Consider the following 144,179-nt stretch of genomic DNA (forward strand, 5'->3'; position numbering starts at 1 on the left):
GCACTGTGCAATATTACACCTACTGTATAGACTTCAGTATATTTTTACTGTATTTATTTACTGTATCTTTTATTCTATTTCATTTTATTCTATTCTTAGGCCATTTGTTTTGTTATTCTTATTCGTGACTTGTTCTGTCTAAATGTTTAATGTTGAGTGATTTGCTGTGTCAAATTTCCCTCAGGATAATACATTTCTATTCTATTCTATTCTATATCTTTGAAAAGTCTCCATTTATTCAACACTTCTGAGTTCACTGACAAACTGAACTGAACTGACAAAAATAAGGTGCATAAAAAAGCAAACAAAATTCCTCCACAGGCTACTCACCATCATTAGTAGAGCGGCAAGCAGCATTTGGGGACAGAGTGAAATCTTCTTAAAACACTGCCCCTCCACTCATTCCTGCACTTTTTAGTTAAGTCCTTCTCAAATGCCAACTGAATTAAATTGGCCTTGCGTCGATGAAGCATACTAAGGCGATGTTCTGTAAAGACGTTCTTGAGGGTAGAAAACGAATTCTCACAGAGTGCCGTGCTAGCTTCAGTAGTGTTGTTGTTGACATCACTGCCCACTAGGGCTGTCCCCGACTAAAGATTTGGATAGTCGACTTTGATTGACACATTTATTTTAATTTTTTTTACCAGGGTGGGCACAGCTGACACAGTGGGCGGTCCCGGGCCCCTAATGGCCGCCCATGGCGCCGGGTCTGCCAAGGTGCGAAGCTTGAAAAAGCTGTTCTTCCTAGTTCAGTGTTTATTCTCTGGTTTTTTAAAAGTAGCCATCTTGTGGATCTGGTATGGTAGCTGCTAGAGGCAAAGCAAATTAGGTTGGAAAGATATAGGGGAAGCTTCCCAAGGATGGCCTTATATATAAAAACAAACATGTGGGATTTCCTCCGTACGTACAGAGAGGTCCATCCTACCATTTGGTAAAGCACACAATGGTGAGTAAGCCCTTTGGCACTAGTGATGAAGCGCAGAGAAGCATGATACACACTGTCTAGCTTTTTTAGCATTGAAGAGGCAGCATGCATATATAATATGCCACCATAGTCAATTACAGACAGGAATGTGGCTTGAACAAGTTTCTTTCTGGCCTCAAAAGAAAAGCATTGTTTGTTGCAAAAGAAAAAAACTAGTTTTAGTTTAAGTTTTTTTGTGAGGTTTCCAATATGCGCTTTAAAAGATTTTCATCCAGCCATAGCCCAAGATACTTGTAGGATGAAAAATGTTCTATGGTTGCTCCCTTTAGCGTAACAATATGAACATGATTCACTGGCCGTGAGCGAGCCCTTGTGAACATCATGGATTTAGTTTTCTTTGCATTTAAAACTAGTTTAAGATCAAAAAGGGAGGTTTGAAAACAATTTAACGCAGCCTGGAGGTCCTCGATCACCTGAGTAAGGGAGGGAGCACTTGTATACAGGACTGTATCGTCCGCATAAAGATGCATCTTGGCTGTATGGATTTTATTTCCCAGGTCATTTATAAAAATAGAGAATAAAACCGGAGCCAAAATAGACCCTTGTGGAACACCTTTGTTGATTTCTAAAAAACTTGATTTGTAGTTCTCTGCAAATATACATTGTGTTCTGTCTGAGAGGTAATTTCTGAACCAATTTACCGCTTCCTGTCCAATGCCAATGTTGTCCAGTCTATCCAGTAATAGTTTGTGGTCTACGGAGTCAAATGCTTTTGATAAATCAACAAACAATGCTGCACAATGTTGTTTCTTGTCAAGTGTGTTGATTATGTCATTAGCCACTAGCATGGCTGCAGTTATGGTACCATGTCCATACGTTGGTGATTTATGGAATGACCATTGTTATGTGTCCAAAACCTAAAATAAAAAATAACTGAACTGCACTGAACTACCACACTACCAAAGGGTTAACCCTTTCACTGCGACAATACATAATGTTAACCCTTTCACTGTCACACAACAAAGGGTTAACCATTTCCCTACCACACTACCAAATGGTTAACCCTTTCACTGCGACAATACAGACAGTTAACCCTTAACCGTCTGTAGTGTGGTAGTGAAAGGGTTAACCTTCTGTAGTGTGGTAGTGAACTGGTTAATGAGACAACGCAGCCCCTTGCAATGCGATTGGTTCGTCTCCTGGCGAGACAGAGGAAGGAGTTTTCAAACAGCCCTACGCTGTCACCGTTAACCCTGATCTCGCAAGCAGCTGGCTTCAGGGGAATCCATTTAGTCAGGCTTCAAGATATGATTAGTTATTTATTCATTTGTTTATTTTGTCAGGGACGATGCAAAAGAAAATATTGTAGCAAGTTACAGATGGCATGTAAGATTTCTAGCCAGGGCTAATTTGCTACCCCTGACCGCTGGTTAGGCCTTTCTACTTACATATCATCAGTATTACCTAAAGTAAACTAGTTAAAATTAGCACATAATAAATAGTGACTTTACATGATCATACAATAATTACAATAAATACATTGTGGGCGGTTAGGTGGCCGAGCGGAGATTGCGTTCGTCACCAGCCCCGGAGCTGAGCTGGATTTGCCTGTTCGAATCCAGCTCACAGCTCCGGGGTTGTCACCAGCTTGGCTGGCCGTCTGCACTGATACAATTGGCTGTATCAGAGGGTGGGAGAAGCTGGCGGGGTGGGTCCGGGTCGTTGTAAACAGCGACTCCTACAGTTCGGTCGGGGCGCCTGCTAAGCGCGGATTGGACGTGAGGGGGATAGTGTGGTCCTCCCACACGCTACGCCCTCTCAATGAGAATCCGCGCTGCCAGGTGAAAAGAAGCGGTGATTGGCTGGACGTGTGTCGGAGGAAGCACGTAGTAGCCTCCACTCTCCCAGATGATCTGACTGTGGGGGGTAAGTGCGCAGCGACCAGGAAGGGACTGGGAATTGGCATACGACTAACATTGGGATGGGAGAAAATTGGAGGAAAATGGAGGGGGAAAAAGACCAAAAAAAAAAAAAAAACAATAAATACATTGTACACATGTATGAGTGCGTGTGTGTGTTCCCTGATTAATGGCAGTATGTGTGTATGCAAATGGTAAATGGCTGCATTTATATAGCGCTTTTATCCAAAGCGCTTTACAATTTGTTCCTCAAATTTGATCCATTCACTCACACATTCCCACACCGATGGCGGAGGAAACCATGCAAGGTGCCAACCTGCTCATCGGGAGCAATTAGGGGTTAAGTGTCTTGCTCAAGGACACATCGACACGCTGCCCGGGAGGAGCGGGAATCGAACTGGGAACCTCCGGATTACCAGACGACTGCTCTACCTCCTGAGCTACTGTCGCCCTGTATGCAGTTTATATATGTGTGTGTCCATGTGCATACACGTACAGCAGTGGCGGTTGGTGAACATTAAGAGGTTATTAAATAAAGTAAAACCAGTGCAGCGCAACTCAGATCGCCACTTCATAGTACAAGGCATACCTTCAAAAAGTTATTTAGAGTTCGTCTTTCAAAAGGTGTTGTTTTGAGGGATTTAACTGAATCCTCTGCCTCCATGGTAGCTAGCAAGCTAGCTAAGCTAACTCTCCGTCACAGTCTGAAAATACTCCTCCTCCTCCAAGCGCCAAGTATTTTCTGTCTGACGAGTGAGTGACAAACACACCAGTGTGACTGTGCTTGCTTGGAGCGCTAGAAAACTGCGCCCTCAGACATCATATTTGAAGACGCTGATTGGCTAAATTTAGTTGCTAGGACCATTTATATTGGCTGCGTTGCGCACTCAGTGAGGCGTTAATTTCTAGCGCCCAGAAGAGAGAGTGAATGACATGATGCAGAAACAATGATTTATATTTTATATATATTACACGTTATTGTGCATTTTAAACTCAAACATACTTAAAATGAGTAATTATTATTTATTTATAAAAAATATTATATTTTTAGCTGTCGAAATCGAAAATCCAAAACCACTTCAATTCTTCTTCTTCTTCTTTCCAGTAGGGGGGGGGGGGGGCGGTGCCCTAGCCACTGACGTACAGTACTGTAGTCTTATGTAGTATTATTATCACCACACTAATGATCTACTCCTTGAAGCTTAGCTGAGCTACAAGAAAGCCAAAGGGAGATGTGTGGGTATTTATACAACAGTGAGCGGCCGGGGTAATGATGTACATAATGTCAGCTGGGATACTTTGGTACAAAACTTAAAGGAACACGCCAACTTTTTGGGAAATTAGCTTATTTGCCATCTACCCTGGAGTTAGACAAGCAGATATACCCTTTTCTTCTCTGTGCATGCATTAGGCTTAGGGAACAGCGCACCATTAGCCCATTCACTGAAAGTAGGTTTGCCAGTGTAGCCTAGTTCCCAACAGTCACAAAATACACTCCAAATACAACCCCAAAATGTTCCTGTAGACATGTTGTGAACTGTGTATTTACCACGTGAAAAAAAGATAGAAAATAATTAGACATTTTCGTTTTCTAAGCAGATATACTCTGAAATTCTTTTTGACAAACCACTGCTGCTTGGGCACAGTGATTTCATCACCTCAAAAGCCCTGTTGTTTTTTGAAACTAGATGGCAAATAAGCAAATTTCCCCAAAAGTTGGCGTGTTCCTTTAACTGTAGAAAATTAGCTCTCTTCACTTCTGTTACTCCAGAACTCTGTTACACCGAAACAAACGAAAAGTTCCCCAGCGTTCTCACATGAGACCCCACAACTCCTCCCCCTGAACAGCTCTCATTTACATGTATTGCTACCAGTGATGCCAGTAACTAGTTACTAAGTAACTAGTTACTCTAATCTGATAACTTTTTCAGTAAATAGTAATCTAATTTACTTACTTTTTACAAGCCAGTAATCTGATTACAGTTACTTTTCCAAGTGGCTGTGCGTTACTATTTAGTTACTATCTCATAATGCTGATGATAAGAGAGCCAGGCGTACAGTCATGTTTACGTTTATAGCTGATTTGAATTTGGCTACTTGAGAGAGAGTGAGAGTGAGAGAGAGATTCATGTTACGCGCAACTTGCGGAGTACGCACTGAGTCCGTTGTCTCAGAATGGATTTGGTAGAGAGAGAGAGAAAAACAACTGTTGTTATTCTTATGTTGTGGCAGCAGCAGGGGGGGCGACGATGACTTCGTAACCTAGTTACTAACGATAATCAAGTAATCAGTAAAGTAACTAGATAACTTTTTAAAGGAGTAATCAGTAATCAGATTATTTTTTACAAGTAATCTGTGTCATCACTGATTGCTACACTATGTATGTACAGTGGTGGAAGACGTACAGCCGACAAGGGGTCAAATGCCCCCTAGGCATTTTCAATAAATGTATCCTCGTCACTCTGTCGAGCTCCAGCTCTGTCACTCAATGACTTTTCCTAAAAGTACCCGTTTTATCTGGCACGGTTTCTGAAATTTCAAAATGACTTCAGGAAAATGTAATTAGAACGTTATTCGGAATATATATGTGGAAAGTCACAGCACTATGCAAGCGTCTAGCGCAGGGGTGGCCAACCCATGGCTCGCGAGCCGCATGTGGCTCTTTGTCCGTCAATGTGTGGCTCTTCCATCAAAAAAAAAAATTTTTTGTTTTTAATATTTTTATTTATTATTATTATTATTTTTATTTAATTTATTTTTTTGTCACTCAATGTTAACAGAACTCAACTTAGGGCGACAATAATTTGGTCAAGAGGCATGGTTTCTAACTTGTGCCTGAACTGGCGTGGCTTCTTTTATTCACATGTAAGCAGCAGTAGTACAACTCTTCTCTCTCTGAGAGACATTGGAGGAGAGAACGAAAGGGGTGGATACCTTTCCTTTTATAGTTGCCATAAGGTAGGGTACCTGGGTGGCTCCGCCTAGAGCGCCCTCCAGTGGGAACAGATATATATGCAACTAGGCAATCACTGGTGGAGACAATTGTATAGGCAGGTAAACAGTTACTACTGTAAACAGTCATATGTACAGTTAGACAGTTACTAACAATCCTATACAGTGCCTCTGATCTCAACACTCAAACCTGTGGTAAACCTCATATTTTTATATTAAGAGGTAATTATATAGTTTACACTGTTTATTTTTCTCATATTTCTCATATAAGCTGTGGGATCATCTGACCCCTTCCGGCGGGAATCAGTGACATTTTCTCCATGGCTGTGTTCTAGTGTTAAAGGAACATGCCAATATTTGGGGAAATCAGCTTACCGTCTTCTCCAGAGAGAGAGACAAGAAGATAGATACCAGTTATCTCTGTGCGTTCAGTACATTTACATTTTGTCATTTAGCTGACGCTTTTATCCAAAGCGTCTTACAAGTTTTGTACAACAAGACAGCAGGAAGGGTACGTATGTATTAGGGGTGGGACGATACATCGATCCAGATCGATACATCGATGTAATTATCAACAATCGAATCGGATCGATGCGATGTAATAAGATCGATTCATATCGATACTCTTATTTTGAAAATCCTGTGGCGAGTCTCATATCCGCCCAAGAACAACAGCAGTAGCTCCGTGTGTGTAGATGTTACAGCATAGCATTCTCCCTTTCTGTGTGTGTGTGTGTGCGCGCGTCTTTGGAAAGACCAGATGAGGTCAGAGGAGTTTGATGTTTAAATGTTATTTAAACATAAACAATATAATACATAATAAATGTAGGCCTATACATGATCATGCAACATCAACAAATTGTTGTAGGAACGGTTTGGGAGAGGGAGGTTGTGAGTTTTGAGTTCCAAAAAATGGAGCTTAAAGTTTAAAGCTCAATATATAAAAACGTGGCACTTTACAGTGAACAGGAGGTCTATTTGTATTAAAAACAATAGATTGATTTTCCTTTAAATGTCTGGAAGAGCTCCGATCACACTAGAGGAACTCAAGAAGGCCATAACCGCAATGAAAAGTGGTAAGGCTCCAGGAAGAGACGGTTTCCCATCAGAAATGTACCTTTCTTGTTGGGACATAATTGGCCCCTTATTACTAAATATGATCTTATACTCAGTCAAGGAGGGGAACTTCCATAAAATCGACAATATTGCACTCATAACAGTCCTCCTTAAAAAAGACAAAGACCCCAACGAGTGCGGTAGTTATAGACCTGTAAGCCTCCTCGGAACAGATATCAAACTGTACTCTAAGGTATTAGCCATCAGATTACAAAAGCATATGACGTCTTTAGTTCACCCGGACCAAACTGGCTTCATAGGAGGCCGCCTGATCACTGAGAACATAAGACGTATACTGCACGTACTTGATGCCGACAAGGAGGACACCATACCTAAGGCGATGCTGTCCCTGGATGCTATGAAGGCCTTTGACAGGCTGGAATGGTCGTATCTGTGGGCAGTGCTAGAAAGGATGGGGTTAGGAAAAGGATTCATCGATATGATTAAAGTATTATACAAAGACCCATCGGCCATGATTATAACAGGCACAATCATCTCTGAAATATTTCCGGTATCACGCTCTGCCAGACAGGGTTGTCCTCTTAGTCCCGGTCTGTTCAATCTATCATTAGAGCCGTTAGCACAATATATAAGACAATCCCAATCCATAGAACCTATCGTAATCAAGGGCACACAACAAAAAATTTGTTTATATGCGGACGATGTAATATTGTTCATGAAAAACCCCAACACCACATTGCCTCATCTGCTCAAGTTGATTGAGGACTTTGGTGATTTATCGGGATTTAAGATAAATTGGCCGAAGTCGGCTTTCCTTCCACTTAACACCCCTGCAAAAAAAGATACAACCCTCCCAGGACAGATACCGATGGTAAAACATTTCAGATGCTTGGGAGTGGAAATATTCCCTACCATAAGACAAACGGTGAAGCACAACTACACAAAAATCCAAAACAAAATCAAAGACGACCTTGATAGATGGGCAAAACTTAAGAACACAGTACAAGCACGGATATCAATAGTTAAGATGGATGTACTACCTAAAATCAACTTCTTCTGTTCAATGCTACCGTTACCCCCTCCAGAGGGTTACTGGAAAAGATTACACTCCTCCACATACAAATTTATTTGGAATAACAAACCACCACGTATAAAAAGATCCACCGCACAGAGAAATAAAGCAGATGGTGGCATGGCATTTCCAGATTTTTTCCTATATTTTAAGGCGTACTCATTAAGTCCATTGACAACATGGTTTGACTCCCAAGCATTAGCATCTTGGAGAAAAATAGAAGAAAACATAGTAGCCCCACATAGACTGAAGGACATAGCATACACTAAACTACCAATCAAGCACTGTGAACGAAAATTTGGCCCCATAATTACTCATGCGATCCGGATATGGCATGAATCACAAAAAAAAAATCCTAACCCACAAGAATGGCACAATCATACTCCCTTATTCAATAACAATGCTCTCTTAATTGGAAAACGACCTATAAGATTCCCTATATGGGAAGAGCAAGGCATACACTCATTAGGGGATGTTTTTAACAAACAGGGTTTTTGTAGTGATAAAGAAATACGCAAAAAATTTAATCTCACCAAGTCCACATGGCTTTTTCACAAACAGTTAGAGCTATGTTTGAAGTCTCACGGTGTTCCATTAGACAGACCAATTGAACACCACAGATACCACAAATTCTTCTACTCAAGAGAGACATCGAGAGGTTTTGTTTCAGAATTTTATCATCAATTACTAACGTCCTCGTATGAAACCCTCCAACTTGACTCTGTCTGGAGGAGGGATATACCAGACCTGGAAAATGACTTTGATTGGCAAGGAGCCTGGGCAAATGTCCGACTTACATCAAGGAACCCGGATCATCAACAAATCAATCTTAACTATATTCACAGGACATACTTGACTCCTATAAGACTGTGCCGAATGGGGCTCAAACAAGATTCCAAATGCACCCAATGTACAAATGGGGACGAAGGGACATTTATGCACATGTATTGGGACTGCTCACCAGTTAAGGCATTCTGGAAAGATGTGACCCAACAAATATCAAAACTCGTATCTTGGAATATACCTGTACACCCCTCGGTATTGCTGTTGAATGATGTTTTTGAGTTTGCAGTGAATCCACAGCTAAAGAGATTGGTTTTATCGGGTATCACAGTAGCCAAAAAGCTGATCGCATCACGCTGGTTTCAACCGGAAAAAATTTGCCGTAAAGTTTGGTTTCTTACATATCTCGATGTAATTTACCATGAAATATCTACAGCAAGAATTCTGGGTCTCAATGAATCCAAAATGTCAATGTGGTTAGAAGTGGTGGAGAGAATAAAAGCTAGCTTATAATGGTAGTGTCTGGTTAGGTGCGAGGGATAGTGGAGGTACTTCTCAAGGTGGGGTCCGGGAGGGGGGGGTTCGAGCTGAGCATATGTATGTAGGGTTTTTTTTTTTAGATAACAGGTATTATGGGTATATCTTATATAAAACAACTAACCAAAAGGTGATCCCATTGGATGTGCCCTGACAATTAATGCTTGTATATCTTATCGTGTGTTGTCATGTTTGTTTATATGTTTGTTTAAAAAAGAATAAAAAAATAAAATACAAAAAAAAAAATGTCTGGAAGAGCTCAAAAATACAAATGTCAAATGATATTTTCATTACCTTTTTTTTGTTGATCTAAATGTTACTGATTGTGTTAAATGGGCATATGATATCATCTCATATCGATCGCAGGCACCTGAATCTAATCGTATCGTATTGTATCGTGAGAGACTTTGTGATATCGGCAAATATCGTATCGTTGTCCAAAGAATCGATATCGTATCGTATCATGATGAAACTGGTGATTCCCACCCCTAGTATGTATGTATGTACATATTAGCTACTGGCAGCTACACTCTGCCAAGTTTAAAGTACCGGCCCTACTCCAAACAGCTTCAAAGGACGATTTCCCAGATGGTTCTTATGTAACAGACCATCTGGCAGGTAAGGTTACGCTGACCCATGCACTAGGTGTTTTTCTTGAGTATCCTCCTCCATACCAACACAACATGTGTGGTTGTTAGTAATTGGCCACTTTATACCCGTCTGCTACTGTACCTGTATGAGAGCATGTCCTCTCAGTTATTTTCTTGTACTCGTAGTGGTGGTACAAGCAACCTTTTGGGGTAATTTGCTTATTCTTAGACCCACAGAGCACTAGATTGCACAATGACTGGAAGTGGATACCAGTGTTGTAGTCGAGTCACTAAATCTCAAGTCCAAGTTGAGTCTTGAGTCCCCAGTGTCCGATTCCAAGTCTGAGTCACCAAAGAAGAGCCCGAGTCGAGTCCCCATTACCCTAGTCCGAGTCCAAGTCATCAAGGTTGAGTCCACTCCACTCTGGCAGTCAAAGACCTGACATACAAATAAAAAAAGGTCTACATTAAACATAAATGACACAGCGGTCACCATTTCAAAGGGAGTTTATTTACTTTGTGACACAATAGCCAAACAAATGCACTAGCCATCAATATATTATGCCAAATGATTAGATGCCATTACATTTAAAAAAAAAAAAATAATAATAACTGGTATTAATCAACTAACAGTAGCCGGGCCAGTATGTCCAGGTGGCCTGGGGTGTTTTTTATTCAAGATTCAAGAGTTTATTCATCACATACATACCAGGGCATACACTGAAATGCGGTTGGCCATGCCCGCTACGATTGTGCAATAAAACAATAGTAATAGTAATAATAATAAAAAGATAACTAGAATAGACATGGTAAATAGACATGTTAATAAATCGCTTAAAGGCACTGGATTCTATGTACATTCCTATACAATGTGCAGTTTTTCGTCTGTCCCTATGCTATACTTGCTGTTACTAATTATACTATGCAACAATCACAACAAGTTATTTTCCTTCCTTTAATTAAAGTGTCCTTGTCTTGTGTGTTTAAAGTGACCTACTGTATGGTGCATTTATGAGTGTGCGAGTGCAGAATGTTGTGTTGTGTGTGTGTATGTGTGTGTTCATGTGTGCTTGTGTGTGGAGAGATCAGTGTTCAGTGTTCTGATGGCCTGAGGGAAGAAGCTGAGCCTTAGTCTCTCTGTTCTTGTTGTGTGTATACGGAGGCACTTGCCTGACCACAGCAGTTTGAACAGGCTGTTGTTGGGGTGGTGAGGGTCTTTCATTATTCTGCAGGCTCTGGATTTGCACCTCCTATTGTATAAATCCTGCAGGGGTGGTAGTGCAGGGGTGGTAGTGCAATACCCGTAGCTGAGCGCACCACTCTCTGTAGGGCCTTCCTATCCTTGGCCGTGCTGTTTTGTTATGGTATGGTATGGTATGGTATGGTATGGTATGGTATGGTATGGTATGGTATGGTATGGTATGGTATGGTATGGTATGGTTTATTCTTAATCCCAGAGGGAAAACATGGTTTGCCACCAGAGCGGTTACAAATACAAAAACAAGAAAACAATAACATAGAGTACAAGTTACATAACACAGTAGAAAGAAAAGAAAAGAGAAAAGAGCTAGCGGTGTTCCTTAAAGAATTTAACAGCAGCAGGAACAAAGGACCTTCTCAGTCGCTCAGTAGAGCATCGAGACATCAACAACATGTCACTAAACAAGCTTTGCAGAGCATCAAAAACATTATACAGAGGATGACCTTCAAAAGAAAGAAACACTGAGCCAGCCTTTTTAAATCATTTTGTTTATACGTTTTTTTGTCAAACCGTAAGCAAGTCAAGTCCATTTCTGGAATTACTACTTTCTGATGAATTGAACACATTTAAAGCTTTGAGAGGGACATACAGTTTAAGATGATAAGATAAGATGAGATGAGATAAGATATTTATTCCTTCATTGATCTCCTTCAAGAAATCCAGGAGAAATTTAGAACAAATACTTATACTACACGTGTTCTTTTTACACAACACACACACAGACACACACACCCTATTATACGTAACAGAGAGAGAACACAGTCTGACAAGCCTGCAACCCTCAGGCCACTAATGGCACACACACACACACACGCACGCACACACACACACACACACACACACACACACACACACACACACACACACACACACACACACACACACACACACACACACACACACACACACACACACACGCATACGCACACACACCTCTAAGGGCTTGATGTGGGATCAAATAAAAGTGGAATATCTTATTCTCTTACAGCATTATTTGACTCGTCAGAGCAGACATGGAGGAGGTGGTCTGTCTCACATAAAGTGCTCCCAGCAACGTCTCAATCATACAAACAATCATTAGTTGTTCATCTGGCAGACAGCCCTTTAGAAGCTCTCTCTGAGGCTGTCTGGTCAGAGAAAGAGAGGGTGCTGGGTCAGGGACTTATACTGTACATACAGTAGGTAGGTAATTAGCTAGCTAGCAATAAAGACAGACTGACACACACACAGTTACATAAATAGTGGGCAGTCAGACAGTCAGTCAGGTGGGATAGATAGATAGATAGATATAGATAGATAGATAGATAGATAGATAGATAGATAGATAGATAGATAGATAGATAGATAGATAGATAGATAGATAGATAGATAGATAGATAGATAGATAGATAGATAGATAGATAGATAGATGATAATAAGCTAATAAGCATATCTATATGCTGCATACTGAATATAAAACGACTTCATTCCATACATTTCCATAGATGAGTGGTGTCCTCAGCTGGGGGAACTCCACCTCTTGGAAGCCTTGGCACACACATTTACACAGAGCAGTGTTGGAGAGGCTTTTATCTCTCAGCTGACGTGAGGCCACTCCTCTGTGTAGATACTGCAGAGCTGACGTGCCTAGAAGGGCAGTGGATGTTTTCACAGAAGAATCTTTTAATATCTAGGAATATTATCAGCATATTCCCTGTTGTGTCAACATTTACAAGAGGCAGACTGTATGACAAGGAAAATTATTCTGTCTAAGCCTGCTGTCTCTGACCATCTTAACTGCGACGCCAAAAATAGGCTATTCACTTCCATTTCTCCCCAAGTTTTGAGCAGCCTCTAAAATATGTAAATAATGGCATTTAATTTTATTTGACATTTAAAAAAAATACAAGATTCCAGAAAACATCAAGGATGCTACACAAATAAATCAGGACTTATTTCCATTGTGTTTTTTTGGTCTCAGACAGACAAGCAATACATGACCACAAATAACAATTTGACAAACTACATAGACATGTAAATTTTTATTTTTTTTTAAAGATTTTTAGCATTTTTACAGCTTTTACTGGTCACGGAGGACCGACAGAGGAGAGGGCGAACAGGAGGAGATGTGGGGAAGACATGCGACAAGTATCGCCGGGAGCGGGGTGCGAACCCGGGACGGCCGCGTAGGTGCACGAGGCACTATGGTATGCGCCACGAGGGCGCCCCCCAAGACATGTACATTTTAAGTGCAGTACAAACGTAGCCACAGAAAACAATGTATCAGACAACATTTTCATGCATTTTTAAATCTAGTTTTAACATTGTCGAGGAGCCATGATTTTACTTTTTTCTTAAAATTGTGTAGGCAATAATGCATTTTAGCTGTGAAGGCTCCCCAGAATTTAAAAGAACATTTGCCCATATTTGTTTTGAACCTTGGAATACACAGGTCGGCAATGCTGGCTGTATTCCACTGAAAATAATTTGTAAGATAAGTGGGGGCCCTATTTTTATAAATGTTGTGAACTATATTGAGCTGAAGTTGAACGGACCTGGCTTCCAGAGGGAGCCAGCCCAACAACTGGAAGTGTTGTTTGCCCACATGTGCTCTAGACAGGCTAGTCCTAGAGTTAATCAGATGAGTTTGTTCTGGGACACCTGTAACTTTTCTTTTAACAGTTTGGTCAGACCTCCGTACCAAGAACAGATAGCATAGTCAAAGCAACAAGAAACAAGTGAATTTGCCAGAATGCGAAGACTTTCAGGGTCTAATAAATGTACTTTTCTGGCCAGAAATTTTGTTCTGCCGTTCACCTTGCTCATTGTTTTGAGAGCCATGGATTCCCTGCTCAGGCTGCTGTCTAGGTGGCAACCTAAATAGCTTATACACTTTTTTGCTATATGGAAATAAAGTACTTATCGATCACAGGAAAACGGTACATATTGTACATTATGTTATAGCCATAAGTAATATATTAACCCTTTTTAATGGAGACTTAAAATTATATGCCAAGGTCCTCGCACGGCGTCTAGAGACGATACTGCCAATATTGGTCCACCCAGACCAAACTGGATTTGTTAAACAAAGATTTGCATCAGATAATTTAAGACGACTTTTACACATTATTGACAAAACTCCAAAAATATCACCATGCGCAGTGTTGTCCCTTGACGTCGAAAAGGCTTTCGATAGGCTGGAATGGGAGTACTTATGGCACACCATGATGAATATGGCATTTGGAGACACATTTATAAATATGCTCAAAATCTTATATCATAATCCAACGGCCATGGTTATCACATCCAATCAGTGTTCCACACCCTTCCCTATCAGACGTAGCGTCAGGCAGGGCTGCCCCGCCTCCGCACTATTATTTGCGTTATCTCTCGAACCCTTGGCCCAAAAAATTGGAAATTGTGCCGAAATAAAACCCATAGTAGTAAATAACACTTACCATAAAATGTGTCTGTACGCAGACGATCTGTTATTATTTCTTGACAATACACCACGGTCCCTACCTGTAGTCTTAGACACTATTAAACATTTTAGTTTTATTTCAGGTTACAAGATCAACTTGAATAAGTCAATTTTACTTCCCCTAAATACAGCAGCAAGTAGTCCCCAACTACATACAGAAATACCAGTGGGTTCTGGTTTCAGATATTTAGGTATACCCATCCATTGACAAAATTGTGTCAAAAAATTACAAGAGCCTTAAGAAGGTAATATCTGACGAGTTAACCCGTTGGTCACTATTATTAATCCCATTTTCAGTCAGGCTTTCAGTAGTCAAGACCCATATTCTCCCTAAGATACATTTTCTGGTAAGCATGATTCACTTACCGCCACCTCCAGGATTTTGGGAGAAGCTACAGGGGTTAGTATTCAAATTTATATGGCATGAACAACATCCACGAATCAGCAATTCCACACTCCAAAACAGTAGGAAAGCAGGAGGGCTATCGGTTCCTAATTTCGAACAGTACTAATTCTCTTTTATGCTCAGGCCGTTGCTAAAATGGTTCAATAATAATTCTGACATACCATGGGTGAATATGGAGAGGCACATTGTATCTCCATATACACTCAAAGATATCCTCTTTTCTGGTCTATCCCAAAGCTTTTGCCGTACTAAATTCGGCCCAATTATAGCACATTCAATTTACGTTTGGAAATATATTGCAGAAATGGGACAGTGGGACACAAAATGGCACCTAGATACCCCTATTTTTGATAACAACTACTTACTGTTGGGAGGGAAACCAGCTACATTTCCCAATTGGCAAAGACAAGGTATTCACAAACGATCTGACATATGTAACGGTTGTGACAACGTCACCTCAAACTTCGATGCCCAGAGTGGGAGTCGAACCCCGGTCTCCCACACCGCAGGCAGCAACACAGACCGCTATACCAAGAGGTGAATCCACTACTTTGCAATGTGTATATCTGTCTTTGAGGATGTGAGCGTGAGTTTAACCCATAGCACCGCTACTCACCCCAGCCCTTCTTGACTGCGCTTCAGGATACCATCCATTACACTCACCGTCTCAAACTCACTCCACTCCACCCAAGGCACTTCGATGCCCCGAGTGGGAGTCGAACCCCGGTCTCCCACGCCGCAGGCAACAACACAGACCGCTATACCAAGAGGTGAATTAACTGCTAAGTAATGGGTTTATGCGTCTTTTGAGGATGTGAGAGTGAGTTTAACCCATAGCACCGCTACTCACCCCAGCCATTCTTGACTGCGCTTCACGATACCATCCGTTACACTCACCCTCTCAAACTCACTCCACTCCACCCAAGGCATTCGGGTCACGGCACCATTGTAACGGTTGTGACCATGTCACCTCAAACTTTGATGCCCCGAGTGGGAGTCAAACCCTGGTCTCCCACACCGCAGGCAGCAACACAGACCGCTATACCAAGAGGTGAATCCACTACTTCGCAACGTGTCTATCTGTCTTTGAGGATGTGAGCGTGAGTTTAACCCATAGCACCGCTACTCACCCCAGCCCTTCTTGACTGCGCTTCACGATACCATCCGTTACACTCACCCTCTCAAACTCACTCCACTCCACCCCAGCCCTTCTTGACTGCGCTTCACGACACCATCCGTTACACATATACAGTGAATGCGGTCTCAGATCCTTTCAAGAGCTCAAACAAATCTATAATGTCCCTAGTACATCCTTCTTTTTTTATTTACAGTTGCGCACTGCAATGCGCAGTTATGGTGTCCCATGGAATCAGCCTTTGTTCACCCTTTAATGAATATAGTGAGTGGCATAAATGTTAAAAATGGTTTTGTTTCTGGGTTATATAATAAAATACAAGGAAAACTAAACAGAACTACAGGTAATACCACTGTCTGGAAATAGATTTAAAGGATTACAACGTCTGCATAAATTGGCAGAATGTATGGGATAATATTCCGTTAACCTCTCGTAATTATAATAATCAATTAACTCATTACAAACTGATAAACATTTTATCTGTCACCCAGGAAACTCTGTCAAATAAAATGTTTACAAAGTCCTCTATGTGCTTTATGTCAGCAAAAAGTCATAGGAACATACATACATATGATGTGGGAATGTCCAGGAGTACTAGCTTTTTGGGCCAAGGTTGCATTATTTCTCACTAATATAACGGAGATAAACATACCTTGTTTGCCACACATTTTATTATTAAATGATGATTCATCTCTAAAATTAACACCTCACAAAAAGAGAGTGTTTCTGGCCGGTTTAACGGCAGCAAAGAAAATGCTCGTAATGAGATGGAAACCACCTCATAGTCTCAATATTTACCATTGGAAACTGTCCTTCTACGAAGTATTGAGATTAGAGGCATCCAGTGCTAGAGCACAGGGTGCAAGAACAGAATCGATCCAAATATTACTTACTGCGGCCCAGAAGGTAAAATCAGTACTCCACTAGGTTGAACACTTGTACCTTGACACCAGAGAATGAACAAAAATCATGTTGTTGTTTTTTTTCTTTTCTTTTTCTGTTTACTGTTGTATTTTTTGTTGTTGTTTTTAAAATGATATTTTTCCCTATTACTTTGTAACGGATTAGAGGTTATCTAGCAAACATAATTATGATTTATTTTTATTTAATTGTATCCTATACATAATATGCATCATGGTTTCCCCCTTTCCTAAAATGTCTATGCAAACCCGGGGGGCTGGGAGGGGGGTTAAGAAGCGACCTGGGCTGTCTTGCAGCCACACGACCGTCAGAACGGAGGAAAAGACTGTCACAACTGCAAACAGGCAGGCTACACAGTATATGACTATACTGACGGACAATCTATATACTGAAAAGACACTTTTTATGCCACTGTGGGAATTAATATGAAATGCTGATGTGAATGTCTCTTTCCTCTGAAAAAAGATAAAATAAAAAGTTGGTCACAAAAAAAGTAATATATTGACGTATTTACGAAAATTTATAATGTGTATGTATTACAAATAAGTACAAGTGCTGTATATTACATAGGGGTGTAACGGTACACAAAAACCACGGTACGGTAGTGTGCAGTTAGTCAAGTCAAGTCAAGAGTTTTATTTGTCACGGCATACAAGTATACAGTGAAATGCGGGGGGTCTTGCCCGCAACGATTGTGCATAGTACAGTAATACAATAATACAATAATAAGAATCCAAGGGATGGGAATGCGACACTTGTGCAATAATAAAAGTCATAAGAGTAAAGACATAGGTATATGTACATGAGTTTTTCAAAAGCATGGTCATGCTAGGTCCTGTGATAGTGCAATACACTGTTAGCTACGGATGGGGCACTGGGTCTTATGTACACTACTATACAATGCTATACTGTACAATCTACAGTTATACTATGTGTCCTTATGCTAGCTTGCTATCCATCTATTTACTATACAAGAACCACTCCTGTTCTTGTTTTTAAAGTGACCTTTCATTGTGTAAAGTGACCGTAGTGTGAGCGTGTGCAGCATATGTGTGTGAGTTCATGTTAAAGTGACTGCTAACAGTTACTGTTAACACTTTGGACGCCATACCCGATGATAGTCGGGTTAACTCGCCGAACGTTCAGCACCAGACCCGAGTATAGTCGGGTTTTCATCGTTATTTCTTTTATTCGATATTTCCATTCATTACAGGCACACGGACATCGGAGTTAATGGGGAATCATTTTGAGAATGCCAATGTGCAATACCGGCCGCATCCACCCAGGTGGCAGTATCGAGCACCCTTTGAAACATGATATCTTGGCCTGTGGGTCGATCAGAGGTCTCCGGTCGGATTTCTATTGGTCGGGCAGAGGGATTGGTTGTCCCGATCAGATTGAGAAATGTGAATTGCTCCCGGTCCATGATGTGTGGCGGATTATGTTGGCGACACGATCGACACCAATACTGGGACTCACAATCAGTTAATTGGAATATTCTTCTTGGGGTACATCCTAGTGAAGGTAAGGCCTATATGGTATCAATCCTGCTGTGATCCAACCATGATTTCACTTCGATCACAGTATATGTGTGTATTTTACTCCACAACTTGTGCCGTTGATGACGATCAAAGCATCAAAAAACGACCCTCCCCCCCACCCTTTCATGCATTCATGATGAAACCTAATAGCGATAATATAGATGTGATTTCAAAATAGTAGCGTGTACAGGCGAGAAATGACAACGTTTTTAGTGAATTACACATATTGCTGCATAGCGTCGTTTTCTGGGATTAGACAGGATTATTCTAAAACTATAGTCATATTCACCACGGTATAAAACGGGAATGTATGGATGAAATTTTTTTTTCTTTTTCTCATATTGAACGATAGATAGGTGATGTCAAATGGGCCATAGTATTGTATCCATAGCTATAATATTATAGAATATAGTTATAGCCCTGCAAACACCGCCACGTATTCCTATACTTTAGAGCAGGGGTGGCCAACCAGTCAGAGACAAAGAGCCACACAAATTACTGTGGTACCACAAAGAGCCACACCATATACCAGCGTTTCTCAACCTTTTTTTTCAGTCACGGCACCCTTCATGTGTTTATACTGTAGGTCTCACCCTCTGGCCTCTGAAGTGGCTAATGTCTTTTTTATTTGGGCCGCACAGGGTTAAAAGTACCCTGTGAGACCCACGGTTGCAAAATTACAAAATCACTTTTAGCCATTTAAAAAGAAAAAAATTATTTAAAAAATGTTAAAGGGGAACTATCTTATAAATGGCCTTTTTGAGTGTTTAGCATTGTTTCCTAGCTATGTGAACTTATATTAATATGATCTATGTCTCAAAATTCTCATATTGGCGCATTCTTCCAATTCTCCTCTCACAATATTCACCCTCACTGAACTGAGTCGTTTGAAAATGTGCCTATATGTGATGTCATATAGTCACTGCTGCATGTTAATGTTCAGGCGGACGACGCCGCTGCACAGTGGTTTAGGTGGCACCTGCACCTGCACCTGCGTCCCAGGCTCAAAACAGCTCGAGATCTTGAGGTAGAAAAATGCTGTTTTTGAGGACTTGATTAGAAATACAAAACAATGAATAAAAAAAATATATATATTACAGAGGTGTTCCATAGACTCACAGGAATTGTGTAAAAGTGCCCAAATAGTGAAAGTAATAGTAAAATAGTTCCCCTTTAAGTTAGCTGGATAAGAGTATAGAGTGTATATTGGGGCTGCTGATTAGCGGATCACTCTCAGCTGCGCCGATTGATGCCAGTTGACAGCGTGTGAACGCTGAGGTAGGAAGCTGCCCATGTAAGGGCACGGAAGAAGGGGGAGAGAGGTAGGCCCGGGCCGTGATTGTGACAATTCTAGGCTTGAGTGCATGGTCTGGGCTTGGTCACTGGACCCATAGGCACATTCCAGAGTGGGGAGACGATGATCATGATTTGACCAGAGCAGCTTAGATGTATGATATTAAATATGAACTTCACTATGGAGTTGGAGCTGAACCTGGCCACACAGTCATGTGTGTACAGTGAGTACAGCAGGGGGCTGAGAACACAGCCCTGGGGGGACCCGATGCTCAGGGTGATTGAGTTGAAGATGTGTCCACCCACCCTGACCGCCTGGCGCCTGTCGGTCAGAAAGTCTAGGATCCAGGCGCTCAGGGCAGGGTTCAGACCCAGACCAATCAGCTTGTCAGTCTGGTAACTATGTAACCATAGTCAATTACTGACAGGAATGTGGCTTGAACAAGTTTCCTCAAAAGAAAAGCATTGTTTGTTGCGAAAGAAAAAAAACAAGTTTTAGTTCAAGTTTATTTGTGAGGTTTACAATATGCACTTTAAAGGATAGCTTTTCATCCAGCCATAGCCCAAGATACTTGTAGGATGAAAAATTTTCTATGGTTGCTCCCTTTCGCGTAACAATATGTGAGGATGGGGTTTGGCGGAGCCCAATAGCACAACACAGGAGAAGAGAGAATGGAGCGTTTTAGGGTGGTTTTAATGTTATTCCCCCAAGCAGACAGTTTACAGGCAAATACAGGAATGTACAGATACGTGTTGTAATAGGCGAGAGCAGCACGGGACAACAGGTACAGGGATGTATGATAGATGAGAGCTGGTGCACTCCTAGTGCAGCACGGGGCGACAGGTACAGGGATATACAATAGGTGAGAGCAGGTGCACTCCTTGTGCAGCGCGGGGTAACAGGTACGTGTTGTAATAGGCGAGAGCAGGAGCACTCCTTGTGCAGCACGGGACGTCCAGGTTGGAGGTGTACTGGAGCGGTGGTCCTGGGCACAGAGATAAACAGATTAGGACAAGGTATATCAACAAGGACAGGGTTGCAAGGCTTTAGGTAGCCTAGGTAGCTAGTTTAACATTCCGACGAGGGTAGGACAGGATCTGCAGGTTGAAGTACCATCTCGTTGATGAGGGGATGAGTCACAGCCGTGTTGATTGATGAGCTGGCAGCGTGTGAATCAGGGGAACTGATGCTGCCCATATAAGGGTGTGAGAGGATAAGGGGTGCGTGAGGCTTCCGCCGTGCATGTGGGGGAGGGGGAGGAGTGAAGAAGGCTCTCGCCGTGACTATGACACAATATGAACATGATTCAATGGCTGTGAGCGAGCCCTTGTGAACATTTTAGTTTTCTTTGCATTTAAAAACTAGTTTAAGATCAAAAAGGGAGGTTTGAAAACTATTTAACGCAGCCTGGAGGTCCTCGATCACCTGAGTAAGGGAGGGAGCACTTGTATACAGGACTGTATCGTCCGCATAAAGATGCATCTTGGCTGTCTGGATTTTATTTCCCAGGTCATTTATAAAAATAGAGAATAAAACCGGAGCCAAAATAGACCCTTGGGGGGTTTACTGTATGTAAGAAAATAAACATTCATTTATTTATTATGAACAAATATGTATTGGCTCTGTTACTATATAATTTACAGAATTTAAAATGTATTGGATCCAATTAGGCTCATCAAGAGCAACTATCTTAGTGGTGATGGGCTTGGTTGTCATACAGTAAATGTATTGTAAATGTAAAACAGCTAAGGACTATAGAAATGTCACATACTCCGACTCCACAAGTGTGTTTCTATACAATAAATAAAGTTAAAGTAAAAGCAGTAAAAAAGTATAAACTAGGCTAAATATATACAGGCAAAATATACACAAGAATGTATGGGCTGTCAAATATAATCATAGATGTAAGGTGTGTTGTGCAGTTGGGTTAGATAGAACCAGACGGTATGTGGTTTGAATATGTGTATTAATTCACGAGCATTCTCAGTATATAGAATTTCACAAGTGGACAGGAATTGACCACAATGAGATCATTGAGATTCGAGACAACGTCAGCCGTGTGACACACATGTTCAAGATCACTCTCTCTATCTCTATCACACTCTAAAAATAAACTCACAAGAAAACTAAACTGATCGTTTAGAAATAGTTAGTGCTTACTGGGCTGCAGCATACCTTTTCCTATCACATGTCGTGGATACATTTTTTTCAAAACCTTAGTCCATCCATTACTACAGCTAAGGCTACAGCCAAGGCTCGGCCCATCAGCAGAACGAGTCCTGCCAGATTGTTTTGCAAGAATTTCATACGTTTCCTAGTCATAAAAGGAAAAAAAAAAAACTGCCACTCACATTCTTATTGACTTCACTACTGCTGTGTGTTGCCAGCGACGTCCACAGAGCATCACATCATCAGCCTAACAGACGACCACTGACACCCGGGATCTGGGACTTAATTTGGAGGTAAGAGGTGCTGCTGCCTGGGAACATTTTACACAATGAATTGAGATCAAAGGAAAGTGTGTGCATAATTCTGATCTATTGTAGGGCTTGTTTTTGTAATACTACTCAATGTGGTGTATGCTTGTTTTCTATCTCCCCAATTGCTGTTTGATCAGATGCTTAAATAATGATATTGTTTGATGTGGCCCCCCTTAGTTAAAATGAAGATCAAATGTTTTTTTTCAAATTGGTGAAGATTTATGTCACATGAAAGAGACAGGTGTAAGTTATTCACTGTTCACAGTCTTGCACTTGATTTGCAGACTTCCCATTTCACAGTGTCATTGATTGATTGATTGAAAACTTTATTAACAGATTGAAGAATGGGTACAGTACAGTACAGCTCAATACATACAAAAGGGGATGCAGACCAGAGAAAGACTTTCGTCTTGTTTACATCAGGGTCCCCCATTTTCAATTCATCGTAACATATATGACATATATGACATACAGATAGACAGTACTGCTACATCTATACATTTATGACATACCAGATTTGCAAATACAGTACTGTTTGTGATACGAAAAGAGTCCAGAAAAAAAGTATATACATTTGACGTAGAAACTGTACATTGGAGGAGGTTGGGTAGGTGGGGGGGGGGGGGGGGTACTGTACATTGGAGGTGGTTGGGTGGGTGGGGGGGGGGGAGGTTGGGTAGGAGTGGGGGGGAGGTTGGGTAGGAGGGGTGGGTGGGGGACACTGTACAACTGTACAAGCAAAACTCTACATTGGAATATTGACAAGACCATACTTGGTAATTTTTACTGTACATTGGAGGGGGTTGTGTTAGGACATTTACAGGGGCCAGTTTCGAATTGCAGTCTCCCGTAGGTGTTTTTTGAGAGTGTTTTTGAAAGTGGGTAGTGATTCACATTCCTTTACAGCTTTGGGTAGGGCGTTCCACATTGATGTGGCATAATTGCTAAACGTGTTTAGTCCCTTGTTTGAGCCGAATCTGGGTTTAACATGATTTGTGGAGCTCCCTCTGGTGTTGTGATCGTGGTATTCACTGACCTTTGGGAAGTATTTTGACATGTACATGGGTACCTTGGTCGTGTAGTACTGTAGTGTATCTTGTAGACCAGGCCCATTGCAAGTTGCTGTACTCTGTCGTCTACTCTAAGCCATCCTAGGTTGTCAAAGTGGGCAGGGGTGAGGTGGGTTCTAGGAGTAAGGTCAAGCAGTAGTCTGACCAGTTTGTTTTGAGATGTTTGTAATTTTGTTTTTAGCGCCTTTGAGGTGCTTTGGTACCATGAGGTGCAAGCATAGTCGTAGTACCCTTGAATGAGTGCTCCTGCCAGAGTCTTCAGGGTATTCTTGTTTACCAGTGAGGAGATCCGGTACAAGAATCGAGTTCGTTGGTTGACTTTTTTTATTACATTGGATGCCATTTTGTCACAGGAAAGATTTGCCTCTAGGATGGAACCCAGGTAGGTAAAATCTTCTTTCCTTGTGACAATATTGTCACCCACTGTAACTGAGAAGCCGTCGGTCTTGCTGAGTTTGTTATTTGAACCGAAGAGAATGGACTCTGTTTTGCCCATGTGTAATGATAGTTTGTTATCAGCGAGCCATATGCATATTTTGCCTAGTTCCTGCTAGCTGAGGGTTTATTCAACCTGTAACTTGTCAGAGACCAGCAGGGCTGAGTCGTCCGCAAACAGGAACAAGTTGCAGTCACAAGCTGATGACATGTCATTTGCATAAATTAGGAACAGTAGCGGACCTAGTATGCTTCCTTGTGGAACACCACAGCTTACTGTGAGGGGGGGGGGGGGGGGTAGGGTACCGTTTACCTCCACCATCTGCTCTCTCCCCTCCAGGTAGGATTGCATCCAGCTCACTGATAGACTATCAAAACCAATTGCTTTTAGCTTGTCAATCAGAATGGTGTGATTGACAGTGTCGAAGGCCTTTTGTAGGTCCAGCATGACCATGCCGCAGTATTTGCCCGTGTCCACCTCTTGTTTGATGTGGTCGTTTAAATAGAGAAGGCATGTGTCAGTGGAGTGGGATGTTCTGAAGCCAGATTGGAATTCGTAGATTCGATTTTTTCCCGCGAGGTATTTTTCGACCTGTCCGTATAAACATTTTTCCATGACTTTCGAGATGGAGGTAAGGATAGAAACAGGGCGGTAGTTGCCTGGGTCTAATTTACTGCCTTTTTTGTGCAGGGGTGTTACTCTCGCAATTTTGAACATTAGGTTAGGTAGTTTTGCAACATGCAGTGGCTTATATTTAGGTGTCAGGAGTTTGGGAATAAAGTCAAGTGAGGTTTGATGTTTTTAACCCTTTATAGGGCACTCATTGAAATACTTTAAAATCCAAAATGTCAACCCTAGGGTGTTATTGGAGTGTTATTACAAGATATTCTTTCAATTGTACAAAAAAAAAAGAAGAACATGTTCATGTTGCAAATCAAGGTCATTGAAATGTTCATATATGGTTCCTTGCCGGTCTTGGGTAAAATATCAATATCAATGAAGTGTTCAAATATGGTTCCTCGCCCTTCGAGGGGAAAACATTTTCCAGAAAGTGTATGTATAAGAAATATAACAAAACACATATAAAATGAAAATTATATTTATGATATATATTTTATAACAGCAGAGGTGTTGGGGGTTGCCTGGAAGTACTGAACTTCTACAGGGCGAGATGTGACTGGCCTCTGGCTGCTGGCACTCTTGAACACCTGGATCCTGAAGTTCTTCAGTGACAGGCCCTTTTCAGCAAGCCACAGGCTAGGTATGCCTGTTGTGAGGCTAACATCATCAACATAGTCACACGCAGGGCCGCCTGGGAGAAATGCGAGGCCCTGTGCGAGATTTAAACGCGAGGCCCCCCCCCATAAAGGTTAAAAAAATTTATAAAAAATAAATATATATATATATATTTTTTTATACAGTCAACATATTCTTAAATAATAGCACTGCCCGAGGCTGGGCATGATACAGTCAACATATAGCAAGAGAGAGAGCAAGAGAGAGCTCCCGTTCTACAGTCAATATACAGTGTTATCGCTGCACAGACCCGGCAATGCCCCTGACCCTCCACCAGAGCAAGGCCAGAGAGAGAGAGAGATAGAGAGAGAGAGAGAGAGAGAGAGAGAGAGAGAGAGAGAGAGAGAGAGCGAGAGCGAGAGAGAGAGACACATTGGAAAGAAACAACCCAAAACCAGAGCAAATTGAAATGCTATTTGGCCCTAAACAGAGAGTACACAGTGGCAGAATACCTGAGCACTGTGACTGACCCAATACTAAGAAGATCCTTGACTAGGTACAGACTCAGCGAGCACAGCCTAGCCATCGAGAAAGGCCGCCATAGGCAGACCTGGCTCCCAAGCGAAGACAGACCCACTGCACACAAGATAAGGTGGAAACCGAGCTCCACTTCTTAACAACCTGCCCACTATACCAAGACATATACTTCCCACAAATTGCAAACACCCAAAGAGACTTTGAAAACATGGACAATAACTCAAAACTCCCATACCTACTGGGAGAAATACAAGAATGTGAAATAAAGCCCATTTGAATTGAAGAGAGAGAGATAGATAGAGCATGTCTGTGTGTGTTAGAAAGAGAGAGATAGAGAGAGAGCATGTCTGTTTGTGTGTGTGTGTTAGAGAGAGAGCATGTATATGTGTGTTAGAAAGAGAGAGAAATATAGAGAGAGAGCATGTCATTTTGTGTGTTAGAGAGAGATATAGAGCATGTATGTGTGTGTTAGAAAGAGAGAGAGAGAGAGAGAGAGCATGTGTGTTTGTGTGTTAGAGAGAGAGAGCATGTCTGTGTGTGTGTGTGTGTAGAGAGAGAGCATGTATGAGAGAGATAAGCAAGACAGCTAAGATGAGCCCCTAAAAGATATTCAACTTTTAATGGAAGAACAAAACAGAAGGAAAAGATAACTTCACAAAGGCAACATGAATATACATAGATCCAAAAGGACAAAAGATCAACACTTAAAGCCAAAGAGAAGAGGGTCAATACCAGAGAAAACAAAGTAGCAAGGAGCCAACGGCCGACATCAGCTAAATAGGCTAACTGCAAATAGAGTAGCCAGGTAGTGACACCAGGTACACACCGTTAGCTACAACAGCTAGCCGGCCCGTTTGGCTCAATATAACGTTAGCTACGTTAGCTATCCGGCCTGCTTTGGCTCAATATAACATTAGCTACAACAGCTAGCCGGCCCGTTTGGCTCAATATAACGTTAGCTACGTTAGCTAGCCGGCCCGCTTGGCTCAATATAACATTAGCTACAACAGCTAGCCGGCCCGCTTGGCTCAATATAACGTTAGCTACGTTAGCTAGCCGGCCCGCTTGGCTCAATATAACATTAGCTACAACAGCTAGCCGGCCCGTTTGGCTCAATATAACGTTAGCTACGTTAGCTAGCCGGCCCGCTTTGGCTCAATATAACATTAGCTACAACAGCTAGCCGGCCCGTTTGGCTCAATATAACGTTAGCTGGGGGAAGATGGCGGCGTAGAGGAAGGACATAGTGGAACGAGCTCCTACACAAAAATCCTGAAAAACCTGATGTATCGAACATACTCCGCCTAACTTCAGTTTATGTTAAACCCACGCTTATTAAGCACATAACCAACAAAGAAATGCCACCCAAAAGGACCGAACCGAGCAGGAAGACGGTGACATCGCCCACGTTAGCAATAGTGCTTGCGAGACCGCAAGGAGCTAACGCACCGGCTAACGGGGAAGCTAATGCAGCTAACGTCGAAGCTAACGATGAAACACCGCCGATATGGTTTACTGGGGAACTGGAGAAAGTATTCGACAGAATTCAAGCCATGATGGAACTTAAGATGAACTCTCTAAGCATCTCGGTGGAAAGACTTATCAGTGACAACCAGGCACTGGGGCAACGTGTTAAGGAAATGGAGGGAGTGCAAGCTAGCTTCGGTGATAGCCTCGACTACCTACAACAAGACCTCAGCGATCATAGGAAAGACACAGAGGAGGAGATCTGCGGTCTGAGGGAAAAGCTGGACGAATTGGAAAACAGAGGGAGAAGAAAGAATCTGCGACTGGTGGGATTCCCAGAAGGGGTGGAGGGGAAAAGCTCTATCGATTTCCTACAGGAATGGCTCCCCAAAATACTGGAGCTGGACACCGGGCAAACCATTGAGATAGAGCGGGCTCACCGTACGCTCCAACGCCGTCCCGAAGAAGGCAGCCTCCCCCGAGCCATAGTGATCCAGCTACTCCGTTTCACCGATGTGACGAGAATCCTGGACGCGGCGTGGAAAAAGAAATCACTGGCATACGGTAATTCTACTATCAAGATCTTCAAGGATATGTCCACGGCCCTCTACAAGAAGAGAAAAGCCTTCATGCCGTTGAAGAAGAAGCTACACAAGAACAACGTATCCTTCAAGCTGCTCCATCCCACTAACTTGAGCGTGGAGCTACCGGAGGGCAGACGTACTTTTACTTCTCCGGGGTCGGCAGAGACGTATCTGAGTAAGCACCACCCGGCTATGCTGAAGTGATCCAGCGGTCGTCACTCGACCATAAAGGAGCGGTAAATAAAGACACATACCAGGCAATAAGCCTCATACTCTAATTACTTTTTGAAATGTTAACCGCCGGGTAATACATGTCGTTACTGGCGACACTGGACTTGAGATGTTGTTAAGCCTCACGGGACCTTTTGTTGTGAGTTCATATTACTAAGTTTAATTAATTTCAAGACGGTTATGTGCTAATGGGTATATGTATGTGTACATGTTTATTCATACATGTGTGCACATTACATTTATGCATTTTAAGCGTTGACATTACCCCTGAAAAAAAAAGATATTTAAAAAAAAAGAAGGGTGTGTATATATATATATACATGTTTTGAAATGCTTAAAGGAGATGTTCGTACCCACACCTTTAATTACTTAACCTAAACCTGGTAGGGAGCCCGGCTCCGCTTGGTAGGAAAGGGTATGGTACTACGCAAGATTACGGGAGGATTTATAGGCCAGGGGGATTTATTTTTATTTTTTTTGGGAGGGGGGGGGGGGGGGGGGGGGGGGGCATTAAGGGGAAAAGGGAGGGGTTCAGACAGGACTGTTTTTGTGAATTGGTTTATAATGTTTACACATCTAGGTATTGTATACCATGTTTTCAGGTATCCCAGTGTACTACTAAACAGCTATACCAACCACATGGGTGAATGACATACTCGTTTCTGAGTTGGAACATTAATGGTCTTAACCGGCAAGTTAAACGCCGTAAAGTGCTTAGCTTCATCAGAAGACATCAAATAGACGTGGCCTTCCTGCAAGAGTCTCACTTGGATGACGCAGAGCACAGTAAACTGGGGAAACAATGGCAAGGGCAAATATTTTTCTCCTCATTTACATCGTCAGCAAGGGGGGTGGCTATTCTGGTAAGAAGAGGGATCCCCTTCCAACCGAACCTAGTTGAAAAGGATAAAGGGGGAAGATATATTTTAGTCAGGGGATATATGGGAGACCAACTGGTCACTATGCTGAATGTATATGGTCCGAACCACGATGATCCAAACTTCTATGTGAACCTTTTTCTTAAAGTGACATGCGCCCCTTCAGAACTTATAATTGGTGGTGACTTTAACCTGGTATTAGACTCTGCTATGGACAGATCCTCCCCTACCCCTAAACCTTTGACCTCAGCGGCCAAGGCTCTTAAAAAAGAACTTATGGATCTTAATTTGTTGGATACATGGCGGGAGGGGCATGCATCTCAAAGGGAATACAGCTTCTACTCACACATGCATAACAGCTACTCTAGGATCGATACGTTCTTTATACATACAGCAAAACTCCATCTTGTTTCGTCCTGCGAATACTTAGCCATGACACACTCAGACCACGCCCCCCTTTTGACTAAAATAGCCTTAAGCGACTCTCACACAAACTCCAAACGCTGGAGGTTTCCTAATTTTCTAAATAACGATGAGGAGTTTGTCAAATTAATTAACAAACAGTTGGACTGGTATTTATTGAGTAATAGGGGCTCGGCCTCACCAGCTATAGTCTGGGAGACCCTTAAAGCTTACATAAGAGGCTACATTATTAGTTACTCTTCCTGGAAAAAGAAACAATATCAAACCAAATTACGCTCACTAGAGTCTGATATAAAAGCGCTTGAAAATCAACACTCCCTATTACAATCACAGACCCTATTGGTTCAGATAACGGCAAAAAAGGCAGAATATAACACTATCACCTCGCGAGAGGTAGAAAACGCTATGTCAAGGTTGAAACATCGCTACTATGAGCAGGGTGACAAGGCAGGGAAACTACTAGCGTGGCAAATTAGAAGGGAGGATGCCGCTAGGTGTATTCCGGCCATTAGGGTAAGCGACAAAGGGGAGTTGACCCGGAACCCACTGCTCATAAATCGGGCCTTCTCAGACTTCTACAAGTCTCTCTACTCCTCGCAGGGGGAGAAGAGACAGGAGATGTGTGAGTTCTTGGACAACCTAGACATACCTACGATAACAAAAGGCACAAGGGGGGTCCTGGACGAGGCGATAACTAAGCAAGAAATACTAGATGCCTTATCAAAACTGACGCCAGGGAAAGCTCCAGGGCCGGATGGCTTCTCCATAGACTTCTACAAGGCATTTATTAGCAAATTGATAGACCCTCTCCTAGAAATGTTCAACTACTCTATTGAGAATGACCAACTACCTGATACCCTTGAGCAAGCTCTTATTATAGTCCTGCCAAAACCAGGGAAGGACCCTACCTTATGCGGGTCGTACAGACCAATTTCGATCCTTTCCAACGAATATAAAATATTTACTAAAATCATAGCCACTCGACTTGAGAGAGTAACCTCCTCACTTATTAATACGGACCAGACCGGTTTCATACAAAATCGCTCATTAATAGACAACGTGAGAAGATTTCTTAACTTGACGCATTGTGCCAAATCCATAGAAGACCCAGTCATAGCGATCTCGTTGGACGCGGAGAAGGCATTTGACCGAGTAGAGTGGCACTTTCTCTTCGCTGTTCTACAAAAAATGAACTTTGGCCCAAATATGCTAAGAATGATCCATATGCTGTACCTTAACCCTACAGCCAGGATACAGACCAACTCAGAGATTTCACCTTCTTTCCCTCTAAGGCGCGGTACTAGGCAGGGTTGCCCTCTTTCCCCGACACTTTTTGCGCTGGTAATCGAACCCCTGGCTATAGCAATAAGGTCACATAAAGCTATTAGTGGGATCAAGGTGGGTCCTGAGAGCCATGTCATCTCTTTATACGCGGACGACATAGTCCTGTTTCTAACCAATCTCGACTCATCCATGCCTGCCCTTATGGAAACACTGTCAAAGTATAATGTAATCTCAGGCTACAAGATTAATGCACAAAAAAGCGTGGCCATGCCACTTAACTCACTAGCCGAAAAAATGCCAAGGTCCAATTTCCCCTTTCAGTGGAACTCACAATTTGTAACATATTTGGGTCTAAAAATCCCGAACCAAATAGATACAATTTTCTTACTAAATCATGACCCACTACTTAAAAAGGTGGAGAAGGACCTAGATAGATGGATGCAGCTGCCTCTCTCGCTAATCGGACGTGTGAACTGCATTAAGATGAACATCCTACCTACATTTCTCTATCTTTTTCAAACCCTCCCTATATCTATACATAAGAACTTCTTCAAGAAATTACAAAGGATAATATCTGCATTCATATGGAGAAGGAAGGTCCCTAGAATTAAAATTAAAACCCTATATAATTCCCCCCAGTGTGGTGGACTGAAACTCCCGGACTTCCAACGCTATTACTGGGCTGCACAGACAAGGGCTCTGTGGATTTGGCAGAATGAGTCGACTAATTCCCCTGCCTGGAGACAAATAGAACAATGCCATATGATGGACGTACCGCTGGCCGGAATTCCTTTTATCAGGAAGTACCACACCCTGAAGAATTGTTCAGATAACCCATTTATTAAACACACAGCAAGAACATGGTTTGAGATTCAGACACATCTTGGTAGCTTTATTGCATTTCACAGGAAGACTCCCTTCCACAACAATCCAGCTTTGCCAGAATCACTTAGAGATGGCATCACCAAGAAGTGGTACACTCAGGGAATTAAAACTTTTGGGGACCTATTTGATAATAACATACTTATGTCCTTTGAACAGTTACGTGCCGCCTTCCACCTTCCAACTACTAATTTCTTTAAATACCTACAGGTCAGACACTTCATAGGTACAGGTCAGGGAGGAGACGCCACTCTTCTAAAACCCCTCCTCATAGATGATATTCTAAAAGGAGTTACTCACACTAGAGGCATCCTATCATTAACATATGATAGAATCCTGACCAGTACAGAAATTATACCCCTAAATGCCAAGAACAAATGGGAGCGGGACCTGGACTGTACCTTTGATGAAGATGAATGGGAATCACTATGTGAGTCAGCACTATCTTTTTCATATAACACTCGACATAAACTTATGCAATTTAACATTCTCCATAGAACCTATTTTACGCCGGAAAGACTTCACAGGATGAATGAGGCTATCTCTGACCTTTGCCCTAGGTGCTCAACGGAAACAGGTAGCCTGCTCCACATGTTCTGGGAATGTAACAAACTGAGACCTTACTGGGGCTCAATTTGGGAGACTCTCGAAGAGGTCACAGGCCTTGAGATCCCATGTACACCTAAATTAGCATTATTAGGAGACATGTCTGACATTTCTCCAGATAAGAGAGGCAAGGTGCGGATCATTAAATTGGCCATGATTGCAGGGAACAAGTGTATTGCCATGCTGTGGAAAAGTGCTGAATCCCCCCCCATGTCTATGTGGCTTAGTGAAATCTCTTCGTACATGGCATCAGAGAAAATAATGTTCAATCTTAAGAAAAAACCACGTCTCTTTGATAAATGCTGGGCTGGGTTTAGGCAATACTTAGAACAGATTACATAGTAGGTTGACGATATAGGCTATTATTGAAGCTCCCTTTTGTCTTTCTGAAGGGTATATATTGCAATGAATGATACTGTAAATGTTATTAGTTGCTCTTTGAAGAGAAAAGATGTAATGGTAGACATTTATTTGTTTGGTGTAGAGTATGGGCACCTGTTAGACGGGTGTAACTGGGTTTACAAAACTCTCAAAATGTGTAAAAAAAAAAAGAAAAAACTGAATTTGTCGAGGTCCTAGTCTGGGGGGAGGGAGGGGGGGTCTGGCCGATTTTTTTTTTTTTTTTTTTTGTCAGGGGGGGGGGGGGGGGGGGGGGGGTTAGTATGCATCTATTTTTCTGTAACTCGGGGAGGGGGGGGGGCAGTTGGCAGCATTTCCTTTTGTATGGTGGTTGAAATGATGCTGTTAAACTGAAAAAAAAAAGAAAATACCTATAAACATATTGTTTAAAAAAAAAAAGAATGAAAAGGGAACAAGGGAACTATAAAATAAATTGAAATGTAAATAAACAAGGTAAAGATAGAATTGACCGTTGAAATATCAAGATAGGGCCGATATGGGCCGATATAATTTTTTTTTCTTTTTTTTTTTTAAAGGTAATATTATTTTTTCTTTTTACATGTTTTGGCCTTAAATTGTTTCAGAATATCAGTAATTTCTGAAAATAAGTTACAAAAGTAAAAAAAAAAAGTATGCGTTTTGGAAAGAAGCTCTTTGTTTGATTATCATAAAAAAGTGTTTTCTGTGCAGAGATGTCGACATCGGTGGATGTCGGTGCCGGCCAGAACAGCAATATTAATGTCGGTTATCGGTATCGGCCACCATTTTCACATCGGTGCACCATTATTCTTTTGGATGTTATAATTTTTTCTTTATTGTTTCTGTCTGTTTAATTGTATTGTCTGAGATGTTTGTAAATCAAAAATGCAAATAAAAATATAAGTTAAAAAAAAATATAACGTTAGCTACGTTAGCTAGCCGGCCCGCTTGGCTCAACATAACGTTAGCCAACATAACGTTAGCCTTAGCCACGATAGCTAGCCGGCCCGAGAGAGAGAGAGAGAGAGAGAGATATATCCACGGCGGGAATAGAATAGAGTGCATTAAAAACTCACCAAACGTCCAAGAGGATGGAGACAACCGCATGGAATTGACGAAGTTCATCTGCCGAACGACCGTCCTCTTCATCTTGGCATAACAATGCTGCACGCGCTCTCTCTAGGTTAGCTAACGCTAGTTAGCCTTTAGCTAAGCTAGCTACTAGCCGACATGGCTATCCCGACTGAACCACACGTTAGCACTCGATATTATAACGTAGCTAAAGCTAACTAGCTGTCCCTGCCTTTAGCTAAGCCGACATGGCTAGCCTGACTGAACTGTCTAACATGCAACAACTTTCATCTTCAGTCCATCTGCCGAACTACCGTCCTCTTCGTCTTGGCTGGCATAAGCATAACCTCCAATGCTGCACGCGCGAAATAGTCAAACGCAGCTGACGCACGCCGGCCGACTGTACACATGTAACCCCTCCCTTCGTTGAAACCAATAGTATGTCTGCTGCAGAGCCCCAGAGCTCCAATAGTGAGTATGTCTGCTGCAGAGCCGCAGAGCCAGGAACAAGTCAGACACATTCTACAAACATGTCTAATGTGAAATATATAAGCATATAAGCTAAACTAGATTTTAGGTCTGTGATGAAAAAGGGCCTCGCGGGAAGGGGGGCATTGCAAAAAAAAATAAAAAAAATAAAAATAATAATAAAAGAAATAATAAATAAAAAATATATATTTTTTTTCTTTTTTCTTTTTTTGTGCGAGGCCCCCCTTCCCGCGAGGCCCTGTGCGACTGCACTGCTCGCACACCCCCTGAGGCGGCCCTGGTCACACGTACCACAAGGGACAGCCTTCTTCTCCATCTCCTTGATGGACTTGAGTGGAGGTACCTGCTGAAGTACTTGAATGAGTACTGAATCATGAGTCATGACCTCTTGGGAGAGGGACCCATGTCACTCAGGGGGTGGGTGGGGTGTAGTCGGGATCTCCCACATCATCCTCAGAGCCCTCATCATCACTGATGGTAGGGTGGACTGGCACAACATTCACCCTCTTTCCGTAAAAAAAGTTTTTTGAGTCAATAGCAAGCACCGTTTGAGTTAGTTGTAAAGAAAAACAGTAGCAGTAAAGTGTAGATCTACTGAAAACAAAGGATATTTACATATAAGTTGTAAATAGCATATATAACATTATATCTGGGCCTCCCCAGAGAGCCTCAATGACCCGTAGCACTCACCTCCACCATCATGAAGTGCTTTGAGAGGCTAGTCCTGGCTCACCTTAAATCCTGCCTATCACCCTCACTTGACCCTTAACAGTTTGCCTACCGCCAGAACAGGAGTACGGAATATGCCATCTCCGCAGCACTACACCCTGCCCTCCTCCATCTGGACCAGAAGGACACGTACGTGCGACTTCTGTTAATTGATTTCAGCTCAGCATTTAACACCATCATCCCCTCCAAGCTGATCACCAAGTTCCACAACCTTGGCATCGACCCCTCCCTCTACAACTGGATACTGGACATCCTGACCGACAGACCTCAGCATGTCAGACTGGACAGCCTCAAGTCCTCCACTCTCATCCTGAACACGAGTGTACCGCAGGGCTGTGTGCTGAGCCTTCTTCTCTACTCCCTCTTCACCCATGACTGCAAACCGGTGCATGGCTCAAACACCATTGTCAAGTTTGCAGACCGTGGTGGGACTAGTCAGCAACAATGATGAGTCGGCGTACAGAGAGGAGGTCCAGTACCTAGCTCAGTGGTGTGCTAATAACAACCTGGCCCTCAACACCAAAGAAACTAAGGAGATAGTGGTGGACTTCAAGATAAATAAAACAGGCACGCACAGCCCCATCTACATCAATGGAGAGGAGGTTGAGCAGGTCTGTAGTTTTAAATTCCTGGGAGTCCACATCTCTGAGGACCTGTCCTGGACCACCAACACCTCGACCCTGGTCAAGGTCTCTTCGGTTCAAATAACAAACTCAGCAAGACCGACGGCTTCTCAGTTACAGTGGGTGACAATATTGTCACAAGGAAAGACGAAATTACCTACCTGGGTTCCATCCTAGAGGCAAATCTTTCCTGTGACAAAATGGCATCCAATGTAATAAAAAAAGTCAACCAACGAACTAGATTCTTGTACCGGATCTCCTCTCTGGTAAACAAGAATACCCTGAGGACTCTGGCAGGAGCACTCATTCAAGGGTACTATGACTATGCGTGCACCTCATGGTACCAAAGCACCTCAAAGGCGCTTAAAACAAAATTACAAACATCACAAAACAAACTGGTCAGACTACTACTTGACCTGAACCCCAGAACCCACCTCACCCCTGCCCACTTTGCCAACCTAGGATGGCTTAGAGTAGACGACAGAGTACAGCAACTTGCAATGGGCCTGGTCTACAAGATACACTATACGACCGGGGTGCCCATGTACATGTCAAAATACTTCCCAAAGGTCAGTGAATACCACAACCACTACACCAGAGGAAGCTCAACAAATCATGTTAAACCCAGATTCGGCTCAAACAAGGGACTAAACACGTTTCGCAATTATGCCACAACAATGTGGAACGCCCTACCCAAAGCTGTAAAGGAATGTGAATCCCTGCCCACATTCAAAACCGCCCTTAAAGAGCACCTACGGGAGGCTGCAATTCGAAACTGGCCACCGTAAATGCCCAAAACCCCCACCACCTCCTAATAGACAGTCTCCTCCCCACCGCATGTATATATTCCCTCCCCGCCGTATGTATATTCCCCTCCCACCCACCCACCCCCTCCTAATGTACAGTCCCCTCCCCATCATATGTATATACTCTGTCAGGATCTAGGGGTAACAGTACTGTATATTTGAATACCGCCTATGTCACAAATGTATCAGTACTAAATACCTATATGTCCCTATGCCATAAATGTCATGTATGTTATGTATGTCATAAATGTCTATATGAATTGAAAATGGGGGACCCTGATGGAAACAAGACAAACGTCTTTCTCAGGTCTGCATCCCCTTAACAATTGTATGTATTGAGCCGTACTGTATTGTACCCATTCTGCAATCTGTTAAATAAAGTTTTCATTCATTCATTCATTCATTCAAGAAGGCCCACAAGCGCCTCTTTTTCCTGAGGAAGTTGGCCAAACTCCACCTACCCCCTCCCGTGCTAGCATACTTTTATTGCTGTACGATTGAGAGCATCCTCACCACCTGCATCTCAGTCTGGTACGGCAACTGCACTGTTAAGGACCGTAAATCACTGCAGAGGGTAGTGAAAATAGCCCAACGCATCACCAAGACCCCACTCCCCCCCTATCTCATCAATCTATGAGAAGCGGTGCTCACGGAGTGCACAGAACATCATCAGAGATGCTTCTCACCCCAACCATGGACTGTTAACCTGCCTGCGGGGTACTCGCTCTGGGGCACGCTACCGCAGCCTCCCAGGCAGAACCAACAGGACCACAAATAGTTTCTTCCCCTCAGCTGTAAGACTTCTGAATCAAAACTCTACTTAGCCCGTAAGCCCACTGCACCTCACTGTATACCTGTGTATATAGCCTATAGCTTAAGTAGACTTTATTTATTTATTTTTCTCACCATCGCACATTGTGCTAACCACTAGACTTTACTGTACAGTTTTATTTATATGTGTCTTATTGCAACTGACTGTTGATTGTCACATCCTGGTTGGACGTACACAATCTTGTTGCATTGTCTTGTACTGTGTAATGACAATAAAGTGAATCTAATCTAATCTAATAAGTACTGGTGGTACCACTTATTTTCTTCTTAAAATTCAATCAGATTTTTTTTTAAATCACAAATATTGAATTACTAAGTACATTTGAGCAGGTGTATGTCTAAAAGTGTACATAATGTAAATTTTGCTAGTCTTAGGTGTACAGGGCATAATCAAATATGGTGCCACCATCCATTGCCGTTGACAATTAATGGGAATTTCTTGACTCATAGTATGGTGTGAGAACATTCTTTTAATGGATAACATTCCTAGCCCATGGTCACTTTGGTAGGTCAGAAGCCATAGTAGTGTGCCACACCCAGCTTCCTCCTGCGTCTCAGGGACAACATAACACATTTCTCAAATATCATACACATCTTTTTCCTGATGTAATTATTATTATTATTATTAAATTATTAGGATTTATTTCATTAACAGGGAGGATGAAAGTTTCAGTAAAATGAATTTGGGGATAATGCAAAGGAAGCACATGTAGCTCAGGGGTGAGCCCAGGCCAAAACAACAAACAAACACCACTATACTCCAAATAAACCCAATCTAATCTATGGTAAAAGAAATTACATTACCTAAACTACTCTTACCTAACCAAAACAGGAGAAAACAATATCCAAAGGAAATGGCAGCTCACCCCATCTGTGCTTCCTGAGAAAGGAGGAGAAAAACACATTAATGATACATACAACAAAATGGAAACATAACAAAACAATCTATAGGTAACAATGCTCTCTCTGCGGCCATACAATCACAAAGGCACTTTCACTATTACAAAGGCCTATAAACAAAAAGGGATATTATCAAAGTACAATGCCACAAAATAACACTAGGCCTAGCCTCATGCCAGAGAGAGAGAAAGACTGAAGGGAGAAAGCCATGTTTTAACAGGTGTGGGGTGATCCATGATTGGGGGGTGTGGGTTGAGTGTTAGAGTCTGGAAAGCCAACCACCAATCACTGCTGTGTTGCAATAATGGAAGGATTGGCCTGGCAGGGACCAATGGGGAAGGGAACAATGGCTGGAGGGAGGAAACAAAATGGAGAACACACACACATGGAGACACACACTGGGGAATATATACATTGGGATGTAACAGATAGTCAAACAGGTGAAACAAGCTAAATACTTTTCCATCATAATGGACTGTATTCTTTGAAATTTGCACATTTGTAATACAAAAAGTTTATTTAGTCTATTTTTTGTTCGCGTCAGATTATTTGTAACATAATGGAGATGAACACTGGTTGGGGCTAACTGCACTTAAGTTGTCCTTTAAGCTAAGTTACAATCATAAAACACAAATAATCCGAGCGTATGCGTGTAACGTTGGTCAACAACGTATTCCGTTGGTGACGATCAAAGCATAAACAAATTACCCCCCCCCCCCCACCCTTTCATGCATTCATGATGGAACATAATACCTATCATATGCATTTGCATTTTTAATTGTAGCGTGTGTAGGGACGAAACGCCAATGCATTTAGTATAATACACATTGCAGGCTATTACCAGCCTCCCAGGAATTACCCTAGACCGCTCTAAAATCATACTTATATTCACCACGGTATAAAACGGGAATGTATGGATGAAGAAATTATTTCTTTTCTTCACATATTGAACGATAGATTCAAGGGGGGGTTCTAGTCTGATGCCCCACGATAACATTAGCTCCTCCTCAGTGAAGTCGTAGCTTTGTTTTCCTGGGACTGTGATTCAGAATCTGCGGTTCAATTCCCCGGGTCTTTGGACAAACGGATACCCTCTGTCGCCGTGCTGGCCCGGCTTTTCAAGATGAAAAACACACGGCGCAAGGGAGGTGAACTTGGTGTTTGTTATGAGAATATCCCCGAGCTCAGGTCGGCTGCAGCCCGCGTACAATGAGGGGCTTGCTGCTGACACCACTGTGTCTGGTAAACACCGTTCTGAAGAGGGGCGTGTGTTGCCTTTTTCCCTTTTTCGTCGGATAAGAAGAGGAAAAGACAGCGGCTGTCTGAAGTGTTGGCCTGTATTGCTTTTCTCACATTGTACAGCTTTCAGTAGTAGCCGCTTAGCTTGCTTCTGCGTTAGCTAGTGGCTAGCGATAGCCGGTATGAGCTAACTGTTAGCCAGTTAGCTGTTTAGCTACGACATTAGCTGCCGGCTGCGCTCGGCTGGAAACGTTAGCTTGATGCTATCAGTTAGCCTAGAGTTAGCTTTTTAGCTCGTGCTACAACCATTGGCGCTAGCCGTGAGAATAGCGGGCCTTGGCACTCTGACTACGACGTCATCTTTGGCAGAAGATGTCGTTGGGCTTGCGCCATGACCGGCTGCAGGAGGGGGGCGTCACGCCGGAGCAAGGCTCCACGCCGTAACACGTGGTGGACCAACCTGTGTTACGGCCTTTCGTCCTGCGTTCGTTGGTGCAGGTAAGGTGTCCATTGGACATTACCCCACTCTTCCTTCCTCCCCCTCCCGAATGTTTTTTGTTAATAACAATGTCTTTGTTTAACAAAACATATGTTACTTCACTACATTTGGAGATACGACGTGTGGTGTGAAAATTGTCTTGGTCGCTTTGTATAGCTTAGGTTAGCGTTGACCAAGGCTTATGTCTTCTCTCTACCTAAGAACAGCGTTGTTTTTTACGTGAGTAAAAATGAACTGGGTTTTTGTTGTATGATGAGAAGTTGTGTGTGTTCATGTAACATTTAGACAATGTGGCTGAGCCCACAACTGGCTGGGTGTTACCCTACAATGCTGTGCATAGTGGTATATGATCGAGGGCTGAGTTCCTCTCTTAGCTTGTTATTTTTTAGGTAATGATGAAAATAAGTGGCACGTTTTTTTCACACATAAGCAGAGCTGTGGGAAACCTGTTTTCAAACAAGGTTTTCGGCTGTGGTTGGCGTGCATGATGTAAAGCTTTTACTCTACACATTTGGTGTCGTATCAGGGGTGAGGTGGTGAGGGGTGGGTGAAATTATTCCCCGGTTTGCCCCTGGCCCCCCCTTCCCTCAAATATGATTTTGTTTACAAAAAGTGTGTTGATTCACTATATTTTTGGGGATACGGTGTAAATCCCTCAGCTTCTGCTGGGGTTGTGCTCTTGCTTAGAGAGAGGCAATTTCTCTGAAAATAGTTTGGTCGCTGTTATGTAGACTTAGCAAGGCCTGTGACAAGCACTTGATCGAGGACTTATGTCTTCTCTCATCATAAAAAACGGCGTTCCTCTTGCAGTAGTGAGAGTGAACTTTTGCCCTTTTTTATTGTGATAGAGGGTTGTGTGTATCGTGTTCACGTTTAAGTATGGCGGCGTGACTAGGATGCGTGACTGGTTCTGGTCGCGCCGGACCAGGTCAGTTAACCCGTTGTCCGCCGGGGCGCAGATCTGCTGTCCTGGTACCCCGAAGGACTTTGTGCTTTTCCGGGGGGAAAATGCCGGGTCAGTCCGGGCTTCATGGGGATTGATGTCGTGGATGTGTGTGTCATATGTATGCCACTACGACTTGCCCATAAAAGTGACATGCTTGGTCCATACTGTGTTGTACCTTGCGCTGTGTTAGGGGGCCTGGTCCTTCTCCATTTGTTTCACTCCTCCCTCCCTCTGCTCGGCAGGGATGGGAGGGGTCTGTCGAGGTGGTTGCTGTCAACCCCTCTAGGCATCCCTGTGTAGGTCCCGGTCCGCCAGGCCCAGGTCCGGTCTCATTCTCGTCTACCTGTTGGCCTGGGTTAACCCTTTGAAAACTGAAACACTTGTACTGCTTGTATAGCCTGTGTATACGCACAGTTATGTTTCTATGTTTTCTTGGTGGGTTGAGGGAACAACCGCCTTCTGTTAAACTAAACATAGGGAGGTGGTTGGTTCTCCGGTGTGTTGGTAGTAGAGTCGACTCTCGGGTTGAGGCCGGGCTTGACCCCGTCTGCCCGAGAGTGTGTTCCCGCATCTTTCATGACGTCTGCCAATTGTGTCTGCCTCTCCTTTGAACCTCGACCCCGCTGGAGGGGTCGGGTTTGTTGAGGTCATGACATGGTGCACAGCATACCGAACACCCCTTCCGCCGGGTACTGTTCTTACAGTAGACCCCTTAGGCGCCTGTCTAGTCCGCAGTGCTCCAGGCACAGGTCGAGTTCTGGCCTGTTGCCTGGATTGAGGGATCAACCCCCTTTGATCCCTCTTTCTTGCTACTTTCTTGCTACTTTCTTGCTACTGGTTTATTTGAAGGCTTCTATTTCTCCAAATTCAGCGTGAAAACTAAATGTAAAATATAAGGCCAAATGTCTCAGGTTTCATTTTTCCTTGTCGGGCGAGGCGAATGGTTCTCCCGGTTCCATTGAAGCGCGTCAAATATCCCCGATCCATATGTTGTGGTGGATTATGCCGTGGACCAAATGGACATTGGATGTACCAGATGGCGATCAAACAATTGGAATATTATTTTTGGAATACTCCCGATCACAGGTAAGGACGATTTGACGAAATTTTTTGTTTGATCCTGGAATGCTTTTATACCAATCGGGCTGATAAGCGTTTTTAGCGTTCAATACGAATGCCGTTACTGACAATCAAATAATCAGAACCCCCCCCCCCCCCCTCTTTCATGCATTCATGATGGAACATAATATCTATGATATAGATTTGATTTCGGAATAATAGCGTGTACAGGCAAGAAACGGCAACGTACTTATACCATACTTATATTCACCACGGTATAACATGGGAATGTATGGATGGAAAAATTCATTCTTTTTCACATATTGAACGATAGATAGATGAATTCAAATGGGCCATAGTATTGTATCCATAGCTATAATATAGAATATAGTTATAGCTCTACAAACAAGGTGATGCACTCCTATCTTTTAAAGCGTGGCAGTGCTAGAGCGGGACCCCGTCTAATTCCCGGCAGTCAATGAGTTAAAGTATTGACCAGCACCTTTCACCAGAGCATACTGTATGGTCATGCGTGCTGCTTGCTTGTAGGTGTCACTTTTAGTCCTAATCACACGAGAGCAGCTCAAATGGGGCTTATATTGTGCATAGCGTTGAGCTAAGACTTCAAAAGTACTATGATAGTACTAAAAGTACTATTACTTGTAGTAAAAAAATTAAAAATGCAACTTAAATACATTAGTAATTATGACATGAGGCTTAGAAAACTGAAACTAATTATTTAAATGATGTAAAGTAAACCATATGACGGCAACAGTTACAACTGTCCACAAAATTCCTGCATATTGAAACCTTCATAAGCCTTGTTTACCTGTGAACCGGCTCCTGCACACTGGCTTTTATGAAGAAACTAAATAGCGCCACATTAAGCAGAGGAGAAGGCAGGAGGACGGTGGTGGTGTTGGAAATGTTGCCCTTAGCCTGCATGTTGTGGTGTGGATTAAAACCTTTTGGTTTTGTAACCCTGTTTGCTTTCCGGTTCAAACTTTGACCACGGGACTCGGTGAGTAATGGAATCGCTTTGCATCGACTACACTACTGCCAAGTGTTTGATACAAATGAATGTCCAGAAATCGGAACTATCTCTAAGAGCAAATGGTGTTAATTGACCTATCTCAAGCCATGCGCTCTTTTCTTGATCCTCCAATCACAACTATTGCTTTTCCCAGACAAAACAAGTTAGGTAAATTCCTGTAATTTGATTCCTGCAATAAGAATGTTTATTTCAAGTACATTGATCAGGAATATTGGTCTCTGCATGTTGGAGTCTATTCCAGGTACACTGATCATGAAGAGTACTTTCCGCCTGTTAGAGTTAATTCCAGGTACACTGATCATGGAGAGTACCGTCTGTATGTTAGAGTTTATTCCAGGTACACTGATCATGAAGAGTACTTTCTGCCTGTTCGAGTGTATTCCATATACACTGATTGTTACGCACCCCAGTGTGGGGATGCAACACAAGGCAACAGACATGGTAGGTGAGGGTGCAGTGACACAAAATCCGGAAACAGTTTGCAAAGCAATAGTATTTATTTACAAACATAAAGCAACACAGAGAGCAAGGAGGCCTACCAGTGGCACCAAATCAATACACAAAAAGGAAAAGAAAACCCACCCTCCCTTTACAGGCGCCAAGCGCCCAAAAGTACAGCGGGTGGTGCTCACTCTAAGCTGGTGTCTCTAACATCAGGTCACCTATGTGATGCAAAATGTAGACCCAAGGGTATCTTCCTGTCCTCAATTGTCCCTGTGTGTGAAAACAATAGATTAATATACAGAGAAAACAAATCACCATAGGCTGGGTGACAAGGGAACAAATATACAAATGGTTAGGGTTAAACAGAAATGTGCAATAACAAGGAACACCAAAAGATACAATGATTCACTAAACAATAGCACAAATAACCAGAGCTTTAGGTACCAGCACTACACCAACTTAATGCCAAAAAGGCCACAGCTCTACAGAACACACAACACTAAAGATACAGCTTTACAATAAAGAATAACACTAAATATATCTGTCTGAATGTTAGAGTTTATTCCATATACTGTACACTGATCATGGAGAGTACTGTCTGCATGTTAGAGTTTATTCCATATACTGTACACTGATCATGGAGAGTACTGTCTGCATGTTAGAGTTTATTCCATATACTGTGTACACTGATCATGGAGAGTACTGTCTGCATGTTATTCCAGGTACACTGATTGTAACGCGTACTTGATGTGTTCACAGGCAAGAGAGACGGAAAGGATGGAGCCTCTCATGATGCTTATCCTACTAGCAGGTATTTGTTTGAATGTTCATGCTTGTGTGTATAAATGTGTGTGTACTGTGTATGTGGGTATTCATGTGTGTTTGTGTGTGTGTGTGTGTATGTGTCTGTGTGTGAGAGAGAGAGAAAGAGAGAGAGAGAGAGAGAGAGAGAGCGAGAGAGAGAGAGAGAGAGAGAGAGAGAGAGAGAGAGAGAGAGAGAGAGAGAGAGAGAGAGAGAGAATGAGTGATTGGGTAAGAGAGAGAGAGAATGAGTGTGCGCAGGGCCGTATTAACGACAGATTAATTTGCTTTCACGACTAACAATGCAGGCTTACCTGTAGCCTATGCCTGATATGTGGTACGAAAAATTTACTTTTTATTTTATAGATTTTCCACAAATAAGGGAGGGACTCAAATAGAGCTGCATAGTTCAGGGTTTTATTTCAAAGTAGGTCTACAGATGCCAGTGTTTTTTCTCCTTTTATGTGTTTTATTTCAAAGTAGGTCTACACATGATAGTATTTTTTTTAAAGTGGAATACTTTTTATTTTATAAATGTTCCACAAATAAGGGAAGGACTCAAATATACCTGAATAGTTCAGGGTTTTATTTCAAAGTCGGTCTACAGACACCAGTGTTTTGTCTCCTCTTCTGTGTTTTATTTAAAAATAAGTCTACACAGCCAGTATTTTTTCTCCTCTTCATAAGAGTTTGAGGTTTTCCTTTGTTATAACAGGTAAAAACAGCAATAAAAGGTCAAAACTTTTCTTTTTGTTGCTTTATAATTCCATTAAAGGGGAGATGAAGCATAGCGATAAACACATAGTCATAGCATCAAATTAGTATTTAGATAAACCACAGAAAAAATCACGTTATAAAAATAAGGCGTTTCTAAGAAAATACAAATTGTAATGTCCATTTATGTAGCATTTATGAACATGTGCGCCGCCATTTTGTTGCTGACGTCACGGTGTTGGTTTGGTGTATACACTGCTAGTTAGCTGCATTGTAAACATGGACTGTCGGGTCAGTCAAATGTTGCCTACCAAACAATGGGACCGCGGTGGTTCTTTTTGTATTGCTCCTGGCTGTTCAAACTAATTTTACCGTGTGAAAGAGAGAGGAAAGTTGGTTAATTTCCACAAACTACCAGTGAAAAAAACAGTGTTGTTGGCACGTTGGCTCAGGCTGGCTGCACTCAGGCGGCGTGATCAGCCTGTTGGACAGGGAATGAAGATCTCCAGCGAACACTTCATTGCCTCGGATTATGTTGTTGGGGGTGGGAGGTTTGTCCAGAAGACCACTAATCAGCTGAAGCCTGATGCGGTTCCCTCGGTCTTCGACAGACAGACCGGCGCAGGCAGTTCACTGAGTTCAGCATCGGGAGCATTTAGCCTGCTGGCTACCTAGCTCCAGGTACCAGCATTAGCTCCCGGGAGCGATGGCTAGCTAGTTAGCACCAGCCGGGTACCGGCGTTAGCTCACGGGAGCGATGGCTAGTTAGTTAGCACCAGCGTTAGCTCCCGGGAGCGATGGCTAGCTAGTTAGCACCAGCCGGGTACCGGCGTTAGCTCCCGGGAGCGATGGCTAGCTAGTTAGCACCAGCCGGGTACCGGCGTTAGCTTCCGGGAGCGATGGCTAGCTAGTTAGCACCAGCCGGGTACCGGCGTTAGCTCCCGGCTGGTGCTAGCTAACGCCGGTACTAGCTAGGCATAATAAAAAATATTGTTGGTTTCCTGTTGGTTGTCAGTTTGGCCATGGGTAGGTAGGGAATTTATTTTATTTTATTTTTTTATTTTATTCTTACCCACGGCGACTATGGATAGGGAATTTCATTATTTAATTAAAATGTTCACAACAACATGGATGCATGTACTCTGCCAGCATGTTTAATATCCATAATACTAAATGTTTGACTAAGATTTCTATGAAACTTTATTCTTAAAAAAAAAAAAAAGAAAGAAAAAGATTTTTTTTTTTTTTTTTTAACTCATAAAATATATTGGGTCGCACCTAAATCGGCAGGGTCGGTCGGCAACCGGAAACCAACTATTATTTTTGTTAGGCCCTAGCCATCGCTCCCCGGAGCTAGCGAAAACAGGGAAATTATATTTGATTTTTCAGACAAATAAGCAGGATTTCACATTTTATTATAGGACCCTGTCTTACACAACAAACAAACTAGGATCACATTGTTCACTGCTTCATCTCCCCTTTAATGCAATAAGTATAAAGTATAATAAATCGCAAATTACTTTGGGTATGCAATTGTCAGGCGTTTTATGCTAAATGTGGGGTATGCTTGGGGATATATAAAACATTATACAACAATAATAATAATAATAATAATAATAATAATAATAATAATAATAATAATAATAATAATAATAATAATAATAATAATAATAATAATAATAATAATAATAATAATATTAATAATAATAATAATAATAATAATAATAATAATAATAGATCAAATTTATATAGCGCCTTTCATAGAACCCAAGGTCGCTTCACAATCAGGACAAAAAATAGGGCAAGGAAAATAGGGGGGGGGGGGGGGGATGAGGGAAGGTAAGGGATAATGGACCTAATCTAATCTAAACTAACTGATGGGGAAAAGCCTTGGTGAAGAGGTGTGTTTTTAGAGCGGATTTGAAGGTGTCCAGGGTTGGGGCGTTGCGGATTTCGGGGGAGAGAGAGTTCCAGAGGGTAGGGGACGCCACGCTGCAGGCTCTGTCCCCAAAAGTCCGTAACCTGGTGCGAGGGATGGAGAGGAGACCTAGATCAGAGGATTGTAGGTTCCGGGATGGAGTGTGTTACGACCCAAGGGCCAGTCCTGCTGACCGGCAGGAGAATAACATTGTACATTGCTCTCCTCCTGACATTGGTCTCCAACCCTCTAGTGGCCAGACTAGCCTGTTGGTACAGGTGGCTATTCTATTGTGGTTCCAAGTAATAGACATAGTGTCTAAATGTTTATTATCTTGGGCCACCACTGTCTATGTGTAATGTTACTCCCCTGTTGTGTTGTTGTGTGTCATTGCAGTAGTGTCTAGTTGTTGTTTAGTTTGTCATTGCTTTACTGTCATTGTGTATGTCAGGGGTGGCCAACCCGCGGCTCGCGAGCCGCATGCGGCTCTTTGCCCGTCAATGTGCGGCTCTTCCATCCATAATTTTTTTTTTTTTTTTTTTTTTTTTTACTTTTTTTTTTTTTATGTCACTCATTCCATAAGGACGTAGAATAAACATTTACATTTTTTTTTTTAAATGGTCCATTTGCATGTTCTTGGTATCTGAATCTAGGGACTATATGGATCAGTGTCAGAAATAGTGTGTCTGTTACTAGGCTTGAGTAAATTGTAATGAACCAAAGGAGAATATCATTCTATTTAAAAAAAAATTATCTTTGACTGTAAATAACACCATGCTAAAATTGACCAGACCTGAAAAATCTAAGCAAATGAATAAAGGGAAGATGATTAAACAGAAGGTTTTGTAGATACAGTACTGAATTCTGCCATCTTTTTTATAATGTAAATTTCTCCACCATTCTTCATCATATTGCAACACCGTTTTTTGCAAGACGTTCACAGAAAGGTAGAGAAACTAACTGCGTTCTGTTTTATGGCAATAACGTTCAGGTTTGTGGGAGATAATCCCAAAAAATAAGAGAAATTAAAAAGTAAATCCAGAAGTCAGATGATTGACAGGGGCTGGTGTGAGCTGGGTAGGGTAGTTTTTCGAAATTTGAAAGCCCTGAGTCTCTTCCTTCAAAAGACTACACTCACTTTTGGCTGTGCCACTTCCTCCTGTCAATATGCGCCGGTTTCCGACTCAATGCCCTGAGATTTCTATAATCTTATATTTCACTAATAACAGTTAAAATAATTGGTAAACAAACGTAATGCTGAAAATATACACTTTTACTGTATATCTCGGGCTTAAGAGGTTAACCCTGTGAGGCCCAAATTAAAAAGAAATGAGCAACTTCAGAGGCCAGAGGGTGGGACATATAAACACATTTACTATCAAATAGCATTGTGAGGCTGAACAACAGGACCAATTGACTATACATGTGCTTAAAGGGGAACTATCTTATAAATGGCTTTTTTCAGTGTTTACCATTGTTTCTTAGCTATGTGGACTTATATTAATAGGATATATGTCTCTAATTCTCATATTGGCGAATTCTTCCAATTCTCCTCTCACAATATTCACCCTCACTGAACTGAGTCATCTGAAAATGTGCATATCTGTGATGTCAGAGATTTCTCAGCTGCATAATAATGTGGCAGTTGATGTGGCAGTTGGCACCAGGCCACACAGTGGTTGGAGCCCAGCCTCAAAACGGCTTAAGATCTTGAGGTAGAAAAATGCGTTTTTTAGTACTTGATTAGAAATACAAAACAATGAATTTTTTTTGAAAAAAACCTAGGTGTTCCATAGACTCACAGGAATTGTGTAAAAGTGCCCAAATAGTGAAAGAAATAGTAAAATAGTTCCCCTTTAACATTTTTTAAATAAACATTATTTTTTTAAATGGCTAAAAGTGATTTTGTAATTTTGCAACCGTGGGTCTCACAGGGTACTTTTAACCCTGTGAGGCCCAAATAAAAAAGACATTAGCAACTTCAGAGGCCAGAGGGTGAGACCTATAAACACATGAAGGGTGCCGTGACTGAAAAAAAAGGTTGAGAAACGCTGGTATATGGTGTGGCTCTTTGTGGTACCACAGTCATTTTTTTGTGGCTCTTAGTCTCTGACTGGTTGGCCACCCCTGGTGTATGTTGTGATTCTGTGTTGGCCAGGTGTTGTTGATTATCAATTAGTGTGGGTATAGGTGTCTGTCTGTCCTCCCATCCTTATGGCGACATTCCTCCAGTATCCTGTGTGTTCCCCGTGCCGTGCCTTTGTCCTATCATGTGAGTTTGTTCAGTCAGTGAGATCGTTCTTCTGTTTGTTTTGTTATTAGTCCGTGTTTGTTACAGAGACAGCCCGGCTGTGCCTCCTTTGTTTTGTAGTTTTGATTGTAGTAAATATCCTTTCTTTAAGCTTCACCCCTCGTCTCTACCTCGTTTATTCTCCCTTGTCTGCTAAACTGTGTTCTTTACTTCAATAGTACACCAAGCGTTACAGAATGTCGCCACTAATCAAACGCACAGCAGGCAAGGTGGTAGACACTTTTGTTATCCTTCAAAACTTGATGGACGGTAATCTGGAGCAGTACTCTCCTGCCAAGTGGGTGTTCTGGCTCCAGACGATCGACAGGGTTGCAAGAGAGAGCCCGACACAGGCGCCTGCGATGCGGGTTATGGCCGACCACGTCTCCGCCCTCATGGAAGGGTTTATGCCGATCCCTAGTACCCTACCCACCAGTCCGGTCCCGCTTGCTAGCTTTACCCCCGCAGCTAGCCAGCCGACTAGCATTCAACTCACGGTCAGCCTAGAGCCTGTAGCTAACCGTGCATCCCCAGCTAGCGTAGCTCCGCCCGTTAGCGTAACTCCTACAGCTAGCATGGCTAGTGCAGCAGACGAGGCCTCCACAGCTGACCCGGCCGTCGCTGCCAGCCTGGTTCCGCTCGGTGTAGCCCCGGCTGTCATCACTCCCCCTCCGGCTTCCACGACCAGCCCAGCCTCTACGCCACGCATCGCCGCCGAGACTGGACCGGTCTCCACGCCCAGCCCAGCCTCTACAACTGGTCCGGCTGCAACGCCGGGCTCCGGCTCCTCGACTGGTCCTGGCTTCCCGTCTGGTCCACCCCCACGCCGTGACCGGCGTCCTGGTCCTCGCCGTGGTCTTCGGCGTGGTCTTCGCCGTGGTCTACGCTGGATCCTGCTCCGGGGGTCGCCGCCGCCCCTCTGTTCCAGCTCCCCTGAACCGGTTCCTAGTCCGGCGGCTGGAGGGGCTTTCGTCCGGGATCCTGCTCCGGAGTCCAGCTCCCCTTCCCGGGCTTCGGCACCTGTTCCTACCCCCCCTCGTCGGGCCTCTGTTCCCAGGTCCAGCCCCCCTCCCCGGGTCTCGGTGCCCGTCCCCACCTCCCCTCGTCGGGCCGCTGCTCCCGGATCCGGCTTCCCTCTCCGTGCCTCTGTTCCCTTCCCCGCCCCCCCTCTCCGGGCCTCTGTTCCCTTCCCCTCCCACCCTCTCCGGGCGTCTGCGCCCGTTTTCAGCCCCCCTGGCTGCTATGCCCCTCCTGGGGCTTTCGCTCAGCCTCCCGGCTCCTGGTCTCCGGGTCCTCTCCTTGGGCCCCCTCCGGGGTTCCGGCTTCCTCCCTCACCTGGGTGCGGACGTTGTTCTCGGGGGTCTGGAAGCCCCCCGTTGAGAAGGGGGTACTGTTACGACCCAAGGGCCGGTCCTGCTGACCGGCAGGAGAATAACATTGGACATTGCTCTCCTCCTGACATTGGTCTCCTACCCTCTAGTGGCCAGACTAGCCTGTTGGTACAGGTGGCTATTCTATTGTGGTTCCAAGTAATAGACATAGTGTCTAAATGTTTATTATCTTGGGCCACCACTGTCTATGTGTAATGTTACTCCCCTGTTGTGTTGTTGTGTGTCATTGCAGTAGTGTCTAGTTGTTGTTTAGTTTGTCATTGCTTTACTGTCATTGTGTATGTTGTGATTCTGTGTTGGCCAGGTGTTGTTGATTATCAATTAGTGTGGGTATATAGGTGTCTGTCTGTCCTCCCTTCCTTGTGGCGACATTCCTCCAGTATCCTGTGTGTTCCCCGTGCCATGCCTTTGTCCTATCATGTGAGTTTGTTCAGTCAGTGAGATCGTTCTTCTGTTTGTTTTGTTATCAGTCCGTGTTTGTTACAGAGCCAGCCCGGCTGTGCCTCCTTTGTTTTGTAGTTTTGATTGTAGTAAATATCCTTTCTTTAAGCTTCACCCCTCGTCTCTACCTCGTTTATTCTCCCTTGTCTGCTAAACTGTGTTCTTTACTTCAATAGTACACCAAGCGTTACAGGAGTGCATTGGTGGAGGAGATCAGACAGGTACCGGGGGGCGAGGGCATGGAGGGATTTGTAGGTGAGGAGCAGAAGTTTGAAGGTGATGCGGAACTTGACTGGAAGCCAGTGGAGGTGGATGAGGGTGGGGGTGATGTGCTGCCAGGGCTTGGTGTGAGTGAGAACCCTGGCAGCTGAGTTCTGAACATACTGGACCCTGTCCAGGGCTTTGCTGGGTACCCCGAACAGGACTCCATTACAGTAGTCCAACCGGGAGGTGACGAATGAGTGGATCAGGGTCTCAGCCACAGAGTCTGAGAGTGAGGGTCGGAGACGGGAGATGTTCCTGAGGTGGTAGAAGGCAGACTTGGTGACGGATTTGATGTGGGAGTGAAATGAAAGTGTGGAGTCAAGGGTGACACCCAGGTTACGGACTTCGAGAGACGGGGAGATGGAACAGGAATGTTATCTTCATTTTAAGGGTAAATAGGTTGTGCGGCTCCCTGAGCATTTTATTTTGTGGGAGCGGGGGAAAGTGGCTCTTTTGATAGTAAAGGTTGCTGACCACTGGACTAGACGTAAAGGGAGGGCTGGAAATCTATAGTGCTCCCTCTGTCCTGTGGAGGGCGGCAATATGCCTAGACGCGTAGTCCGCCGGAAATATACAAGAAGAAGAAGAAGAAGACTAGACGTAGAGTCTGCTGTCACGCCCGCATCTCCACATCCCAGCCCGACACGAATGAGGCAGTTTGGGATCATGACAGACAGCAGAGACCCGCCGGTGCTGATAGCGGATATCCTCGAGCTCCCCCTAGTGACTAGGGGCCTACACACTAGTAATTTTTTTTTAAATACGGAAACATATATATATATAATCAGATCCAGCGTTTACTTTCACAGCATCTATAGTGACTACTAGTATCATCTCATCTCTATCTGTTTTTATAAAAATGTTTGTATTGCAAATAAAAATATGATTGATTGTTTGATAATGAGGGGGTGAGAGACGTTGAGTCGACGTGACACTGACGTCCAGGTCCAGGGGTCACTATCAAGTCAGGTCAGGTGATCACTGACCGCGAGAATTGCACTTGCAAGTTGATCAAGTAGGCTAAGACTTGAGTAGTATGAGACTCAAAAAACATGGATAAAAAAGTTAAACAGTGGGAAAGCGGAGCTGCTAAGTTAAAATCTAAACAGGAAAGGGATAGAAAGAGTGCGTTACTTCGGCAAAGCATACAGACTATCTCAACTTTTTTCACCCCGTCAGGTAAGGCTACCCTGTCAATAACTTTGGCAGACAGGGAATATAATACATTTTCCTAACTATACTTTCTCTCTCTCGATGGATAGCTGTTTGTTGAAGTGTTAAAAACGCATCAGTAGCAGGATTACTGTCATTTTGATTACTGTAGTTTGCCTGGTATGTAGCCTTGGTTAGTGGCTGCCCCACCAATGTTTTACATATAAAAACACCACTATGCGTGCGTGCACGTGTATGTGTGTGTGGGGGCCTCCACAAGAGTCTGGCCCAGAGGTCTCTGATTTCTTAATCTGGCCTTGAGTGTGCGCTGTGTGAGCGGCTCCTCGCGATTGTGTGTAAAATGCAGGTGGAGAGAGAGAGGGAGAGAGAGGGAGAGTCGGGGACAGGGAGACCGCTTCCGCATTATTCCCACTGCTCCGTTGTTGAGCGAATTGTTGATTGTGGGTGGTGACTACAACCAGATCAGCGCCTTGCTACGTAGGATAGCGAGTCAATTCTGAATGACTTGGTTCAGTGGGGGAGGTTCTTGTCTGAGCTGAACTGAAGAAACGGGAGAGATTTCACATCAAATCAGTGTTGGTACAACCCAACATTTCTAGAAAACAATGCTAAACACTGGAAAAGGCTATTTATAAGACAGGGGACCTTTAAGAAATAAGGGTAGGACTTCTACTGTACAATATAACGTTCTGACATTCTCTCCCACAGGACTAGCAGGAAGATCATCAGCTAACAACAGTACAGTGACACCCACGAATGCAACATTGACTAACTCAACAACAGGTAATACAATTCTATTATTTCAAATGTACCTGAAATAAACATAAATTCAACATTTCAACTTCCAAAGAAGCTAGTTTTCAAAGGAGTCAGCAAGGCAAATGGCACAGCAGTGCTAACTTTTACCTGTCCAACAGTTTCTACAGAACACTGCATCCATACTTCATGCAAAGCAGCACACAGATAACCAGACTGTCGTAAAGTAAAAGCGAAATATGTTGACAATTTCATCTAAAATAAAAAAATGTAAACTGAAAAAAATAGGACCATTCTGCACAGACCTGCACACACTGATCAATGCACATTTTGAGACAATGGAAAAATGCATACAGTGTATATACACCACCAGTAAAGACAACATCAGCCCTTACTGGTAATACAACGTCACCACTAGCAAGTGTAACTCCAATCCCACCACAAATGCACCGTCAATTGCATCTTCAACAGTGATCAATGCAACTTCACCACCAGTCAATATAACTACATTCCTAACAAATAATGCAACTTCACCACCAGTCAATACAACTGCAACATCAGTCAATGCAACTCCACAATCCATCAACACAACTACATTCCTAACCAATAATGCAACTTCACCACCAGTCAATACCACTGCAACATCAGTCAATGCAACTCCACCATTCATCAATACAACTACATTCCTAACCAATAATGCAACACCAGACAATGTGACTTAATTCTTAGCAGTCTATATAACTTCACAGACTGTATAGATGTATCTTTAACTCAATCAGCGCCAGAGGGCGCTGTGTACTGTGTTGGTTAAAAGGCCAGCGTTCTAAAGTATAGGAATATGTGGCGTGTTTGCAGGGCTAAAACTATATTATATATTATAGCTATGGATATAATACTATTGCCCATTTGACATAGAGTATCTATCGTTCAATATGTGAAAAAGAAAAAAAAAAGTCATCCATACATTCCCGTTTTATACCGTGGTGAATATAAGTATAGTTTTTTAGCGGTCTAGGGTAATTCCCAAAAGGCTGCGTAATAGCCATATGCGTGTATTCTACTAAAAGCGTTATGTATATATATAAAAAGTTGTCGTCACCAACGGAATATGTTACACAGTACATTACACACATACGCTCCGATCGCAATGAAGGAATTCTTGGATCAACGCAAGATTGATACCATATAGCCCTTACCTTGACTAGGATGTACCACGAAAAGAATATTCCAATTATCTGATCGCCATTCCAAGTATTGATGTCGATCGTGTCGCCAACATAATCCACCAAAGAACATGAATCGGGAGTGTTTGATTCTTATCAATCCATGCGTTATAACCGCTCGTCATGCCCGACAAGGAAAAGTCCGCCCGGACCTATATAATCAATGCACACCCCAATACACAGAGTTTCAAAGGATGTGCAATACCGGCCGCAACCTACCAGGCGGCGGTATTGGACTTTTGCGATCTCAGACCCATTCCCAATGATAACACCAGGCTCCCTGGATGGATAATGAATGGAAATATCGAATAAAAGAAATAACGACCAAAACCCGACTTTTCTCAGGTTTGGCGCTCAAGCGTTGGCGAGTTAACCCGACTTATCTTGGGTCTGGCGTCCATTGAGTTAACATCGGCCACTTCAAATTCAACACTAGTCAGTACAACTTCACAACCTTTTTCATTCCACCAACGTATTTGATATTGAAGCAGCACGTGCACACATAGATCCCAAAGGGTGCTCGAGCACCTGCCATTTTGTGCCTCATAAAAAAGTGCCTTTTTATGCGAAGTTTTTATTTATAAAAAAAAATGTGCTTGCAGATCCACTTTACACCAAAAACGAAATAATGTATATATGTAAAAATATGTTTGGTTTGTACAATTATGCTAATAACCAATAATAAACAATACAGTCAACTCATGAAGTCAAAACTATTTGAAGCACTCATCACTTCCCAGTGCAATACCAGCTTCCAACATCTGTGTGGCGCTGTGGCGCATACAGTTGGACTCGAAGAAGTCAAGTCCGATGGGATTTGGGAAGCTCAAATACAAATGCATTGGTAACACTTGATAATAACACTCAGTTATAATACCTTTATAAGGTATTTGTAGATAATGAACTAATCATGAACAAATCATTTATATACATTCGTAAATTATAATCATTTATAACTATATTTGTATAACATTTACAAATTTGTTCTACATTATTTATAACTCATTGTTCGTACTTGATTTGTTCATCATTAAATAATGTTGTTTAATGTGTAGTAACACATTTGTAGATGCTTTGAAAAATGGATATGAAAAAATGACTATACTGTACCTCCATTTATTTGTTCATGTTCAACAAATGATTTGTTAAGATATTCATAAAACATCTATAAATCATTTGCAGATGCTATTGTGTGCCCTAATCTGAAGTGAAGCCTATTCATCATTAACACATTAACTGCCACGCAGTTTGCCCCTCTCATACCACTCTCTGCCACCACTCTAAGCCTATGGAGATGTTCACCTTCTTTGCAGGGCTATAACTTTTTTAATTGTATTGCTAAATTGACATTACTATGGCCCATTCAACATTGATTATCTATCGTTCAGGATGTAGGAACGTTATACTTTTTCATTCATAGATTCATACGAAAATACCGTCTAGAATATAAATATGTTTTTATCGTTTTCAGTAATTCCTAGAACGTGAGTTGTAGGCATAAACGCATATATAGATTATCAACTGCCGTTTGTTGCCGATACACGCTATATAAAAAATGTCAACTGTACATGATCCTAAACGTTATGACTCATCATGCACGGATGAACGGGGGGGGGGGTGTCGTTTATAATTCCGTGATCGTCAGTAAATGCTTTATGTAGTATCGGTGATATATTGATCAGAGAGGTTTGCATTAATAATAATAAACAATCACGCTGAAAGTAACGTTACTGTCCTCTTACCGTTCGCCGATGAGACTGGAGGAAAAAGATCCCACTTATTTGACGTAGATCGACTAGATCCATTTCCGGTTTGTATGGTGAAATAAACGCCCAAATCATATCGATTATTGAGTTATGGCAGCGACCCATATACACGGATGTGTGTCTAGAGTCCCACAACAATATGTGACTGCCGGACGCATTTCCCAGATGCACGGAGATCACCAGAGATCCATTTCCGGTTGTAACTCCCCCGATCATCCATCAGGCGGCGGTATTGAAGCGTTGCGCGGTTGTGCCGAGTCCCACTGTCTCAGCCGAGGCTGGGTGAGGGAATTATGAATACCATGGCGAAAAAATGAAATAATATGATCTCAATAATGTCGTACGCCGTGGAATGGCGGAATTTGCATGACCTTGAAACCCGTCGTAAGCCGTTTTTGGCAGTGGATGTGTTAACAAATGTCTAATACAGTTAATTATTTGTTTACTTTTTCATCACCTGTTACAAATGTTGTAGACAGCTTTCGGATACACCCTTCTTTGTGACATCAAACAGTGACAGAATTAGGACTATAGATAAATGCAATTTTATTAACATATAAAATACATGTGCATAATTATAGTGTAACAGGGGGGCACTAGGACCCAGGAGTACCCTGGCCGCGTCTATGCTTTTACCAACGCGTTCGTGTTTCCGGGTTCCCGTTTTGCGCTCTGATTGGCCACTGACCTACGCTAGTACGCCCCCCTCGTAAGTAGAGAGTCTGCGCTGCACTCAACCGATTCATTCAACAGGAAGCGATTTGCGAGTACAATACACCATCATGCCAGAGTGGATAAAGAAATGCTCCAGAAATGAATATGTGTAGGGAAAGGCTTAACGAGTCAGCGCGAGAGCGCACACACAAAAGCACACGCGCATGATATCTGATTTATTAATGCCAAATAATGGACGACGACCACAATTGGCACTTGAAAAGTGTAAATTATGGATTAGTCAGTAACAATTCATATAGCTCAACTGGTTAGTGCCCTGCCTGTGGACCATATGGTCCCTGGTTTGAATCTCTTGCTTACTTTTTTTGTTGCTGTAACTTTAAATAATCTATCCACTCTGATGTCCCAAAAAGGACAATAACACCACCTTATGCATACTGCACCTTATGTGAATACTGTGATACTGTGAATACTGTATATTTCAGTTGGTTAGATAGTCAATTACTACTCCTGGGTCCTAGTGCCCCCTATGTTACACTATGTTATGCACATGTATTTTATATGTTAATAAAATTGCATTTATATATAGTCCTAATTCTGTCACTGTTTGATGTCACAAAGAAGGGTGTATCCGAAAGCTGTCTACAACATTTGTAACAGGTGATAAAAAAGTAAACAAATAATTAACTGTATTAGACATTTGTTAATGATGAATAGGCTTCACTTCAGATTAGGGCACACATTAGCATATGCAAATGATTTATAGATGTTTTATGAATATCTTAACAAATCATTTGTTAAACATGAAAAGACAAGTCTGGTAATTGCTTCGTGTGTATTCATAAAAGTCCACAAATAAACAAACTATTAGACATTTGTTAATGATGAATAGGCTTCACTTTAGATTAGGGCACACAATAGCATCTGCAAATGATTTATAGATGTTTTATGAATATCTTAAAAAATCATTTGTTGAACATGAACAAATAAATGGAGGTACAGTATAGTAGTTTTTTATATCCATTTGTCAAAGCAACTACTGTTGCTATGTTACTACACATTAAACAACAGTATTTAATGATGAACAAATCAAGTACAAACAATGTTGATAATGAGTTATAAATAATGTAGAACTAATTTGTAAATGTTATACAAATATGGTTATAAATGATTCAATAATAATTTACGAATGTATATAAATGGTTTGTTCATGATTAGTTCATTATCTACAAATACCTTATAAAGGTCTGATAACTGAGTGTTATTATAAAGTGTTACCAATGCATTTATATTAAACAATACAGAATATACAGCACTTCTTGGGGTCTGTAGTTTAAGCACTTATTCCCTCCCCCCTGAACGTTTATGGAGATGTATGGGCCTTTTAAGTCAGTGATAAAAGTGTCTTTCAAGGATAAGTGAGCTCCTGCACTGATTATTGTAGTTCAATATTCAATATTTTATCACTAAAACCCCCCAAAAAGCATAAAAAGCCCCCCCCCCCCACCCAAAAAGGGCCCCCAAAAATCAGGCTTGCGCGCTTCGCTTGCAATCTTCTCATGCACACAGGCCCAGTGCCCTTTTCAGCCCTTGAGCACCTGCCCCTCTAAAGTCCTGTGCACGTCCCTGCCGCCAGTGACCACAACATCACCACTAGGCAACACAACTTCATCCCTAGTCAATGCAACTTCACCACCAGTCAACGCAACCTCACCACCAGTTAATTCAACTTCAAAACCAATCAACGCAACATCACCAACAGTTCTATGTCGTATAAGCTTCCGCTCAGCGTCTACTGCACATATCTCACTCCAGTGACGTGCACTGAATAAAAACTTCACAATGTACCTTTACATACCAACATCCGTCTGGCCACACCCCCATCTGCTACCTATATAAGCAGGGGTGTGGCCACACACTCATCTCCTTCTCAAATTTCACCACAAGAGAGTGCCTGTATACCACCACTTGACGTGGGAAAGAAAGTATTTAGCTGAAGAAAAGAAAACAGAAGAACAAGGAGATACGTTGACGTTATATCTTTATTTTCTCTCTCACTATTTTCGAGAAAATACGGCGATAATGTCTTCGTCACTGGGGTGTCTGGAAGATGATGATCATTCTGACCTCCACCGGCTTTTTCGTATTAGGGGCTCGCGTCGCTGATCTACTCCCCACCTGCAGCCCTCCTTGCTGCGGCTGGATAGGTATTGAACCTCCGGTTATACAGCTGGACTGTAGGAGACACCGCCAGTTGTCTGCTAATGCTATGGGGGTTAGCTGACAATTTTACGAAGGCCGGCCCCAGATTGGGGTCCTCTGCTCGGCCTCTTAGGCGGCGGACGGAGGGTCCTGGTCTGATGCCCATAATGGTCAAACTAGTGGGCCGCGACCGAGATCTGGTTTAAACCCGGGGTTCTCTGGACGAGCGGATGCTTCTCTGTCCCGTGAAGGCCCCATCTTTCAAATGAATCTGAGAGTACACCCTAAACACGAGGAAATGTGGGTCTGGATCTTCTTTATCGGTAGTTCCATGCTCAAGTCGGCTGCAGCCCGTATGGGAATTGTGCCGACTCCGCTGTATGTCTGGTAAATCACAGTTGAAAACTGTGCTGACATTTCTTTTTCTCTTCTCTCTTAGGATGAGGAGGGATTCAGGCGGCGGCCTGTCTGAAGTGTGGCTTGTTATGTCCTTGTGTACAGTTCAGGTGATAGTTGCTTAGCTTGCGTGCTAGTGTGTGGCCTACTGTTAGCCAGTCAGCTGTTAGCTGCGGCGCTAGCTTGTTGTCTTCACTAGGCTAAGAAACGTTAGCTTGTTGCTATCAGTCGGGAGCGGCTGTTAGCTTAATGCTACACTGTTGAACGTTACTGTGAGTATAACAAGCCTTAACACTCTGACTACGACGTCATCTTTGACAGAGGATGTTAGTCGACCCTACACCGGGTGCCCTGCCAGCGAGGACTTCGTCAACATGGAGAACGTAGCGGCTGGGTGGCGCACTGGACATTACCCTCGTCACCAACGCAGGAGACGCCGGGTTCGACTTCGGCTGTCCCGTTAACCAGTGTTGCAGTCCTCTCGGCCTGCGCTCAGGGTGGAGGTAGGAGTCCTGCCGGACTTTAACACTTCTTCTTTCCTTCCCTTCTAAATGTTTTGTAATAACGATGTTTTCCAAAACGTGTGTTGCTGCAATACATTGAGGATACGACGCGTGTTGTGTGTGAATTGTCTTGTCACTGGTATAGCTTCTCTCTACCTAGAAAATCTGCGTTGTTTTTTACGTGTGTAAAAATGAACTGGTTTAGTTGTGATGAGAACATGTGTGTTCATGTAACGTTAGTAACGTGGTTGAACTCACAACTAAGTGGGTTAATTAACCTGTGAAGCTATGCTTAGTGACATGTGATTGAGGAATAAATTCTTCTCTCAGCCTGTGATGACAATGAACAGCGGGGAGTTTCCTGGTCCCACGCCCTGAAAGATTGGGCGTGTGCACCGTGGAAATTCCCCCGCCATAGAGTACGTCACTGGGCGCGTTTCTATTGGTAAGACTTCCGTGAGTTGGTCAGGTTCCATGTTATGGTTCTGTTTCAGGGAGTTTTCAGAGCCTCCTCCTCACAGAGCTCTTCTTCAGGGAGAAGAGCCTTCTGTGAGTTCGGACCCTCCCTCCCAGTGAGGGAGCCTCCTCAGAGTTTCAGAGCCTCCTCCTCAGATTGTCAAGGTGAGTAGAACTTCGAAAAGGAGTTCTCCTCTGTTGTATGTGTATTCGATTCAATTCAATTAGATTATTGAGCTTGGTGGGTGATGCAACGCAGTAGAGACATGGTTCTTCTGCGCTGCTCCCTACTGGTAGTGTGTGTATTGGGTCAGAGCCTCCTCCTCTGGTGTCGGAGTCTTCTCCTCTGGGAGTTCAGAGCTCCTCCTCGGAGAGTCCTAACCCAATTGTTACAATTGTTACATATGCAATATGTCTTTTCAATCTATACAGCTCACGTGGGAAGTCTCTCTGGGGGTTCCCCGTCCTCACCTTTTTGGAGTAGCTGGACGGGGTATTGTTTAGGGTTTCCCTGACTCCTCGCCTTACAGGTCTGTTGAGTCATGGGTTTCCCCCCGTCATAGGGGTACGTCGCTCACCGTTCCCTCTTATGAAGTGTGGTTGACGGGGTGGTGTTTTCCCTCAGCCGCGTCGCATGGGACCCATGTCCGTATTATTTTTTCTTTTTTCTGTAAAAATGTAAAATTAAAGAAACGGCTTCTTGTCGTTCCCCCAGGCGGCTTGGAGGAACGGTATCTGGTGTCTTGTTAGACTATCCATTGATGTGTTTTGGGTCTCGACGTGTACATAGTGCTGGCCCTGGGTGTTTCTGATAGGAATCACACATGAGGCTTGTGCGCCTTGGTTGCTCATCATTAAAACTGCGTTTTTATGGGGCAACTGGGATGGAGTTTGTCTCTTCCGAGCGCCAGTTTACTAGGTTTGTCTCGACGAATTCTCGTTCATATGTAGAGGGGTCTCACGCCCTTGGGGTGGGCCACTGAGCGCGGTACGAACGGGACCATCTGGGTGGCGCCCTCTATAATGTTTTAGATCGACACACGTACCTACCCCCCCTCCTAGAGTTGGGGATGTCGGCGTGATTAGGGCACAGGACTGGTTCTGGTCACGCTGGTCCAGGTTAGTTAACCCATTGTCCGCCGGGGACGCAGATCTGCTGTTCTGGTACCCTGAGGGACCTGTGCTTTTTTCAGGGGGAAAAATGCCGGGTCGGCCCGGGTGTCACAGGGTTTGATATTATGGAGATGTTCGTTCTACATTCTTTTCGCCCCTCTCTTCTCCCACTTACGCATGGCTGAGAGGGGGCTGTTGAGGTGGTTTTTATAGTACTCCTCTGGCATCCCTGTGTACGTCCCGGTCCGCCGGGCCCGGTCCGAAGTCATTTTCATCGACCCGTAGGCCTGGGATAACCCCTTTTTGAAAACTAAAACACTTGTACTGCGGTATAGCCAGTGTATACCCGCAGGTGTGTTTTGGAGTTTTTTCCTGAGGGGTTATAGGAACAACCACCGCATGTTGAACCAAGAGGGTGGTTGATTCCCTGGTGTGTTGGAGCGGAGTCAACTCCCGGGTTACCCGGTTGAGTGTGCCCCTGCACGTTCATGACGTCTGCCAATCGTGTCAGCCTTCTCTGCCTCGGCCCCTCTAGAGCGTCGGGGATTGTTTGGTGGAGGCTTTGACATGGTGCTCAAACAATGCCAGCATACGCCCCTTCCGCCGGGGTGCTGTTTTCAGTTGACCCCTTTGGCGCCTGTCTCGTCCGCAGTGCTCCAGGCTCGGGTCAAGTGCCTGCTGCCTGGATTGAGGGATCGGCCTCTTCTGGAGGTCGTCTCCCCAGTGCGCTGCCTGCTCCCGCTGTAGTGTAGCCTCTTGAGTGCTTCGAGTTACAGCCATGCTGACTGCCTGAGTATGCCAGGGTCAGTGAGCCAGGCGGCGTGCTAGTGGGGGGAAGGGCCTGCTCTTGGATGGGCCCTGTCCGAATACGCTGGCGATGTGGGGGGCGGTGTCACTAGTGACCGCCTGGTGAGGTCTTGATGCTGTGGCGTCATTGGCCTCTCCGGGCCCCCTTTTTCCGGGGGGATCCAGTCCCTTCTGGGTTTGGGTCTTCCTTCGCGCTCCGCTGCTACGGCCTTGCCACAGGGTTGAGTTTTGCTCTTGACCCCGTGATTTTGGGGGCGGTAACGAGGTTTGTTCCTTCCGTTCGTTCCCTGGTGGCATGCAGGTTGTGCGTCTGCGTAGTCGTGGGGTCAAGCCACGGTCTGCTCACCCTGTGTGTTGAGTTGCTCGAGTTCCTCTTCGCACGGTCGGATCCGTCTCCCTCCCGTCCTCCAATAGGGAGGGTATCCCTCCATTAGGGAGGGTCGGGGGGCTCGGTCCTCCCCGGTTCTGATGGTTGTGGGGGGCCTCAGTGGGGTACATTTGTCGAGCATCAGCTCCCGCTCAGCTCCCGTTGTGCAGTAGACGCTGAGCGGAAGCTTATACGACATAGAACAGTAGGTTATGAATATAACCGTGTTCTATGAGTATAGTGACGCTCAGCGTCTAGACGCCACTGCGGCCCTTGATCTTACCTTGTGGTGAAATGATTGAGAAGGAGATGAGTGTGTGGCCACACCCCTGCTTATATAGGTAGCAGATGGGGGTGTGGCCAGACGGATGTTGGTATGTAAAGGTACATTGTGAAGTTTTTATTCAGTGCACGTCACTGGAATGAGATATGTGCAGTAGACACTGAGCGTCACTATACTCATAGAACACGGTTATATTCATAACCTACTGTTAATGCAACTTCATCTTTCACAGACATTAGATCACCGGTCACTTCAAATTCAGTTGAATGGATCAATTGAGTGCAATTCCGAACATCAGTACAACTTCACAACTTTTTTCCACACATATTTGATATTGAAAAGATAAAAAGGCCTAAAATGTGAAGGTATAGAATCTTTATATCACATTTTCCCATGTTTTATACAAAATTATTTTCTCCAGATAAATAGTAACTGATGTGATCCGATAAATATAGTGGAGTAAAACGTTAAATATTTCATTTGAAATACAGTGGAGTTAATGCAAAAAGTTCCCTAAAATTTAAATACTCAAGTAAAGTACAGGTATATCAAAATGTTACTTAAGTACAATACTTGACTATAAATACTTTCCACCACAGACCACCAGGCAACCTTCAACACCATCACATGCAACTGCACTACAAGTCAATTGAACTTTGTTACCAGTCAACACAGATTTGCCACCAGTATTTAAAAAAAAATTATTTGATGTTTTTTTATTTTCGTGTCTTACATACAGGTGTATGCCCAGCCCATATGGGCTTACAAGACACATAACAATACGTATATAATAATATACTTGACCAATTACTTGACAAATGACATATAGACCAAGATGGCCACAAGAATAAGAAAATACAAGAAAATACAATAAAACGTAATATAACACAAGCTGTACGCAATGTAAATAAACAAAGAAACAAGAGGAATTCAAATACAATTATATAGGATATAGTGTGTTTTGTCTCAAGTGCCATGCTTTCTCCAAAAATCCTGCAAAACTGAAGATGTCCTCCACAAAAAAACAACCAACATACAACTCTCAGACTGCCAAAACAAATCCGGATTTACAATTTGAATTTTCTCAAATAAAGCCCTCCTCAAAGTGGTGTACAAAGGGCAATAAAAAACAAAATGATATTCATCCTCCACCACTCCCAGATCACATAGAACACACAACCGCTCCTCCTCAGGTTTACCTTGGAATCTACCCACTTCCACAGCCAATGGCAGGGTGCCAGACCTCAACTGGGCACACAGAGACCTCTGTCTTCTCTTTAAGTTTAACATTACATAAGGTTCAGTAAAATACTCATTTTGAATTACAACATATTTTCTAAGTTTAGGATTTTTCCAAATCTCCACCTTCCACTTATCCTGATGGATTGTTGATAATTTTGTTTGAATTAAACCAGTAATTAAACAGTAAATGCAACTGCACCACATGTCATTACAAATGTACAAAAAATCAATGCAACTTTTCTCCCACCAGGTAATCCAACTTCACAAGCCAATGTCACTTCAATCCCATCAGTCAACACAACTTCACCACCAGTCAACACAACATCACCACCAGCCAACAAAACATCACCACCAGTGATGACCACAGCATCAACAATAGGCAACACAACTTCATCACCAGTCAACACAACATCACCACCAGTCAACGCAACCTCACCACCAGTTAATGCAACTTCAAAACCAATGAACGCAACGTCACCAGCAGTTAATGCAACTTCTTCCTTCCCAACAATCAACACTACTTCACCAACAGTCAACATAACTTCACCACCAGTCAACACAACATCACCACCAGTGACCACAACATCACCCCTAGGCAACACAACTTCACCACAAGTCAATGCAACCTCACCACCAGTTAATGCAACTTCAAAACCAATGAACGCAACCTCACCAACAGTTAATGCAACTTCATCATTCCCAACAATCAACGCTACTTCACCAACAGTCAACATAACTTCACCACCAGTCAACACAACATCACCACCAGTCAACACAACATCACCACCAGTCAACACAACATCACTGCCAGTGACCACAACATCACCAACAGTCAGAACAACTTCATCACTAGTCAATGCAACTTCACCACAAGTCAACGCAACTTCACCACTAGTCAACGCAACCTCACCACCAGTTAATGCAACTTCTTCCTTCCCATCAATCAACACAACATCACCACCAGTCAACACAACATCACCGCCAGTGACTATAACATCACCAGTAGGCAACACAACTACATCACCAGTCAATGCAACTTCACCACCAGTTAATGCAACTTCAAAACCAATCAACGCAACATCACCAGCAGTTAATGCAACTTCATCCTCCCCAACAATCAACACTACTTCACCAACAGTCAACATAACTTCACCACCAGTCAACACAACATCACCACCAATCAACACAACATCACCGCCAGTGACCAGAACATCACCAGTAGGCAACACAACTTCATCACCAGTCAATGCAACTTCACCACAAGTCAATGCAACCTCACCACCAGTTTATGCAACTTCAAAAGCAATCAATGCAACATCACCAACAGTATATGCAACTTCATCCTTCCCAACAATCAACCCTACTTCACCAACAGTCAACATAACTTCAGCACCAGTCAACACAACATCACCGTCATTGACCACAACATCACCACCAGTCAACACAACGTCACCGCCAGTGACCACAACATCACCAGTAGGCAACACAACTTCATCACCAGTCAATGCAACTTCACCACCAGTCAACGCAACCTCACCACCAGTCAATGCAACTTCTTCCTTCCCATCAATCAACACTACTTCACCAGTAGGCAACACAACTTCATCACCAGTCAATGCAACTTCACCACTAGTTAATGCAACTTCAAAACCAATCACCGCAACATCACCAACAGTTAATGCAACTTCATCCTTCCCAACAATCAATGTTACTTCACCAAAAGTCAACACAACATCACCAGCAGTCAACACAACATCACCACCAGTGACCATAACATCACCAACAGTCAACATAACTTCACCACCAGTCAACACAACATCACCAACAGTCAACATAACTTCACCACCAGTCAACATAACTTCACCACCAGTCAACACAACTTCACCACCAGTCAACACAACATCACCACCAGTCAACACAACATCACCACCAGTCAACACAACATCACCACCAGTGACCACAACATCACCAGTAGGCAACACAACTTCATCACCAGTCAATGCAACTTCACCACCACTCAACGTAACATCACCAACAGTTAATGCAACTTCAACCTTCCCAACAATCAACGCGACTTCACCAACAGTCAACACAACTTTACCACCAGTCAACACAACATCACCACTAGGCAACACAACTTCATCACCAGTCAATGCAACTTCACCACCAGTCAATGCAACCTCACCACCAGTTAATGCAACTTCTTCCTTCCCAACAATCAACGCTAGTTCACCAACAGTCAACCTAACTTCACCACCAGTCAACACAACATCACTACCAGTCAACACAACTTCATCACCAGTCAACACAACATCACCAACAGTCAACATAACGTCAACACCAGTCAACACAACATTACCACCAGTCAACATAACTTCATCACCAGTCAACACAACTTCACCACCAGTCAACACAACTTCATTACCAGTCAACACAACTTCACCACCAGTCAACATAACTTCACCACCAGTCAACACAACTTCACCACCAGTCAACATAACTTCACCAACAGTCAACACAACATCACCACCAGTCAACACAATATCACCGCCAGTGACCACAACATCACCAGTAGGCAACACAACTTCATCACCAGTCAATGCAACTTCACCACCAGTCAACACAACTTCACCACCAGTCAACACAACCTCACCACCAGTTAATGCAACTTCTTCCTTCCCAACAATCAACGCTACTTCACCAACAGTCAACACAAGTTCACCACCAGTCAACATAACCTCACCACCAGTTAATGCAACTTCAACACCAGTTAATGCAACTTCAAAACCAATCAATGCAACATCACCAACAGTTAATGAAACTTCATCCTACCCAACAAGCAATGCTACTTCACCACCAGTCAACACAACTTCACCAACAGTCAACACAACATCGCCACCAGTCAACACAACATCACCGCCAGTGACCACAACATCACCACTAGGCAACACAACTTCATCACCAATCAATGCAACTTCACCACCAGTCAACGCAACTTCACCACCAGTCAACGCAACCTCACCACCAGTTAATGCAACTTCTTCCTTCCCAACAATCAACGCTACTTCACCAACAGTCAACATAACTTCACCACCAGTCAACACAACATCACCACCAGTCAACACAACTTCACCACCAGTCAACACAACATCACCACCAGTCAACACAACATCACCGCCAGTGACCAAGACATCACCAGTAGGCAACACAACTTCATCACCAGTCAATGCAACTTCAACACCAATCAACGCAAGATCACCAACAGTTAATGCAACTTCATCCTTCCAAACAATCAACGCTACTTCACCAACAGTCAAGATAACTTCACCACCAGTCAATGCTACTTCACCACCAGTCAACACAACTTCACCACCAGTCAACACAACATCACCACCAGTGACCACAACATCACCCCTAGGCAACACAACTTCATCACCAGTCAATGCAACTTCACCACCAGTCAACGTAACCTCACCACCAGTTAATGCAACTTCAACACCAGTTAATGCAACTTCAAAACCAATCAACGCAACATCACCAACAGTTAATGCAACTTCATCCTTCCCAACAATCAATGCTACTTCACCAACAGTCAACACAACTTCACCAGTAGGCAACACAACTTCACCACCAGTCAATGCAACTTCACCATCAGTCAACATAACTTCACCACCAGTCAACACAACATCACCACCAGTCAACACAACATCACCACCAGTCACCACAACATCACCGCCAGTGACCACAACATCACCAGTAGGTAAAACAACTTCACCACCAGTCAATGCAACTTCACCACCAGTCAACACAACTTCACCACCAGTCAACACAACATCACCACCAGTGACAACAACATCACCAGTAGGCAACACAACTTCATCACCAATCAATGCAACTTCACCACCAGTCAACGTAACCTCACCACCAGTTAATACAACTTCAACACCAGTTAATGCAACTTCAACACCAATCAACGCAACATCACCAACAGTTAATGCAACTTCATCCTTCCCAACAATCAACACTACTTCACCAACAGTCAACATAACTTCACCACCAGTCAACACAACATCACCACCAGTCAACACAACATCACCACCAGTGACCACAACATCACCACTAGGCAACACAACTACATCACCAATCAATGCAACTTCACCACCAGTCAACGCGACTTCACCACCAGTCAACACAACCTCACCACCAGTCAACGCAACTTCACCACCAGTCAACGCAACCTCACCACCAGTTCATGCAACTTCTTCCTGCCCAACAATCAATGCTACTTCACCAACAGTCAACATAACTTCACCACCAGTCAACACAACATCACCACTAGTCAACACAACATCACCACTAGTGACCAAAACATCACCAGTAGGCAACACAACTTCATTACCAGTCAATGCAACTGCACCACCAGTCAACGTAACCTCACCACCAGTTAATGCAACTTCAACACCAGTTAATGCAACTTCAAAACCAATCGACGCAACATCACCAACAGTTAATGCAACTTCATCCTTCCCAACAATCAACACTACTTCACCCACAGTCAACATCACTTCACCACCAGTCAACACAACTTCACCACCAGTGACCACAACATCACCCCTAGGCAACACAACTTCATCACCAGTCAATGCAACTTCACCACAAGTCAACGCAACCTCACCACCAGCTAATGCAACTTCAAAACCAATCAACGCAACATCATCAACAGTTAATGCAACTTCATCCTTCCCAACAATCAACGCTACTTCACCAACAGTCAACATAACTTCACCACCAGTCAACACAACTTCACCACCTGTGACCACAACATCACCACTAGGCAACACAACTTCATCACCAGTCAATGCAACTTCACCAACAGTCAACGCAACTTTACCCCCAGTCAACACAACCTCACCACCTGTTAATGCAACTTCTTCCTTCCCAACAATCAACGCTACTTCACCAACAGTCAACATAACTTCACTTCCACCAACCACTCCAGTATCCAATGTGACTCTTCCACCAACCACTCCAGTATCCAATGTGACTCTTCAACCAACCACTCCAGTATCCAATGTGACTCTTCCACCAACCACTCCAGTATCCAATGTGACTCTTCCACCAACCACTCCAGTATCCAATATGACCCATCAGCCAACAACTCTAGCAGCCAATATGACTGTTCCACAAACCACTCCAGCAGGGACTATAGCATCTACAACAACATCAGGAGTGACCCAAGTCCAAACTACAGAAGTAGCTTTGACCTCTCCTAAGCTTTCATTAGTCTTCAGTCTTAACCAAACTTTCCAAAGTGCACTCAGCAATAGCAGCTCAACTGAATACCAGACATTAGTCACCCAAGTGACTTCACAGGTAACTACTATTTCACTATATTTTGTCATTTTTCTCTGACTCTGCAAATGCTGAATTCCTATAATGTTTGTGATACATTTTTCACAGCTTGATTTGGTGTATAGAAATATGTATGGATCCAGCTTCATTCAAACTATTCTCAACAGCTTCAGGTCAGTACAATAAACATACATGGTTTTTTAGAGGGTAAAAAGCCAAAACTAACATTTAAACAATTGCAAACTTTTTAAGAGATACATATTTTTCTTCATTACACATCCCTACCCTTTTTGTTATTTTCAGACAAGGATCTGTTGTGGTGGATTCTACGCTGGTATTCAACAACATAAGCTCAGTTCCTGCATTCAGTGATGCTGCCCAAACCCTGCAAACTGCCATCACCTCTAACTCATCTGGTCTCACTCTTCCTATCAGTGCATCCTCTATTGTGGTCACAGGTAAGCAAAATACATTTGACTGCAAATGCATCATGTAACTGCTAGTTCGGTTATGATAGTTAACCTTGCGTTGAACAGGGATTCCCAGATAAACTGGGCATGCTTCAACCCCAGTCCTGTCGCAGCCGCTCAATCTCCGAAAACATTGGAGCAAATTTCAAAACAGGTGTTATTTGGATGAACTGACTAGATATTTGGACTCTAAATGGGTTGGAATATCTGCCAGACTATGAAAGAAAGAATGCCAGCTAGTTGTTAGTGTCTATGTTGCGTAGCAACCACCTTGCAGTGCAGGCAGCCAGGATGGCCTATTTTTTTTTTAGATTATCTTTTTGGCATTTTATTGCTTTATTGGACAAACCTGGCAGAGAGGAAGGATGGGAGAAGATATAGAGGGGGAGGACATGCGGCAAAGGTCGCCGGGTCGGGGGGTCGAACCCGGGACGTCCGCATTGCACCGCACAGTGCGTTACGTGGTGCGCCACCCTGGCGCCCCGGCCTATTTTATTTTTAACATTATTATTTACTAATATAAATGTACTAATAATAACATAAACTTTCAAATTGAAGTGTGTCTTACTTTCATATTGCCATAGCCTACTTGGTAAGCAATAGCTCACTTCAGGCCATGGCATATGGTTATTTTATACAACAGGTAGGTTCAACCACGCACTGTGATTGGTCGAGAGCGTTCTAAGCCGTGAGTATATTCATGATACACTCACGGTTAAATCACCATGAATATAACACTGTGCTGGCTTTAGAATGTTGTAGAAAGTTTCAATTGCCATTCATCAAACGCAGACTGTCAACATTACCTACTCTGCGGACAATGTTACGTTTGATTTAACGTACCTGTGTAGGAGCTATTTGAACCTCAAACAAGCCTCTTGTTAAATGAGACGGTCTGGTCCACGGAGGAGACTGGGGCTGGCGCATCCAGATTGGGGAATCCCCCGCATCACGGCATGCATTATGCCCATATATGGACCAAGAGAGGTTCAAAATGTCTGTTAGAGTCATCTGAATCAGACGGATAAAAGCGATGGTTTTGTCCAGATTATTTGATTATTGACACTTCCACTAAAGATATTAATCTAGCTACTAACTGGGGAGACTGATCAATTACGGATAAAGGAATATAGCGGGACGATCGAAGCACATTGTTAAACTGGGCATGCGTCAACCAAAGTCCTGTCGTAGCCACCCAATCTCCGAAAACGTTGGAGCAAATTTCCAAACAAGCGTTATTTGGACAAACTGACTACATATTTGGAATTTAAATGGGTACATTCTCGCTTGATTTTTATAATAATAATAAAAATAATGGTCCTAGGTCGTACATTAAAACAGCCTGGTAGAATAATACGTAATTCGTTTGCGTTGCCAAGCTGGTTGATAGCCTACTCCATTTAAAATTCCATAGCAACGATACATCTTTAGGAACAATTTTTCAACGCCAAGTTCACTGAAATCAATATAAAATACCCTAGAATTGTCTGATTTCATCCTATATTTTTCCCTGACGGTGCAACTTGGTGTATAAAAGCAATAATACAGTTGAACCAGTGGAATATCAGGAATATTTCCACTCTGTGATGCCTATACCACTGGAACTTCGCTCTCGTGGCTGCGGGCGCATCACAGCCGTGGCAATATTCCTGATATTCCACTGGTTCTCATGTATTATTGCTTAAATATCATACGTCTGCTTCACGCCGGGCCAAACTACACCCCTTACCTGTAGCTGTGATATGATAACCATGGCCTGTCGTGAGCTATTGCTTAAGTATAATACATTTTCCCCACTTTACCAGGGATTATTTCAACTTCAGCACCAGCTACTGCTGCGACAACTCCAGCAGCCACTGAGACAACTTCCTCACCAGTCAATGCAACTTCACCACCAGTCAACATAACTTCACCAGTAGGCAACACAACTTCATCACCAGTCAATGCAACTTCACCACCAGTCAACACAACTTCACCACCAGTCAACACAACATCACCACCAGTGACCACAACATCACCCCTAGGCAACACAACTTCATCACCAGTCAATGCAACTTCACCACAAGTCAACGCAACCTCACCACCAGTTAATGCAACTTCAAAACCAATCAACGCAACATCACCAACAGTTAATGCAACTTCATCCTTCCCAACAATCAACGCTACTTCACCAACAGTCAACATAACTTCACCACCAGTCAACACAACATCACCGCCAGTGACCACAACATCACCACTAGGCAACACAACTTCATCACCAGTCAATGCAACTTCACCACCAGTGAAGGCAACTTCACCACCAGTCAACGCAACCTCACCACCAGTAAATGAAACTTCTTCCTTCCCAACAATCAATGCTACTTCACCAACAGTCAACATAACATCACCAGTAGGCAACACAACTTCACCACCAGTCAATGCAACTTCACCACCAGTCAACATAACTTCACCACCAGTCAACACAACTTCACCACCAGTCAACACAACATCACCACCAGTCAAGACAACATCACCAGTAGGCAACACAACTTCATCACCAGTCAACGTAACCTCACCACCAGTTAATGCAACTTCTTCCTTCCCAACAATCAATGCTACTTCACCACCAGTCAACACAACTTCACCACCAGTCAACACAACTTCACCACCATTCAACACAACATCACCACCAGTCAAGACAACATCACCAGTAGGCAACACAACTTCATCACCAGTCAACGTAACCTCACCACCAGTTAATGCAACTTCTTCCTTCCCAACAATCAATGCTACTTCACCAACAGTCAACATAACTTCACCACCAGTCAACACAACATCACCACCAGTCAACACAACATCACCACCAGTGACCAAATCATCACCAGTAGGCAACACAACTTCACCACCAGTTAATACAAATTCAACACCAGTTAATGCAACTTCAAAACCAATCAACGCAACATCACCAACAGTTAATGCAACTTCATCCTTCCCAACTATGAACACTACTTCACAAACAGTGAACATAATTTCACCACCAGTCAACACAACTTCACCACCAGTGACCACAACATCACCAGTAGGCAACACAACTTTATCACCAGTCAATGCAACTTCACCACAAGTCAATGCAACCTCACCACCAGTTAATGCAACTTCAAAACCAATCAACGCAACATCACCAACAGTTAATGCAACTTCATCCTTCCCAACAATCATCGCTACTTCACCACTAGGCAACACAACTTCATCACCAGTCAATGCAACTTCACCACCAGTCAACGCAACTTCACCACCAGTCAACGCAACCTCACCACCAGTTAATGCAACTTCTTCCTTCCCAACAATCAATGCTACTTCACCAACAGTCAACATAACATCACCAGTAGGCAACACAACTTCACCACCAGTCAATGCAACTTCACCACCAGTCAACACAACTTCACCACCAGTCAACACAACATCACCACCAGTCAAGACAACATCACCACCAGTGACAACAACATCACCAGTATGCAACACAACTTCATCACCAGTCAACGTAACCTCACCACCAGTTAATGCAACTTCTTCCTTCCCAACAATCAACGCTACTTCACCAACAGTCAACATAACTTCACCACCAGTCAACACAACATCACCGCCAGTGACCATAACATCACCAGTAGGCAACACAACTTTATCACCAGTCAATGCAACTTCACCACAAGTCAACGCAACCTCACCACCAGTTAATGCAACTTCAAAACCAATCAACGCAACATCACCAACAGTTAATGCAACTTCATCCTTCCCAACAATCAACGCTACTTCACCACTAGGCAACACAACTTCATCACCAGTCAATGCAACTTCACCACCAGTCAACGCAACTTCACCACCAGTCAACGCAACCTCACCACCAGTTAATGCAACTTCTTCCTTCCCAACAATCAATGCTACTTCACCAACAGTCAACATAACATCACCAGTAGGCAACACAACTTCACCACCAGTCAATGCAACTTCACCACCAGTCAACACAACTTCACCACCAGTCAACACAACATCACCACCAGTCAAGACAACATCACCACCAGTGACAACAACATCACCAGTAGGCAACACAACTTCATCACCAGTCAACGTAACCTCACCACCAGTTAATGCAACTTCTTCCTTCCCAACAATCAACGCTACTTCACCAACAGTCAACATAACTTCACCACCAGTCAACACAACATCACCGCCAGTGACCACAACATCACCACTAGGCAACACAACTACATCACCAGTCAATGCAACTTCACCACCAGTCAACGCAACTTCACCACCAGTCAACGCAACCTCACCACCAGTTAATGCAACTTCTTCCTTCCCAACAATCAATGCTACTTCACCAACAGTCAACATAACATCACCAGTAGGCAACACAACTTCACCACCAGTCAATGCAACTTCACCACCAGTCAACACAACTTCACCACCATTCAACACAACATCACCACCATTCAACACAACATCACCACCAGTCAACACAACATCACCACCAGTGACAACAACATCACCATTAGGCAACACAACTTCACCACCAGTCAACACAACCTCACCACCAGTTAATGCAACTTCTTCCTTCCCAACAATCAATGCTACTTCACCAACAGTCAACATAACTTCACCACCAGTCAACACAACTTCACCACCAGTCAACACAACATCACCACCATTCAACACAACATCACCACCAGTCAAGACAACATCACCACCAGTGACAACAACATCACCAGTAGGCAACACAACTTCATCACCAGTCAATGCAACTTCACCACCAGTCAACTTAACCTCACCACCAGTTAATGCAACTTCTTCCTTCCCAACAATCAACGCTACTTCACCAACAGTCAACATAACTTCACCACCAGTCAACACAACATCACCACCAGTCAACACAACATCACCGCCAGTGACCAAAACATCACCAGTAGGCAACACAACTTCACCAACAGTCAACGCAACTTTACCCCCAGTCAACACAACCTTACCACCTGTTAATGCAACTTCTTCCTTCCCAACAATCAACGCTACTTCACCAACAGTCAACATAACTTCACTTCCACCAACCACTCCAGTATCCAATGTGACTCTTCCACCAACCACTCCAGTATCCAATGTGACTCTTCAACCAACCACTCCAGTATCCAATGTGACTCTTCCACCAACCACTCCAGTATCCAATGTGACTCTTCCACCAACCACTCCAGTATCCAATATGACCCATCAGCCAACAACTCTAGCAGCCAATATGACTGTTCCACAAACCACTCCAGCAGGGACTATAGCATCTACAACAACATCAGGAGTGACCCAAGTCCAAACTACAGAAGTAGCTTTGACCTCTCCTAAGCTTTCATTAGTCTTCAGTCTTAACCAAACTTTCCAAAGTGCACTCAGCAATAGCAGCTCAACTGAATACCAGACATTAGTCACCCAAGTGACTTCACAGGTAACTACTATTTCACTATATTTTGTCATTGACATTTTTCTCTGACTCTGCAAATGCTGAATTCCTATAATGTTTGTGATACATTTTTCACAGCTTGATTCGGTGTATAGAAATATGTATGGATCCAGCTTCATTCAAACTATTCTCAACAGCTTCAGGTCAGTACAATAAACATACATGGTTTTTTAGAGGGTAAAAAGCCAAAACTAACATTTAAACAATTGCAAACTTTTTAAGAGATACATATTTTTCTTCATTACACATCCCTACCCTTTTTGTTATTTTCAGACAAGGATCTGTTGTGGTGGATTCTACGCTGGTATTCAACAACATAAGCTCAGTTCCTGCATTCAGTGATGCTGCCCAAACCCTGCAAACTGCCATCACCTCTAACTCATCTGGTCTCACTCTTCCTATCAGTGCATCCTCTATTGTGGTCACAGGTAAGCAAAATACATTTGACTGCAAATGCATCATGTAACTGCTAGTTCGGTTACGATAGTTAACCTTGCGTTGAACAAGGATTCCCAGATAAACTGGGCATGCGACAACCCCAGTCCTGTCGCAGCCGCTCAATCTCCGAAAACATTGGAGCAAATTTCAAAACAGGCGTTATTTGGATGAACTGACTAGATATTTGGACTCTAAATGGGTTGGAATATCTGCCAGACTATGAAAGAAAGAATGCCAGCTAGTTGTTAGTGTGTATGTTGCGTAGCAACCACCTTGCAGTGCAGGCAGCCAGGAGGGCCTATTTTTTTTTTAGATTATCTTTTTGGCATTTTATTGCTTTATTGGACAAACCTGGCAGAGAGGAAGGATGAGAGAAGATATAGAGGGGGAGGACATGCGGCAAAGGTCGCCGGGTCGGGGGGTCGAACCCGGGACGTCCGCATTGCACCGCACAGTGCGTTACGTGGTGCGCCACCCTGGCGCCCCGGCCTATTTTATTTTTAACATTATTATTTACTAATATAAATGTACTAATAATAACATAAACTTTCAAATTGAAGTGTGTCTTACTTTCATATTGCCATAGCCTACTTGGTAAGCAATAGCTCACTTCAGGCCATGGCATATGGTTATTTTATACAACAGGTAGGTTCAACCACGCATTGTGATTGGTCGAGAGCGTTCTAAGCCGTGAGTATATTCATGATACACTCACGGTTAAATCACCATGAATATAACACTGCGCTGGCTTTAGAATGTTGTAGAAAGTTTCAACTGCCATTCATCAAACGCAGACTGTCAACATGACCTACTCTGCGGACAATGTTACGTTTGATTTAACGTACCTGTGTAGGAGCTATTTGAACCACAAACAAGCCTCTTGTTAAATGAGACGGTCTGGTCCACGGAGGAGACTGGGGCTGGCGCATCCAGATTGGGGAATCCCCCGCATCACGGCATGCATTATGCCCATATATGGACCAAGAGAGGTTCAAAATGTCTGTTAGAGTCATCTGAATCAGACGGATAAAAGCGATGGTTTTGTCCAGATTATTTGATTATTGACACTTCCACTAAAGATATTAATCTAGCTACTAACTGGGGAGACTGATCAATTACGGATAAAGGAATATAGCGGGACGATCGAAGCACATTGTTAAACTGGGCATGCGTCAACCAAAGTCCTGTCGTAGCCACCCAATCTCCGAAAACGTTGGAGCAAATTTCCAAACAAGCGTTATTTGGACGAACTGACTACATATTTGGAATTTAAATGGGTACATTCTCGCTTGATTTTTATAATAATAATAAAAATAATGGTCCTAGGTCGTACATTAAAACAGCCTGGTAGAATAATACGTAATTCGTTTGCGTTGCCAAGCTGGTTGATAGCCTACTCCATTTTAAATTCCACAGCAACGATACATCTTTAGGAAAAAAAATTCAACGCCAAGTTCACTGAAATCAATATAAAATACCCTAGAATTGTCTGATTTCATCCTATATTTTTCCCTGACGGTGCAACTTGGTGTATAAAAGCAATAATACACTTGAACCAGTGGAATATCAGGAATATTTCCACTCTGTGATGCCTATACCACTGGAACTTCGCTCTCGTGGCTGCGGGCGCATCACAGCCGTGGCAATATTCCTGATATTCCACTGGTTCTCATGTATTATTGCTTAAATATCATACGTCTGCTTCACGCCCGGCCAAACTACACCCCTTACCTGTAGCTGTGATATGATAACCATGGCCTGTCGTGAGCTATTGCTTAAGTATAATTCATTTTCCCCACTTTACCAGGGATTATTTCAACTTCAGCACCAGCTACTGCTGCGACAACTCCAGCAGCCACTGAGACAACTTCCTCACCAGTCAATGCAACTTCACCACCAGTCAACATAACTTCACCAGTAGGCAACACAACTTCATCACCAGTCAATGCAACTTCACCACCAGTCAACACAACTTCACCACCAGTCAACACAACATCACCACCAGTGACCACAACATCACCCCTAGGCAACACAACTTCATCACCAGTCAATGCAACTTCACCACAAGTCAACGCAACCTCACCACCAGTTAACGCAACTTCAAAACCAATCAACGCAACATCACCAACAGTTAATGCAACTTCATCCTTCCCAACAATCAACACTACTTCACCAACAGTCAACATAACTTCACCACCAGTCAACACAACATCACCGCCAGTGACCACAACATCACCACTAGGCAACACAACTTCATCACCAGTCAATGCAACTTCACCACCAGTGAAGGCAACTTCACCACCAGTTAACGCAACCTCACCACCAGTAAATGCAACTTCTTCCTTCCCAACAATCAATGCTACTTCACCAACAGTCAACATAACATCACCAGTAAGCAACACAACTTCACCACCAGTCAACGCAACTTCACCACCAGTCAACATAACTTCACCACCAGTCAACACAACTTCACCACCAGTCAATACAACATCACCACCAGTCAAGACAACATCACCAGTAGGCAACACAACTTCATCACCAGTCAACGTAACCTCACCACCAGTTAATGCAACTTCTTCCATCCCAACAATCAATGCTACTTCACCACCAGTCAACACAACTTCACCACCAGTCAACACAACTTCACCACCATTCAACACAACATCACCACCAGTCAAGACAACATCACCAGTAGGCAACACAACTTCATCACCAGTCAACGTAACCTCACCACCAGTTAATGCAACTTCTTCCTTCCCAACAATCAATGCTACTTCACCAACAGTCAACATAACTTCACCACCAGTCAACACAACATCACCACCAGTCAACACAACATCACCGCCAGTGACCAAATCATCACCAGTAGGCAACACAACTTCACCACCAGTTAATGCAAATTCAACACCAGTTAATGCAACTTCAAAACCAATCAACGCAACATCACCAACAGTTAATGCAACTTCATCCTTCCCAACTATCAACACTACTTCACAAACAGTGAACATAACTTCACCACCAGTCAACACAACTTCACCACCAGTGACCACAACATCACCAGTAGGCAACACAACTGTATCACCAGTCAATGCAACTTCACCACAAGTCAACGCAACCTCACCACCAGTTAATGCAACTTCAAAACCAATCAACGCAACATCACCAACAGTTTATGCAACTTCATCCTTCCCAACAATCAACGCTACTTCACCACTAGGCAACACAACTTCATCACCAGTCAATGCAACTTCACCACCAGTCAACGCAACTTCACCACCAGTCAACGCAACCTCACCACCAGTTAATGCAACTTCTTCCTTCCCAACAATCAATCCTACTTCACCAACAGTCAACATAACATCACCAGTAGGCAACACAACTTCACCACCAGTCAATGCAACTTCACCACCAGTCAACACAACTTCACCACCAGTCAACACAACATCACCACCAGTCAAGACAACATCACCACCAGTGACAACAACATCACCAGTAGGCAACACAACTTCATCACCAGTCAACGTAACCTCACCACCAGTTAATGCAACGTCTTCCTTCCCAACAATCAACGCTACTTCACCAACAGTCAACATAACTTCACCACCAGTCAACACAACATCACCGCCAGTGACCACAACATCACCACTAGGCAACACAACTTCATCACCAGTCAATGCAACTTCACCACCAGTCAACGCAACTTCACCACCAGTCAACGCAACCTCACCACCAGTTAATGCAACTTCTTCCTTCCCAACAATCAATGCTACTTCACCAACAGTCAACATAACATCACCAGTAGGCAACACAACTTCACCACCAGTCAATGCAACTTCACCACCAGTCAACACAACTTCACCACCATTCAACACAACATCACCACCATTCAACACAACATCACCACCAGTCAACACAACATCACCACCAGTGACAACAACATCACCATTAGGCAACACAACTTCACCACCAGTCAACGCAACCTCACCACCAGTTAATGCAACTTCTTCCTTCCCAACAATCAATGCTACTTCACCAACAGTCAATATAACTTCACCACCAGTCAACACAACTTCACCACCAGTCAACACAACATCACCACCATTCAACACAACATCACCACCAGTCAAGACAACATCACCACCAGTGACAACAACATCACCAGTAGGCAACACAACTTCATCACCAGTCAATGCAACTTCACCACCAGTCAACTTAACCTCACCACCAGTTAATGCAACTTCTTCCTTCCCAACAATCAATGCTACTTCACCAACAGTCAACATAACTTCACCACCAGTCAACACAACATCACCACCAGTCAACACAACATCACCGCCAGTGACCAAAACATCACCAGTAGGCAACACAACTTCACCAACAGTCAACGCAACTTTACCCCCAGTCAACACAACCGTACCACCTGTTAATGCAACTTCTTCCTTCCCAACAATCAACGCTACTTCACCAACAGTCAACATAACTTCACTTCCACCAACCACTCCAGTATCCAATGTGACTCTTCCACCAACCACTCCAGTATCCAATGTGACTCTTCAACCAACCACTCCAGTATCCAATGTGACTCTTCCACCAACCACTCCATTATCCAATGTGACTCTTCCACCAACCACTCCAGTATCCAATATGACCCATCAGCCAACAACTCTAGCAGCCAATATGACTGTTCCACAAACCACTCCAGCAGGGACTATAGCATCTACAACAACATCAGGAGTGACCCAAGTCCAAACTACAGAAGTAGCTTTGACCTCTCCTAAGCTTTCATTAGTGTTCAGTCTTAACCAAACTTTCCAAAGTGCACTCAGCAATAGCAGCTCAACTGAATACCAGACATTAGTCACCCAAGTGACTTCACAGGTAACTACTATTTCACTATATTTTGTCATTGACATTTTTCTCTGACTCTGCAAATGCTGAATTCCTATAATGTTTGTGATACATTTTTCACAGCTTGATTCGGTGTATAGAAATATGTATGGATCCAGCTTCATTCAAACTATTCTCAACAGCTTCAGGTCAGTACAATAAACATACATGGTTTTTTAGAGGGTAAAAAGCCAAAACTAACATTTAAACAATTGCAAACTTTTTAAGAGATACATATTTTTCTTCATTACACATCCCTACCCTTTTTGTTATTTTCAGACAAGGATCTGTTGTGGTGGATTCTACGCTGGTATTCAACAACATAAGCTCAGTTCCTGCATTCAGTGATGCTGCCCAAACCCTGCAAACTGCCATCACCTCTAACTCATCTGGTCTCACTCTTCCTATCAGTGCATCCTCTATTGTGGTCACAGGTAAGCAAAATACATTTGACTGCAAATGCATCATGTAACTGCTAGTTCGGTTACGATAGTTAACCTTGCGTTGAACAGGGATTCCCAGATAAACTGGGCATGCGACAACCCCAGTCCTGTCGCAGCCGCTCAATCTCCGAAAACATTGGAGCAAATTTCAAAACAGGCGTTATTTGGATGAACTGACTAGATATTTGGACTCTAAATGGGTTGGAATATCTGCCAGACTGTGAAAGAAAGAATGCCAGCTAGTTGTTAGTGTGTATGTTGCGTAGCAACTACCTTGCAGTGCAGGCAGCCAGGAGGGCCTATTTTTTTTTTTTAGATTATCTTTTTGGCATTTTATTGCTTTATTGGACAAACCTGGCAGAGAGGAAGGATGAGAGAAGATATAGAGGGGGAGGACATGCAGCAAAGGTCGCCGGGTCCGGGAGTCGAACCCGGGACGTCCGCATTGCACCGCACAGTGCGTTACGTGGTGCGCCACCCTGGCGCCCCGGCCTATTTTATTTTTAACATTATTATTTACTAATATAAATGTACTAATAATAACATAAACTTTCAAATTGAAGTGTGTCTTACTTTCATATTGCCATAGCCTACTTGGTAAGCAATAGCTCACTTCAGGCCATGGCATATGGTTATTTTATACAACAGGTAGGTTCACCCACGCATTGTGATTGGTCGAGAGCGTTCTAAGCCGTGAGTATATTCATGATACACTCACGGTTAAATCACCATGAATATAACACTGCGCTGGCTTTAGAATGTTGTAGAACGTTTCAACTGCCATTCATCAAACGCAGACTGTCAACATGACCTACTCTGCGGACAACGTTACGTTTGATTTAACGTACCTGTGTAGGAGCTATTTGAACCTCAAACAAGCCTCTTGTTAAATGAGACGGTCTGGTCCACGGAGGAGACTGGGGCTGGCGCATCCAGATTGGGGAATCCCCCGCATCACGGCATGCATTATGCCCATATATGGACCAAGAGCGGTTCAAAATGTCTGTTAGAGTCATCTGAATCAGACGAATAAAAGCGATGGTTTTGTCCAGATTATTTGATTATTGACACTTCCACTAAAGATATTAATCTAGCTACTAACTGGGGAGACTGATCAATTACGGATAAAGGAATATAGCGGGATGATCGAAGCACATTGTTAAACTGGGCATGCGTCAACCAAAGTCCTGTCGTAGCCACCCAATCTCCGAAAACGTTGGAGCAAATTTCCAAACAAGCGTTATTTGGACGAACTGACTACATATTTGGAATCTAAATGGGTACATTCTCGCTTGATTTTCTTATAATAATAATAAAAATAATGGTCCTAGGTCGTACATTAAAACAGCCTGGTAGAATAATACGTAATTCGTTTGCGTTGCCAAGCTGGTTGATAGCCTACTCCATTTTAAATTCCATAGCAACGACACATCTTTAGGAACAATTTTTCAACGGCAAGTTCACTGAAATCAATATAAAATACCCTAGAATTGTCTAATTTCATCCTATATTTTTCCCTGACGGTGCAACTTGGTGTATAAAAGCAATAATACACTTGAACCAGTGGAATATCAGGAATATTGCCACTCTGTGATGCCTATACCACTGGAACTTCGCTCTCGTGGCTGCGGGCGCATCACAGCCGTGGCAATATTCCTGATATTCCACTGGTTCTCATGTATTATTGCTTAAATATCATACGTCTGCTTCACGCCGGGCCAAACTACACCCCTTACCTGTAGCTGTGATATGATAACCATGGCCTGTCGTGAGCTATTGCTTAAGTATAATAAATTTTCCCCACTTTACCAGGGATTATTTCAACCTCAGCACCAGCTACTGCTGCGAGAACTCCGGCAGCCACTGAGACAACTTCCTCACCAGTCAATGCAACTTCACCACCAGTCAACATAACTTCACCAGTAGGCAACACAACTTCATCACCAGTCAATGCAACTTCACCACCAGTCAACACAACTTCACCACCAGTCAACACAACATCACCACCAGTGGCCACAACATCACCACTAGGCAACACAACCTCATCACCAGTCAATGCAACTTCACCACCAGTGAAGGCAACTTCACCACCAGTCAACGCAACCTCACCACCAGTTAATGCAACTTCTTCCTTCCCAACAATCAATGCTACTTCACCAACAGTCAACATAACATCACCAGTAGGCAACACAACTTCACCACCAGTCAATGCAACTTCACCACCAGTCAACATAACTTCACCACCAGTCAACACAACTTCACCACCAGTCAACACAACATCACCACCAGTCAACACAACTTCACCACCAGTCAACACAACTTCACCACCATTCAACACAACATCACCACCAGTCAAGACAACATCACCAGTAGGCAACACAACTTCATCACCAGTCAACGTAACCTCACCACCAGTTAATGCAACTTCTTCCTTCCCAACAATCAACGCTACTTCACCAACAGTCAACATAACTTCACCACCAGTCAACATAACTTCACCACCAGTCAACACAACATCACCGCCAGTGAACAAAACATCACCAGTAGGCAACAGAACTTCATCACCAGTCAATGCAACTGCACCACCAGTCAACGTAACCTCACCACCAGTTAATGCAACTTTATCACCAGTCAATGCAACTTCACCACAAGTCAACGCAACCTCACCACCAGTTAATGCAACTTCATCCTTCCCAACAATCAACGCTACTTCACCAACAGTCAACATAACTTCACCACCATTCAACACAACATCACCACCAGTGACCACAACATCACCAGTAGGCAACACAACTTCATCACCAGTCAATGCAACTTCACCACCAGTCAATGCAACTTCACCACCAGGCAACGCAACTTCACCACCAGTCAACGCAACCTCACCACCAGTTAATGCAACTTCTTCCTTCCCAACAATCAATGCTACTTCACCAACAGTCAACATAACATCACCAGTAGGCAACACAACTTCACCACCAGTCAACACAACTTCACCACCATTCAACACAACATCACCACCATTCAACACAACATCACCACCAGTCAACACAACATCACCACCAGTGACAACAACATCACCATTAGGCAACACAACTTCATCACCAGTCAATGCAACTTCACCACCAGTCAACGTAAGCTCACCACCAGTTAATGCAACTTCAACACCAGTTAATGCAACTTCAAAACCAATCAACGCAACATCACCAACAGTTAATGCAACTTCATCCTTCCGAACAATCAATGCTACTTCACCAACAGTCAACATAACTTCACCACCAGTCAACAGAACTTCACCACCAGTCAACACAACATCAGCACCAGTCAATACAACATCACCGCCAGTGACCACAACATCACCACTAGGCAACACAACTTCATCACCAATCAATGCAACTTCACCACCAGTCAACGCAACTTCACCACCAGTCAATGCAACCTCACCACCAGTCAACGCAACTTCACCACCAGTTAATGCAACTTCTTCCTTCTCAACAATCAACGCTACTTCACCAACAGTCAACACAACATCACCGTCAGTGACCACAACATCACCAGTAGGCAACACAACTTCACCACCAGTGACCACAACATCACCCCTAGGCAACACAACTTCACCACCAGTCAACACAACATCACCACCAGTCAACACAACGTTACCGCCAGTGACCACAACATCACCACTAGGCACCACAACTTCATCACCAGTCAATTCAACTTCACCACCAGTCAATATAACTTCTTCCTTCCCAACAATCAATGCTACTTCACCAACAGACAACACAACATCGCCACCAGTGACCTCAACATCACCACTAGGCAACACAACTTCATCACCAGTCATTGCAACTTCACCACCAGTCAACGCAACTTCACCACCAGTCAATGCAACTTCACCACCAGTCAACATAACATCACCACCATTCACCACAACATCACCACCAGTCAACACAACATCACCACCAGTCAACACAACTTCACCACCAGTCAACACAACATCACCACCAGTCAACACAACATCACCGCCAGTGACCACAACATCACCACTAGGCAACACAACTTCATTACCAGTCAATGCAACTTCACCACCAGTCAACGTAACCTCACCACCAGTTAATGCAACTTCAAAACCAATCAACGCAACATCACCAACAGTTAATGCAACTTCATCCTTCCCAACAATCAACGCTACTTCACCAATAGTCAACATAACTTCACCACTAGTCAACACAACTTCACCACCAGTCAACACAACATCACCACCAGTGACCACAACATCACCACTAGGCAACACAACTTCATCACCAATCAACGCAACTTCACCACCAGTCAACGCAACCTTACCACCAGTTAATGCAACTTCTTCCTTCCCAACAATCAACACTACTTCACCAACAGTCAACATAACTTCACCACCAGTCAACAGAACATCACCACCAGTCAACACAATATCACCGCCAGTGACCAAAACATCACCAGTAGGCAACACAACTTCATCACCAGTCAATGCAACCTCACCACCAGTCAACGCAACTTCACCACCAGTCAACGCAACCTCACCACCAGTTAATGCAACTTCTTCCTTCCCAACAATCAACACTACTTCACCAACAGTCAACATAACTTCACCACCAGTCAACACAACATCACCACCAGTCAACACAATATCACCGCCAGTGACCAAAACATCACCAGTAGGCAACACAACTTCATCACCAGTCAATGCAACTTCACCACCAGTCAACGCAACTTCACCACCAGTCAACACAACATCACCACCAGTCAAGACAACATCACCACCAGTGACAACAACATCACCAGTAGGCAACACAACTTCATCACCAGTCAACGTAACCTCACCACCAGTTAATGCAACTTCTTCCTTCCCAACAATCAACGCTACTTCACCAACAGTCAGCATAACTTCACCACCAGTCAACACAACATCACCGCCAGTGACCACAACATCACCACTAGGCAACACAACTTCATCACCAGTCAATGCAACTTCACCACCAGTCAACACAACTTCACCACCAGTCAACACAACCTCACCACCAGTTAATGCAACTTCTTCCTTCCCAACAATCAACGCTACTTCACCAACAGTCAACATAACTTCACCACCAGTCAACACAACATCACCGCCAGTGACCACAACATCACCACTAGGCAACACAACTTCATCACCAGTCAATGCAACTTCACCACCAGTCAATGCAACTTCACCACCAGTCAACGCAACCTCACCACCAGTTAATGCAACTTCTTCCTTCCCAACAATCAATGCTACTTCACCAACAGTCAACATAACATCACCGCCAGTGACCACAACATCACCAGTAGGCAAGACAACTTCACCACCAGTGACCACAACATCACCCCTAGGCAACACAACTTCACCACCAGTCAACACAACATCACCACCAGTCAACACAACATTACCGCCAGTGACCACAACATCACCACTAGGCAACACAACTTCATCACCAGTCAATTCAACTTCACCACCAGTCAATGTAACTTCTTCCTTCCCAACAATCAACGCTACTTCACCAACAGTCAACACAACATCGCCACCAGTGACCACAACATCACCACTAGGCAACACAACTTCATCACCAGTCAATTCAACTTCACCACCAGTCAATGTAACTTCTTCCTTCCCAACAATCAACGCTACTTCACCAACAGTCAACACAACATCGCCACCAGTGACCTCAACATCACCACTAGGCAACACAACTTCATCACCAGTCATTGCAACTTCACCACCAGTCAACGCAACTTCACCACTAGTCAACATAACATCACCACCATTCACCACAACATCACCACCAGTCAACACAACATCACCACCAGTCAACACAACATCACCACCATTCAACACAACATCACCACCAGTCAACACAACATCACCACCAGTGACAACAACATCACCAGTAGGCAACACAACTTCATTACCAATCAATGCAACTTCACCACCAGTCAACGTAACCTCACCACCAGTTAATGCAACTTCAAAACCAATCAACGCAACATCACCAACAGTTAATGCAACTTCATCCTTCCCAACAATCAACGCTACTTCACCAACAGTCAACATAACTTCACCACTAGTCAACACAACTTCACCACCAGTCAACACAACATCACCACCAGTCAACACAATATCACCGCCAGTGACCACAACATCACCACTAGGCAACACAACTTCATCACCAGTCAATTCAACTTCACCACCAGTCAATGTAACTTCTTCCTTCCCAACAATCAACGCTACTTCACCAACAGTCAACACAACATCGCCACCAGTGACCACAACATCACCACTAGGCAACACAACTTCATCACCAGTCAATTCAACTTCACCACCAGTCAATGTAACTTCTTCCTTCCCAACAATCAATGCTACTTCACCAACAGTCAACACAACATCGCCACCAGTGACCTCAACATCACCACTAGGCAACACAACTTCATCACCAATCAACGCAACTTCACCACCAGTCAACGCAACCTCACCACCAGTTATTGCAACTTCTTCCTTCCCAACAATCAACACTACTTCACCAACAGTCAACATAACTTCACCACCAGTCAACACAACATCACCACCAGTCAACACAATATCACCGCCAGTGACCAAAACATCACCAGTAGGCAACACAACTTCATCACCAGTCAATGCAACCTCACCACCAGTCAACGCAACTTCACCACCAGTCAACGCAACCTCACCACCAGTTAATGCAACTTCTTCCTTCCCAACAATCAACACTACTTCACCAACAGTCAACATAACTTCACCACCAGTCAACACAACATCACCACCAGTCAACACAATATCACCACCAGTGACAACAACATCACCAGTAGGCAACACAACTTCATCACCAGTCAACGTAACCTCACCACCAGTTAATGCAACTTCTTCCTTCCCAACAATCAACGCTACTTCACCAACAGTCAGCATAACTTCACCACCAGTCAACACAACATCACCGCCAGTGACCACAACATCACCACTAGGCAACACAACTTCATCACCAGTCAATGCAACTTCACCACCAGTCAACACAACTTCACCACCAGTCAACACAACCTCACCACCAGTTAATGCAACTTCTTCCTTCCCAACAATCAATGCTACTTCACCAACAGTCAACATAACATCACCGCCAGTGACCACAACATCACCACCAGTCAACACAACGTTACCGCCAGTGACCACAACATCACCACTAGGCAACACAACTTCATCACCAGTCAATTCAACTTCACCACCAGTCAATGTAACTTCTTCCTTCCCAACAATCAACGCTACTTCACCAACAGTCAACACAACATCTCCACCAGTGACCACAACATCACCACTAGGCAACACAACTTCATCACCAGTCAATTCAACTTCACCACCAGTCAATGTAACTTCTTCCTTCCCAACAATCAACGCTACTTCACCAACAGTCAACACAACATCGCCACCAGTGACCTCAACATCACCACTAGGCAACACAACTTCATCACCAGTCATTGCAACTTCACCACCAGTCAACGCAACTTCACCACTAGTCAACATAACATCACCACCATTCACCACAACATCACCACGAGTCAACACAACATCACCACCAGTCAACACAACATCACCACCATTCAACACAACATCACCACCAGTCAACACAACATCACCACCAGTGACAACAACATCACCAATAGGCAACACAACTTCATTACCAATCAATGCAACTTCACCACCAGTCAACGTAACCTCACCACCAGTTAATGCAACTTCAAAACCAATCAACGCAACATCACCAACAGTTAATGCAACTTCATCCTTCCCAACAATCAACGCTACTTCACCAACAGTCAACATAACTTCACCACTAGTCAACACAACTTCACCACCAGTCAACACAACATCACCACCAGTCAACACAACATCACCGCCAGTGACCACAACATCACCACTAGGCAACACAACTTCATCACCAGTCAATTCAACTTCACCACCAGTCAATGTAACTTCTTCCTTCCCAACAATCAACGCTACTTCACCAACAGTCAACACAACATCGCCACCAGTGACCACAACATCACCACTAGGCAACACAACTTCATCACCAGTCAATTCAACTTCACCACCAGTCAATGTAACGTCTTCCTTCCCAACAATCAACGCTACTTCACCAACAGTCAACACAACATCGCCACCAGTGACCTCAACATCACCACTAGGCAACACAACTTCATCACCAGTCATTGCAACTTCACCACCAGTCAACGCAACTTCACCACCAGTCAATGCAACTTCACCACCAGTCAACATAACATCACCACCATTCACCACAACATCACCACCAGTCAACACAACATCACCACCAGTCAACACAACATCACCACCATTCAACACAACATCACCACCAGTCAACACAACATCACCACCAGTGACAACAACATCACCAGTAGGCAACACAACTTCATTACCAGTCAATGCAACTTCACCACCAGTCAACGTAACCTCACCACCAGTTAATGCAACTTCAAAACCAATCAACGCAACATCACCAACAGTTAATGCAACTTCATCCTTCCCAACAATCAACGCTACTTCACCAACAGTCAACATAACTTCACCACTAGTCAACACAACTTCACCACCAGTCAACACAACATCACCACCAGTCAACACAACATCACCGCCAGTGACCACAACATCACCACTAGGCAACACAACTTCATCACCAATCAATGCAACTTCACCACCAGTCAACGCAACTTCACCACCAGTCAACGCAACCTCACCACCAGTTAATGCAACTTCTTCCTTCCCAACAATCAACACTACTTCACCAACAGTCAACATAACTTCACCACCAGTCAACACAACATCACCACCAGTCAACACAATATCACCGCCAGTGACCAAAACATCACCAGTAGGCAACACAACTTCATCACCAGTCAATGCAACCTCACCACCAGTCAACGCAACTTCACCACCAGTCAACACAACCTCACCACCAGTTAATGCAACTTCTTCCTTCCCAACAATCAACACTACTTCACCAACAGTCAACATAACTTCACCACCAGTCAACACAACATCACCACCAGTCAACACAATATCACCGCCAGTGAACAAAACATCACCAGTAGGCAACACAACTTCATCACCAGTCAATGCAACTTCACCACCAGTCAACGCAACTTCACCCCCAGTCAACACAACCTCACCACCTGTTAATGCAACTTATTCCTTCCCAACAATCAACGCTACTTCACCAACAGTCAACATAACTTCACTTCCACCAACCACTCCAGTATCCAATGTGACTCTTCCACCAACCACTCCAGTATCCAATGTGACTCTTCCACCAACCACTCCAGTATCCAATGTGACTCTTCAACTAACCACTCCAGTATCCAATATGACCCATCAGCCAACAACTCTAGCAGCCAATATGACTGTTCCACAAACCACTCCAGCAGGGACTATAGTATCTACAACATCAGGAGTGACCCAAGTCCCAACTACAGAAGTAGCTTTGACCTCTCCTAAGCTTTCATTAGTCTTCAGTCTTAACCAAACTTTCCAAAGTGCACTCAGCAATAGCAGCTCAACTGAATACCAGACATTAGTCACCCAAGTGACTTCACAGGTAACTACTATTTCACTATATTTTGTCATTGATGTTTTTCTCTGACTCTGCAAATGCTGAATTCCTATAATGTTTGTGATACATTTTTCACAGCTTGATTTGGTGTATAGAAATATGTATGGATCCAGCTTCATTCAAACTATTATCAACAGCTTCAGGTCAGTACAATAAACATACATGGTTTTTCAGAGTGGAAAAGCCAAAACTAACATTTAAACAATTGCAAACTTTTTAAGAGATAGGCCTACATATTTTTCTTCATTACACATCCCTACCCTTTTTGTTATTTTCAGACAAGGATCTGTTGTGGTGGATTCTACGCTGGTATTCAACAACATAAGCTCAGTTCCTGCATTCAGTGATGCTGCCCAAACCCTGCAAACTGCCATCACCTCTAACTCATCTGGTCTCACTCTTCCTATCAGTGCATCCTCTATTGTTGTCACAGGTAAGCAAAATACATTTGACTGCAAATGCATCATGTAACTGCTAATTCGGTTATGATAGTTAACCTTGCGTTGAACAGGGATTCCCAGCTAAACTGGGCATGCGTCAACCCCAGTCCTGTCGCAGCCGCTCAATCTCCGAAAACATTGGAGAAAATTTCAAAACAGGCGTTATTTGGATTAACTGACTAGATATTTGGACTCTAAATGGGTACATTCTCGCCTGATTTTTTTTAAACTGTATAATAATGATACTATGTTGTACGTTAAAACAGCATTTGGCCTTGGTAAATAGTCGGACTATCTGCCAGACTATGAAAGAAAGAATGATAGCTAGTTGTTATTGTGTATGTTGCATAGCAACCGCCTTGCAGTGCAGGCAGCCGCCAGGAGGGCCTATTTTATTTTGAACATTATTATTTACTAATATAAATGTACTAATAATAACATAAACATTTAAATGGAAGCGTGTCTTACTTTCATATTGCCATAGCCTACTTGGTAACTCTTTTATAAAAGCAATAGCTCACTTCAGGCCATGGCATATGGCTATTATATCATACCTCCGCTTCACGCCGGGCCGAACTACACCACTTACCTGTAGCTGTGATATGATAACCATATACCATGGCCTGTCGTGAGCTAAATACATGTCCCCCTCTTTACCAGAGATTATTTCAACCTCAGCACAAGCTACTGCTGCGACCACTCCAGTATCCAATGTGACCCATCAGCCAACAACTCTAGCAGCCAATATGACTGTTCCACAAACCACTCCAGCAGGGACTATAGCATCTACAACATCAGAAGTGAACCAAGTCCCAACTACAGAAGCAGCTTTGACCTCTCCTAAGCTTTCATTAGTCTTCAGTCTTAACCAAACTTTCCAAAGTGCACTCAGCAATAGCAGCTCAACTGAATACCAGACATTAGTCACCCAAGTGACTTCACAGGTAATTACTATTTCACTATATTTTGTCATTGACATTTTTCTCTGCAAATGCTGAATTCCTATAATGTTTGTGATACATACAATTGTGTGTGTGTGTGTGTGTTTTTTTTTTTTTTTTTTACAGCTTGATTCGGTGTATATAAATATGTATGGATCCAGCTTCATTCAAACTATTGTCAACAGCTTCAGGTCAGTACATGGTTTTTCAGAGTGGAAAACACCAAAACTAACATTTAAAACAATTGCAATTTTTTTAAGAGATACATTTTTCTTTTAGCCCAGGATCTGTTGTGGTGGATTCTACGCTGGTATTCAACAACATAAGCTCAGTTCCTGCATTCAGTGATGCTGCCCAAACCCTGCAAACTGCCATCACCTCTAACTCATCTGGTCTCACTCTTCCTATCACTGCATCATCTATTGTGGTCACAGGTAAGAAACATGTAATTGACTCCAAATGCATCATGTAACTGCTATTTTTGTGACAAATGCCAAATGTATCATATTGTGTCTCTACAGCATTGACAACTGCCACATCTAGTGTTACAGTTGCTTCAACTGCTGCTTCAACTGCTGCTCCAACTGTTGCTTCAACTGCTGCTTCAACTGCTGCTCCAACTGCCGCTTCACCTGCTTCAGCAACTACTGCTCCCACTACAGCAGCCACCACCACAAGTGTAGCAACCACAACAGCCTCTGCTGCAACCACCACCACAAATGTAGCGACCACAACAGCCGCTGCAGTCACCACCACAAGTGTAACAACCACAACAACCGCTGCTGCAGCCACAACCATAATCAGTATAATAGCTCCAGTAATAATAGCAGCCAATGATCCCACTGCTGCTAGCACTACAGCAGCAACTGCTTCAACAAATCCCCCTTCTTCCAGTGAAGGCAGTCTGGGTCTTCGGTTTAGTCTCAACCATGTCTTCATTTCAGATCTCTCCAACCAGTCCTCCACAGCATTTCAGACGTTGGCTAACACAGTGGTCTCTGAGGTAAGATGTTATAATATCAAAACATCTTTCAAATCTGACTGCAATTAATTCTAGCATAGTGTATTGTTGTTGTTGTTGTGGTTCCACAGTCATTACAATATTTCTATTACTTTTATTTTGCATTACAGAGTATATTCTCGACATTGTATTTGAGCTAGCTCTTCAATAGTTCCACATGGCTTCCCCAACATGTTCTTTGATGTTTACAACGTCATTATGAAGACTTACAGGACAATCTGTAAAATGTTATGCATCTTTAAGTTTCTGGTATATTTAACTAAACTAGCATACAATTCTGCGAAACACCCTTTAAGCTTACTATTTCTTGGAAAATCAATAACGGACAATATTCAAAAAAATATACCTTTCTCGTGTTAAAAAGAGAAGTGCAAAGTAAACGTTATTGTTTTGAATGCAAACAATGCAAGTTGATCATGTGCATTTGGGAGGGATCAAACCAAACTAATAGAAATCGAATTAGATTCCTCAATGCCCCATACATTTTATGGATCAATGCAACTGATTACTCGATTGTCTTTCAGATCAACACGGTATACCAGAACTCCTTCACATCAACTTATCTTCGCTCCCTTGTCACCCAATTCACGTAAGCTTGAGTTTATAATATTGGCAAGTCTTAACTACCGCTCGACTGTCAGTTTTCATTGCTGTGTTGTTGTTTTTTTCTCTTTCTCTCCCATTACAGGAGTGGATCAGTAGTTGTGGATATGGCCCTTGTTTTCAAAAACAACTTCTCAGTCCCTAGCACAAGCAGTGTAGTAGCTGCCCTGAATACTGCACTCAACAACAATTCTACTTCCCTGAGCATCATAGAAGGCAGCATCAGTGCACGTAAGTTCTTTAACATGAAGGCCTTAACTTCAAACTTCCCTCATCTCTGATTGAATGTCATAATACATTGTGTCACATTGCCATAATGTAACCGTAACCATTTCATTGCTCGTCATGAGATATAAGACTTGGTATCATCAGTCACCAAAAGTAGCAATTGCAATATTCTGTGTTCTACAAGGATTGCAAATATGACATGGCAGGATTGACAATACCACGTATATTTTAAATGATAATACCGGTACTCATATCACTGGACTCTCACCACTGGACTGGACTATCTTGTGTTTGTACTTTTATATTACTATATTGTATTTGTACTGTGAAGCTATGCATCCCCCACCCTGTATCCCCCCCCCCCCCCCCCCATGCTGCTTTGAGACCCGAATTTCGCCAAGGGGATCAATAAAGGATTATCTTATCTTATCTTATCTTATCTTATAAGTCTGTGCCAATCGTCTCACCTAGCTCACCTGAATACTATCACCTCATATGCGATTTGGTCACTTGATACATTTTCGAATGCACCATTATTTTCCGAGTTGAACCTGCTCATATCAGCTTGCTATGATTAAGAGCGCTCTGATTCGACCAGTGACCGTGTTTTCTGCTTTGAAGATGTGGTCACTGTTCCATTCAGAGGTCTCTGATAATTCTGAAAACTGCAGTGACTTTCCTTTACTGAACCCTGTTTGTTTTCTAATATTTCAGAGGCGTCAGCAATATCAGGCATTCCTCCCAGACCCACAATCTTCTCAATGCTCGTTTTGCCTCTCGTGCTACTGTCTTTGACACGGACACTGACTGGCTTATAGTCGGCCCCGTAGTTGGACATTGGACTTCATCTGCACCTCTCATTTTGAAGGACTTGGCTCCACCAATGAACTGAATATAAGCTAACACAATTATTTTTACCAACGCAGTGTGTACATGTGGTCGAATTATGTGCATGAACATGGACATATTTATACAAGCATATTTTCAACATGGGATATGAATATGGCTTTGCATTTAGTTTCTGTTTTGATTAATGGGCATTTTTCTATGGTATGGGTAACTTTTTCTTATCGACAAAGTCACCTACAAAACACCAGGACAATTTCTCCCAGTACCTGGACCACATACTAAGTGACTGAGTCACTTAAAGCGGATAACATTTGGAGGGCTGGATCCAGATACCTAGTGTATGGTAATATTTAGGGATGTCCGATATTATCGGCCTACCGATATTATTTGCCGATATTGGCATAAAAATGTGATATCGGAAAATATCTGTATCGGTTTTCAAAAAAATATAATTATTTTTTACATTTATTTTAACTTTATTTACCCAGGCAAGCAAGTAAGAACAAATTATTATTTTATTTATTGTCAAGGTATGCATAATGTTGTGTTAATTACACGACAAGAGCTATGTAATTAATTACCTGAAATTATTCCGTTTTTTGGGGGGGGAAACCCTGCATATATCGGTATCAGTTGATATCGGTTGATATCGGTATCGGAAATTAAGAGTTGGACAATATCGGTATATCGGCGACGGTATCGGTAAAAAAGCCAATATCGAGAATGAGAAATTGAATGGAATCTCAAACTATGGTCCCCTCCCGTAGCGTCTCCAAACGTTGTTCAATTGTCTTTCATGTATTATGCTACTTTACTATTGGTGTGTCACACTGATGTCCTTGTCATCCGCTGTCAACACCAGTGTCAGGCTCCTCATTCACTTCCATTCATTTTGAGGAATATAATACTTCTGAATTATAAACAAACAATACAGCAATGTTATTCTGTGTAATATGTATTTATTTAATCTTTGATGTTTCTTCTTGACTTGTTTAAATAAGACGTGTCCGGCCCATGGGGACATCAACGTGTGTTGTCGGGCCTTACAAATACATTTGATTTGATTTATTATATTTTTCTGAGTCAAAGGTACTTTTTAGCTAATATTACCATTAAAACATTTTGAGTATAGGAACTATTTCTTACTTGAGGTGTAGTTTGACCAACTGTCAACTTCTCGTCGAATGTTAAGAATATTCTAGTAAGCCAGCAGGTAGCCACTCGTCAATGTTCTATGCAAGGGAAAGATACACAGCACACTCATACACAACAAATTGATCGGATCTACGAGCTTTTATTTTTCATAAGTCTGGAAAGACACATCAAATGCCAAAACAAACACGTACCTTTGTTTGCTTTATAGAAATCTCTCACAGCAGTAGTTTGTTTATAATTCATTATATTTAGACTAGGTCCTCAAAATGAATGGAAGTGAACAAGGAGCACCTGGGAGGAATGGTGGTGTTGACAGCAGAGGACAAGGACAGCAGTGGTCACTAGCTTATTTGTAGATTACTTTAGATAGAGATACGACTGCTGATTTTTGCCAGGTTATACTCAATTAAAATATCGCTCTAAGGATATTGATGGACAATTGCCACCATATATCATAAATCATAATGCTTCTAGATTGCAATTATGGACCTTATCTGACCACGCTGAAATGATTGGCTTACACAAGTTCAGTCAGAACTTCATATGTCTGCCTTTTGTTTTGATGCACCAGCTTTCTGGAATGATCTTCAACTCACACTAAAAACCATTGTTCCACTATCCTATGGACAATTTAAAAACATGATCACAAACCTCCCTACCTCAGTATGTAACTGTTTTTCTGATATCTTTCTTTGTTTTCTTTCCACTTTTCATCTGTGTTTTGTCCTATTTATGCAAATGTATTTGATCCTTTATTATAATGAGGATAAAACCTCAATATCCATTTTGAGAATAAATACATGTTTCAAACAATCTTGAATACTTTCTCTGCCACCCTCATGTCAAACTTTCAAGTTTGTTTATCTCCAGGGCGGCCAAGTGGCGCAGTGGGCAAGTCGCTCGCCACTAACGCAGGAGATGCTGGGTTCGAGCCCAGCTCTCTGCGTTGCTTCCGGCTTGGCTGGTCATTCAATTGGCAATTGGCAGTATTAGGGGGTGGGAGAGCCGGTGGGTGGGGATCGGACGTTGTGGACAGCGACTCTTACAGGTCGATTGATGCGCCTGTACAGCACAATCAGGAAGTATCGGGGGCAGCGTGAGCCTCCCACGCGTTACTCCTCACCACTGAGAGATTGCACTGTACAGGTGAAAAAATGCGACGGCTGCCTCCTCGTGTATCGGTCCGGAGGGGACACTTGGTGCAAGGCTTCGTCCACATTGCAGCCGACCAGTGGGAGGCATGGTCTACCAACGTTCGAGACAGGGGAGTGAAGAATTGGATAATACGAAATTGGGATGGGAGAAAACTAGAAAATAAGGAGAAAAAGTAGATAAAAAAATAAAGTTTGTTTATCTCCTGGTCCGTTAGTCATACAGTCATGAAACTGGTATCCAGAGATGTGTCTACTCATGCACAACAACTACCATCAGGACCTATGAAGTCTGCCATATTGGAATTTGGAATGTTGAATTATTGGAAAATAATTTTTTCCTCTACCCTACACTGTAAGAAATAAAAGCTGCAAGAAAACGGTAAATGTCTGGCATCAATGGTTTCCAAATACTTCTGGTCAAATTACAGTAAAATCAAATACATTTACAGATTACAACCTTTATTTAATGGTTAATATTTTGATAAAAGGTCATTTACTGTATGTTTATGGTATTTACACTTAAAGTAGAAAAACAAAGGTAATCTGTAAAATAATACAGTGAACTTCCTGTGAAAAAACATTTATTTTTACAGTGTAGCCTGTTTACCCGATTCTCACCAAACTTGCCGTATTGAATCTGGGGACTAACATATTCAAATTTGTCATTTAAATAATTGACAAACCATACGACAGGTTAGATTCAAATTCATGGTAAACAGGAAATTATTCGTTGTGAACGTTCTGTCAGATTTCCACCAAACTTGACAAATATGTTTGCGTTACAACAGCAAGGAGGCCTGTGAGGTCCTGAGTCATCTTGCCTCATGGTGGCGCTATTCTCCTAATACTAAACATTAACTACTCCTCAACGGCTCAGATTAGAGACATGGTCAAAAAGTGGATTGCGGCTTGGGGATAAACCTGTAGCACATGTTTAGTTTCCACAGATTTAGTTTATTTATAGAGGTAGTCAATAATTTGATTCACCACCAGCTTGCACAGTTTGTAAATGTTGAATAAAGATTTTTTTCTTTGAACATGATGTCACTTCCTTTTTTCTAATATGGGTTATTTACTTAATTAATTCATGTTGTCCATGGATTTTATATGGGTACAAATCTATTCAAAATGGATATGCTGGATATGTTTCTTCATCTCATGGGTTTAAATATTAAGGTTATACTGAGTGATTAATTGGGATACCAGTGATAGGCTGATGCTTACTGTTGTCGCAGCCCCTTCTCAGCCTCCTATACTGTAAGTGCCTATATGTAAACAGCTGTATGAAGACCTGAATGTTAGTAACTATAACCCTTTCACTACCACATTACAGGAGGTTAACCCTTTCACTACCACATTACAGGTTAACCCTTTCACTACCACACTACAAAGGGTTAACACTTTCAGTATACCACACTACAGAAGGATAACCCTTTCACTACCACACTACAAAGGGTTAACTCAACAATTGTATTGCACTGCACTATTGCACTATTTTACTCTGTCAATTTTATCTTACTCTTTACTATTGTCTATTTAAAACTGAATCAAACCATAAACAAGGTGGCCTGGGCCCCGTTCCACGTACCTGGATAACTGAGTTAGCCGGATAACTTTAACTGGATAACTGAGTTAGCCGGACTTTCGGTTCCCCGTACGTGGATTTTCCAAATCACCATGACAACAGATCCAAAAGTTTGAGCCTGGTCGAAAGCAGAGTTTAAGTTCAAGTTAGCCTGAACCATCGCCACGCCCCCGCAAAAAAGTGACAGCCCGTTTCCTGAAACTATTCCCACAGTCTACGATCTGCATTATACCATTCTGAATTACGTTTTTGTGCTCCATTCTTCCAGAGGGGGCTTTTGAAATGTAAAATAGACCCAAAATGCTGATACTAAATTCACTTTGTCCTAAATAATGCACGTTATATATACCGTGGCGCTCGCTCGGTGCGATGTACACATTATGACGTGGTTATTTTAATTGTAACTGGGATTAAGATGTCTGATGAGATGCGCTGTTTGACGGATTTGAGGAATTGAATGAGCCGTTGACGTCACATTAATGAATGAGGATAAAGAAATAAAACTTCATTCAAAATAAGGAATATTCTAAACACGGGTCTCTCGTTCATTAATGTATAAACAATGAATTTATCCCATCTGGCACAGTGGCCCAGCGGTAGTGCTCAAGCCTGCCAACCCAGCAACCGGGGTTCAAAACCCTGTGTTTCCAATATAATTTTCTTGAATATAATATTAATGATTATACGCCAAAGTAGCCTGGTTTTAAGTTAAAATATTATAAATCTACATGCATTGAGGATGTCATTCTTTATATAGCTCTCAACGTGCACCAAATTGAATTATTCCTATATTGCAAAAAGAAGGAAAAGACTAGGGTCTCGAACACCGGTCGTCTGCATGAAAGTCAAACGAACAACCCGTTAGACCACAGTAGAGATAAGTTAAAGATCGACTATACATCAATCAATGGGTAAGAGAGCCGTATCGTAATTCTGTTTAACAGTTTAACTAATTATTTTCGCTAGCAAGATCTCATTTGATTATTCAATCCAGCAGGCAAGTTTAAAGAAATATAATCTGATTGATTGAGGTAATGAGGGACTTAAAATTAGCCTATAGATAACGCATTTAACTTGTCGGCGAGGCGATTGAGCCGTATTGCAATCTGTCAATAAAGTTTCAAATCAATTAATCAATCAATGCCGTTAGAGAATCAGGATCTCTGCCATCGATACGTGCTGGCTTTTCACCTGAAGCGGCCGCGCGCATTTAGCCTGAGTCGCAAGTCTGGCTTGAGTTAACGAGACTGAATCCACCTTCGAGGAACAGGAAAATCCCGACTTCAAACATCGGGTTAACTGAAGCTGGATAATGACATCTTGATCGACTTAGTTGAACCACGTACGAGGAATGGGGCCCTGTTGGGATGTTAGATCATAATGTAAAAAACTGTGTCTGCACTTTATGTGCTCATTTTATGCCTGTCTTTTTTCTGTTGTGAAGCACTTTGAGCTGCAGTTTCTGTATGAAAGGTGCTATACAAATACAGTTTATTATTATTATTATTATTATTATTATTATTATTATTATTATTATTATTATTATTATTATTATTATTATTATTATTATTATTATTATTATTATTATTATTATTATTATTATTATTATTATTATTATTATTATTATTATTATTATTATTATTATTATTATTATTATTATTATTATTATTATTATTATTATTATTATTATACTGCATAATATATTTTCTTCTACAAAAAATTACATGAATAATACCAATACTTTTATTTATATGATTGAGCTGCATCAGGCATCTGTTGTGGAAGGCAAGGCACACACAACGTTGCCTTGCACATTATTCAGTGGTTGTCTTTGTGTCCAACAGGCACGGGAATAATGTTCATCTGTCATTATTTGCTTATACTTTTATGAGTACGATTCAAGATTCAAGAGTTGTATTTGTCACATACAAGACATGCAGTGAAATGAGTTTACTAAAACTATTGACAAGCATGCTCCTTATAAAAATATAAAAGTCAAAGGAAGGCATCTCCCCTGGATTACTTCTGAACTTATAGGTATTTTCAGGCAGAGAGACAAAGCTTGGGCAGCATCTCGTAAATCTAAGGATCCTGCTGACTGGGAAAAGTACAGGCAGTTGAGAAATGTGTCCAAAACCATGACCAGAAATGCAGAAGCCAATTATTATAGAGAGTCTCTTACTCGTGATTTTAAAAATCCCAAAAACGTTTGGAAGAAAATAAAAGATTTAACTGGTTCGGATAAAAATATATCCTCCAACCAAATAAGAGTCAACAATATTATTTTACACAATCCTAATTTAGTCGCGGATGCATTCAATCAACACTTTTCTTCTGTCTCTTCTCCCACAATGCATGATCCTTATATTGCTCTTAACAATATTCAGCCCTGTAACAGCTCCTTCTCTTTTAAGAAAATAACACCTGTTGAGGTCCATGCTGCAATTAATGATCTGAAGGTAGGTAGTGGTCCCGGGTTAGATGACATTGAGAACAAATTTCTAATTATAGCATCACACATTACCATGTATCCACTCTGTGATCTCTTCAACATGTCATTATCCACTTGTGAAATACCGGCTATCTGGAAGTGGTCTTGTATCACTCCTTTTCATAAAGGGGGTGATTTTCTAGAACCTAATAATTACCGTCCAATCTCGATTATCTGCTCCACTATAAAAATATTTGAAAAGTTAATTTATAACCAATTATCATATTATCTAGATGAACACAATATATTATCACCCAATCAATCTGGCTTTAGATCAAATCATTCCACAACTACAGCACTATTGAAACTTACTAGTGATATTTTCTCTGCCTCTAATAATGGTAACTTGACTGGTGCTATTTTTATTGATTTAAGCAAGGCCTTTTGATCTCGTTGACCACTACCTCCTTTTAGATAAATTATATTCTGTTGGTTTGTCAAGGAATTCTTTATTATGGTTTAATTCCTATCTGCATAATAGAAAGCAATGTGTAGCAATTCAAGGTAGGAAATCTGATTTATTAGTTCAACAAAGAGGTGTGCCGCAGGGCTCAACTCTTGGTCCACTTCTTTTTTCTATTTTTATAAACGACTTCCCTTCAATTATTTCTGAATGTTGTATTCAGCTCTATGCTGATGACACAGTAATTTACACCTCCAAATCCACTCTATCACACATTGAATTAGCTCTGCAATCTGATTTTAATTCCTTGCAACATTGGTTAGCTGCTAACAAATGACTACTCAACAAAAGCAAATCATATACAATGATCTTTGGTACTCCCCAGTGCATCAAATCTAAAGCCAAATCTCGTGTATGTGCTATTCATAGTTTAGATGGTACACCTTTACAAAGAGTCGAACACACAAAATACTTGGGTGTTTGGCTCGACTCTGAATTATCATTTAAGTGTCACATTGATCATATTGTAAGAAAAATTAATCTTAGTGTGGGTATTCTCTACCGCTCCAGGAACTGTTTAACTCTTTCTGTTAGAAAAAAGCTTGTAATTCAACTTATTTTGCCACTTATGGATTATGCAGATATTGTCTACCAGGTTGCATCCAAAACAAATCTCATTCCTCTCAATACATCTTACAATAAATTATGCAGATTTGCTCTTGGATGCCCTTTTACAACTCATCACTGTCTAATGTATGAAACACTATCCACAATATCTAAAACAATACTTGACTCCATATTATTCCAATTATTATTTAAGGCATTCTAGCCAACTCTATTTTTGCATACCTACACTTTCAACACTCAAAAGCAACAGCCAAGAAAGCCTTTTTGTTCAAAGCCCCTTCTGATTGGAATAACTTACCTGCAAATACTCGTTCCATCTCATCTTTTTATTTATTTAAAAATAAAAAATGCGCTGTCTTCTTACTTCCATAGTACATGTACATGTTTTTAGTTTATCATTTTTAGCTATATATTGAATATATAGCTAGCAGGACATAACTAATTATATCTGTATAATTCCTTTTATTTTTTTTTATTTTTTTTTCTGTCTTTGTTGACATTTTTGTTCAATTAATTTTCTTCTCAGGCCTATGACGGGGTGGGATGGGGGGGGGGGGTTACTATTATTATTATTATTATTATTTTCTTTATTTTTTGTCAACGGTGGTTGGTGCAGGGGTTAGGGGGTAGGAGTTTTTTATTTTAAATGAGGCAAGGGGCAAGCCAATGCAAGTAATTGGCAAAAAATGTAAATGTATGTTTTTATGTGCATTGTATGTGCATTGTATGTGCATTATATATCCTGCCTTTTCTTCCAAAAAATGAAATAAAAATATATTTAAAAAAAAAAAGTTTATAATTTTTAGTTTATCATTTTTAGTTTTATCATTTATATATTGCATACTATCATGACTTTCATTACTTATCTCGTACGAAGTAACGATCCATTCCTATCTTTGCTGGATTTTTGTTTTGTTTTGTTTGTCCTGTTTATTTTGTGATCTTGTATGTTGGTTTACTTATTTTGTAATTTGTAAACCAAATTACAGCCTCCCACTGGTCGGCTGCAATGTGGATGAAGCCTTGCATCACGTGTCCCCTCCGGACCGATACACGAGGAGGCAGCCGTCGCATCTTTTCACCTGTACAGTGCAATCTCTCAGTGGTGAGGAGTAACGCGTGGGAGGCTCACGCTGCCCCCGATACTTCCTGATTCTGCTGTACAGGCGCATCAATCGACCTGTAAGAGTCGCTGTCCACAGCGTCCGATCCTCCAACCAAATAAGAGTCAACAATATTATTTTACACAATCCTAATTTAGTCGCGGATGCATTCAATCAACACTTTTCTTCTGTCTCTTCTCCCACAATGCATGATCCTTATATTGCTCTTAACAATATTCAGCCCTGTAACAGCTCCTTCTCTTTTAAGAAAATAACACCTGTTGAGGTCCATGCTGCAATTAATGATCTGAAGGTAGGTAGTGGTCCCGGGTTAGATGACATTGAGAACAAATTTCTAATTATAGCATCAGACATTACCATGTATCCACTCTGTGATCTCTTCAACATGTCATTATCCACTTGTGAAATACCGGCTATCTGGAAGTGGTCTTGTATCACTCCTTTTCATAAAGGGGGTGATTTTCTAGAACCTAATAATTACCGTCCAATCTCGATTATCTGCTCCACTATAAAAATATTTGAAAAGTTAATTTATAACCAATTATAATATTATCTAGATGAACACAATATATTATCACCCAATCAATCTGGCTTTAGATCAAATCATTCCACAACTACAGCACTATTGAAACTTACTAGTGATATTTTATCTGCCTCTAATAATGGTAACTTGACTGGTGCTATTTTTATTGATTTAAGCAAGGCCTTTGATCTCGTTGACCACTACCTCCCTTTAGATAAATTATATTCTGTTGGTTTGTCAAGGAATTCTTTATTATGGTTTAATTCCTATCTGCATAATAGAAAGCAATGTGTAGCAATTCAAGGTAGGAAATCTGATTTATTAGTTCAACAAAGAGGTGTGCCGCAGGGCTCAACTCTTGGTCCACTTCTTTTTTCTATTTTTATAAACGACCTCCCTTCAATTATTTCTGAATGTTGTATTCAGCTCTATGCTGATGACACAGTAATTTACACCTCCAAATCCACTCTATCACACATTGAATTAGCTCTGCAATCTGATTTTAATTCCTTGCAACATTGGTTAGCTGCTAACAAATTACTACTCAACAAAAGCAAATCATATACAATGATCTTTGGTACTCCCCAGTGCATCAAATCTAAAGCCAAATCTCGTGTATGTGCTATTCATAGTTTAGATGGTACACCTTTACAAAGAGTCGAACACACAAAATACTTGGGTGTTTGGCTCGACTCTGAATTATCATTTAAGTGTCACATTGATCATATTGTAAGAAAAATTAATCTTAGTGTGGGTATTCTCTACCGCTCCAGGAACTGTTTAACTCTTTCTGTTAGAAAAAAGCTTGTAATTCAACTTATTTTGCCACTTATGGATTATGCAGATATTGTCTACCAGGTTGCATCCAAAACAAATCTCATTCCTCTCAATACATCTTACAATAAATTATGCAGATTTGCTCTTGGATGCCCTTTTACAACTCATCACTGTCTAATGTATGAAACACTATCCACAATATCTAAAACAATACTTGACTCCATATTATTCCAATTATTATTTAAGGCATTCTAGCCAACTCTATTTTTGCATACCTACACTTTCAACACTCAAAAGCAACAGCCAAGAAAGCCTTTTTGTTCAAAGCCCCTTCTGATTGGAATAACTTACCTGCAAATACTCGTTCCATCTCATCTTTTTATTTATTTAAAAATAAAAAATGCGCTGTCTTCTTACTTCCATAGTACATGTACATGTTTTTAGTTTATCATTTTTAGCTATATATTGAATATATAGCTAGCAGGACATAACTAATTATATCTGTATAATTCCTTTTATTTTTTTTTATTTTTTTTTCTGTCTTTGTTGACATTTTTGTTCAATACATTTTCTTCTCAGGCCTATGACGGGGTGGGATGGGGGGGGGGTTACTATTATTATTATTATTATTTTATTTATTTTTTGTCAACGGTGGTTGGTGCAGGGGTTAGGGGGTAGGAGTTTTTTATTTTAAATGAGGCAAGGGGCAAGCCAATGCAAGTAATTGGCAAAAAATGTAAATGTATGTTTTTATGTGCATTGTATGTGCATTGTATGTGCATTGTATGTGCATTATATATCCTGCCTTTTCTTCCAAAAAATGAAATAAAAATATATTTAAAAAAAAAAAGTTTATAATTTTTAGTTTATCATTTTTAGTTTTATCATTTATATATTGCATACTATCATGACTTTCATTACTTATCTCGTACGAAGTAACAATCCATTCCTATCTTTGCTGGATTTTTGTTTTGTTTTGTTTGTCCTGTTTATTTTGTGATCTTGTATGTTGGTTTACTTATTTTGTAATTTGTAAACCAAATTACAGCCTCCCACTGGTCAGCTGCAATGTGGATGAAGCCTTGCATCACGTGTCCCCTCCGGACCGATACACGAGGAGGCAGCCGTCGCATCTTTTCACCTGTACAGTGCAATCTCTCAGTGGTGAGGAGTAACGCGTGGGAGGCTCACGCTGCCCCCGATACTTCCTGATTCTGCTGTACAGGCGCATCAATCGACCTGTAAGAGTCGCTGTCCACAGCGTCCGATCCTCCAACCAAATAAGAGTCAACAATATTATTTTACACAATCCTAATTTAGTCGCGGATGCATTCAATCAACACTTTTCTTCTGTCTCTTCTCCCACAATGCATGATCCTTATATTGCTCTTAACAATATTCAGCCCTGTAACAGCTCCTTCTCTTTTAAGAAAATAACACCTGTTGAGGTCCATGCTGCAATTAATGATCTGAAGGTAGGTAGTGGTCCCGGGTTAGATGACATTGAGAACAAATTTCTAATTATAGCATCAGACATTACCATGTATCCACTCTGTGATCTCTTCAACATGTCATTATCCACTTGTGAAATACCGGCTATCTGGAAGTGGTCTTGTATCACTCCTTTTCATAAAGGGGGTGATTTTCTAGAACCTAATAATTACCGTCCAATCTCGATTATCTGCTCCACTATAAAAATATTTGAAAAGTTAATTTATAACCAATTATCATATTATCTAGATGAACACAATATATTATCACCCAATCAATCTGGCTTTAGATCAAATCATTCCACAACTACAGCACTATTGAAACTTACTAGTGATATTTTATCTGCCTCTAATAATGGTAACTTGACTGGTGCTATTTTTATTGATTTAAGCAAGGCCTTTGATCTCGTTGACCACTACCTCCTTTTAGATAAATTATATTCTGTTGGTTTGTCAAGGAATTCTTTATTATGGTTTAATTCCTATCTGCATAATAGAAAGCAATGTGTAGCAATTCAAGGTAGGAAATCTGATTTATTAGTTCAACAAAGAGGTGTGCCGCAGGGCTCAACTCTTGGTCCACTTCTTTTTTCTATTTTTATAAACGACCTCCCTTCAATTATTTCTGAATGTTGTATTCAGCTCTATGCTGATGACACAGTAATTTACACCTCCAAATCCACTCTATCACACATTGAATTAGCTCTGCAATCTGATTTTAATTCCTTGCAACATTGGTTAGCTGCTAACAAATTACTACTCAACAAAAGCAAATCATATACAATGATCTTTGGTACTCCCCAGTGCATCAAATCTAAAGCCAAATCTTGTGTATGTGCTATTCATAGTTTAGATGGTACACCTTTACAAAGAGTCGAACACACAAAATACTTGGGTGTTTGGCTCGACTCTGAATTATCATTTAAGTGTCACATTGATCATATTGTAAGAAACATTTATCTTAGTGTGGGTATTCTCTACCGCTCCAGGAACTGTTTAACTCTTTCTGTTAGAAAAAAGCTTGTAATTCAACTTATTTTGCCACTTATGGATTATGCAGATATTGTCTACCAGGTTGCATCCAAAACAAATCTCATTCCTCTCAATACATCTTACAATAAATTATGCAGATTTGCTCTTGGATGCCCTTTTACAACTCATCACTGTCTAATGTATGAAACACTATCCACAATATCTAAAACAATACTTGACTCCATATTATTCCAATTATTATTTAAGGCATTCTAGCCAACTCTATTTTTGCATACCTACACTTTCAACACTCAAAAGCAACAGCCAAGAAAGCCTTTTTGTTCAAAGCCGCTTCTGATTGGAATAACTTACCTGCAAATACTCGTTCCATCTCATCTTTTTATTTATTTAAAAATAAAAAATGCGCTGTCTTCTTACTTCCATAGTACATGTACATGTTTTTAGTTTATCATTTTTAGCTATATATTGAATATATAGCTAGCAGGACATAACTAATTATATCTGTATAATTCCTTTTATTTTTTTTTATTTTTTTTTCTGTCTTTGTTGACATTTTTGTTCAATACATTTTCTTCTCAGGCCTATGACGGGGTGGGATGGGGGGGGGTTACTATTATTATTATTATTATTATTATTTTATTTATTTTTTGTCAACGGTGGTTGGTGCAGGGGTTAGGGGGTAGGAGTTTTTTATTTTAAATGAGGCAAGGGGCAAGCCAATGCAAGTAATTGGCAAAAAATTTAAATGTATGTTTTTATGTGCATTGTATGTGCATTGTATGTGCATTATATATCCTGCCTTTTCTTCCAAAAAATGAAATAAAAATATATTTAAAAAAAAAAAGTTTATAATTTTTAGTTTATAATTTTTAGTTTTATCATTTATATATTGCATACTATCATGACTTTCATTACTTATCTCATACGAAGTAACGATCCATTCCTATCTTTGCTGGATTTTTGTTTTGTTTTGTTTGTCCTGTTTATTTTGTGATCTTGTATGTTGGTTTACTTATTTTGTAATTTCATTTCTCAGTTGATTTTGTTGTTGTAGACTGTTTTGATGTCGAATGTTTTTTTTTTGTGTTTTTTTCTTTTTCTGAAAATGTACATACGCTGTATTGTGTTAGGATCCCCTCGAAAACTAGATGCTACATCTCAAGGGGTTATTCCGAATAAAGAATTTCAATATAAATGTAGGTGGCCATGCCAGCCTGGATTGTGCAAAAATACAAACAATAAAATACAAAATAGACATGATAAAAAAGTTATAAGCATAAAATACAGTACTAAACATAAGAAGTCATAAGCAATACTATACAAATATACAGTGGATTTAGAATATAAAATATGTGCAAAGAATAGGTTACAGTATTTTTGTGTAGTGTATTATATATATTTATATATAGAGTAGCAGCTGTCTATATCCTGTTTTTTCTGACATTTGATTTACTCAGACATATACAGTAGAAGCACAGGGAACACTTTCATCCATGACATATGACACTCTATAGCCTGTTGTGCGGAGCAGTAGGCCTACAATAGTCTGGCACATTTTCAGCCTATTTGTTTTTTCATAATAAATTGGGCTGGTTGTCTCTGATAATAATGTGAGGACAGGCACCGGTATATTCACCCTGTTCGCATGATTTTAAATAATTGTGTTGTTTTGAAGACACATGAGGATAGACACTACCCTCCTCATCATCTTAGTCATCGCACTATAACACAAGTGAGCAATTTGAATAGAATGCATAGAATGCATGAGGAGGAGCTCTGGAGGAAAGCCAATGAAATGCACAGTGACCTTTGAGGCGCACATCAAACAACTGTACAAAAACTCGTTCTACCACCTTAGGAACATCGCCAAACTTCGCCCCACACTCACTCTGTCTGACGCCGAAAAGCTCATCCACGCCTTTGTCTCACTGGACCACTGCAACGCACTCCTCATCGGGATCCCTAGCAAGAACATCCAAAGGCTACAATCTATCCAGAATAGCGCTGCTAGGATCCTGATGGGAGTGCGGAAATACCACCATATCACACCCATCCTCAAGTCCCTTCACTGGCCCCCTGTCTCACTCAGGATCGAGAACAAACTCATATTTTAATAGAGCCTTTTGTTGATTTTTATCTAGTTTTAGCTCCACACATTTTTATGTTCTTTTACAAGTTTTAGCCCTTCTTATTTTATGTATTTTTTTTTTTTACTCTTTTACTAGTTTTAGTGTTCTTTTTACTCCTTACTAGTTTTAGTCTTGGTTATTTTATATTCTTAAATTTGTTTACTCTCTTGCAAGCTTTTATGTTCTTTTACAATGTTGCGCTTTGATATTTGCTCCACAACTATAAAGCGCCCTACAAAGCAAATATATTATTATTATTATTATTATTATTATTATTATTATTATTATTATTATTATTATTATTATTATTATTATTATTATTATTATTATTATTATTATTATTATTATTATTATTATTATTATTATTATTATTATTATTATTATTATTATTATTATTATTATTACAGTGGTGCGCTGTGGCAGGAGAGGAGCTGTTTGAGTGACAATGTGTATAAATATTTGTGTTATTTATGTTCTTTTTAGAACTGAAAAAGTGCTGGCATTTAAATCCTAATTATTTAGGAAAAGTCATGAAAGGAGGAGACCATTGGATTCATAGTACAAGTGTAGGATAATTGTATTTTAAAATATCTATGCCCAGTGGCTTAGGCCTATGGTGCTCCTAGTGTAAGAGAGAGATTAAGGATACACCATCTGTCAGCCCTTATAAGGGCATATAGCCACGCCCCTTTTAGTTTGATTGATTGTAGCCACGCCCCTTTGGAGCGTTCTGATTTGCCGAGAGGTTTAAGGGGCGGGACTTAGGGTAGGTTATTTTGAGATGATTTATGACCCCCTAGGGCTTCTCTGATTGGTCTAGGATGTAAGGAGGCGGGACATCCGGTTTTGAGGGAGGGACATCCGGTTTTCGGAAGGGGAGGAGTTTTATTTTTTTTTCAGAACGAGTGTATTCCCTGGTTTTGCAGAATATGTATTTCTGTATTTCCAAACGTTTTCAGAATATATCTTCACAATTAAGTTTTACAAGGTTGAATACATTATGTGTATTCCAAAGTCTTAAGAATTTGTGTATTCCAAATGCTAAATGTAAAATACAATGTGTGTTTTCTTCAGAAAGTGCATTTATTTCAAATGTGTGTGTGTGTTTTCTTAATTCCAAATGCTAAATGTAAAATACAATGTGTGTTTTCTTCAGAAAGTGCATTTATTTCAAATGTGTGTGTGTTTTCTTAATATCAAATGCTAAATGTAAAATACAATGTGTGTTTTCTTCAGAAAGTGCATTTATTTCAAATGTGTGTGTGTTTTCTTAATATCAAATGCTAAATGTAAAATACAATATGTGTTTTCTTCAGAAAGTGCATTTATTTCAAATGTGTGTGTGTTTTCTTAATATCAAATGCTAAATGTAAAATACATTTAGTGTGTTTTCTTCAGAAAGTGCATTTATTTCAAATGGTAAGTGTATCTTAAGAAAGTGCATTTTCTTCCAAGTGTTGTTTGTATCTTAAGAAATACCCTCTCTCAAATGTCTCTCAGTAGACTGAATATTTCTCCCTCTGTCTAACTGCAGCTTCTCTGAAAATTCTGATAGTGACATCCCCCGTAGATGTCATAGGAGGCTGGTGAATGACTACGGCCAATGAGATGACTCAAAACCATCTGCCAAAAGCAGATTTATGACTCTGTGACTTCCCGTTTCTGTAGACCACACCGTCCCCCCAAGGTGGGTGTATGTGTCTGTGTGTGTTTTCTTATTGCCAGATGCCAAATGTCACAATCTTTAGATAATTGTATTCCAAGGGTTTACAGATTAAACATTTAAACGGTGTGAGAATTAAGTTACAGAAGTTACAAGGTTGAATAAATGTAAAATAAATTTTTTGTATTCCAAATTACAAATGTATGTATGTATATTAGTTTCATGGATAAAGACATAATCTTTATACACTTGTGTTTAAGCAAAAAGAAAATTACAAATGTAATTTGTAAAATTAAAAGTGCACCATTACATTAGCATGCAAGGGTCTAGGGTTTGAATTCTTTGAATTCTAGATTCTTTAAAAAGGTTGCATTACAGTGTTTTTATTTATTCACATTATAAATGTTAAAGACATGATAACTTAAAGAGTTGGGCTGAAAATATAAAAGTACAGAAAAGACCTATCTGGGTCTGTGGGTGTGTGTCTCGGTTCGGGGGTGCGAACAGGGCCCTCTCTTAGGTGTTAAAACACAGCATGGGAGGCTTGAAGATTAGGGCACATGTAAACTCAGCACACATTTACAGTCATCATACAAATGGTTTATATCTTTGTAACATGAAAATTAGTGTACAACATTATACTCATAGCATATTTTTTGTTCATACAATGTTCACCTGTTTTCACACATATTTTAAAAGATTTCCCCATAAACATGCTACGGTCCTAATAAACTAACCTACACTTTGATGAATATTGTTGCACCGCTGACAGAGATGTATTATAATTATAATTTGGATAAAAACGTCAACTAATTGACTAAATGTAAAAGTAATACCAACTAATTGACAGTTTGGGTGGTGATTCTTATTTTCTTATTTCGTAAGACTAAAATTAAAAGGCTACAGATCATAGAAAGACTTATGTCTTGTTTACATCAGAGTCCCCCTTTTTTCAATACATCCAGACATTTAGGACATAGCAGATTTACAAATACAACACTGTTTTGTGAAAACAGTCCAGAAAATATCTGTCCAAGCTGTTTTAACTGTTTCAACCATCTTTAATTAAGACTTATTTTGGATATAGATAACTTCAAAGCCTGAATGTCCATATACTGTAGCAATGGTAAGCCTGCATTTTAGGTCAACTTCCCTTACCAACATGCACATCTAACCCCCATTTAATGTCACAGTGCCCTGAAATAGCACAGAGTGTAGGGGGAAAAGGCCTTATTCAAAATAAATAACTTTGAAACTGTACCCATTCTCCAATCTGTTAATAAACTTTTCAATCAATCAATCAATATATGATTAGGTATAAAAGTTAAAGACATGATAGCTTAGAGTTGGGGTGAAAATATAAAGTGCTGTAAATATCTATCTTTTTGAGGATCTGGGTGTGAACAGGGGGCCCTGTTATAGGTGTCAAAATGCTGCAAGGGGGTGTGAAAGTTTAGGGACCAAACAACCTCTGTATATTTGCTTGTAATACTCTGCATTTACTCTAAACAAAACTAATAAAGTCTGTATTACAGCTAACTCTTTAAGTTTCAATAGTTTGGATTTAATACATAATTCATTGGTATGTTCTCTTGAATCTACATTGTGAACTATTCTTACTGCTCTCTTCTGTAATATAAATAAGGGATTTATGTTGCTTTCATACGTGTTACCCCACACTTCCACACAGTAACTCAAATATGGTAGGATGAGTGAACAATATAATATTCGCATAGAATTATAATCAAGCACATTCTTTGCCTTGTTCAAAACAAAACACTCTTGGCTACCTTATTTTTTTATGTACATTATATGTGGCTTCCATGTCATTTTCTCATCCAACATAATCCTTGGATTCCTTTGTCAATACATAATGCCACATTGTCCTTCTTTCGATTAGTAAATATCATACATTTCGTTTTTCCAAATTTAGGGATAGCTTATTGTTATTAAACCATATCTTAAGTTTACACATTTCATTTGTAATTTGGAATACAGAAATTTGTATCGACAGCAAATAAAACAAATTGTAATATGTTTGACACTTCACATATATCATTAATATATAAAATAAAAAGTAAGGGCCCCAGGACCGAACCTTGAGGGTCACCACATTCAATATTCATACATTCAGATGTGTAACCAGAGAGTTGTACATATTGTTGTCTATTTTCAAGATAGCTACTTAACCAGTTCATCGCCACCCCTCTCACACCGCATGTTTGTAATTTAGAAATTAAAATGTGATGATCAATCGTATCAAATGCTTTTTTAAGTGTATTTCCTATTCCTATTGTGTAATTACTTTCATCTAAGGTTGTGGTTATTTCTTCATATATATTCATTAAGGCTAATGCTGTTGATCGATTTGCCCTGAATCCATACTGACTCTCACTCAGAATCTAAGAATCTAAGAATCATGAATCAAGAATCTTGGAAAATTGTGAAAGCAAAGACACTGGCCTGTAGTTGGTAAAACTGTGTTTGTCCCCAGATTTAAATAGAGGAATAATAATTATTTGAAAAAATTTATAGAAATTTCCCACAGGGATAAGGTTTATCGTATCTAAGTGTGCTAGTGTTTAATAGGGACATAGTGTGTAATAGTGTAATATTGTCATAGGGTAGTCATATAATAGTATGTAATAGTGTTATATAGTGTAATATTGTGCAAATGTGTAATCATGTAATAGTGTAATAGTGTGTAATAGTGTAATAGTTTAATACATTATTTTGTTTCCTCAAACAGACATGTTCATGTAACTTGCATCAATCCAGTTTTCAGTCACCTTTTCAGTCACCTTTCAGCCAACTGTGTTGAAGATTTGTAGCATGGTCCTAGGATAAACATAAATTATAGACATCTAAAATCATGAAACAGGTCGATTTTTAGTAGATTTAATCAATAGTCAGAAGGATAATGCTATTTTAGTCAAGGGTTGAGATATATCACCCCCATGACACATCCCTATTTTGTAAGACAAACAGTTTGATGTTGTAATTTCAGTGATTAGGCTTGCTTGCCTGTATACATTTTTATCAATCTGCTTTTGGTGTATTTTTTAGGTGTTTGGTTATGTTTTTATCTGTCATTTTGATCAGGTCTAGCTAAAAGAGGGGATTTATGATCTCAAATGACTAAGGTTTACCAATTGTCATGCATGCATTTCAACTCTAACGTGTTACATAAGTAAAACAGACTATTTGCAAACAACATTGTTCTAAACAGTGTATCTACTATAGACAGTTTGTATTTATATTTTAGCTAAATGTAAAAAACATGAGAACACAATCCTAGTGAATTCTGAATTTGATGTTTATTGGTTGAATGTCAAGGATAAACATAAATTATAAAACATCTAAAACCATGAAACTGACTGATGCACTTAAAACAGACATGTCAACATAGTTTTTTTTACCTGTTTGCATAATGATAAGGTATAAAAACAAAATGCTTCAATACAAATGTATTTTTTAGAAGTTTAGTAATATCAAGCCCCAAATGTATTTTCTTTAACCTGATCTAAGGTACATTATACAACTCATGTATGAATTACTTTGCAACGTCTAGTTTTTTTTTAGAGTTTTATGCTCTCAATATTATGGATATGCATTAAATCCTACACACGATAGGAAATATTCAATCAACTCAAAGATGATGGTTCTAAGGTAAATACAATGTAATTCAGTCACCATAGTTAGTGTATAGTATGGCTAACATGTATGAAAGTTGTTGATACAATATTATAATTCATAATTCATTTCAAAATAATTACAGGCGAGGTTGTTTGATTTTTGTCCCCGATGATTGAAGGAAATTCATTTTTAAGAACCATTTAACATGAAACATCTTAAAGATGTATTTTTATTCATTATAACCATGAAAATAATGCAATGTTAGGTTTTACCGTGATTTTTAGTGTTCACAGATAGGAATGTATCATTCACATTCTATTATCCAAATGTACTCTGATTGAGTCAAATTTACTCTGTGAAATGTACTCTGCGAAATGTACTCTGCGAAAGTTCCCTGCAATATGCAGGGTTTTACATAGACTACTAGCAAAAACAATTCATATTGTTTCAGTGATGGCCTGGTTGATAGCTACATTGTCGACATGTCTTATTTTTTATTCTTATTTCATTGTATAGTGAATCCAGGGGTATAGTGGAGCGATTATATTTTGTTTTTATAATATTTTATAATATCAAAACATGTCTTATGTTCTTATATATCTACAAGTCTTATATAGAATGCTGTAAAAAGAGTCCTACTAATATATTTCACTTAAAAAACTTGTACAGAAAGATAAATTTCCGACCCCCGGAGCCCTGTCAGAGTGTATACAGGTTCTGTACAGTATACCATATACAAATCCCATATGGTCTAGCGGTCTATAGAAAAAGGAATAACACTTTTTTCTATACATAACAAATGTGTTGGTATGTTTTATTGTAACTGTTTGACTGTTTGACTGTTTTTAGTGCAACACTACTGTCACCGGCATTTAAGAAGGGTCTAGGGTTATCTCCTCAACACTAGGTTGGAGATGCATTTAAGTCCTATAGTTTTTTCCATACTTTTGCAAGGATATGTATGACTGTGTTGCATTCATTTATTTTTAAATTTTGTGGACTTTATGGTATTTTATGGTTTATTTATGATTGTGATACTTCTTATTGAATTGTTTAAATAATATGTGTTTAACCAGAGTATAGTAGGACCTTACAAATTTGATTTGATCCCAACAACTGGTGACATTTCGAAGTCTTTAAGGGATCACATTCACATAGCTGAATATAGTTGCACAACTGGATAATATTTGTATTATTACTAGGATGAACTTAAAATCATTCAAAACAATTATTACATAACAATTATTACAATGAAGCGTAGTTGTGTATATTATAAATGTTTCTTATTAAAGAATATTACAAATCATGCTGCAACCTTTTTTATCAATAATATAAGCGTGCATAACATCAATAATGTGATTAATATCTAAAGTTTCTAAACACTTATGATTTTTCAGCTTAAAAGCCGTAACATCCACTATTACGGTGTATAAACATAACAGGTGTGCTCTGTTAAAATGACCAGTCATATGATCTAAAATAGTAACTAAGCCGTTTTCAGATAGAAGACTTTCATCCTCTGAGAGTGTCTCTATCATATATTGCCAATTATTTAACAAGCCTTTCTCTCTCACCAGCTTCAACATATTTTCAAAAAGCCTTAAGCGCAGGCTATTGACATTCCCGGTTACAGTGTACAAGTGGGCATCGTTGACTTTATTAGCTATAGCATGCTTTAAAAGCAATGTGATATCATAGTTTATAGAGCTCGTAATACAGCTGGTAGTCCTACTGAAGAAATTCCCCATTTCCTATGCTACGATCCTGGTACTTTAAACAACAGCTGCTATAAGGTGTGTATTTCTGTATGGGGGTGGGGGCGTAGCTGCGGACGGGTGTATATGACGCTATAGATGTGTAGGATAGAAACCTATATATTTAGAGAGTTACCTCTTAGAGAGACCCTAAAAAATAAAAATGGCGAGCAGTCTAGCTACAACGGTTAGCCATGTTACGGACAGAGCTACCAGGATTAAAACCATGTTACTTGCACCTTGCAGATATGGTAGAGAGATCTATAACGAACTATGCCCGGTCCTAGGGGGTATCCTAGGATTTGAATACGATGCTAGAGCTGAGAGAATACTGTTCTACAAGATGACCGTGGAGGATTTCCAGGGCGTTGCAAGCAGGCCTGAGATGTATCTAAAGGAGACGGAATTTTGGGAAATGAAAAAGGCTTCTTTTAAGTCTATGGATGGATTAGTGGGTAAAACGCTTAAGGATGGACAGCTAATCACGCTGTTAATAGGCCATAGCCGGCTAGGGTACGGGTATGTGCATTACGTGGCTAGGATATCTATAAAAAGTACTCCGACACTTGATGTAGAGCCTGATCTAGCCATCTCCAGGCGGTATAATTCTACTCTTGAGTATTTCATCTTCTCACTTCCGGTAACCAAATGGCTGCAATGTCTCCAGACATGCGGGGAGGTCCTTCAAGAGGTGTTTGAGGCTAGAAGGCTCTTACCGAGCGAATCAGGGGACCTAGAGTGCGATTAACCCCAGCGAGGGGGGCGGAGGATGGGGCGTGTCAACCCTAAATCCTCCTTTAAAAAGACTTACAGTGCATTTTGTACTTTTAGATAGCAATCATGGCTTTGTATGTGGCACATGAGGCTGATCCTGCTAACTCTGCATTGGATACATTAGATTACCTGTCACCACTAAACCCGCCTGACGATGTTGAGACACTACCCGCTGGCGGTTATAGATTCATGGACCCTCCTTCACAGCAACCAAACTTTGCTTGGTATGAGGCTGATCCTTCTAAGAATGGATTGGATACACTAGATAGCATATCTCCACTATACGCTCCAGACAAGGAAGTTGAGACATTACCCGTACCCCTGTATGGTTCAACTAAAACTCCTTCATTGCAAAGCCTCCTAGACATCTTTAGGACTAGATACGGCCCTCTTACAACGATTTGGGAGACTTCATCGCCGGATTGACCACCGTCAAACCCCGTCAGGTGTACGAATCCTAATAGCCCCTGGTACACGGGTCCTTGGGAGACTTCGTCGCCGGTTTCATCACCGCCAAACCCCGTCAGGCACCGCGGCTGTCACTAAGGCTTTAAGAGTAGATACTTTGATTGGGAAGTGGAAGTGAAGTGGCTAATCCTTCATAAATTTCCATTTAGCCACTGGAGTTAGTTGCAGATTTGGCCGACGCGCATTCATCATAAAGCACTCAGAGATGATGTAAGTAGATTGACATTTATTAAACATAAACTCCGGTTGACTTTGCTAAACTAAATAAAATAATATCGAACAGGATCTTGACAAAGTAAATTATATAATTGGTCTGGCTTGATGCGGTCGAAAAAAACTATTGCACACCAAACGCCGCTGTCTAACTCAGCTGTCAGACAGTTCATTCACTGATTTGAAGCCTCCCCAAGGGGGGGGGGGGGTGCATCTATGAGTGGATCTATGCCGCGCCCCCACAGTCATCAACAGATAAGTGTCCAGGTAATATCTATTTCAAGATTAATTTAAATCATACAGGTAAATACAATTTCATATCAATTATTAATATAATCCATAAATAAAAATATATGTTATGTTACATGTTTCCCATTAAACTCAAATTGGGTCAATATGGCTCCAACAAACCGGCCCCTAATTGGAGACGCTATAGCAAAAACAATTATAGTTATCAATAACATTAAATGGAGCCAGAGTGCACACGTAAAAATATAAACATGAAATACCAGAAAGCAATTCATTACATTAGTAATGTTCAATACAGTCATTATCTTTTCTAATTCCATAATGTTCAAAATGTATCCCCCCCCCAGTCCCAAAATCCATACCAGTCCATCTTCATCATGCCCCAACTAAACCACCACCCACCACCCACAAAGTCCCAGTGGCATAAGTGTTCTTGATGGTATGACAACCACGATACGCCAGCCATTGGATAGGGCAAAGTCCCATGGGAGTAGATGTGGTGTAGGATAGAACAGTTCATCTGTGTAAAGAAGTGCGAGAGGGTAGTGTGTGTGCAGTGGCATGGGCAAAGTGGGCAGGGGGCAGGGGAAATTTAACATTTTCAGCTCAATCATCGGCTTCCAGCAGCAAGCAGAGCTTATCGATGGGCCTTTGGAGTGTGTTTGTCTTGGTTCGAACTAACACACTCCTAACATGCCCTTTAGAGTCCGGCAAGGTCTTGACCACACAGGCTAGGGGCCATGAATTCCTTGGTGCAGTTTCGTCTACTATGACGACTACATCATTGACATTGAAGTTCTTTCTTGTCTTGAACCACTTTTGTCTTTGTTGCATGAGTGATAAATATTCTTTGGTCCACCTTCTCCAGAATAGGTCTGCAAGGTATTGCACCTGTTTCCATCTCCTTCTGGCATAGAGTTCATCTTTACGAAAGAGCCCAGGTGGCAAGAGGGGTTTGGTTTTTAACTGTAGCAGGTGGTTTGGCGTTAAGGGCTCTAGATCATTTGGATCCGTTGATACAGTCGTGATGGGTCTATCGTTGAGGATGGATTCGACCTCACATAGAGCCGTCTGTAGCACATCGTCATCCATCGTTTGCTGCTTTAGGACTGAGAAGAGTACCTTTTTCACCAGCCTGATCAGTCTTTCCCACACTCCTCCAAAGTGGGCTCCGGAAGGCGGATTGAATAACCACCTGACTTGATTGGTCAGGAGTGCATCCTGAATTCTTTGGTGATTTAGCTGAATCAAAGCAGCTTCCAGTTCTTTCTGAGCACTCACAAAGTTGGTACCACGATCTGTTCGAATGGTCAGTACCGATCCTCTCCGACATAAAAATCACCGTATGGCGTTGATGCAGGAGTCTGTGTCCAAAGTGCTTGCCACTTCCAGGTGAACTGCTCGACTGACGAGGCAAGTAAATATTACTCCCCATCGTTTCACATGTGCTCGACCTCTCTTAACTTCTATGGGTCCGAAATAATCGATGCCCATGTGAGTGAAGGGTGGAAGATCCGGAGCAACACGATCCTCTGGCAAGTCAGCCATCTTTTGCTCTCCAACTCTTGCTTGTATGCGTCTGCAAAATACACATGATTTTATGATCTTTCTTGCTGAAGAGTTTGCAGATGGTAGCCAGAATTTCTGACCGAGCCTGGAGAGCATGTGGTTTCGTCCAGAGTGCCCAACCTGCTGGTGGATATCCTGCAAGATCAATTTGGATACATGAGAGTCTCTGGGCAGTATGATTGGGTTTTTCAAACTCACTGGCATAGCCGTTTTACTTAGCCGCCCTCCAATCCTTAGGATGCCTTCATCCATGATCGGATCCAATTTGCATATGGAGCTGTCCGCTTTGACTAGTTTGTCCTTTTTCAGAAGAGTGAGTTCTGAATCAAAGTAGCGCTCTTGTTCATAGCGGATGATTGACTTCTCTGCTTCATACAAGTCCTCCACAGATAAGCCTTGTTGCTCGTCTTTAAGTTTGAAGGAGCGGGTCACACGAACCTTGGCCTTCTGACTTTGAAGCAGTAAGAGTTTTTTAAGTTTCAGCCACCAGCCCACAGCTCTTTGAAGTTTCTTCCATGAAGAGTAGTATTCAATTAGCTTGCTAGTAGCGCTGTTGTCCATGTTCAAGCAATTTACAGTGATGTCCTTTTTTACCTCTGGGTCACTTGGGGGGATGTGGCCAAGATCCTCAGGAAATTCAGGCCATTCCGCTTTCTCCTTTGACAGGAAGTCGAGGCCATACAACCATCTGGTAGAATTCAGAAATGATTCCATGTGCAATCCACGTGAGGCGTCGTCTGCCGGATTGTCCTTGGAACATACATGTCTCCATTGATTTTTGTGAGACAGGTTGTGGATCACTGCAATCCTATTTGCAACGTACGTGTGGAATCGTTTTGTTTGGTTGAAAATGTATTTCAGTACCGATGTACTGTCTGTCCAGAATGTAGAATTCTCCAGTTCCATATGTAGCTCCCGTTGTAACATTCTGTCTGCTTTCACAACAAGCGTTGCAGCTGCAAGCTCAAGCCTTGGAATGGTGATTTGTTTTAGTGGAGTTACTCTGGCTTTGCCAAATACAAAGGTAACATGGACATCTCCCATGTTATTTGTGAGTCTGAGGTAGCTTGCTGCCCCAATTCCTGACTCACTCGCGTCACAGAAGTGATGCAGCTCAGCAGTCCTTACAAGACCAAAATGTTCAGGCCTTAAGCATCTGTCCACCTCAAATCTGCTGAGTTGATCTAGCTCTGTAATCCATCTTTGCCAGGGCTTTGATAGTTCCTCAGGAATGATGTCATCCCATCCACACTTTCCAATGCAAAGCTTCTGTAGAATCTGCTTGGCTTTGAGGATAAGGGGAGAAAAGAAACCCAGAGGATCGTATATGGAACTGACTATGGAGAGAATGGTTCGTCTAGTAGGAGCTCTGTTTTTGACAGAAACCATGACGTTGAAAGTGTCTCTGTGGATGTTCCATTGGATACCTAGTACCCTTTCCAGCGGTGGCTTTTCTCTATCCAAGTCAAGTTGTTGCACTAGCTTGGCTCTGTGACTTTCAGGAACTGTTGTCAGTACTTCCTGGCTGTTGCTCACCCATTTGGTTAGGGTAAAGCCCCCTAGGGTGCATACTTCCCTAAGGTCCTTTATCAGTTTGATTGCTTGCCTTGGGGAGTCCACAGACTTGAGGCAATCATCTACATAGAAGCCATGCTTGATTGTATCAAGTACCTCCATGCTGTATTTCTCTGAGTTGTCATTTCTGGTTTGCTGCAAGGCAAAGTTGGCGATACTTGGAGATGACACCGCCCCAAAGAGATGAACACTCATGCGGTACACTTCCAGCGGCTTAGTAACATCTCCTTCTGGCCACCATAAGAATCTCAGGAAGTCTCTGTGCTCTTCATGTACTTGTACTTGGTAGTACATGGATTCAATGTCTGCCATTATTGCAATTTGTTCCTTGCGGAACCTAAGCAGCACGCCTAGAAGCGGGTTAGCCAAATCTGGACCTTGGAGAAGTTCTGTATTGAGAGATCGGCCTTCGTACGATGAGGAACAGTCAAAGACAACTCTGAGTTTTTTCTTCCGTTTGTGGTAAACCCCGTGATGAGGTATATACCACACATGGCCGTCGTGCCTTTGGAGCTGCTCTTGCGGCACCTTTTCTGCATGCCCTTTAGCCAGTACCTTCTCCATAAAGGCCTTGTACTCTGCAGCATAAGCAGAATCTCTTTTGAACCTTTTGGCTAGGTTCACCGTGCGTTGCGCTGCCATTCGATAGTTGTCAGGCAGGACAACATCCTTGTCTCGAAAAGGCAAAGGTAAGTTGTAGTGACCGTCTTTAAAAACAACAGAATTTGTTGCCAGGTCCATGAACCTCCTGTCCTCACATGACATCTCCCTTTTTTCTTCATGCTCCTTTTCAGGGAAGTCCTGGTTGTACTGCTTGATCAGCATATCCTTCAGATCTTCCATTGAGGTGCGATTAACTGACACTGACTTCGTTCCAGATTCCTCCATAGCAGAACAAGAGTTGAGCGGGCCATTGACCACCCATCCTAGCTGTGTCTTGACTGCATACGGACCGTTTCCTTGACTATTTATTATTTGCCAGGGTTCCATGGCTTTCGGAACGTCCATTCCTATTAGGATTTCAATGTCAGCCTCGATCTCATTTAATTGGATTCCACTGAGATAAGGCCAACTCTTCAGATCAGACTGGGTGAGTAGGTTTTCCTTCGAAACAGGAATCTTTGCTTGGGTGTATACTTTAGGCAAGTCAATCCATGCATCACCCTCTAAATTGCCTACCTCAAGTCCTTTGAGCTCATAGCTCTTGACAGGTCTTTCCTGTCCCATTGTTCGTAGAAGAATTTGGGTCCTGCGTCCTTTGGCCTTCAGCCGATTCATGAGGTTTTCGGTGCAAAATGTAGCTGAGCTTCCTGGGTCAAGAAAAGCATAGGTTAAAATAGTCTTGTTGCCTTTAGCTACTTTTACCTGAACCGGCACAATTGCTAGTGCGCATTCCTTTCCAGCCCCTGTTCCTTGATCTGCTGAGACTAATGCACTGTTGATTCTTGTTCCATTAGAATCTGTGGGAATCAGGTGTTGTGCAGTTTCCTGCTTTGAGCCTTTGCCATCAATATGCAGCAATGTTGGATGTGTTCTCTGACATATCTGGCAATCTAGTTTCCTTTTGCACTCTTTGCTCATGTGACCCTTCTTTAAGCATCCAAAGCAGTGGCCATTCCTTTTTAGATGTTCCACTTTCTTCTCATGTGGCTCCGATTTAAACCGCAAACAATCCAATATTGCATGTTTGCCTTTGCAGAGACTGCATAGGGCCGGAATAGCAACCTGAGTGCTTATGTGTTGCTGTACTTTGGCCGTTTGTTGTTTGGTACTGCACTCTCCAGCTGCTGCTGCTACCGTGGTAACAAAGCTACTGCCCCTTTTCTGTGCTCTCAAGTCGAATGTTTTGCTCTTTGAGATTAAGCTTTTAATCAGAGTTGGGTCTTTAATGTCTCCAAACACAGGGTGCAGTAAGATATTAGCCTGTGCTTCCATAAATTCCACCAGATGTATGAATCGAGCTCTTACGTTTGTTTTTTGAAACTTTTCATAAGCTTTAGTCCGCCATCGTTCTCGGAGCTTGTATGGGAGCTTGGATACTATCAGCCTTAAATTGGATGTCACATCCAGTTCATCCATGTACTCCAAGTCTTGCATAGCATTGCAACATCCCCTCAGGTATAAGGCATATGAATGGAGTGATTTTCCATCATCTGCTTTAACAGCGGTCCAATTCAGTGCTTTATCCAGGTAAGCATTTGCGATCTTCATCTCGTCACCAAAATGTATCTTTAATTGTCGCATAGCCTCTGGATATCCTTTTTTCCCATTCATGTGCATGCAGCTGCTCACTATGGCTCTGGCTGGACCTGATGTGAATTGTTCAAGAAAGTAGAGCCTATCCTGGAAACAACTAGTCTTGTCCTCAATTGCATGTTTAAAAGCCAGCATGAAAGACTGGTAAAATAGCAGATTTCCGTCAAACACTGGGACCTCTCTTTTGGGAAGTAGGGAGAGATTTTGCTGTCTGATCATTAAATCAGCTATTTCATTTTGTTTTTGTACCATTGCATTGAGATCTCCATGAGAGACATTACTGACATCATGCTCTTCCAGCTGTGGAATAGATGCATTTGTGGCTCCATGAGAACTACTGCTGATGTGTTCCACTGCCCTCTGCAGTGGGGTCTTAGGTATTGCAGTCGGTTGAATGAATTCCAATGAAGTGTCAGTATTAATTGTAGATTCCACCTTTTGTGCAGGTTCCACAGTTCCATCATCATAATATTGATTCATAGCATCCATCTGTGATCCAGGCTCATTGTTGTGAAGGGCCAGATTAAACCGAATATATATATTTATTTATATATATATATTTAATTGTATTTGTATATTCTCTAATATTCCCTGATATCCCTTGTATATTCCTTGTACAATATGCATTGAATATCCATTCTAGCCTACTGAACATCCCATAATAGTCTCCATTCTACTATTGGTCGAGACCTTGGTGCCAAGCTGCCATACCCCTCAGACCCAGTTCAAACGTACCGCTCCACATGTACGAACAAGTCCTAGTTCCGCGTAGGAATCTGGCTACCGCACCACTAATGGGACTATTTGTTCATAGTGCGTATATATACTGCGCTACTAAAGTAGGACTTTCTTTTCAGTCCAGTTTCTTACCCTCCAATAGAGTCACAGACGTAAAGCCTCCCCGCGACGCCACGTGTGGGAGTAAGGCCAAGTTCGCCTACCATCGGTATTGAGACATCGTGTATATTAATATTTGAATAGTCATATTTGGCACTATATCGTCGAGTTGGACGTAGTCTATTAAGCTAATAATAGTCTGTTAATATATAGTGCTTCGTGCGGTGAGAATACTACCGTAGTCAGTACCCCATCGTTTCGGGCAGAGAACTGGCTGCTTACCCAGGGTGGTTGACCCCACGTGAAGCTGCACCCGAGGAGCCCCAGAGCCGACGAGCGAGTGGACCTGTATACCGGATTATTCTACCGACGACAGCCCGCCTTCCCAGGCACGGATTATGCTTTGTATACTTTGATTATTCCATGGATAAAGACCCCCGACACTGCCGTGTGTTGGAACCCCCCCCCCTGGAGAGGACGCAAGGTGAGGAGACGCTCTGCAAGACGAGGTCGCTTCACGTCTCTCCCCCGTGGACCGGAGAGAGCCGGCCCACAAAGAGTCCACCTGCTTTCATCTGTGGTCCAAGGATCGCCGGCGCATTGAACGGCACTACAGTGGGTTCACCTGGGATACCCTTGGCCGGATGAGGCAGCCGGATTCTACCCCCCCCCCCCCCTTCCTACTCCTGTCGGCTTACAAGCGACCGGATTAACCCCCCCCCTAGTGTGTCCAGTATATAATCATTAAAGTATCATTGCTGTTATTCCTTAAACTATTCCAGGTCGTATATGTACCACCTGCGCCTTCAGAGATTGGACATTCTCTATTGATATACCAACGAATACTCTTGCCATAAAAGTGCATACTATTTCCATTCATAAATGTGATTGATTTGATTAAGTGCTTGCTCTACACACCATCGCTGTGTAGAAATAAATACCTATTTCTAATTCGTACATTTGTGTTGGATCCGTTTTAATCTACGTGACAGTGTTCATCATAATATATTTATGCCGTGTACTGGGTGGCCGAATATTAAGTACAAAGGTAGTGGTAGTAAGTATCATATCTAGTAATACAGTCAGGGAATTGTACCCCTCAGTTACAATTGGTCCTTCGAGCCGGATGGTAATTAGTGTAATATTAATATAGTGTTATTAATATTGAAATGGCCTATGATGAACACTCCACGAAACGATCCTCCTAACCAACGCCCGCAGCGCGAACGACGGCTCCCTCAGTACTTAGAGGCCTACGCTGTCAGTCAGCAACCTAGTCTTCTACTAACAGTAAACGCGGTAAAACTAGAAAGTAAAAGTATGTCTAACCCCAACGCCCAGACTACCCCGACCATAGAGGCCCCTACGGGCTCTAATGTAACTGACCAAGTTCACGGTGGGGACCAGTGGGAACCAGACATGACTTCACACCCCGCCAGTACTGAAGAAGTAGTCCCCGATGAGTCCCGGGAGGAATACAACGCTACCGAGAGAGAACTCGGCACGGAAGAAGACGGGGAGAGCACCGTGGAGATAGAGCTCCAAGGCTCCGCAAGGAGTACCCCGAGGGAAGGCTCCCCTATACAACCGCCTTCTCCCAGCGAGGCAGAGAGGACCCTACAGCAGGCCTTCCTCATCAGCCTGAACGCCGCTGCTGAACGCGACCGACTGCAGATCCAGCAGCGAAGCGAACACGAGCAGATACGTCTAGAAATAAGACGCATTCAGATGGAAGAGAATGTGGCCCGAGAACGAGCCGGTGCTCAACGGGACGCAGCGCGCGACAGACAGCAGTCGCAACTAATAGAACAGCTGATCAGACGGACAACACCCTCTCCCTCCGCCAGAGGCTCCAGGAACTCGTCTAGACACACCTCCAGGGCGGCATCCCCTAGCCGAGTAAACAACCCTGAACTTGACCAACAGACGAGGTCTATACCCCCCACAGACCACTTCCCCCCACCGGTCCAAGTGAGACCTAGCAACCGGGAAGGAGCAGCATATCCTGTGGAGAGGCTAAACCAGAGACTACAAGCCCTGGATGACCTAACTGAAGACGAAGAGGAAGAGGAGGAGAACCACGCCCGACGACAGCACAGTACTCTACCGGACCAGGAGGTCCGGTACAGCCCAGGCTATACTCCCGCGGAGCTGCGCTACAGACCCCCGACTCTATACACGGGTGAGCACGACGCACGACCCGCACCGAGGAACAGCACCTGGACAAGCGGGCCATGGTACACTGCCGGTACCAGCCCATACCAAGGAGCGGGAGGAGACTCGCCTAGGAGGCCTCTCCCCCAACGCTCGCCGATGTATCCACAGTCAGCGTCATACATTGGCACGCCTATGGTACCCGACTTCACCCAAGAGAACCGGGCCCAGTATACGGAACTCCGCATGTGTCTGGAGACCACGTTGGTGGATGTATTGGATGAACGCCACAAATACGCCATCCTACTGAAGCACTTAAAGGTGCCCCGCGCACATAATATAGCGCTCGCCTACGCGACTTCCACCACCCCATACACAGCAGCGCTGGTAGCATTGGACCAGAGGTATGGGCGCATATGGGATTACGTGATCCAGGAGATCCGACACATCGACCGCTTACCCCCAGCAATAGACAATCGAGCACTGGACGACCTGTCCATCAGAGTGCAGTCCCTGGTAGGGATGTTGGGAGCGCAAAGAGAGAAGGGGAGGCATGAACTTTACGCCAACTCAAATGTGGAAAGGATTCTGGAGAAGCTGCCGCCCGCTCGTCAGGAGCACTTTAGGCGGCAGAGGGACCACAGAGACCCGAATGGCCCCGAACCGAACCTCCTCGATCTAGCAGACTTCCTGGCGAGAGAAGTCAGCAGCCTACGGCTAGATACATTCGGACGGAGCACCCCTGGCTCCAGAGAAGGAACCAGACGACTAAATGATGGAAGAAGATCGGTGACCGTGATGCACCAATCGGAGTCAGTACCGAGCAGCAGGAGCCACAGTACCCCCTCCAGAACGGAGAAGTGGAAGATAGTGTGCCCCTACTGTGAGAAAGAACACTGGCTAGCGCAATGTGACTCCTTCCCCAAGCTGAACGCGGAGGAAGCCAGTCAATGGATAAAGTCCAACAAGCGCTGCTTTCGCTGTGCGCGCTCACACATGGCAGCCGAATGCCGCTTAAAGAAAAGGTGCACCAAGTGCGATGGAGCCCATCTGGACATACTTCACGACAGTAACAGACGGCGCCCTTCACCCGCACCATCCAGCCACAAAGCGAGCGTCATGTACATCGATCCCGCCAGCAGCAGTGGAGCCCGAGTACTCCTAAAAGTAGTGCGTGTGACACTAAGCTACCAGAATAAAGTCCTGGACACTTACGCCGTCCTCGATGACGGGTCAGAGAAGACCCTGCTGCTCGCCTCCGCTGCGGCCCAGCTAGGGCTGCGGGGAAGCGAAACCCAAATGACAATTCGGACAATAAGACGAGATTTGAAGACGATAAAGGGCGAGAATGTCTCATTCTCTATCGCAGCAAGCGGCCAGCCTGAGCGACGGTACCAGATTGCAGACGCTTTCACCAGCCAAGAAATAGGACTGTCGCGGTACACATACCCCGTCGCCAAGCTGATGGAGAAATATGTACATCTGCGCAAGTTACCGATCCCGCTCATAGACAATGCTATGCCGACCCTGTTGATAGGCTCCGACCATGCAGACCTCATTGTCCCGATAGACCGGGTTCATACCGGACCCCGAGGCTGTCCTGCAGCAGTCGAGACCCGTTTGGGATGGACTCTCCAAGGCCCGCTCGCCAAATCTCTCAACCGAAGTACAGCCACTAGATGTCTCCACTCCCGAGTCACAGAGGGAGAAACCGCACTCCTGCAACACGTAGAGCGGCTATGGACCTTGGAACAAATGCCCTTTAAGAACGGAAAGAAAGACATTCGCTCTAAAGATGACATTTACGCCATTCACCTCCTCGAGACAGGGACCAAGAGAGTCCCGGTCAACGGCGTGTTGAGATACGCCACGCCACTCCTGCGGCGAGAAGGAATGCCTACTTTCCACGCCAAGACAGACGCCACAGAACGGTACCTGCTGAACACGGAGCGGCGCTTAGCCAAGAACCCCGCCCAAGAGAGTGTATACCGCGCTGAGATTGAGAAGCTCATCACAGCGGGACACGTCACAAAGATGGACATTAAAGAGGCTGACCAGACCACTGAATCGTGGTACGTGCCCCACCACAAGGTCCATCACAACGGTAAAGACCGCATAGTATTTAACTGCAGCTACCAGATCGGATCCCAAAATCTGAATAAAGAGTTACTGCCCGGTCCCACACTCGGCCCCTCCCTACTCGGCGTTCTACTCCGCTTCCGCCAGGAAAAGGTGGCCATCAGCGGGGACATTAAAGGAATGTTCCTGCAGGTGAGATTAGTAGAGGCGGACAAGCCCCTGTTACGGTTCCTATGGAGAGAGAAGCCAGGAGATGAGCACCCAGCCATCTACCAATGGGAAGTCCTCCCCTTCGGAACGACGTGTAGCCCCTGCTGTGCTACATTTGCACTACAGAAACATGTAGCAGAGGACCCAGCAGCGGACGAAGAGGTCCGACACAGCGTAAAGAACAGCTTCTACGTAGACAACTGTCTACAAAGCCTTTCAACCCAAGAAGAAGCCGAGGCTCTCCTGATTAAACTCCGCGCCTCATTGATCAAAGGCGGCTTTGATCTCAGGCAGTGGGCCAGCAGCGATCCGCAAGTACTGCGCAGCCTCTCCTTGAGGACAAGGCAGCCAGCAGCGAGACCTGGATGGCTACAATCCCGGGAGAAGCCCAGGAGATGACCCTGGGATTGGTGTGGCGATTCAAAACAGATTCGCTTCACTACAGACACAAGCCCCTGACTACGGAGCAGGGAAGGCCGGCGGCGGCGCCGACCACCAGACGGAGTGTGTACACAACACTCGCCCGACAATATGACCCGCTAGGATGTATTCTACCGTACACCACCAGGGCAAAAATGATTGTACGAGCATTGTGGGACAAGGACCAGGGCTGGGACGACCCCATTCCCGCACACCTTACATCCACCTGGAGAGAGTGGGAGATGGAGCTCCACTCACTCCCAGGCTTTAATATGCGCCGAAGCTACTTCCCACCCACGGTGAGGCCAGAGACATGTAAAATGGACTTACACGTCTTCAGTGACGCCTCAGAGGTCGCATACGGATCAGTAGCCTACTTACGGGCCCAAGAGAAGGGGGGAGAGATCTACACAGCATTTGTCCTCGCCCGCTCGAGAATAGCCCCACGCAAGCAACAATCTATCCCACGTCTAGAGCTCTGCGCAGCCCTAGCCGGAGCGCACCTAGCCACGCTCATCCAACGTGAGCTCACCATACCGGTGTCTAGAACAATCCTGTGGTCAGATTCCACGACGGTACTCGCCTGGATCAAATCGGACTCATGCAAGTACAAAGTCTTCGTGGGAGTCAGAGTCACCGAGATTCAAGACTTAACCGAAGAGTTAACCGGAGAAACAGAGTGGCGCTACGTTGATACAAAACAGAACCCAGCTGACGTCATCACCCGGGGGATGCCCCTGGATGACCTCACCCGTCGCAATGTCTACAGTGACGGCCCCGCATTCCTAAGACTCCCGGAAGGACAGTGGCCCATGCCTATCCCGAGGGAAGCAAGTCCAGAGGAGGTGGAAAATAAGAAGTCTGTGTTCTGTGGATTGAGCACCGTAGCCTCCACCGACCCTAACATAGACGATTGCACGTCCATAGAGAGTGCACAACAAAGAACATTCCTGCGGTACCACCCGGAGTGCAAATCCCCCGCTGATATGTCAGCAGCTAACTACGAGGAAGCAGAATTGCTTCTACTGCAGCGAGCCCAGAGAGACTCGTTCCCCGATGAATTGGCCTGTCTACAGGGAGGAAAGCCCGTCCCATCCGACAGCAGATTAATTCATCTGGCCCCCGAGAGCGACGCTCATACCCTCATCAGAGTGGGTGGTCGCCTACGCAGAGCCCCCAATCTACCGGATGACATTAAATACCCGATCGTATTGAACAGCCGACACAAGGTCACAGAGCTGATTATAAAGAAATACGATGAGGATGTACATCACGCAGGAGCAGAAAGAGTCTTCGCGGAAATCAGACGTCGTTACTGGATCCTACAAGGAAGAGAGGCGGTACGACGCTTCCAGCGAACATGTCTAGACTGCCGCAAGTGGCGCGCGCAGCCCAGCATACCAAGGATGGCTGACCTTCCTCCATGTCGCCTCCGAATCGGTGACAAGCCATTCCACTCAACGGGTATGGACTGCTTTGGCCCGCTGCACATAAAGAAAGGAAGAGGAACCGAGAAGCGGTGGGGTATTGTATTCAAATGCATGACCACCAGAGCGATACACATCGAGCTTCTCCCGACCATGAGCACAGACTCATTCCTTATGGCCTTCCGTAGATTCACATCACGGAAAGGAAGACCGTCTACCCTATTGTCCGATCATGGGACAAACTTCAAAGGCGGCGAAAGAGAGCTGAGAGAGAGCTTCCAAGCTATGGGCCCAGAACTTAAGACCCACCTCGCTCCAGCACAGGTTGATTTCCAATTCAACCCCCCAAACGCACCCCACTTCGGTGGCACTTGGGAACGAGAAGTGCGCTCCATAAAGACAGCCCTGTACGCAGTACTTGGGGCCCAGACTGTGGCGGAAGAAGTCCTAATGACAGTCCTCACGGAGATTGAGGGAGTACTTAACTCGAAGCCCCTCGGATATGTCTCCAGTGATGTGGCGGATATCGACCCAGTTACCCCCAACACACTCCTGATGGGGCGGCTAGATCCTGCATTACCACAGACAATGTACCGGCCTGAAGAAGCGAATGGCCGACGAATGTGGAGGTACAGCCAAGTATTAGCCGACAAGTTTTGGAACAGTTTCCTACTGCACTACCTACCGTCTCTACAGACCCGCCAGAAGTGGGTAAAGGAGAGAGACAATTTGACAGAAGGAACAGTCGTCATGATTATTGATCAATCACTGCCCAGAGCTATGTGGCCGGCCGGCCGCGTAAGCAAAGTGATCACCGGTGCCGACGGCAAGGTCCGAGCAGCTGAAGTGCTCGTCCAGGGTCGCACTTACACCCGTCCCGTGGCGAGGCTCATAGAACTGCCTCGACTCCCAGACACAATCGATGATGACCATGACCCTACAACCCTATGACTTTGTGAAGTTGACTGACCCCTACAGCAAACCCTTATGTGTAAATAGACAACGCGATTAATCTGTCTCTGTTTAACTGATTAGGTCTGGGACCAATCAGGGGGTGGCTGTTGTGAAGGGCCAGATTAAACCGAATATATATATTTATTTATATATATATATTTAATTGTATTTGTATATTCTCTAATATTCCCTGATATCCCTTGTATATTCCTTGTACAATATGCATTGAATATCCATTCTAGCCTACTGAACATCCCATAATAGTCTCCATTCTACTATTGGTCGAGACCTTGGTGCCAAGCTGCCATACCCCTCAGACCCAGTTCAAACGTACCGCTCCACATGTACGAACAAGTCCTAGTTCCGCGTAGGAATCTGGCTACCGCACCACTAATGGGACTATTTGTTCATAGTGCGTATATATACTGCGCTACTAAAGTAGGACTTTCTTTTCAGTCCAGTTTCTTACCCTCCAATAGAGTCACAGACGTAAAGCCTCCCCGCGACGCCACGTGTGGGAGTAAGGCCAAGTTCGCCTACCATCGGTATTGAGACATCGTGTATATTAATATTTGAATAGTCATATTTGGCACTATATCGTCGAGTTGGACGTAGTCTATTAAGCTAATAATAGTCTGTTAATATATAGTGCTTCGTGCGGTGAGAATACTACCGTAGTCAGTACCCCATCGTTTCGGGCAGAGAACTGGCTGCTTACCCAGGGTGGTTGACCCCACGTGAAGCTGCACCCGAGGAGCCCCAGAGCCGACGAGCGAGTGGACCTGTATACCGGATTATTCTACCGACGACAGCCCGCCTTCCCAGGCACGGATTATGCTTTGTATACTTTGATTATTCCATGGATAAAGACCCCCGACACTGCCGTGTGTTGGAACCCCCCCCCCTGGAGAGGATGCAAGGTGAGGAGACGCTCTGCAAGACGAGGTCGCTTCACGTCTCTCCCCCGTGGACCGGAGAGAGCCGGCCCACAAAGAGTCCACCTGCTTTCATCTGTGGTCCAAGGATCGCCGGCGCATTGAACGGCACTACAGTGGGTTCACCTGGGATACCCTTGGCCGGATGAGGCAGCCGGATTCTACCCCCCCCCCCCTTCCTACTCCTGTCGGCTTACAAGCGACCGGATTAACCCCCCCCTAGTGTGTCCAGTATATAATCATTAAAGTATCATTGCTGTTATTCCTTAAACTATTCCAGGTCGTATATGTACCACCTGCGCCTTCAGAGATTGGACATTCTCTATTGATATACCGACGAATACTCTTGCCATAAAAGTGCATACTATTTCCATTCATAAATGTGATTGATTTGATTAAGTGCTTGCTCTACACACCATCGCTGTGTAGAAATAAAGACCTATTTCTAATTCGTACATTTGTGTTGGATCCGTTTCATCTACGTGACAGTGTTCATCATAATATATTTATGCCGTGTACTGGGTGGCCGAATATTAAGTACAAAGGTAGTGGTAGTAAGTATCATATCTAGTAATACAGTCAGGGAATTGTACCCCTCAGTTACACTCATCATTGCTTAGAAGGACTTTAATCCTGGCATCTGCTGCTGCAATTTGTGCGTCCAGCTCAATTTTTTCCATTTTTGATTTGATCATTGTTTCTTCCATTGCTGCCTTTGATTTGATCGTCGCTTCTTCCATTGCTGCCTTTGATTTGATCGTCGCTTCTTCCATTTTTAAAGTATGTATGTCCTTTAAAGCAGCAGACCTGGCCTGCAGTGATGCCTTTTCAGCGGCTGCCAGTTTAGCTGCAGAAGAGACCTTAGAGGATACTCTAGATGATTTAGAATATTTTGATGTTTTGGTTTTTGAAGATTTAGATGAGTGGGAGGTTCTGGCTGTTGATGATGCTTTTACAAAGGAGACGCTGTCCTGTGGACAAACATTGGCTTGGTGATGTTGTTCAATGCGCCATGCTTGAACTTCCTTTAAAAAGTTTGTGAAATTCATATTTTTGGGTTCATACCACTCCACTTGATCTTTCACCTTTCCTTCATCTGATAGCAGCTGTTGCACCTGCTGATGTACCTGGTCAAATTCATCAACAACTTGGTTAAACACTTCCACATGTATATTGACAGACTCCACATTTCCACCGTCTACAAGCAGTGTTTTAGTTTCATTTAATCTCCTTGTGCATGCTGCAAGTTTGGCTTTGCGAGTTGCAATCAGAGTCTTTAGGAGAGCCTCTGCTTCCTCTGCGGTTGCAGGTGGGCTGATAGACATGATTCTAACTTTGACACTTGGCACCTTTTATACACAAATTGTTTATCCACAAGTTGCCATCATAGCCTTTGACGTCATTTTAAATAATAGCCTGTCCATTGGCTCCTTAATCCTCTTCTATACGTGTTGCATTTATTATGCGCCGTTTTGCATGATTCCATTCAAACACATAATTGTTCCATAGCGCGAATATGCGCTTCCAACAATGGACTTCAGCGTTGTCAACAGAGTTGTAATTGACGCACGGACGTTGCCTTTAAATACATATTATGCGCCGTTCTGCATGTTTCCATTCAAACCCACAATTATGTGGTCTTTAGCGCACAAATGCGCTTCCAGTTATGGAATTCACAGTTGTGAAATGCGTTGCATAACAGTGTTTGGCTTCGCCATACGTGAAGTAAAGCACAATCAAATTCATTCATAAATCCATTGTTTGGGTTTGTTTACTACTCACGACCGCCCTTCATGTGATAGTGGTCGCGTCATCCTCCTTTCCACATCAAACAAGCAGCGAGCCTTCATTCATAACCGAGGTTCCATCCAGTAGCTGGTCGCGTCCTGGGTCCAAGTTTCCTCGTTTATCTTGTAGTCCAGCTCGCCCGTCTTTGCTTGAGTTTTTCGACTATGAAGTGGCTAATCCTTCATAAATTTCCATTTAGCCACTGGAGTTAGTTGCAGATTTGGCTGACGCGCATTCATCATAAAGCACTCAGAGATGATGTAAGTAGATTGACATTTATTAAACATAAACTCCGGTTGACTTTGCTAAACTAAATAAAATAATATCGAACAGGATCTTGACAAAGTAAATGATATAATTGGTCTGGCTTGATGCGGTCGAAAAAACTATTGCACACCAAACGCCGCTGTCTAACTCAGCTGTCAGACAGTTCATTCACTGATTTGAAGCCTCCCCAAGGGGGGGGGGGGGTGCATCTATGAGTGGATCTATGCCGCGCCCCCACAGTCATCAACAGATAAGTGTCCAGGTAATATCTATTTCAAGATTAATTTAAATCATACAGGTAAATACAATTTCATATCAATTATTAATATAATCCATAAATAAAAATATATGTTATGTTACATGTTTCCCATTAAACTCAAATTGGGTCAATATGGCTCCAACAGGAAGGTTTTTCTTCTAGTAGGACACAGTCTCTTAACCGTACCCCCGGTTGGGGATGGCAGTCCTGATGCATGTTGGTTACATCAACGATAGGTATTTCTTCGGGGTCAGGGTGGAATACATTAGATTCTGATGTAGGAGGGGTGTAGCAGGGGCTATTAGGAGGGGTGTAGCAGGGGCTATTAGGAGGGACATCCATATGCCTGACGGGGTTTGGCGGTGATGAAACCGGCGACGAAGTCTCCCAAGGACCCGTGTACCAGGGGCTATTAGGATTCGTACACCTGACGGGGTTTGACGGTGGTGAATCCGGCGATGAAGTCTCCCAAATCGTTGTAAGAGGGCTGTATCTAGTCCTAAAGATGTCTAGGAGGCTTTGCAATGAAGGAGTTTTAGTTGAACCATACAGGGGTACGGGTAATGTCTCAACTTCCTCGTCTGGAGCGTATAGTGGAGACATGCTATCTAGTGTATCCAATCCATTCTTAGAAGGATCAGCCTCATACCAAGCAAAGTTTGGTTGCTGTGAAGGAGGGTCCATGAATCTATAACCGCCAGTAGGTAGTGTCTCAACATCGTCAGGCGGGTTTAGTGGTGACAGGTAATCTAATGTATCCAATGCAGAGTTAGCAGGATCAGCCTCATGTGCCACATACAAAGCCATGATTGCTATCTAAAAGTACAAAATGCACTGTAAGTCTTTTTAAAGGAGGATTTAGGGTTGACACGCCCCATCCTCCGCCCCCCTCGCTGGGGTTAATCGCACTCTAGGTCCCCTGATTCGCTCGGTAAGAGCCTTCTAGCCTCAAACACCTCTTGAAGGACCTCCCCGCATGTCTGGAGACATTGCAGCCATTTGGTTACCGGAAGTGAGAAGAGTAGAATTATACCGCCTGGAGATGGCTAGATCAGGCTCTACATCAAGTGTCGGAGTACTTTTTATAGATATCCTAGCCACGTAATGCACATACCCGTACCCTAGCCGGCTATGGCCTATTAACAGCGTGATTAGCTATCCATCCTTAAGCGTTTTACCCACTAATCCATCCATAGACTTAAAAGAAGCCTTTTTCATTTCCCAAAATTCCGTCTCCTTTAGATACATCTCAGGCCTGCTTGCAACGCCCTGGAAATCCTCCACGGTCATCTTGTAGAACAGTATTCTCTCAGCTCTAGCATCGTATTCAAATCCTAGGATACCCCCTAGGACCGGGCATAGTTCGTTATAGATCTCTCTACCATATCTGCAAGGTGCAAGTAACATGGTTTTAATCCTGGTAGCTCTGTCCGTAACATGGCTAACCGTTGTAGCTAGACTGCTCGCCATTTTTATTTTTTAGGGTCTCTCTAAGAGGTAACTCTCTAAATATATAGGTTTCTATCCTACACATCTATAGCGTCATATACACCCGTCCGCAGCTACGCCCCCACCCCCATACAGAAATACACACCCTATAGCAGCTGTTGTTTAAAGTACCAGGATCGTAGCATAGGAAATGGGGAATTTCTTCAGTAGGACTACCAGCTGTATTACGAGCTCTATAAACTATGATATCACATTGCTTTTAAAGCATGCTATAGCTAATAAAGTCAACGATGCCCACTTGTACACTGTAACCGGGAATGTCAATAGCCTGCGCTTAAGGCTTTTTGAAAATATGTTGAAGCTGGTGAGAGAGAAAGGCTTGTTAAAAAATTGGCAATATATGATAGAGACACTCTCAGAGGATGAAAGTCTTCTATCTGAAAACGGCTTAGTTACTATTTTAGATCATATGACTGGTCATTTTAACAGAGCACACCTGTTATGTTTATACACCGTAATAGTGGATGTTACGGCTTTTAAGCTGAAAAATCATAAGTGTTTAGAAACTTTAGATATTAATCACATTATTGATGTTATGCACGCTTATATTATTGATAAAAAAGGTTGCAGCATGATTTGTAATATTCTTTAATAAAAAACATTTATAATATACACAACTACGCTTCATTGTAATAATTGTTATGTAATAATTGTTTTGAATGATTTTAAGTTCATCCTAGTAATAATACAAATATTATCCAGTTGTGCAACTATATTCAGCTATGTGAATGTGATCCCTTAAAGACTTCGAAATGTCACCAGTTGTTGGGATCAAATCAAATTTGTAAGGTCCTACTATACTCTGGTTAAACACATATTCTTTAAACAATTCAATAAGAAGTATCACAATCATAAATAAACCATAAAATACCATAAAGTCCACCAAATTTAATAATTTAATAATAAATGAATGCAACACAGTCATACATATCCTTGCAAAAGTATGGAAAAAACTATAGGACTTAAATGCATCTCCAACCTAGTGTTGAGGAGATAACCCTAGACCCTTCTTAAATGCCGGTGACAGTAGTGTTGCACTAAAAACAGTCAAACAGTCAAACAGTTACAATAAAACATACCAACACATTTGTTATGTATAGAAAAAAGTGTTATTCCTTTTTCTATAGACCGCTAGACCATATGGGATTTGTATATGGTATACTGTACAGAACCTGTATACACTCTGACAGGGCTCCGGGGGTCGGAAATTTATCTTTCTGTACAAGTTTTTTAAGTGAAATATATTAGTAGGACTCTTTTTACAGCATTCTATATAAGACTTGTAGATATATAAGAACATAAGACATGTTTTGATATTATAAAATATTATAAAAACAAAATATAATCGCTCCACTATACCCCTGGATTCACTATACAATGAAATAAGAATAAAAAATAAGACATGTCGACAATGTAGCTATCAACCAGGCCATCACTGAAACAATATGAATTGTTTTTGCTAGTAGTCTATGTAAAACCCTGCATATTGCAGGGAACTTTCGCAGAGTACATTTCGCAGAGTACATTTCACAGAGTAAATTTGACTCAATCAGAGTACATTTGGATAATAGAATGTGAATGATACATTCCTATCTGTGAACACTAAAAATCACGGTAAAACCTAACATTGCATTATTTTCATGGTTATAATGAATAAAAATACATCTTTAAGATGTTTCATGTTAAATGGTTCTTAAAAATGAATTTCCTTCAATCATCGGGGACAAAAATCAAACAACCTCGCCTGTAATTATTTTGAAATGAATTATGAATTATAATATTGTATCAACAACTTTCATACATGTTAGCCATACTATACACTAACTATGGTGACTGAATTACATTGTATTTACCTTAGAACCATCATCTTTGAGTTGATTGAATATTTCCTATCGTGTGTAGGATTTAATGCATATCCATAATATTGAGAGCATAAAACTCTAAAAAAAAACTAGACGTTGCAAAGTAATTCATACATGAGTTGTATAATGTACCTTAGATCAGGTTAAAGAAAATACATTTGGGGCTTGATATTACTAAACTTCTAAAAAATACATTTGTATTGAAGCATTTTGTTTTTATACCTTATCATTATGCAAACAGGTAAAAAAAAACTATGTTGAAATGTCTGTTTTAAGTGCATCAGTCAGTTTCATGGTTTTAGATGTTTTATAATTTATGTTTATCCTTGACATTCAACCAATAAACATCAAATTCAGAATTCACTAGGATTGTGTTCTCATGTTTTTTACATTTAGCTAAAATATAAATACAAACTGTCTATAGTAGATACACTGTTTAGAACAATGTTGTTTGCAAATAGTCTGTTTTACTTATGTAACACGTTAGAGTTGAAATTCATGCATGACAATTGGTAAACCTTAGTCATTTGAGATCATAAATCTTTTTAGCTAGACCTGATCAAAATGACAGATAAAAACATAACCAAACACCTAAAAAATACACCAAAAGCAGATTGATAAAAATGTATACAGGCAAGCGAGCCTAATCACTGAAATTACAACATCAAACTGTTTGTCTTACAAAATAGGGATGTGTCATGGGGGTGATATATCTCAACCCTTGACTAAAATAGCATTATCCTTCTGACTATTGATTAAATCTACTAAAAATCGACCTGTTTCATGATTTTAGATGTCTATAATTTATGTTTATCCTAGGACCATGCTACAAATCTTCAACACAGTTGGCTGAAAGGTGACTGAAAAGGTGACTGAAAACTGGATTGATGCAAGTTACATGAACATGTCTGTTTGAGGAAACAAAATAATGTATTAAACTATTACACTATTACACACTATTACACTATTACATGATTACACACTTGCACAATATTACACTATATAACACTATTACATACTATTATATGACTACCCTATGACAATATTACACTATTACACACTATGTCCTTATTAAACACTAGCACACTTAGATACGATAAACCTTATCCCTGTGGGAAATTTCTATAAATTTTTTCAAATAATTATTATTCCTCTATTTAAATCTGGGGACAAACACAGTTTGACCAACTACAGGCCAGTGTCTTTGCTTTCACAATTTTCCAAGATTCTTGATTCATGATTCTTAGATTCTTAGATTCTGAGTGAGAGTCAGTATGGATTCAGGGCAAATCGATCAACAGCATTAGCCTTAATGAATATATATGAAGAAATAACCACAACCTTAGATGAAAGTAATTACACAATAGGAATAGGAAATACACTTAAAAAAGCATTTGATACGATTGATCATCACATTTTAATTTCTAAATTACAAACATGCGGTGTGAGAGGGGTGGCGATGAACTGGTTAAGTAGCTATCTTGAAAATAGACAACAATATGTACAACTCTCTGGTTACACATCTGAATGTATGAATATTGAATGTGGTGACCCTCAAGGTTCGGTCCTGGGGCCCTTACTTTTTATTTTATATATTAATGATATATGTGAAGTGTCAAACATATTGCAATTTGTTTTATTTGCTGTCGATACAAATTTCTGTATTCCAAATTACAAATGAAATGTGTAAACTTAAGATATGGTTTAATAACAATAAGCTATCCCTAAATTTGGAAAAACGAAATGTATGATATTTACTAATCGAAAGAAGGACAATGTGGCATTATGTATTGACAAAGGAATCCAAGGATTATGTTGGATGAGAAAATGACATGGAAGCCACATATAATGTACATAAAAAAATAAGGTAGCCAAGAGTGTTTTGTTTTGAACAAGGCAAAGAATGTGCTTGATTATAATTCTATGCGAATATTATATTGTTCACTCATCCTACCATATTTGAGTTACTGTGTGGAAGTGTGGGGTAACACGTATGAAAGCAACATAAATCCCTTATTTATATTACAGAAGAGAGCAGTAAGAATAGTTCACAATGTAGATTCAAGAGAACATACCAATTAATTATGTATTAAATCCAAACTATTGAAACTTAAAGAGTTAGCTGTAATACAGACTTTATTAGTTTTGTTTAGAGTAAATGCAGAGTATTACAAGCAAATATACAGAGGTTGTTTGGTCCCTAAACTTTCACACCCCCTTGCAGCATTTTGACACCTATAACAGGGCCCCCTGTTCACACCCAGATCCTCAAAAAGATAGATATTTACAGCACTTTATATTTTCACCCCAACTCTAAGCTATCATGTCTTTAACTTTTATACCTAATCATATATTGATTGATTGATTGAAAAGTTTATTAACAGATTGGAGAATGGGTACAGTTTCAAAGTTATTTATTTTGAATAAGGCCTTTTCCCCCTACACTCTGTGCTATTTCAGGGCACTGTGACATTAAATGGGGGTTAGATGTGCATGTTGGTAAGGGAAGTTGACCTAAAATGCAGGCTTACCATTGCTACAGTATATGGACATTCAGGCTTTGAAGTTATCTATATCCAAAATAAGTCTTAATTAAAGATGGTTGAAACAGTTAAAACAGCTTGGACAGATATTTTCTGGACTGTTTTCACAAACAGTGTTGTATTTGTAAATCTGCTATGTCCTAAATGTCTGGATGTATTGAAAAAAGGGGGACTCTGATGTAAACAAGACATAAAAGTCTTTCTATGATCTGTAGCCTTTTAATTTTAGTCTTACGAAATAAGAAAATAAGAATCACCACCCAAACTGTCAATTAGTTGGTATTACTTTTACATTTAGTCAATTAGTTGACGTTTTTATCCAAATTATAATTATAATACATCTCTGTCAGCGGTGCAACAATATTCATCAAAGTGTAGGTTAGTTTATTAGGACCGTAGCATGTTTATAGGGAAATCTTTTAAAATATGTGTGAAAACAGGTGAACATTGTGTGAACAAAAAATATGCTATGAGTATAATGTTGTACACTAATTTTCATGTTACAAAGATATAAACCATTTGTATGATGACTGTAAATGTGTGCTGAGTTTACATGTGCCCTAATCTTCAAGCCTCCCATGCTGTGTTTTAACACCTAAGAGAGGGCCCTGTTCGCACCCCCGAACCGAGACACACACCCACAGACCCAGATAGGTCTTTTCTGTACTTTTATATTTTCAGCCCAACTCTTTAAGTTATCATGTCTTTAACATTTATAATGTGAATAAATAAAAACACTGTAATGCAACCTTTTTAAAGAATCTAGAATTCAAAGAATTCAAACCCTAGACCCTTGTATGCTAATGTAATGGTGCACTTTTAATTTTACAAATTACATTTGTAATTTTCTTTTTGCTTAAACACAAGTGTATAAAGATTATGTCTTTATCCATGAAACTAATATACATACATACATTTGTAATTTGGAATACAAAAAATGTATTTTACATTTATTCAACCTTGTAACTTCTGTAACTTAATTCTCACACAGTTTAAATGTTTAATCTGTAAACCCTTGGAATACAATTATCTAAAGATTGTGACATTTGGCATCTGGCAATAAGAAAACACACACAGACACATACACCCACCTTGGGGGGACGGTGTGGTCTACAGAAACGGGAAGTCACAGAGTCATAAATCTGCTTTTGGCAGATGGTTTTGAGTCATCTCATTGGCCGTAGTCATTCACCAGCCTCCTATGACATCTACGGGGGATGTCACTATCAGAATTTTCAGAGAAGCTGCAGTTAGACAGAGGGAGAAATATTCAGTCTACTGAGAGACATTTGAGAGAGGGTATTTCTTAAGATACAAACAACACTTGGAAGAAAATGCACTTTCTTAAGATACACTTACCATTTGAAATAAATGCACTTTCTGAAGAAAACACACTAAATGTATTTTACATTTAGCATTTGATATTAAGAAAACACACACACATTTGAAATAAATGCACTTTCTGAAGAAAACACACATTGTATTTTACATTTAGCATTTGATATTAAGAAAACACACACACATTTGAAATAAATGCACTTTCTGAAGAAAACACACATTGTATTTTACATTTAGCATTTGATATTAAGAAAACACACACACATTTGAAATAAATGCACTTTCTGAAGAAAACACACATTGTATTTTACATTTAGCATTTGGAATTAAGAAAACACACACACACATTTAAAATAAATGCACTTTCTGAAGAAAACACACATTGTATTTTACATTTAGCATTTGGAATACACAAATTCTTAAGACTTTGGAATACACATAATGTATTCAACCTTGTAAAACTTAATTGTGAAGATATATTCTGAAAACGTTTGGAAATACAGAAATACATATTCTGCAAAACCAGGGAATACACTCTGTCTGAAAAAAAAATAAATAAAAAAAAAACTCCTCCCCTTCCGAAAACCGGATGTCCCTCCCTCAAAACCGGATGTCCCGCCATCAAACTAAAAGGGGCGTGGCTATATGCCCTTATAAGGGCTGACAGATGGTGTATCCTTAATCTCTCTCTAGTGTGCATACATTTGCATTTAACTGTGTAGACAAAAGTATCATCAGACTATGGTCTCATTCTCCAACGGATTTACGACAAAAAGGGCTTTATCTTAGGGCCATTTGAGACCATTTCGGGCAAGACATGAATATAGACATTATATTATAATATAATATTAATTATATATGTTTTATTGGGACGGTTGGTGAATCCCAAAATCGTCCCGAAAAGGTCTCAAATGGCCCTAAGAGAAAGCCCTTTTTGCCGTAAGTCCTTGGTGAATGATCTTACAGTACATCTTAACCTCTTAACCGGCGCCCCCAAAAGTGGAATTATTTTTACTTTAACTTGAGGACTGCATACTTTTTTTGAAAACCAAAATACTATACTTTATACTTATACCACATGCATGAGCCTGGTCTCTTTTGAAAGATAACATTCTGAAGAATAAAGAAAATTCACTTTTAGTATTAATGAAATAGAGTGACATAGGTCTGAACTTGAGTTGTAGAAAAACGTGTTACTCACGTTTTTCTGTAGTAGTTGCAATATCCAGAAGTAGTATATCCAACAAAATTGGTATGGGTCCATAGCCCGACGTCGTGTATAGTATATGTCGACATTTCATAAAAATCCGTTCAGAAATGAGTGATTAGGAGCGATTTTGGTAAACTGTATAGCGTTCCTGGTTTCCTTTTCCTCATAGACTTCAATTCATTCAGCGTTTTTTCTTTTCCTGTTTTCGCTCGTGACTTTTCACCTAGATCCCTGATGCATATATCCCCACATGGGGTATCATTGGAAAGCTACAACCCTGTCCAATATTCTTTGAGATCGCCAAATGATTGACGGAGCTAGAGCCCCGGGAGTCGGGGGTGGTATTTGCGCAATACCGTGTACTTCAAATCCAGTGATGCCAGTAACGCGTTACTAAGTAACGCGTTATTGTAATCTGATTACTTTTCCCCGAAAATAGTAATCTAACGCGTTAATCTTTAAAAGCCAGTAATCTGATTGCAGTTACTTGTCCAAGTGGCTGTGCATTACTATTTCGTTACTATCTCATCATAAATTCATAATGCAGGCGGAATGCAGTATTTTATTTCGTTTTCGACAGTCAAAAATACATTTTGAGCTGTTTTTCTTATTTGGGAGTGACGTGGTGTGGCAGTGAAAAGGTTAAATACAAGAATGTGTCCCGCGGCGTGACTGGTCCCTCTGTCTGTGAGTGACTCTGCTTTGGTCCAATCACATTCCCCATACACAGTCTGCGAATCAGAGGCAGAGTAGGGCGGGTCTTCACAGCACGTCATGTGACATATGCGCCAATCGTGTGACAGCAGGGCTCCGTCGTCGGAGAATTCCACCCCAAAACGCTTGGCAAAATTAAAAGTAAAACCGCAAGATGACTTTTGCGGTTTCTGTTCAGAATTCCACCCCAAAACGCTCGTCTAAACGTAGCCTCAGTCACTACTTCACGGCGGAGGAAACAAAATACTGTCTACCGCTAAAAACAGCACATCCAATTGCATTGAAAGCATCTGGAATCACAACACTAGCCGACGCTTCGACTAGGTACAGGAGGGTTGATGGTGGCAGAGCAAAAGCTCTTATTTGCCAGATTTACAGTTAATTTACATGTTAAAGAGAGA

Source organism: Notolepis coatsorum (genome assembly GCF_963971535.1).
Source record: "Notolepis coatsorum genome assembly, chromosome: 4".
Classification (NCBI taxonomy): domain Eukaryota; kingdom Metazoa; phylum Chordata; class Actinopteri; order Aulopiformes; family Paralepididae; genus Notolepis; species Notolepis coatsorum.